The following is a 131992-nucleotide window of genomic DNA, read 5'->3' as shown; positions in this document are numbered from 1 at the left end:
GTCTGAGGCTGCATTTGAACTCAGATCCTCCTGACTCCAGGGCCATGCTCTATCTACTGCACCACCTAGCTGACCCTCAACTATTTTCTTAAAGGAAATATTTGTTGATAGACAGGTATGTAACATTATATATAGACTTGAGGACTCTAATTTCTTAAAACTGAACTCTATTGCCTAATGTATCTTTTCTTCTCCCAATTCTTCCTTATGTCCTTGTGCTCTTCATTTCTCACTAGGCTGCACACAGAAATTCTTTATCATGATCCTATATGAACACCATCCTTCCTTTCCTCCCCCTCCCCCCTTCAATTTCCTTTTAAGCATATTCTTCCCCTATTTTAATGGAAGGGTGGTTAGGTGGTGCAGTGATGGTACTTGGGACCTGGAATCAGAAAGAATAGAATTCAAATTCAGATACTTACTAGCAGTGTGACCTTGGATTTGCCCTGATTTCTCTTCTGTAAAATGAGTTAGAGAAGAAAATAGTACATCACTCCTGTATCTTTGCCAAGAAAACTAATGAAGTCAGGAAGAGTTTGACATGAATGAACAACTGAATGTAACCTCCAAAAGGGCAGGGACTATCTTTTTGCTTGTATTTGTATTTCCAGTGTTTAGTGCAGTCCCAGACACATAACAAGTGATGCCTGAAGGTATGCATATCTTTGCAATAAAATAAAAAAATATCAAATCATGCAAAGACTTGGTCTGAAGAATCTTGCCAAATTTTTCATAGACATTTCTTACCTCTTCAACTTTTGCAGGAGAGTGAATAAACTGTAATTATCTTGATGGTTCTATTTTTATTTATATTCATCAAGAGCACTGTAAGATAGAATGATCAAACATTCCATGAAATGATGTCAGTCTTGTTGGTTTCATTGAACAGCAGCCTGGTTGACTCCAAAGAAAAAAAATTTGTGAGCTATCCTTCCATTAAGTTGCTATCTCCTTTTGCCTTCCAATTTCATTTATATCAAGAACATCAATATTGATGTAGTTGAATTCTTCCAAGAACATATTGATCATTAGTTGAATATCTCACATTTAAGGACAGTCCATCACCTGTGTGATTTTTTTAGCCTACTTTGTCCTCTTTCCAATCTTCCACCACAACTATGGATAAAACAGAAATAGACTGATATAGTTGGAGGAAATTTCATTTTTCCTTGTTTCATAGATTGTCACAGTCAAAGAATTCATTCCCTGGTAGTTCTGGTGATGAACCTTTCTGGACTTAGTTTGATGCTTCTTTGCATAGTAGTTTCAGTGTGTTGTCAGCACCATATTGGAATCTTATCTACCATGGAAGAGATCAACAGAATATGTAGTCTGTTGGCATAGCTTTTGAGAATCTAAGGCCACTTCCACACTATAATGAAATACCGGAGTACAGTTTTGTGAATTATGAAATCAGACTTAAAAAAATTAGAAATCAGGCTTTTTGAAAAACCTTTATACTACGCAAATCTTTTTTACAATTTTTATGACAAATGGTCATTTAGTATCTGGTCGGATATCACTAGTTTTCAGGAACTCATTACTTCATAGGGCATTTCTTTCATTGTTGATTCTCTCAAATTGTTAGAAAATTTTTCTGTAGTGAACTTGAATGCAAAGAATAGTGTATCCAATAGTGTATATATATACAAAAATACTTCTAGTAGCAATTTTAGTGGTGGCAAAGAATGGAAACTGAGAGGATGTTCATCATTTGGGGATTGGCTGAACAAGTTTGTATATGATTGTGATAAATACCATTGTACTTTAAGAAATGATGAGCAAGATGCTCTCAGAAAAACATGGAAAAACTTATATGAAATAATGCAAAGTGAATTGAGCAGAACTAGGAGACCATTATATATGGTGATAGGAATACTGTATGATGATCTACTTTGAATAACATGTCTATTCTCAGCAATATAATGATTCAAGACAATTCTGTAGGACTTATGATAAAAGGTCCTCTCTATCTCCAGAGAAAGAACTAGGAGATTCTGAATTCAGATCAAAGATACTTTTTTCTTGTCTTTATTTTTCTTATTTTCCTGTGTTTTCTTTCACAGAATGACTCACATGGAGGTGTATTTTGTATGACCATATATGTATAATCTATATCAAATTCTTTCCTTTCTTGATTAGAAAAGGAGGAAGGAGAGAGAGGATTTGGAATTAAAAATTTGAAAAAAAGAATGTTAAAATTATTTCTACACGTAATTGGGGAAAAATAAAATATTAAATAATGTAAAAAAGAATAGTATCTCCACAGAGACTATCAAGTCTGGAACAATTTCTGTTTGCTTTGCTGTCAGCAAAAGTTCAGATAGATTAAAATGGACTTCAGATGAGAAGTTGGTCATAAATGTGGATTGTTAGATTTTTATAGGGAAGGAGAAAAAGAGGGATGGTAGCTGGGATCAATCACAGTCCTATCTTTTCCCCTGCCAATGTCAGTGTTAGATTTGTGATAGTCAATAAGCACATTGTTGGGCACTTGAATAGTGCCCTTTTGGAATTCCGGGGTTAGATACAAAGCAAAGGAAGGGAAAAGGAGAGTGCTAGGGATTCACAAATTTTATCTTATTTAATCCTGTTAACTCAGAATGCAGAGAAGTCCATGGAGGGTCAAAAAACAGAAAAGTTTTATTAGAAGGAAAATCTGACAATGTCTTATTTTATGAAAAAGTAGCCAGTGTTTTGATTTTGCTACATTTTCCATATCTAATCTAATCTTCCCACAAAGGGGAGATTCAGGAAGAAATTGGGAACAAAGAATAGACACTCTTTCCCAGGAACAAGGGGACATAGAAGCAGGATGTTTTTCCAGGAACAGTTGATTGCAAGACTGGTTTGGGCTAGTTTTTGAGCGGCACAGCTCAGCAAGGTCAGACAGTGAATATCAGCAAAGGTGTGTGGTTTACTGCAGACTCTGTTTGGCAAACTGGCTTACTCTGTGTTAAGTGCCTCTGCCTGGGAAGGTAACTCATAGAAAACAGACATACAAAACACAGTAATTTTAGGGGAACTTCCACAATCCTCACATCCAGCCATTCAAGGTAGTTACAATAATAACAAGTAAAACAGCAATAATAGCTAGAATTAATATATCACTTTAAGGTTTGAAAAGCACTTAACAAAAATATCTCTTCAGTCCTCACAAAAACCTTGGAAGCTTGGCATTATCATTATTCTCTTTTTTCTAGATGAAGAAACTGAAACTGATGGATGTTAAGTTACTTGCTCAGGGTCACATAGCTAGTGTCTGAGGCCAGGTCTTCCCCTACTTGAGGTCCACTGCACCACATAGCCCCTGGAATAGAACAGAAGTCCCTAGAATAAACAATAATCTCAGTTTAGAAACCCAGTACCAGTCCAGTATTTATCCATTGACAATACGACTACAATCAATCCTTGTACGAGCTCTTCCTTAGCAAGAATCATGTATGGCAGCTATCACATTTCTGTGTTATGCAGGAGATGAGGTGAATAGGTGTACTTTGGTTTCTTCTCCTTACAGGTTGGATGGCTGAAAGGTGTGGAACAAAACTCATCTGAATGAGGGTTTTGTTTTGTTTTGCTTATTCTGCTTTTGAGATTTGGAGCTGGAAAGTGTTCGTAATGTCTTATTTTATGAAAAAGTAGCCAATGTTTTGATTTTGCTACATTTCCCATATCTGATTAAGCTATTTGTTAACCATTGTTCACGATGTTTCAAACTACACTGGATCTGGAAGGAATGGGAGCAGCTTTTTAACCTGATTGACAATGCTTTTTTTTTTCCTAGACAGAGGACCCTAGGATGGAACAGCAAGGATGGAATGCTGGTTGATTGACAGTCATATTTTGAATGGTGATGATTATTGAAGTAACCAATCTGTTACATTATTCATTCATTCATTCATCCATTTATTTATTTATTTATCTATCCAGTCATTTATTCATTCATTCATCCATCCATTTATTTATTTACTTATTTATTTATTCATTCATTCATTTATTTATTTATGTGTTTATGTATTTATTTATTTAGTTTTTTGCAAGGCAATGGGGTCAAGTGGCTTGCCCAAGGCCACACAGCTAGGTAATTATTAAGTGTCTGAGGTTGGATTTGAACTCAGGTACTACTGACTCCAGGGCCGGTGCTCTATCTACTGCGCCACCTAGCCACCCCCATTATTTATTTATTTTGAGGTGGGGTAGATTGAGACTTGTGATTTCAGTAGTGTTGGTAATCCAGGGACATGTGGTGAGAGGCTGGCAGGTGAGGCAGACCTGAGTCTCACCTCTGATTGTGAAGTGTTAAATGGGGCCTCACCTGCTGACCCCACCTCATCCCATGTCCCTGCTTGAATTCTTGTTAAAAAAACAACAACAACTCTCTCTACTGAAGCAGATTGTCAGCCTTTCTAGATTTAAGGAGAGTGGCCTAAGGGTACCGAGGAGGTAAATGCCTTGCCCTAGATCATGTATCCAGAATGAGTCAGAAGTGGCATTTGAACCCATGTCTGTAGCCAGCAGGCTATCACTAGACCAGGCTTCCTCTTATACTCATTATGTTTTACCATAATATAACTCTCTGCAAACTCCATTTATTAATTCCAGTTTTCCTTTCTGGAGCTATGCAGAATAGGTCTATTCCCTTTCTTCATACTGTCTCTTCAAATATTTGGAGACAGCTATCTTGTTCTTTAATGCTGCCTTACTCCCCTGCTATATCTTTCCTAACTCTGTTTGTAGATGAATTCAGTCTCAGAAAGAGCAAATTTATCCCTTGATTTATTAATATTTGGACAGGTCAGGAGCTTCCTGATACTAGAACTATTGACCAGATTAAGCAGATGCATGCAGAAGCAGGAGAGATGTGGGGTTGGACCAGATTCTTGTATTTATGGTTCAGTACCAGCCTATACTACAGCAGAATGTAAAAGGGAAATTTAATAAGGTCTCTTGAGGGGTTAGTACATGAAATTGTTCCCAGATAAGTAACTAAGAAAAAGACCCTTATAGTTGCTTCCCCTTCAAAGGCTTCAAGGGGCAGTTAGATTGGTGCAATGGATAGAGCATGGTCTTGAAATCAGAACAGGAGTTTGAGTCCAACCTCAGACACTTGACACTAGGTGTGTGACCTTGGACAAATCACTTAACCCTGCTTGCCTCCTTTTATCCAGGGCCATCTCCAGTTGTCCTGATTCCTATCTGACCACTGGACCCAAATGACTCTGGAGGAGAAAGTGAGGCTGGTGACTTTAGCACAGCCCCTCTCACTCAACTCCAATTCATGTGCTTGTCACAGCATCACCTCCCTAATGTCCTTCAGAAATGAAAGACAAACATTCATCCAAGGGATTTAGGAGAGCTAAGGATTTGAGGATCATAGATTTAGAGCAGGAAGGGATGCTCAAGTTCGCTTAGCAGAATAATTCATTTTACAGATAAAGAAACTGAGGTCAAGAGAGATGAAATGGTCAAGGCTTAGAATCTTGAGGGGAGAGTGAAGACTTCTCAGAGGGAGGTGGAGGAGGGTCTGAATCTCAAAATCAGTTTTAAATTAAGTCAAGAACTATCTTTATTGGAATTTAGGATCAGAGCATATGACTAACCTTATTGTACAAAATTTTCTCTTGACATATTGCACTAGAGGAGTGATTGGGGCATTATGGGCAGAGTGTTAGTCTTCTAGTCAAAAAGACTTGAGGTGAAGCCATTCTTTGACATATATTGTGTGACCCTGGACAGGCCACTTAACTACTTGGTTCTCTTGGGGAACATTTTAAAAGAAATTCAGATTTATATTTCTCTTTTTATTTGTGACCTGTTCTTTCATGTATCTTATCTTCCTCAAAAAAATAAAAGCAATTATGGTAAACCTAGATCTATGGAAGTAGCTTAGGACTCTCTGGACCTGCTCCTGGCCCTTCATTATTGAAGAAGACTAAAATGACAACATTATATTTAAGACAAATTATAGTATGTTCGACTGACTATCAGATCAATACTGCTTGGGCACAAATGGTCCATGTTGGTCTAGATAGAGTACTGGACTTGGAATCAGGAAGATCTGAGTTCAAATCCTGTTTCATGAACTTACTAGCTTTGTAAACCTACCTCTGATAGCTTTTGGGGAAGAGTGGAGATTTATGAAGCAGAGATTAGGAAGTAATGCATTTTAGACATGGATCAAGGCCTTGTCTTAAAGTCTTTTGGATGTTCACACTAAGTCTGGCACCAATATGGTAAGCTCCAGGGAGCAGAAGGTCACCAGGTGATATGAGGAGGGACAAACTGGCCCAGGTAAGAAGATCAGAGCAAGTTAAAAGTTATGTGTTCATAAGCATTGGAATGGGGCCCAGAGTGACTATTGCATTTCTGGCTTGAGCAAGATTAAGAGATACAGTTTCAAAAAACAATAATAAAAACCAACCAACCAATCTGCTCCCATCATTGCCAACAGGAGGGCAGCTAGGTGATGTGGTGAACAGAGCACTGGCCTTGCATTCAGGAGGTCAGGAGTTCGAATCTGGCCTCAGGCACTAGCCATTTACTAGCTGTGTGACCTTGGGCAAGTCACTTAAATCTGATTGGCCCAAATCCAGGGTCATCTCTAGTCATCTTGATTCATATCTGGCCATTGGACCTAGGTGACCTTGGAGGAGGAAGTGAGGCTGGTGACCTAGCACAGCATCATCTTTATTCAAATCCAGTTCATGTGCTTGTCATGGCATCACCTCCCTGATGTCATGGTTTTCTTTGGAAATGAAGGCATAAAACCAAAATGGGATAGGGATTGAACGTGTGATTTAATTCCAGGTGAGGAACTTCCCTCTACCAACAGAAGTTGGCATTGTCTTTGCACCTAGAGTCTTAGAGATCTACCTGTGACCCCAGGAAATAGTCTTTATGACTTTGAGATCAACTCTCTATCACTAGACCATGTTGCTTCTCACCAAACTGAAAAAGCATTCAGTAATTGCCCTTAGAACCCTGCTAGAGAGAGAGAATAGACTTCATCCCTTTCCTGGGATTTCTGTCTAAAATAGACTATGTCATCAAATTAATCCATCAGTTAAAAAAGTAATTAAGTGCCTGCTATTGGCCAGACAGTATACTAAGCACCAGGAACACAGATATGAGGAATGAAACAATTTCTCCTTAAATTGAGGTTATATTCTAATGGGAGAGACAAAAAACATGTAAAACAATATAAACAGCATAAAGATATTGTGAATAAGTACAAATATCTATCTATTTATCATCCATCTATCTATCATCTATCTATCTATCTATCTATCTATCTATCTATCTATCTATAGTTGTTAAATATAAGATAACTTGGAAGGAAGGGAATTAACAGTTGGGGGAGATCAGGTAAAGGTTTCATGAAGTCAGAAGATGGTGCTTGAGGGGAGTCTTAAAGGGAAGACATTGAATTTATGAAGCAGAGATTAGGAAATAGGCCAGTTCAGGCATGGGCCACAGCCGCTTTAAACAGACATGGAGATGAGAGATGTAGTATCATGTATAGGGAATAAAAAGGAGGTCTGTTTGGTTGAGTCACTGGGGCAGGGTGCTGAATGATGCCCAAAGAAGCTGGAAAAATAGGTTGGGACCAGGTTGTGAAGGGATTTAAAGAAAGAAGGAAATAAGGTCTTATAAAACACTTATTATAATAAAAATTGTATTATGTGCCTTGTAAATAGCTTACTAATCCTCAAAACATCCCTATGAAGTAAGTGTTGTTATTACCCCTATTTAAAATGGAAGAAACTGAAGCAGGTAGAAGTTATGTGACTTATCCAGGGTCACAAAGCTAGTAAATGACTGAGGCTGGACTTGAACTCAGGCCTTTCAGAAGCCTGGTTCAGTTATTACCCTACCAAGATGCCTTTAAAAACGAAACAGTAATTAGGGAGCCATCGGAGTTGATTGATAGGGGAATCAAGATTAAACTTGAATTCTTTTTACACTTTAGGAAGATTGGAATGGTCAGGATCATTTGCAGCAGCAGCAGCAGTCCATTCTAGTTATCTCCTTTAGAAATTGGCCTTCTTTCAGAGGAAAGCAATAATTATCCTGCATTACTCAACCAATTGAAATGGAGCTCTTGGTATATGGGAAGGATGGACAATTTTTTCATCTACTGCATACAGGCATATCATATAGTTCCAGGCAAGGTATGGCTTATTCCTCCCTTCTTATCCCTAGCTGGCTATTATGGACTGTATGGAGCAAACAAACAAAGAATTTCTTTCTTTGGGCTAGATCGCCTTTTTTAGGACTAGGTTGGGCTGGAGCTGTAGGATCTAGTTTTGACCACTAGAGGGAGAAATTATGCTGTGTGATGGCTATAGCTACGTGCTGGATTACAGGGTTGCATGAGGAGAATGATGAGTATTAGGCACACACCAAGCTGAAATGAGGCTCCCTAGGTCAGCTTTGTTACTTTTCTTTAGTAAAGCTGAAGTTGCTGGCTTGGGAAAAATAATAACCAGAATTTTCAGGGAGCAAGGTTTGCAAAATTCTTTGCATAAACTGTCTCAGTTGATCCACGAAGCCCTGGGACGTAGGTGGCATTACCCCCATTTTACAGATGAGAAACTGAGGCTTAGAGAGATTAAGTGATTTAACAAGATCACAGAATCCGAAAAAGAGACTTCTGCTTTCTATTTTCTTTTTGTTGCTGTCACAGAATGTAATGAGCTTTGCAAAATTGCATTTTTTGAAAATTTAATGTGGGATTTCAGAGATGACCAAGTCAAGTATAGTGGAATAAATATGGGTTTGGGGCCAAAAATCTGGGTTTGAGGGCAGCTAGGTGGTGCAGTGGATAGAGCACTGGCCTTGGAGTCAGGAGTACCTGAGTTCAAATCTGGCCTCAGACACTTAATAATTTCCTAGCTGTGTGGCCTTGGGCAAGCCACTTAACCCCCATTGCCTTGTAAAAAAAAATATGGGTTTGAGTTCCAGAATGTATCACAACTCAAACTGAGTTCTGGAATTCTAGCTCTAGAATGTGTCTCCTGTGACACTGTAGCCTAGTCATTAAACTTAACAAATATATCTCATTTTCTCTTCACACCTATCCTGAGAAATAGGTGGTATTATTATTTTCATTTTACAGACAAGGAAACTGAAGCAAGCAGGCAGGTTAAGTGATTTGCCCAGGATCACACACACACACACACACACACACACACACACACACACACACACACACACAAAATATCTGAGGCTCTTTTTGAACTCAGCTTGTTCTGATTCCAGAAATCTATTTACTTTACCTAGTTACCTGGCACTGCTCTAGATCAGGCATGGGGAACCTTTTATTCTGCCAAAGGCCACTTGGATGTTTATAATATCATTCACCTGCTATGTTTGGTCAAACATTTAATTAATGCACCCTTAAAAGTTCCTAGATTTATTGAGTTTCAAGTCCTGCCTGTGGTTTCCATGACATTGCCAAGGGTTTCCCACCCCTGCTCTAGATGCTGAAGATACAAAGACAGAAAAGAAACAATTCCTCTACTCCATATGTTCCTTGAGGGCAGGGATTGTTTGATTTTTGACTTTTATTCAAAGCAACTAACATATATATTCCTTGGAATATAGTAGGCATTTAATAAATGTTTGTTGGGTGATTGATTCATAGTTTATTTCAGACTCAGGCTTATACTCTCCAAAACTACTAGAAGAGTGGCTACTGCTCTTTTCCACCAGGATTTTAGAGGCAACCTGAGGGGGTTGTAGTTGTCTAATACTATTACTTATAAGCCCCCATTTTGTATGTTCTTCACCAGTATTTTTCATCTCCATATGAATTAAGAAATTATATTTTACAAACGGATATTTATTGAGAAGATATAGTTATAACCAGGAGCCAAAAGCCAATAACATTCTCTTATACCAGGTCTCACTCTCCCCTCTAGACTCACTTGGTCCCTTGGGAGAGCAGGTTCCAACTTAAAGGGGTTGTTGACGTTTTTACTTGTTGGTTCAGCTATGGGCAAACTCTAGGTATTGGACTCGAGGTATTGGAACTTGGATGATTTCTCCAAACTTTTAAAGCTCACAAAGTCATAAATTTGTCTGTTTTTTTCCTCTCTGATAGCTACCTTAGTTCAGGAAATAAGAAGTACAACAGAGACAAGATATAAAGGTATAAATGGTAGCTCTTACAGGAAGCTCTCAGCAGTTGAAAGAGTTCATTCGAGTCTTTTTTGTATGTAACATCTGGTTCTGGCTCAGCAGTCAATTAAAAAGGACTTTTTGTCATCATTCTGAAAGGAGGATGGAATCTCTTATTCTTGACTAGGAAGGAGCAGGCTTACCAAACAGCCACAATATATTGCCCATGCTGACATTCACTGGCCAGTCCCTTTCATAGCAATAGGACAATAGGATTTTAAATTTAAACCTAGAAGACATATTTAGAGGCCATTTATTTAGAATCTCTTATTTTACAGATGAGGAAACATTGTCCTTGAAAAGTTAAGTGATTGTCCAGGGTCACACAAGTAAATAGTGGAGTCAGAATTCTAACTATGTCCTTTGACTCCATACACTCAGACCTGAGGAGCAACTAGGTGGGGCAGTGGAGTTAGAAAGATCTGAATTCAAATCTTGTCACACTTTTTAACTGTGTGGCCCTGAACTAGTCACTTAAACTTTACCTCAATTTTCTCAACTGTAAAATGCCTATGATGAAACCCTCCTAGGGTTTTTAAGTCATTTATGATATAAGTCATTTAATAAATGCTCATTTCCTTCTATCTTCTATTAGAGTGAAACTATACATACACACAATTAAATACAAAAGATATTCAAGATAAATACAAATAAATTTGGTGAAAAGAGAGCATTAATAGGGAGGATCATGAAAGACCAAATTTAGGAGGTGGCATGTGAGCTTGGAAAGCTAGGGACTTTTGGAGGTGAAGGTCTAGGCATGAAGAATATATCCTTGGAATCAGTAAATGGAATATCATCTATGACAAATAGCAATTAGTCATTTAGACTGGAAAACAGAGCTCCTGAAGGGAGTAATATCCAATAACTCCAGAAAGGTAGGTCAGGGTCAGGTTATAAATGGCAAGAAGGTTTGGATCAGATGGTTTCTTTTTATTTGGTTGGTTGTTTGTTTTTCTTGTGGGGCAATTGAGATTAAGTGACTAGCCCAAGTTCACACATTTAGTAAGTGTTAAGCATCTGAGGTAAGATTTGAACTCAGGTCCCCTTGACTCCAGGGCTCATGCACCTATCTATTGCTTCCTCCCCCTCCCAAATCTATGATTTTATGATTTATCTTTGCTGCTGCAATGATAAGAGGGCACTAATGGAATTAGAATTTGCTGGAAGCATTGTTGCTGATGAAATTCTAAATCCCCCAAAAGCCTGGAGCTGAAATGATGGTGCAGAATTCTGGCCAGGAGGAGCTACCCTGGGCATAACAATGGTCAGAAATGACACAGAGGGCAGCTCACATCTCTGACTTGACTTTTGAGGAAAAAGGAGGGCACTTCATTAAAGTTTCCCATTAAGGAAGTCTTGCCAGCCAGGAGACAGAACTGAGAATTGCATATAATCTCCCGAGCTCCTGTAATGGGTTTTTGAGACTTCCTCTCTTTTAGAGAGCTGGCATTGACTATTCCTTGTGTTATTGTTGGTAAAAAGAACCTATCCAGGCTGACAGTGGCAGTGAGATGCAGACTATTTCACCCCGGGCATCTGCCTGCAGAGATGGGGACTCTGTTGTCTACCTGTAAATAGTAAGCTTCTCTAGAGCAGGAAACTCTTTAAAATCTTCTGAATTTTTTTTCTTTCCTGCTTGAGTAAATGAGTTTTATTTGCTGAGTCTGCCCCCAGCCTAGATAGATAAGAGCTTTATCTATCCAAGAAACTGGGTGGGTGACTGTGTGAAGTAAATTTAGTCAGCAGGTGGGGTGGGAAAAGATAGCTACAAGGGAGACACTTTATTAATAACTGACCAACTGTTTCTCCTCATCCAGAGAGAGAGAGAGAGAGAGAGAGAGTGAAAGGGTTTTGAGATCTTCAACCCTTCCATGATAGTCTAAAGGTGAATGCAATTGGGAGCAGTGGGGTAATGTGGAGTCAGGGAAAACATTGTAATAGTTCGTCTTTCTATAGTGCTTTAGGGTAGCTAGACGAATACTGTGGGTGGAGTGTCAGTAATGGAGTCAAGAAGACTCATTTTCCTGAGTTCAAATATGACCTCAGATGCTTATTAGTTGTGTGACTTTAGGCAAGTTACTTGACCTTGTTTGCTTCAGTTACTTAATCTATAAAATGAGTTGGAGAAGGGAAAGGCAAATTGTTCTATCATCTTTGCCAAGAAAACTCCAAATCGAATTGTGAACTGTTGGGACAGGACTGAAAAAAAAAAACCTGAAAAAGGATTACAATGGCTTTCTGTCTTTCAATCATTTCAATTCTATGGGGTAGGAAACATAAGAATTATTTATCCCCATTTTACACAAGGGGAAACAGAAGTTCCAAGAGGCTAATTGATTACTCAAGATCATTCAGCTAATAAATGGTGGTGATGGTGAGGATTCCACTGGTCATCTGAGTGCTCTTTTCACCATCTCTTCATTTTCTACCAGACTGGCTCATAGTAGGCCTTAGTAAATGTTTATTGACAATTCCTACAATCATTTCCTGTTACTCAATGTAGGGAACTGGATTGTATCAGTATGGTCCATGGCAACCTATCTGTATAAAATTAGCTTGCATATGCTGTAGGTAGAAAATGAGAAAAATTAGTATGGGAACCCCCAAATCAGACACATAGTCTAAAAAAATCCAAGCAGCAGACCTAAAATAAATGAAACTCTTCATTTTCCTTTGTATAGTTTTATATTTACTGAAAAATTAGCATATCAGGTGGGGGGAGGCAGTAAATCCACTGCCTGCAGGTTTTTGTGTTCTCTCAGTCTAGTTTTGTGGTAATAATACATATGATAATCATTAATAACAATAACAATTCAAGCTTATGCTGTGCCTTAAGATTTATGTAACACCTTTCTTATAATAACTCTGTGAAACTGTTAGTTTAATAATGATTAGCCTTATTTTTACAAATGAGGAAACTGAGACTCAGAAAGACCAAATGACCTACCTATTTATGGTCACATACAAAGAAATTGTGTCATGGAAACCTAGAGAGAAGGAATATATAGAAAAGCATCATCAGCAATATCAAAAGCTGCAGAGAAAGGATGAGAGAAGACCATTGAAGTCTTGGTGATTATGACATCTTTGGAAAGAATCATTGCCATTGAATCTGGAGGCTAAATCTGGGAGAATTAAGAAAAGGTTGAGAAGAAAGGAAGTATAGCTGACAATCCTTCTCATGGAATTAGGGTAGAAAAAGGGACTGGACCATCGCCAGTCTTTTTGACTTATATCCTGCCACTGGACTCCAATGGCTTTGTAGAATAGAGGTTGATGACTTGGCACCTCACTTAAATCTAAATCATTTGCAAGCCAAGATGTTACCCTCCTGAATTCATTGGTCCACTTCAAGAACAAAGAATGAACAACCACAACAACAGAAAAAGAAGAGAACAGAGAGGATGATGGTTCTCAGGGATAGATGGATAGATGGATCAAGGGGAAGTTTTTGGAGGCTGGGAGAGAGACCTGAGTATGTGTGTAAATGTAGGTGAGAAGACAATTGTGGTGTTTATGTGGCCTGAGACAATGCCCGTGGAAGAGGGCACATGCAAGAGGCGAGCATCAGAGAAGTAGAACAAAAATTATATCAACATCGTTAAAGCATTGTCTCTTTTTATGTAAAAGAAAAAAGCCCTCTTGAAGTCAGATTCCACTGTGCTTATATTACTGCTTCAGGCTTTTAGAAAGAGAAGAAGGCCAGGGAATGGTCTCAGTGGCTCTTGTAAACAGTGGGGGGAAACTTCCTGAATTTTGGAAGTAGGCAAATGCTTGGGGCTATTTTGCTAATGTTTGGAGTCAGCACTTTCCCTTTTCTGTTTCCTGCAGGGAGAAAATGACTTTTCTTTTGTTTCCCCCAACTAGACTTCTGTGATTTCTTTTTACTTTCCATCTTCATGGGGGGAGGGGGAGAGAAGGGAAGAAGTGTGGATGGAAATTTTAGAATAGCAGAATTTACCTGAAGGCTTCATTAAGGTAGCCCTCAAGCCCATGTCTGCCTCTTTGAAAGTTCCACCTTGCTCCCATTTCTGCCCTCTGCGACCAAATGGAGCAAATCTAATTCCCTTTAAAGCAGGAGAGTTCCGATAGTGAAGGGCAGCTAAATGGTGGGTGAATGGAGCCCTTGAACTCATTTTCATGAGTTCAGATCTGGTCTCAGGGCAGCTAGGTGGTGCAGTGGATAGAGTACTGGCCTTGGAGTCAGGAGGACTTGAATTCAAATCCGACCTCAGACACCTAATAATTGCCTAGCTGTGTAACTTTGGGCAAGTCACTTAATCCCATTGCCTTAAATAAATAAAATTTAAAAAAAATCTGGTCTCGGACTAGCTATGGGACCCTGAACAAATCACTTAACCCAATTTACCTTGGTTTTCTCAGCTGTAAAATAAGCTGGAGAAGGAAAAGGCAAACTGCTTCAGCATCTTTGCCAAGAAAACTCTAAATGGGGTCTTGGAGAGTCAGACATGATTGGAAAATGACTGGACAACAAAGATAAATTTTTTTTTTTTTAAAAATGTCTACTTTCAGGAAAGTTACAATCTTCTTTATTTAAACAGAAGCTTATGCATGATCATCTGAGGAAAGTACACTAACAATGAAGGGGATCAGAAAAACTCACAGAACATTGCAATGCTAGATTAATAATACTACGATATATTTTGAGTCCAGTACTGTCTCTCCCAGAGCACAGAGATGCCTTCAATTCCAGCTTCCTGAAGAAGGATGGAATGAGAAGAGGTTAGAGATGGCTGCTCTTCCTCCCATTGAGTCACACAAAATTACAATCCTCTATATGTGGGTCCCACTCTCTTTGTGGGACTTTCTTTCCTTTACAACAATAATACACAAAATTACAAGATAAGCACAAGATAAGACAAGTTCTATAAAGTATTTATTAAGTTTATTAAGAGCATTGTGCTAATTGGTGGAGCTACAAAGAAGGGCAAAAATAGACCCTGCCTTCAAGGAGCTGGCATTCTAACATGGATTAGAATTTTATTTTTAATAGATACATTTATCAAGCACCTACTAAGCACCAAACACTGTGATAAACTAGGTGGAATAAAGAATAGAAGAGAAAAAAGACAGTCCCTGCCCCCAAGGAACTTTACTATCTAAATGGGAGAGATGATAAACAAACACACACATGTATAATAATAATAATGTTTGTCGTTCATTTTCGAAGAAGACCCCAACATCAGGGAGGTGATGCTATGACAAGCACATGAATTGGATTTGAGTGAGGGGGTTCAGTGCTAAGTCACCAGCCTCACTTTCTCCTCCAGAGCCATCTGGGTCCAGTGACCAGATATGAATCAGGATGATTGGAGATGGCACTGGAGGCTAGGCATTCAGGGTTAAGCGACTTGCCCAAGTCACTTGGGCTGGACCTTGGGTAGTCCATCTAGTAGAAGTCAAGTGATTGAGACTGGAGTTGAACTCTTGTCCTCCTGACTCCAAGACCAGTGCTCTATCCTCTGTATCACCTAGCTGCTGTACTTGTACAAAGAAGTTATTTGTAGGATAAACAGGAAGCAAATAAGAGACAGAAGCTCCTTGAGTTAAGAGAGTTTGGAAAAGGCTTCTTGGAAAAGATTGGACTTAGGAATCCAGGGAAGCCAGGAGATGGGGATGAGGCAGAAGAACATTTCAGTTAGGAGAGATAGTAAAAAAAAAAAAGGCCAGAACTTAGAGATGGAGTATCTGGTTCAGGTTTCTTCTTCAGTTCATTGTACAGGTGAGGAAACTGAGGCAAACAGGGATATGTGACTTGCCCAGTGTCCCATAGCTTGTAAGTATCTGAGACCAGATTTGAACTCAGAAAGATAAATCTTCCTGACTCTAAGCCCAGTGTTCCATTCAACAGGCTTATTTCTTTTTAATAAGGGCCAGGATGGTTTAGTGGCAAATACTCTGATGAGGTAACCTGAGTTTATATTCTGGCTCTTCTACTTACTACTTGTGCTACCTTGGGCAAGTCTGAACCTCTGTTTCATTATCTGTAGAATGAAGGTCTTGGACTAAATATTAACTACAATCTCTGGCAACTCTAATTGCTGTGAATAAAAATAATAACATACTTATAATAGTGATTATTTGGAATTTGAAGCATCTTTCTTGGAATAACTCCAGCAGGAGGAATATATTCAAGTATTTATTCTTTTTTTTTGAATTAGGAAACTGAGGTTCTGAGAAGTTTATTGCCTTGCTCAAGCTATTATAGTAACTGAGAGACCTGGGACTTGAAGCTCTGATGACTCAAAATTTAGTACTCTTTGTATAGATGAAAATTAAAGGAAAGTGTCTACCTTACTGTATTTGCTTTGCTGAATTCATTGGAACATCCCTTCCCTGAGTTTGCCCCCATAATGGTTTACGATGAGTCCATCTTTAGAAAAATGAGTTCAATTTCCTCCTGAAAACCTGTCTCTCCCTGCTATTTTTCTTGTCAGACAATGGGGAAACTGCTGGTGGTGCAAGGTTGTCTTCCAAGGAGAAGGAAGTGGTCCTGGAGAGCTTTTATTTAATAGAATAAACAAGAGTCCTAAAAGTCTTCTAATTAGTAGGATAGAGACCCTGGAAAATAGAACTGGTATATTCATTCGCAGCATGTCTCTCTTTTTCTTCTTCCTCTTGCCTTAGGTACATATTTGCTCTAGAGATGCCTGAGCCTTTGACTCACTCCTCCCCAGATTGGTTGCCAAAGAATAATTGCTCCACCTCTACCTGGGTATTACTTTATAACATCCTCTTGGTTCCTAGAGGGGACAGATCTTGGCCACATAGCAACCTCCTCTCTCCACCCCTCTCACTCTGCCTCTGAGTCAAACCATGGCAGCTATGGCAGGAAGACTGTCAAAACAGCAACGCTCAGTGGTGGAAGGCCTGGGTTCCAGTCAGAATGCCGTGAAGTACCTGGGTCAGGACTATGAGACCTTAAGGAAACAATGCATGGAGACAGGAACTCTATTTAAGGATCCAGAATTTCCAGCTTGTCCGTCAGCTTTGGGGTACAAGGATCTAGGGCCATACTCTCCTCAAACCCAAGGGATTGTCTGGAAAAGGCCCACGGTAAGGATATGGATTCATGGGAAAGGATCTAGTTCAACAAAATAGGGGTGGGAAGATCACAGCTTTGGCTAGGAAGTCAATGCATTGTACTGCTATGGACATGTGGGGGTCATGACTACACATTTTAAGATGTCTCCATTCTTCCTCCCTCCCTCTTTCCTTCTCTTCTTCCCTTCTTTTCCCTTCCTTCCTTTCCTTTCCTCTTCCTTCCCTCCCTCCTTCCCTCCTTCTTTGCTTCCTTCCCTCAGTGTCATACAATGGGAAACATATTGGCTTTAGAGTCTTGGGTTCAGATCTTAACTTTGATGGTTAGCCCTCATGTGATCTTGGACAGATCCCTTAATCTTCTTGGGCATCAGTTTCCTCATCTGTACAATGAAGGGCTTGGACACTGAATGGTCTGTTCTAAATCTGGTGAAACCCACCAGATAAAGGTCTCATTGAACAAATCAAACCAAGATCACCAGGGGAAATGATCTTTAGCCTTTCTAGTATGTGGAAATCTTCAGGGCATGATTAAATATGCAAATTATTATTATAATCCTGGACATATGGGGATAGATCATTGACTATGGCCTTAAAGGAATAGCTTTTATTGTGTTATTTGGATTTTTTTCTTCTCTTTCTCTCCCCTCCTTCCCCACCTCTGCCTCCATGTAATTAAGAGATGGAGAAGAGGGGAGGAGATAACCACCAGGGCCTGGGCATTTTCATTTGGCTGAATAATACATTTGTTGCTTCTGGCAACATAATAATAATAATAGTTGACATTTATAGAACACTTTACAACCATCTTCTCATTTGATCTTCACAACAATGTGTGAGGTAAGCACTTCTGCTATTTTTTTCCCTCATTTTACAGTTGAGGAGATGGAGGCTATGGGGAGTTAATTGACTAGTCATACATCTAATAAGTGTCAAAGATAAGATCTAAATTCAGTCCTTTCCTGACTGGGAATACTTTTTCAACTACACCAAATTGCTTCTTTGGGGCATATTGCATAAGGAACACAAAACTGGAACTTACAGCATCTTCTCAATCTAATGGTGGGAGGCTGAAGTCACCATCACCATTTTCTTGGTAACCACCTAAGTGAGAAGGGAGAATGAGAAAAATAGCTCAGTGTAAACTATCTCTTTCCCCTCTTCCTTCATTTTATCAGCAACAAACACTTATTGTCATCTTTTTATTAATTTCATGGCACCCTGGAAATTTTTAGAGACATTCAAGATGTGAGTATAGCTCACAGATTTACGTTAGGAACCACAGATTTACATCAAGGGGCCTGAGAGAAAACTTGCCCAGATGAAGACCAGTTCATCAAGAATTAGGAGTTAAATCTCTTAAAAGGATTAAGAAATAGATCCCTCTTCCTTCTTTCGCAGTTCTGAAGATTTTATGAATTCAGTCATGTTGCCCATTCTATCTAAATTATTTCTTCATTTAGTGTGAATGTTTTTGAATAACCATGATAGCTATAAGACAATGTGGTAATTATTGTTGTATTTTGGGGGGAGGTGGAAGACTGCACCTATGGTTTCATGGGTGTTGGAAAATCCCTGTGAGGAAATTCCATCCACTCTTGCAGATGAATGACTGTTCCACAATTTATATTCTAGAGTCGCATGGGGATCATTCAGAGGTTAAGTGACTTTCCCAACCAGTATCTGTCAGAGAAGGGACTTGATCCCAGGTTTTCCTGACTCTGAGACCAATTCTCTTTTCTTTAAGCCAAAAAGCATTTATTAAATGCCTACTCTGGGCAGTAAAAAGACAAAGACAAACTAGTCCTTGACTTCAGGAGTTTATATTCTACGTAGCAATTCAACACATCTATAGCTAAGTAAATATAAATGAGATAGAAAGTTATATGAAGTAATTTCAATAGAGAGAGAGAAAACTTTAACAACCTGAAGAATTATGAAAGATCTCCTGGAGAAAGAGTATTTGACCAAAGGCTTTGACCTGAAGGAAGTTTTCAATAAAACCAGGGGATAAATTCAGCCATTCAGTGAATAAACATTTATTAAGCACCTATTATATACTAGACACTGTGCTAAGCTCTGGGCATAGAAAAAGGCAGAAGGCAAAAAAAAATAGGCAAAAGATAACCCTTGTCAAGGAGCTCACAATCTAATGGGGAAGACATTATATAAACAATTATGGAAAAACAAGCAAGAAATGGGATAAATAGGAGGCAGCAGTGAAGAGGGCATTTCAGATACTGGGGATCAGATGTACAAAGGCATAGAAATGATATGTGGGGAATGGTCAATAGACCAAATGACTTCCAGTTCAGAAATTTTGTGTTCTCTACTCCAATGTTTACCAAAATCCACAGGATAGGACAATGGAGCCATGCAGCCAAGTTAGGGACAACTGAAGAGGTCATTGATTCTTGGAGGTGGCAAATGTTCACTGAAAAAATAAAACCTTAACCACCTCCTCATCAATCTTCAATAAATAATTATTGAATATTTGCTATAGGCAAGGCTTTTTCTGGGTATTGTATAAACCTCATTTTAAATAATATAGGTGTTGCTACACCAAAATTATTAATAGCTAATGTAGATGAATTGATGAGACCAGGAAGAATCAGAAATTATTCCTTTTATATTCTTTATTAATCTTATTAATATGCTATGTGATCTTGGTTAAGTCTTAGCCTATTCTTCTATGCCTTAGCATCTTTATCTTTATTCCAGCTCTTTTATCTAATAAAATGACTAGGAAGAGGGGAAGGGCCTGTCACAACATGTATCTCATAACCTAGGGTGGCAGAAGGATGAAAGAGTTTGGGAATAATCATGAACTTTTTGGAAACGAGGGATCTGCAGTATATGTTTGTTGTTCTCTAGTTCATTCTTACCCTTTTGGCCTCCTAGGGTTTCAGGACTGCAGCCCAAATGTGGCTCTTCATCCTGGTTCACACAGAGATGTTTATTTTCATCTACCTTAGGGGGAAAGGAGATGAGACAGACCGAATGAATATGTTTTTGCCCTCTCAGCAGATAAATAAAGCATAATGCTCGGATGAAGTCATATTTTCTCTGAAATAGTGAAATTTGGTTTCCCAGCCCTTGCTGCTTGTTTTTGCTTGTCTTAAGTTTGGGGTTAGAGGAGGGGAAGGAAGGCTATGCTTGTTCTCTAGTTCCCAACAAAAAGTTATTTTGTCCAAACTAAGATCCCTATATTTTTCCAGTCCAGGGGCTCTTAACCTTTTGTTGATTCATAGATCCTTTTGGCAGACTGTTGAACACTATTAGACCTTATTTAGAATAATGGCTTGTTGCCTATATTCATAATGGAAGAAAATATTAAATTTTAGTTAGAGGTTAATGAAAATAAAGCTATATTCCCCCCCCCCCCCATCCAAGTACACTGATTTCCTGAAGTTCATCCATGGACTCACGGTGGGGGGGGTAAGGCAGGCAGGAGGGGGACAATTCAAGTTAAGAACTCTTGCTCTAGGGGAATCTCAAAGGTATAGATGCCCAGAATAGAAAAGAGAGGGTTGGTTTTTGTTTTGTTGTTGTTTTGACCAGGGTTCTTTAGATATATACCTTGCATCCTTGTAGAGAAGATTGAATCTTCTTTGTTCTCTATTTCACGGATTGCTGATTGTAGGAAAAAATCCTGCCCCAAGGATACTGTAGACCCCTTCAGAGGCAGAGGAGTATTTTCTGAATCCTTTCCCCAAATCTTTAATTCACCTGCCTTTCTGGAAGCTCTACAGAATTAGCACACAGTCTAATGCTTTTGGAATCTGAGTAATGCACAGCATGAGTGGGTATCTGTCCAGACTCAATCAATGGGGCTCAACCAGTGTCCATTTTTTGGTGATTAGACATCCTATTGATTTCAAGAAGAGATGCAGAGAGTCAGGAGGGAGGACATGACTATAGAATAATGGAGATCATTGGACCTGCCTGCTGGAGTCAGAAGGGTGGGGGTGGGGTAGGACCTGGCTTGGGGAGTTAGAAGGAAAGAAAGGGAGAAATAGCTCTTTACCTCTCTAACTCACTGAACAAGTCCCTGAACCCAAGGGCTGTTAAATGTAACCTAGGTGTGTGTGTGTGTGTGTGTGTGTGTGTGTGTGTGTGTGTGTGTGTGTGTGGCAGGGGAGGGGCAGTGTTGGAAAAAGAATCTCAGACTTTTCAGGTTGGAAGCATTCATGGAGATCATTTGGTGCTATTGTCTTCATTGTACAGATAGGAGAACTAAGATCTAATGAGAAATGACTTGCCCAAAGTAACAGAAAATTAGAGGCACAGGTGGGATTAAGACTCAGGTCCTTCTGACTTATGATACCTTGACTATCTTCTGTATTCCTCTTTGGGATATGTTGGAAAGAACAAATGAAGAGGCAGAATAAACTGAGTAAAAACTTAATATTTGCCAATATTGACACCTGGGAGTGGTTAGCAATCTTAACTAGTATTATAAGTCATTATAATGGCCTTATCTTTTTTATCAACCACACCACATAACTGACTCACATGGAGCCCATGGTCAATGAAAACCTTAGACTTTGTCACATGGACTGCTGCCAAGTCTGGGTTCTCCAATCCTGTGTTTGTATAATAATTTTTTTCTTGAATGAATGAATGTAAAAGCATTTATCAAGTGCTTACAATATGAGTAGGTAAGTGGAGCAGTAGATAGAGTGCTTAGCCTGAAGTTAGACAGATTCATCTTCCTGAATTAAAATCTGGTCTCAGACACTAGTTGTGTGACCCTGGGCAAGTCACTTTACCCTATTTGCTTTGCTTTCCTTATCTGTAAAAGGAGCTGGAAAAAGAAACAGCAAATCATTCTAGCATCTTTGCCCAAAAAACTGAAAGTGAGTCATGAAGAATCAGACACTTCTGAAATGATTGAACAATACCACAACAAATGCAATATGAAAAATCATGGAGCTAAGGGCTCGGTATACAAAAGCAGAGACAGTCCTTATATGCAAATCTTTAAATTTTTAAATAAAATTTAATTAGATCTATGATTTCATTCATATAGCTGGTGGCACAGTGGATAGATTTCTGTACCTAGAGTCAGGAAGAACTGAATTTAAATCTGGCTTCAGATTCTTACTAGCTGTGAAACCTGAGAGAATCACTTATCCTATGCTTCTGTTTCCTTCTCTGTAAACTGGACATAATGATAGCACCTACCCCCCAGGGTTGTCATGAGAAAAAAATGCAATGATATTTGAAAAGCTCTTTGTAAATCTTAATTCTCTGTATAAATTCTAGATACTATATTGAGAACGCTGGGTAAGGATTTCCTCTTCTGGTGCACATTGGCACCTTTCTTACAACTTATAGTCTCAGCATTGCCTGACCACTCAGAGGTCAAAGACTTGCCTGAAGTCATATAGTCAGTATATAGGTGAGATCTGAATTCAAATCTTTTAGATTCTGAGTCCAATTATGCCATTCTGTTGGTTTTTGTCCTTCATTACTAAATTTCATTCTTTTGGTTTCAGACTGAGATGCTAGCCCATTGAGTTCATTTTGAAATTTCAGTTTTTCATCTATTACATTAGTTAGTTGTTCATCCTTCCCAGTTTTGTGCCATCCAGAAAGATGATAAGCATGTTTCCCATGCCATTACATACCCTTTGATAAAAAATGTTGAGTCGAAGAGAGCCCAGTGATATACCATTAGAGACTTTCCAATCCTCTAAACAATCCTTTTTGAATATAGTTGTTTAACCAGTTATAAGGTCACTTAATTATTTAATCATCCAAGTCAAATTTGTCTATCTTTTCAGAAAAAATTCATGAGACTTTGTCAAATACCTCTCTGAAATCAAGATCTCTTATTACTATGTCTATAATCAACTCTAATCTTCTAGTGTAGAGATGCAATTTAAGAAGGAAATAAAGTTCCTTTTATAGGACTACTCAGTCAATTGAGTGATCACTTTTCCTAAGTGTTGACAAATCATCTGTATAAGTCATCCCCAGTCCTTATCTGACCATGGGACCCAGATGGTTCACTTAAATCCAATTCACTTGCATGTCATGGCATCAACTCCCTGCTCTTCTTCCTGTTCTTCTTTGAGAGTTAAAGATAAAAAACAACATAATTCATGAATTAGCCTTCACAATCTGGCTCCTAACTGTCTTTCCAGCCATATCTCATGGTTCTCTTAAGCCAATATATCACAATCAAACTGTTCCTCTATGAGGTTATATGATGTTTCTTCAGCACAAAGCCAGTATGTATTGGAGAGGCAAGTTTGGAACTTGACTCAGAGGCTAAGTCTCTCTCTCTATCCAAAACAAACTGTACCTTAGGAGAAGCTCACTGTTCCTGGCTCTTCCTTGCCTCCATCCTAGAAAAGGTCTTTCTCTCTCTCTCTCTCTCTCTCTCTCTCTCTCTCTCTCTCTCTCTCTCTCTCTCTCTCTCTCTCTCTCTCTCTCTCTCTCTCTCCCCTCCAACTCAACTTATTGACATCTTCCTTCATCTTTGAATCAGATGCCTTCAAGTAATCTTTTCTTATCCTCTTGGCTAGAGATGAACTTGTCTTTCTTGAATCTCTCAGGGTACTGTTTGACTTCTTTTCTTTTTTTAGTCTTTTTGCAAGGCAAAGGGGTTAAGTGACTTGCCCAAGGTCACACAGCTAGGTGATTATTAAGTGTCTCAGGCTAGATTTGAACTCAGGTACCCCTGCCTCCAGGGCCAGTGCTTTATCCACTGCACCACCTAGCCGCCCCTTACATAATCATTTTCAAAGAGGATTGTTTAGAGAATTTATGTTAACTTGTGAAGATCTGCCCATAAGTTTTGCATCCCATCCCACATTAGCTTCCTCTAGATTGTAACTCCTTGAGGGCAACCACTCTTTGTTCATTTCCAAATATTTGACAGCAGCTATCATTTCTTACCCGAGTTTTCTCTAGGGTGAATACCTTCAATTGCTTCAACCAATCCTTATATGAGAAGAACTCAAGGTCCTTCACTATTCGGATTGCCCTCCTCTGGAAATTCTCCAACTTATCAGTTCTCTAAGGACAATGTCATGTATCAAGGTAGAATAGAGGAAGGAAACAGTTCATCTTACTATGTCACTTTAGAAGTGGATGATGTTTGTCCTTCATTCTCAAAAACCATGAAGTCATGTAGATAATGCTATGATATGCATGTGAATTGAATTTGAGTGAGGGGTTGCTGTGCCAAGTCACCAGCCTCACTTTCTCCTCTAGAGCTATCTGGGTTCAGTGGCCAGCAATCAGGGTTAAATGATTTGTTCACGGTCGCAGAACTAGTGGGTGTCTAAAGTTAGATTTAAACTTAGGTCCTCCTTACCTTCAGGACTGGCTTTCTACTCACTATGCCATCTAAGCTGCCTTTAAAAGTGATAATTTAGTTGTCATTATACTTTAAGAGTTTCCAAGTTTTGAAACATGTACTGCTTCTTGTTTCTTGGTGACTTCTCCAAAATGGCTCCAGAATCTATCTTCTCCCACGCCCAGTCTTCTCACAAAGATCTGACCCTCTCACAGCCTGTGGATGCTGCACTTCTTAAGTTTACTGAACTGGCTGCTCCTTCACATCAAACTCAGACTTCCCTTCCTATCCAGAGTCCTGGCGGCCACCCCTTCTTTTGTGTCTGCCCTCAGCTCCACCCCCACTGCTTTCCCTCCTGCTTTTATCTCCTTGGGTTTCATTCCTTTGGAGAAAAGAATCAAAGCTATTCCTTGATGTAACATGTTCCAGGATACCCCAGATCAAAAGAAAAGGGGATTTCCCCCTGTTTGAAAGGTCTTTCTACTGCCCACATTGCCCGATTGGGCTTACCCTTTGTCTTCACCCCATCTCTTCTTTTAGAAATTTCAGAGTGATCCTTGCTACCTTTTGCCTGATGAATGATATCTTTGCTTTCCCAGAGTTTTCTGGCTGTAACCTCTTTATCATAGCACCACAGACCTAGAGCTTGAAGGAATCTTGAAAGTTATCTGCTCAAACTCCCTCCCTCTATATATGAAGAAACTGAGGCTCAGAGACTTTAAGTTACTTTCTTAAAATCACAGAGATTAGGAAAATGGCAAAGTTGGGATTTACCTTCAGGTCCACTCTTCTGTTCCATGTCACATTGTATTTTTATCTGTCCTGCCACTAGGTACTTTTTTTGTTTTCTAGTGGTTTCATCTAGGTAAACTTTTCTACAAACAGAACCATGACCAGGAATTTTCACTCAGGTCAAATGCTATAAACCAAATTTGATATAACTACCTCAGTGATGCAATGGAAAGAGCACCAGGCCTGGAGTTATGAAGACCTGAGTTCAGTTCAGATTACAGATACTTACCAGATATGTCTGGGAAAGTCACTTAACTTCTGTCTGCCTCATTTTCCTCATTTGTAAAATGGAGATAATAAAGTATACTGTTACCTGCATATAGTTAAGCACTTTATAAATGTTAGCTAATAAAACTATTTCTATTACTACTGCTTGGAGTCATGAAAACCTGAGTTTAAATCTAGCCTCAGATATTTGATAGCCATGTGACCTTGGATAAGTCATTTAATCTCTATATGCCTCAGTTTCCTTATTTGTAAAATGGGGTTAAGAATAGCATCAACTCTTCACAGGTGGTTGTGAGGATGAAATGAAATAATTTTTATAATCTATGTTGAGTGCTATGTAATCACAAAGCATTGTGCTTTGGGCTCTGGCTAGGAAGAGAAGTCTGAGTTTGATGTGAAGAGGGAGCAGCCAGTTCAGTAAACTTAAGAAGTGCAGCATCCACAGGATGTGAGAGGGTCAGATCTTTATGCGAAGACTGGTGGGGGGGGAAGGTAGATTCTGGAGCCATTTTGGAGAAGTCATCAAGAAACAAGAAGCACGAGTGATAAAGTAAAGGAAAGAGAAAAAGGGAGGGAGTACTATGTTTATTCTTAAACAAGACTGTTTTAGTAATGTATAAAAAACATCATTTGTACAAAAATAAGAATAAATAAATAAACAAAAAACTAAAAATAAAAAAAGAAACAAGGAGCAGTATATGTTTCAAGACTATGTAAGTGCTATAATCTATATTAAAGTTCTATGCAAGCACAAAGCATAGGCTCATAAAGAGTGGCTGGGAGTAGAAGGTAGGAATCTCAATGGGGTGGAGATAGAGACTCTAAGGAAAGACTTACCCAAGAGCTGAGGCTCACCTTCTGGTAGCTTCCTATATTAACTAAATATTATTGCCAACTAAGCTAACCTCTGTTATTTCTACCTAGTAAAGACCTTCAAGTTTTATTAATCAACAAAATTATATTATGAGCCTGGCACTATTATTAGGTGCTGGGACATAAACACAAATACAGTGAGACAATTCAAGAAACTTATATTCTACTTGTTTTTGCTCTTTAAATTTGAAACCCTCTACCCTGGAGCAAAGCTCTTATTGGTCCACCCTAGTTATAGCTCTTTCCTCCAACTACATTATCAACTCCTTGGTTGCAAAGAATGTTTCTTCTATGCTTTTGTGCTCTTCATTTCCTCCATGGCATTTCATATAACTGTACATACAAGTAGATGGTCAATATATGTCTGAATAAATGAATAATGTTCATTTTATTGACATTTTTCTGAACAACATTTTTATTAAGCTATAAAATAGAGACAACTTAGTTGCCAATAGGGTGTGAGTATGTGGAGCACAGTTCCACACTTAGTTGATGGAGCATAAGGTTAGAAATTAGAAGACTCAGGGGTTGAGTTGTCTTCTTTTACTGACTCTTTAGTTGACTGTAGACATGCTACTTCCTTACTTTCCAAGTTTTTTCATTAGCATAATGATAAGTATCATTGTAATCATTAAGCATTTAATGAGGATCCACAGGGAGCCCAGTTATTTACTAGGTGCTAAGTAATATTTTTATCTTTTACTTGGATAACTGGGGTATTACCATGATCTTCAGCATATTAATATATCTACTTTGGGGTAACAAAGAACAAGAACAAGAAATCCTGCAAATAGCCTTTATCCAAATCATCATTGTTCTTGGAAATATAATTTTTTTGTACCAAATTTCTTTTAGGAATTGTGTCCTGACCCTCAGTTTATTGTTGGTGGAGCTACTCGCACAGATGTTTGTCAAGGTGCCCTTGGTAAGTAAAGGACGTGTCTGTGTGTGTGTGTGTGTGTGTGTGTGTGTTCCTTTTGTGTCTGTGTGTGTGGGGGGCTTGTAAAGAATGAAATTTAGATTTGTTATTTATACCTTTATAAGAATGAGAAACATTCTAGGAAAACAAAAAACATGAATATCTATGTGTGTATGTGTCTATTCTCTTGTAACTTCTTTTTTTTGGGAGGTGAATCCTCTGAAATTATCTTAAACTTGGTGCTGTTTCCCTCTATCCACAAGTCATTCTTTTATTTAATAAGCATTTATTAAGCTTTTCATGGCAAGGTGATTGTACAGTGGGAAAAGGAGTGAACATTAAAGTCACAGGACCTGAATTTGAATTTTGGCTCTTCTGATTATTAACTTTGTGATCTTGGTCAAGTCTCTTAGCCTCTTGGCCTCAGGTTTTTCATCTATAAAATGATCTTTGTAACCTCTAAGGTCCCTTCTAGCTCCAGAGATAGGCAGTCATAGGGAGTTAGAGTTCTGGATTTAAGAGTCAGAAAGATCTAAGTTCAAATGCAGCCTCATAGACTTAACTAAGCAATGTGACCCCAAGCAAATCACTCAACCTCTGTTTGCTTTAGATTCTGCATCTATAAAATGGGAATACTAACAGCACCTCCCTCCCAGAATTGTTGTGAGGATCAAATGAGATATTTGTAAAGAGCTACACAAATAATTGTGAGCAATTAATTGATCTATCAATTCCATGATTTTTTTTTGTGTGTGCTCAGTACTAGCTGACTGCTTTTTCACCCAGTATATTAATATCTCCTTTTTTTTTTTTGGCTAAGAAAGAACAAGAAAAGAAATCTCTCAAATATCCAGGATTCCTTCATCCAAATCCTCATTATTGCTGGAAATATGGTGCATTTTTGGATGTTCTCCATAGTCAGACTCCAATCTCTATTGTTGTCCCCACCACCACTCTTTGTCACTCACTCTACTTTGAAGCTGAACAAGATCACTTGTTGTTCCTCATTCTCATTTTTTCCTGTCCTAATTTTATACCTTAACACTAGCTATCTATGCTCTGTGCCTGAGATATACTTCCTTTTCATCTTCACTTTTGGAAATAAGCTGACTTTTTCTTTGAGGCTCAGTTCTGTTTCTTCATGGAAGGTTTCTTCATGGAAGAAGCAGAAAAGTATTTTTTTCCCTCAAATTTTCCTGGGATATTCTGTCTGGGATTCTCCTTTACCCCTTTTACAATACATCAATTTGTCGATATGCTCCATATCTATGTCTTTCCTACTGTCTTTTCTTCTGCCCCCCAGTTCTTCCAGGTCATTATAAACCCCTTAAAAGGAGGGAATTTCTTTGTCCTCTTAACCTGCTTAAGTCTACTCCATTAACAAATAGTGAGGGAAGGTCTTAAATCAAGTGTACTAGGTTTTCCACCTTGATGAATAAAGGACAGCGATGTAAGATTCAAGGAGTGCTCAACATTTGAACTAAGCAGTCTTTTGGAGACCCAAGATCTTCTTTGCTTCTCACCTTTTCATAATCACTGCAGATAAGATCCTGTGTCATTTAAGGAAAAATTAATTTCATGGGTTTTATTCTCACTTGTCAGAATGTTTATATATTCTCCCCCCTGATGACAGATTTACTCATTCTGATTATATAAGACCTATTCTTTTTTTTTTCCTTTTTGGTTTTTGTAGGATGATGGGGTTAAGTGACTTGCCCAAAGTCACACAGCTAGGTAATCATTAAGTGTCTGAAGCTGTATTTGAACTTGGGGCCTCCTGACTCTAGGGCCAGTGCTCTATTCACTGAAAGACTTACTCTTAACATGGCCTTGTAGAATAGAATTGTCTGAAGTGGGGCAACATTTATACTTCAATGAATAGATTCTGCTGTGCTTCTGGACTCAAGATCAGGGACACTGAAATCAAATACCTGGTAATGAGAGAAGCAATAGAAAAAAGAACCCAATTCAAAGAAAAGAAATGAAAAAAAATCTGACCACATGAGAAAAGGAATTTAAAAAAATTTTAAAGAAAAGTTTTCTTTTCTCCTTTTATCTCTTATGCTATGTCTCTTCAACTTTGTTTGAGATCCTGACACTAAAAATCAAGGAATAGTTTAAGAAAGAAATGCTTCCACTTTCTTCTTAATGAGAATGACAAACAAGCCAACCACATATGGAGTTTTTCAGAACTGAGAATGATTCCATGATATCAGGAAAATCAATCTCCTAAGTGATAGACACATGCATTCTATTGTAAACTTATAACTAATCTGTTGGAAGAGTAATAGGAATTTAGCTCCTTTTTGTTGATTTGGAGAGGTGTATAATATTTATTCACTTTTTTCCTAGGAAATGATTCACTTTTTACCATATGTGACAAAGAAATTAACCTTCATCTCTAGAATCCTGAAGAACATCTGTATAGCTCTGTTTATGTAGCTACTATGTAGGATAATTATAGCACTTATTTCCAAGGTTTTACTTGTGAATATAAATGAGATACTATTTGTAAAGTGCTTTATAAATGTACCAACTAATATTATGCTGACAGTGATTGATGAATGCATTCTACTTGATCAAATTCATTGATTTTTCCCTCTAATATATTATTTTTAAACCAAGAGAGAAGCAGGATGCTATACAGAATAGTCAGGAAGACCTGAGTTCAAATTCTGTCTCTGACCCTTACTAACTATGCCACTCTGGGTAACCATGTTCCAAGCAACTTTCTTTTTTTTTTTCTTTACTCCCTCTTAGTTATCAGCATTTTTTTTGCAAGGCAATGGGGTTAAATGGCTTGCCCAAGGCCACACAGCTCGGTAATTATTAAGTGTCTGAGGCCAGATTTGAACTCAGGTACTCCTGACTCCAAGGCTGGTGCTCTATCCACTGCACTACCTAGCCACCCCAGTTATCAGCATTTTTTACAAAGATTTTATTTATTTTGAGTTTTATAATTTTTCTCCTAATCTTACTTCCCTCCCCACACCCCCCACAGAAGGCAATTTGTCAGTCTTTATGTGATTTCCATGGTATACATTGATGCAAATTGAATGTGATGAGAGAGAAATCATATCCTTAAGGAAGAAATGTAAAGTATAAGAGATAACTATATCAGACAATAAGATATCAGCCCCCCCCCCCCAAATTAAAGGTAATAGTCCTTGGTCTTTGTTCTAATTGCACAATTCTTTCTCTGGATACAGATGATATTCTCCATTACAGAAAGCCCTAAATTGTCCCTGATTGTTGCACTGATGGAATGAGCAAGTCCATCAAGGTTGATTATCACCCCCCATGTTGCTGTTAGGGTATACAGTGTTTTTCTGGTTCTGCTCATCTCCCTCAGCATCAGCTCATGCAAATCCCTCCAGGCTTCCCTGAATTCCTGTCCCTCCTGATTTCTAATAGAACAATAGTGTTCCATGACACACATATACCACAGTTAGCTAAGTCATTCCCCAATTGAAGGACATTTACTTGATTTCCAATTCTTTACCACCACAAACAGGGTTGCTATGAATATTTTTGTACAATTGATGTTTTTACCCTTTTTCATTACATCTTCAGGATATAGACCCAGTAGTGGTATTTCTGGATCAAAGGGTATACACATTTTTGTTACCTTTTGGGCGTAGTTCCAAATTTCTCTCCAGAAAGGTTGGATGAGTTCACAGCTCCACCAACAATGTAATAGTGTCCCTGATAGGGGCTGCTAGGTGGCCCAGTGGATAGAGCACTAGCCCTGGAGTCAGGAGTACCTGAGTTCAAATCCAGCCTCAGACATTTAATAATTACCTAGCTGTGTGGCCTTGGGCAAGCCATTTAACCCCATTGCCTTACGAAAAAAAAAATAGTGTCCATGATTTCCCACTACCCTTCCAACAATGATCATTATCTTTTCTGGTCATATTGCCAGTCTGAGAGGAGTGAGGTGGTACCTCAGAGAAGCTTTTCTCTAATAAATAATAATTTAGAGAAATTTTTCATGTGACTATGGATTGCTCTGATTTCCTCATCTGCAAATTGTCTTTGCATATCCTTTGACCATTTGTCAATTGGGGAATGGCTTTTTTTTAAAAATTTGACTCAGTTCTCTGTATATTTTAGATATGAGTCCTTTGTCAGAAACATTAGTTGTAAAGATTGTTTCCCAGTTTATTACATTTCTTTTGATCTTGGTTATAGTGGTTTTGTCTGTGCAAAAGCTTTTTAATTTAATGTAATCAAAATCATCTAGTTTGTTTTTAATGATGTTCTCCATCTCTTCCTTAGTCATAAACTGCTTCCCCTTCCAGAGATCTGACAGGCAAACTAGTCCTTGATCTTCTAGTTTGCTTATAGAATTTTTTTTAAATGTCTAAATCCTGTATCCATTTGGATCTTATCTTGGTATAGGGTGTGAAGTGTTGGTCTAATCTAAGTTTCTTCCATACTAACTTCCAATTTTCCCAGTAGTTTTTGTTGAAGAGAGAGTTTTTAATCCCAATAGCTAGATTCTTTGGGTTTATCAAACAGCAAATTACTACAATCCTTTCCTTCTATTGCACGTAGTATATTCCACTGGTCCACAACTCTATTTCTTCGCCAATACCAGACAGTTTTGGTGACTAATGCTTTATAATATAATTTTAGATCAGGTAAGGCTAAGCCACCTTCTTTTGCACTTTTTTCATTGAATCCCTAGAAATTCTTGACTTTTTATTTCTCCATATGAATTTACTTACATCTTTTTCTAACTCATTAAAGTAATTTTTTGGGATTTTGATTGGTAGGGCACTAAACAGGTAGTTTAGTTTTAGTAGAATTGTCATTTTTATTATATTAGCTTGACCTATCCATGAGCAGTTGATGTTTGCCAAGTTATTTAAATCTAATTTAATTTGTGTGAGAAGTGTTTTATAATTGTTTTCAAAAAGTTTCTGAGTCTGCCTTGGCAAATTGACTCCCAGGTATTTTATATTGTCTGGGGTTACTTTGAATGGGATTTCTCTTTCTAGCTCTTCCTACTGTTTCTTGCTAGACATATAAATATATATATATATATATATATATATATATATATTTAAATATATATATATATATATAAAAGTTGAGGATTTATGAGGGTTTATTTTATAACCTGCAACTTTGCTAAAATTGCTAATTGTTTCCAGCAGTTTTTTTGGATGATTTCTTAGGATTCTCTAGGTATACCATCATGTCATCTGCAAAGAGAGTTTTGCCTCTTCCTTCCCAATTCTAATTCCTTTAATTTCTTTTTTCTTCTGTAATTGCTTAAGCTACCATTTCTTTTTTCTTTTATTAAAGATTTTATTTGAGTTTTACAATTTTTCCCCCAATTTTACTCCCCCCCACCTCCCCACAGAAAGCAATCTGTCAGTCTTTACTTTGTTTCCATGTTGTACATTGATCCAAATTGTGTATGATGAGAGAGAAATCATATCCTTAAGGATGAAACAAAAAGTATAAGAGATAACAAGATCAGACAATAAGATATCTGTTGTTTTCTAAATTAAAGGGAATAGTCTTTGAACTTTGTTCAAACTCCATGGCTCTTTATCTGGATACAGATGATATGTTCCATTGCAGACAGCCCAAAATTGTCCATGATTGTTGCATTGATGGAATGAGCAAGTCCATCAAGGTTGATCATTGCCCCCATGTTGCTGTTAGGGTGTACAGTGTTTTTCTGGTTCATGCAAATCCCCCCAGGCTTCCCTGAAATCCAATCCCTCCTGGTTTCTAATAGAACAGTAGTGTTCCATGACATACATATACCACAGTTTGCTAAGCCATTCTCCAATTGAAGGACATTTACTTGATTTCCAATTCTTTGCCACCACAAACAGGGTTGCTATGAATATTTTTGTACAAGTGATGTTTTTACCCTTTTTCATTACATCTTCAGGATATAGACCCAGTAGTGGTATTGCTGGGTCAAAGGGTATGCACATTTTTGTTACCCTTTGGGTGTAGTTCCAAATTTCTCTCCAGAAAGGTTGAATGAGTTCACAGCTCTATCAATAGTGTAATAGTGTACCAGATTTCCCACAACCCTTCCAACAATGATCATTATCCTTTCTGGTCATATTGGCCAGTCTGAGAGGTGTGAGATGGTACCTCAGAGAATTAAGCTAACATTTCTAATACAGTATTGAATAGTAGTCGTGATAATGGGCATCTTTGTTTCACCCCTGATCTTATTGGGAATGCCTCTAGCTTCTCCCCATTGAATATAATGCTTGTTGATGGTTTCAGATAGATGCTGTCCAAGCAACTTTTCAAAATTTTTGTTATTCTTCAGTTTTGTCCAATTCTTCATGATTCTATTTGGGGTTTTCTTGGTACAGACACTGGAGTGGTTTACCATGTCTTTTTCCATCTCATTTTACAGAGGAGGAAACTGAGGTAAACAGGGTTGAGTGACTTGCCTTGGGTCACCTAACTAGTAAGTGTCTGAGGTCAGATTTGAACTTAGGAAGATAACTTTTCCTGACTACAGGTCCAGAGCTCTGTTCATTGCATTACCTAGCTAGCGCCAAGTTCTGAAAATTGTCTAAGTTATAGAGAGGTTGTGATTGGTAGTAGTAAAAAGGGTTCCCAGACATTGAGAAAAATCACAGATCATTCACATATTTGCTTATTTGCCCATCAAATCAGAGAAGGCATTTTTAAGAAGAGGTTTCAATCATATTCACTGAGAAGCTATATAGTAAGTGAATGAATGAAACAATTTATTCTATTTATTACCTATTATGTGTTAGGCACTATACCATATTTAAGTGGATACAAATATAAAAGTGAGAAAGTCCTTCCCCTCAAATTCGAATTTAGGGAGACTCCTCTAGGGAAGTAGAGACCAGGAATTTTCCTGTGTTTTGGTCTCAGGTGAATGGAGCCTTAAAAGTCTATTGTCATAAATTTCTAAGAAGCAATAATAATGTTGCTATAATTACTTTTCCCAGATCAAAAGATGAAAAACAGGGAATTAGGTGGGGTTATGCAGGTGGATAATAACATGGTAGGGGTGGAAGGCTTGGATGGGCTTATGAAGCATGCTCTGGGACTAAATATGATGAATCAGGTGAGGTTGCCTTTATTTATTCACCAATCAGGACAGTTCAGGGCAGTATTCTAAAACTGAGTTTATGGAGAAGGCATAATCCCTAGAGGTCTGACATGGAGGATGCTATTTGAGGTGTGAAGGAGGGGATAGAGGCAGAATGCTTAGGTTGAATAGTTGGATGAAATTCCACAGAGGTGCTCCAGCTTTGAAGTCAGGAGACTTGAACTTGGTTCCTGGTTCTATCACTTAGTGGTTCAGTGATCTTGGGCAAATCCTTTAACTTCTCATACTTTTAACTGTGGCAGCTAGGTGACATAATAGATAAAATGCCAGCACTAGAGTCAGGAGGACTCATCTTTCTGAGTTCAAATCTGGTTTCAGACATTTATACTTAACCCTGTTTGCCTCAGTTTCCTCCTCTGTAAAATGAGCTGTATTGAAGGAAATGACAAACCACATCCAAAAAGTAAATTAAAAAGTTAAAATACAATTAAAATACAAACAAAATTTCCCCTTTTATGTGCAAGGTACTAGGAATACAAAGAAAAGAACAAGTTTTTTTTTCCACAAGGAATTTACATTCTCCTATTATTATATGATGTATGCACAGTTATCTATAGATAAGGTGGGGATTTATGTGGGCAATAGAGAGAGATCAGAAGAGGCAGTAAATAAAGGAAAGTATCATAGAGGAAAAGGTATCTAAGATGACCTTTGAAGAAAGAAAGATTCTGAAAGTGAAGTTAAAGGATTGTATTCTGGGCTGGTCTCAACAGAGGTTTGAGATGATGAATTCATATAGAGAGTAGTTAATAGTCTGACTTGGTAGGACTAACAAGTATGCAAAGGAGAGTCATAGGAAAAACAAGACTAGGAAGATATCTTGGAGCAAATCGTGGAGTAGTCAGTGCTGTTCTAAAGAGTTAGAATTTTTTGCTAAAGCCACTAGGAAGCTACTGAAGAGTTTTTGAACAGAGAAGTGTTATGGTCTCTGGGATGCTAATAGCAAGAATAACCAAAAGCCAAGGCATTCACTGACAGCCTATAAGGGGGCAGGGAGAATTTTGCTGTGCTCCACAGAGTGGGAATGTGAACTGTGCTGTGACCAAATAAGCTCAAAGTGAAAGTCCATATTCTTCTTAGAAGGGAAAACAAAGGGTTATGAGAAAGACTCTTCTTCAGATTCCACATTGTCAGAAAGAAGGAAGTGCTCCTTAAAAGCAAAAAAATAATTAGCAGAATAAAGCAAGAGCTCTTCAATGTGAAAATAAAAAAGAAAATATACATGGATAGGCAGAGGGCAATCTTGACCTATGTAGAATTGGGATTTAGAAAAACACGATATAGGTTAAGGAAGGGAAGAGGAAAGGAATTGGATATTTTGAGTTAAGTAATAGATGATGCAATTCTTATTGAAGGGTAGAGAACTAAGGCTTCTTATGAGAAAATGTTTTATTCACATTTTATTTACAAATAGACATTGTTTATTCACAAACAATTATTCACAGGAGCCATCTGGTAAGAGAAATCTCCTAAAGAATGAGGATAAAGGAGGAACCTAGGAATGGAAAGAGACCATCCTATAAGGTCAGAGGAAGAAGAGATAGTGTGGCTTCAACCTCCTGTTGAAGGTTACTGAAAAAAGTAGGTGAAACAGTGGATAGTCATGGACTAGCAAATACTTATTGTGTAGTGCTTGGGCAAGTCACTTAATATCTGTCTGTTTTCTCATTTGTAAAGTGGAGGCAGTAATAGCGCCTACCCCTCAGGGCTGTTGTGAGGACAAAATAAGATAACATGTAAAGTGCATTGTTATGACTGAGACTTAATGAGATAAGACCCAGGACTAGTCCATCCCTCTGGAAACATATATTTGGTTTAAAAGGAACAGAATAGATAATTGTATACCTGTAGTAGGGGTAGTGGGATATGTATAGGTATGTTTATATTTGTGTGTGTGTGTGTGTGTGTGTGTGTGTGTGTGTGTGTGTGTGTTTGTGTGTGTGTGTTTGTGTGTGTGTGTGTGTGTGTGTTTGTGTGTGTGTGTGTGTGTGTGTGTGTGTGTGTAGAAACAGTTCTTATTAAGAAAATAAACTCCTATGAAACACTCCATGTACCCAAGGAGAAAAGCATGGTGGAGAGCATTTGGGTGAAATCAAAGATATTACCCCCACCATGAATATCACAGACTACCTGTACAAAAAGGGGAAACAAATGAAGAGTTTGGGAAAGAGATCATAAGTCTAGACAGAGGCATAATATTGTCATGAGGGAGGAACCTCAGTTTTCTGGGAATCTCCTGAATCTCTCTCCCTCTGCCCAAAGCAGGACATCTAATAAACATTTTTTGACTTGACCCCATGATTATTTATTTCTTCAAAAGGTGGAGGATCTAACAAGAGAAAACTATTATTCTGCACCTGATTCTTACCAACAAAGAGGAAGTATTTACTGGAGTGAATTGACACAGAGATTGCTGCTGTCAGTGTAAAACATATTTTGCGAGTGTCGACCCACATCTGCACCTGGAGGAGGGAATTGCCCTTCAGTATGATTTTTTCAGAACTGAGATTACTCATTTCATTTAATCAGTGACTAGTGTTTTCATTTCTATTGTTGTGGCACCCTAGACTCAGGAGAGGAGATTCCAAAGCCTTCAAAGAAGGAATAAGTAGGATCCCATGAGTTAAAACTGGACAAAGAACATTAAACCAGGAAGGATCAGAAGCTCTTGATAATGGGATTCAAATTAGGATTTTCTCCTTTTTGGCTGTTTTTTTTAAAATTTAAATTTATTTTTATTAAAGATATTATTTGAGTTTTACATTTTCCCCCCAATCTTGCTCCCCCCCCCCCCCAGAAAGCACTCTGTCAGTTTTTACTTTGTTTCCATGTTGTACCTTGATCCAAATTGGGTGTGATGAGAGAGAAATCATATCCTTAAAGAGAAGAGAAGTCTAAGAGGTAACAAGATCAGACAATAAGCTATCTGTTTTTTTCTAAATTAAAGGGAATAGTCCTTGCACTTTGTTCAAACTCCACAGCTCCTTATCTGGATACAGATGGTACTCTCCTTTGCAGACAGCCCAAAATTGTTCCCGATTGTTGCACTGATGGAATGAGCAAGTCCTTCAAGGTTGAACATCACTCCCATGTTGCTGTTAGGGTGTACAGTGTTTTTCTGGTTCTGCTCATCTCACTCAGCATCAGTTCATGCAAATCCCTCCAGGTTTCCCTGAAATCCCATCCCACCTGGTTTCTAATAGAACAATAGTGTTCCATGACATACATATACCACAGTTTGCTAAGCCATTCCCCAATTGAAGGACATTTACTTGATTTCCAATTCTTTGCCACCACAAACAGGGCTGCTATAAATATTTTTGTACAAGTAATGTTTTTACCCTTTTTCCTTACCCCTTCAGGGTATAGACCCAGCAGTGGTATTGCTGGGTCAAAGGGTATGTACATTTTTGCTGCCCTTTGGGCATAGTTCTAAATAGCTCTCCAGAAAGGTTGGATGAGTTCACAGCTCCACCAACAGTATAATAGTGTCCCAGATTTCCCACATCCCTTCCAACAATGATCATTATCCTTCCTGGTCATACTGGCCAATCTGAGAGGTGTGAGGTGGTACCTCAGAGAGAGGCTTTAACTTGCATTTCTCTAATAATTAATGATTTAGAGCATTTTTTCATATGGCTAAAGATTACTTTGATCTCCTCATCTGTAAATTGCCTTTGCATATCCTTTGACCATTTATCAAATGGGGAATGGCTTTTTGTTTTTAAAAATATGGCTCAGTTCTCTGTATATTTTAGAAATGAATCCTTTGTCAGAATCATTAGTTGTAAAGATTGCTTCCCAATTTACTACATTTCTTTTGATCTTAGTTACATTGGTTTTATCTGTGCAAAAGCTTTTTAATTTAATGTAATCGAAATCATCTAATTGGTTTTTGGTGATGTTCTCCAACTCTTCCTTAGTCATAAACTGTTCCCCTTTCCATAGATCTGACAGGTAGACTAGTCCTTGATCTTCTAATTTGCTTATAGTATTGTTTTTTATGTCTATGTCCTGTAACCATTTGGATCTTATCTTGGTAAAGGGTGTGAGGTGTTGGTCTAATTTAAGTTTCTTCCATACTAACTTCCAATTTTCTCAGCAATTTTTATCAAAGAGGGAGTTTTTATCCCAATGGCCGGACTCTTTGGGTTTATCAAACAGCAGATTACTATAATCATCTCCTGCTTTTACACCTAGTCTATTCCACTGGTCCACCACTCTATTTCTTAGACAATACCAAACAGTTTTGATGACTGATGCTTTATAATATAATTTTAGATCGGGTAGGGTTAAGCCACCTTCTTTTGCACTTTTTTCATTAAGCTCCTGGCAATTCTTGACTTTTTATTTTTCCATATGAATTTACTTACAATTTTTTCTAACTCATTAAAGTAATTTTTTGGAATTTTTATTGGTAGGGCACTAAACAGATAGTTTAGTTTTGGTAGAATTGTCATTTTTATTATATTAGCTCTACCTATCCATGAGAAGTTGATATTTGCCCAGTTATTTAAATCTAATTCAACTTGTGTGAGAAGTGTTTTATAATTGTTTTCAAAAAGATTCTGAGCCTGTCTTGGCAAATAGACTCCAAATATTTTATATTGTCTGAGGTTACTTTGAATGGGATTTCTCTTTCTAGCTCTTCCTACTGTTTCTTGCTAGACATATATATATATATATATATATATATATATATATATATATATATATAAAAGTTGAGGATTTATGAGGGTTTATTTTATAACCTGCAACTTTGCTAAAATTGCTAATGTTTCCAGTAGTTTTTTAGATGATTTCTTGGAATTCTCTAGGTAGACCATCATGTCATCTGCAAAGAGTGAGAGTTTTGTCTCTTCCTTCCCAATTCTAATTCCTTTAATTTCTTTTTCTTCTCTTATTGCTGATGCTAACATTTCTAATACAATATTGAATAGTAGTGGTGATGATGGGCAACCTTGTTTCACCCCTGATCTTATTGGGAATGCCTCTAGCCTCTCCCCATTGAATATAATGCTTGTTGATGGTTTCAGATAGATACTGCTAATTATTTTAATCAACAGTCCATTTATTCCTACACTCTCTAGTGTTTTTAATAGGAGTGGATGCTGTATTTTGTCAAAAGCTTTTTCAGCATCTATTGATATGATCATATGATCATAATTGATATAACTGAGTATACTAACAGTTTTCCTAATATTGAACCAACCCTGCATTCCTGGAATAAATCCTACTTGATCATGATGTATTATCCTAGTGATAACTTGTTGTAATTGTTTTGCTAAGATTTTATTTAGGATTTTTATATCTATATTCATCAGGGAGATAGGTCTATAATTTTCTTTCTCTGTTTTAACTCTTCCTGGTTTAGATAACAGTACCATATTGGTTTCATAGAAAGAGTTAGGCAGAGTTCCATCTTTCCCTATTTTTACAAAGAGTTTATATAGGATTGGAACCAATTGTTCCTTAAATGTTTGGTAGAATTCACTTGTGAATCCATCAGGCCCTGGAGATTTTTTTTTTAGGGAGTTCAGTAATGGCTTGTTGAATTTCTTTTTCTGAGATAGGGTGTTTAGGTATTTAATCTCTTCTTCATTTAACCTGGGCAACTTATATTTTTGTAAATATTCATCCATTTCACTTAGATTATCAAATTTATTGGCATAGAGTTGGGCAAAATAATTTTGAATTATTATTTTAATTTCCTCCTCATTGGTGGTGAGTTCACCTTTTTCATTTATGATACTAGCAATTTGGTTTTCTTCTTTCTTTTTTTTAATCAAATTGACCAGAGGTTTATCAATTTTATTAGTTTTTTCACAATACCAACTTTTGGTTTTATTTATTAATTCAATAGTGTTTTTGCTTTCAATTTTTATTAATTTCTCCTTTAATTTTTAGAATTTCTAATTTGGTACTTAATTGGGGATTTTTGATTTGTTCTTTCTCAGATTTTTTTAATTGCATGTTTTAATTCATTGATTTCCTCTTTCTCCAATTTATTCATATAAGCATTTAGAGCTATATAATATATCCCCTGAGAGTTGCTTTGAATGAGTCCCATAGGTTTTGGTATGTTGTTTCATTATTATCATTATCTAGGATAAAATGGTTAATTCTTTCTATAATTTGTTTTTTTGGCCCACTCATTTTTTAAAATGAGGTTATTCAGTTTCCAATTTGTTCTGGGTCTATATCTCCTTGGCCCAGTATTGCATATGAATTTTATTGCATTGTGATCTGAGAAAGATGTATTCACTATTCCTGCCTTTCTGCTGTTGATCATTAGGTTTTTATGTCCTAGTACATGGTCAATTTTTGTATAAGTGCCATGTACTGCAGAGAAAAAGGTATATTCCTTTCTATCTCCATTCTGTTTCCTCCATAAGTCTACCATATCTAATTTTTCTAACAATCTATTTACCTCCCTAATTTCTTTCTTGTTTGTTTTATCATTCGATTTATCTAGATCCGATAGCGGGAGGTTGAGGTCTCCCACTAGTAGAGTTTTGCTGTCTATGTCTTCCTGTAATTCTTTCAGCTTCTCCTCTAAGAATTTGGGTGCTGTCCCATTGGGTGTATATATATTCAATATTGAAATAACTTTATTGTCTATGGTACCTTTTAGGAGGATAAAGTTTCCTTCCTTATCTCTTTTAACGCTATCTATTTTGCTGCTGCTTTGTCTGAGATAAGGATTGCTACCCCTGCTTTTTTTACTTCAGCTGAAGCAAAATATATTTTGCTCCAACCTTTTACCTTTACTCTATATGTATCTCTCTGCTTCAAATGAGTTTGTTGTAAGCAGCATATTGTAGGATTCTGGTTTTTAATCCACTATGCTATTTGCTTACGTTTTAAGGGAGAGTTCATCCCATTTACATTCAAGGTTATGATTACTAATTCTTTATTGCCCTCCATGATATCTTCCCTCTGTTTGTATTTTCCCCCCTTCCCCCCTTTTATCTTTGGCTGTTTTTTAAAAAAAATTCTTAACTTAAAATAAGTACTTCCATATACACAATAGAACAAAAAAGAAGATTGTACATGAAACTATGAATGTCATGTACAGTTTGCCCTTCTTTCCAAGCATTTGATTCTTTCTATTCTCTTTTATGCAGTTAAAATGCCTCAATGCCCCATTTTTCTCATTTTTTTAAAAAAAATTATTTTTGGTAGTTTTATCCCTATCTCCCCTATTCTCAATTCTGCTCCTCCCATAAAAATAGAAAAGCAAAAACTTGCAACAATTAACCAAAACAAATTCCCATATTGGCCATGTCTAAAAACATGTCTCATTCTGCAGTTTGGGTCTATTATTAGCTTTCTTTCAGGAGGTAGGTTGCATGCTTCACCATCAGTCTTTTGGAATCATGGTTGACTTTGGTATTGATCAAAGTTTTTGTTTTTTAAATAAACAGTTGTTTTTTTTAAAGTTGCGTATAGAAGATAGAAGTAAGGGTAAGTCATAAAGAATCGATTCAATTTAATGGTACAATTGTGTAAAAAATAGTGTAGGGAGTAGTTAAGGTTCAAATGAGTGGGGGTTGGAGGGGCAAATTAAGGACAAAAATCAAAGACTGCTAGTGTTTTGTTTTAAGATCTATATTGGGGAAAAGAATCAAAGAAGAAAGAGGATCATAACCCAGGCTTCAGGGAATGATAGTAAAGGGAGACAATGATAGGGCAGAACAGTTTAACTTTCTTCTTCTTCTTCTTCTTCTTCTTCTTCTTCTTCTTCTTCTTCTTCTTCTGCTGCTGCTGCTGCTGCTGCTGCTGCTTCTCTCTTCTCTCTCTCTCTCTCTCTCTCTCTCTCACACACACACACACACACACACACACTCTGTGAGTACATGTGTATGTGAAGTCAACATTTATTAAATACTTATAAATATGTGCCAATCACTGTGCTAACTCCTGGATGTCAAGAAGAAAGATCCTTGGGCTGAATGAGATAAGATTGAAATGACTAATAGGGAGTTCATACCCAAGATTTGTAGGGAGATAGGAGGAGGGTGTCAGACTGCCTTTCATGAGTTGAAGTTACCAGGCCCAAATGAACAATATCCTAAGGCACTGAAAGAACTGACAGATGTGATCGCTGAGCCAATGCCAGAGATCTTTGAAAGATAGTGGAGAGCTGAAAAGGTTCTTCATGATGGAAATATGGCAAGTGTCCCAATTTTCATTAAAAGAAAAGAGAATAGAATTGAAAAACTCTAGGCCAATGGGTTTGGCTTTGATTCCTGGCAAAAAGCAAACTCTAGGAATAAAAACAAAAACAAACCAAAAACATCAGGAAGCAATCTCAGGTCTAAGTGAAAGCTAAGTTCTGATTAGAATAGATAGATTTTAGGATCAATTTTAAAAGGTAATGATAATATATCTCTCTAGTTCTCTGAACTAGGAACAATGCAACTATAGAAGGAGAATTTTTTCTAATTAGAATCCTTAGGGAATGAGGATGAAAGAGGAAGCTAAGGATGGTCTAACAACAAGAACGACTGCAACAACTAGCATATATACCAGGCACTGTGTTAATTGCTTCACTTATTTGATTCTCACAACAACTCTGGGAGAGAGGTGCTATTATTCTCACTTTACATTTGAAGAAAGTGAGGCAAACAGGTTTGCCTAGGGTCACACAGGTAGCAAATATCTGAGGCTCTATTTGAACTTAGAGCTTCCTAATTCCTGGCTTAGCACTTTATCCATTGCACAACCTAGCCTTCCCACAAATGACTACCCTCTTTTTTTTGTGAGACTTCTTAGGAGGACATATCAGGGGAATGCTATGAGTTGTGGTTCAGATTTTAGTGAAGAATTTGATGGTTTCTTATTTTTTTATTTTAAAGAAGATGAAATGATGCTGGATAGATGATTCCTTAGCCATATTTGAAATTATTTGGAAGATACACAAAGAAACTACACCAAGAGTAGTCACTTATTGTTCTGATTGTTAACTTGGAAGGAGGTCTTTGAGGTCTTTCACCAGAATGCCTCCAGGTATTCTGAGTTGTTCCTATGATCAGTAATTTGTATCAAAGAGTATCTAGATGCTTCTCAGATTTGTAGATGACCCATAGTTGGAAAGGATAGTTAGCCTATTGAATTATTGGGTGATATTTATAGTATCATGGAATCAACAATTTAGAGCTAGAAGAAACCTTAGAGAACTACTAGTCTAGGCTCTCATTCTACACTTGGGGAAATTGAGGTTCAGAAAGGTCAAATGATTTGCCCAAGGTCACATAGGGAATAAATTGTCAGAGGCAGGATCAGATTTCATGTTTTTTTATTCTGGATTCAATGAGATTCAAATGTATCTTGACATGTTAAAATCCTGGGCTAAATCTAATAAGATGAAAAAAAATTGGTGGGGAAGAAAGAGGTATAGTTCTATGAAGTTGTTAGTCTTGTGTACTCCCACCATGGAAACTCCTTCCATTAAGGAAGATCTGAAACACATAGTCTTAGAGAGTTTCTTGGGAAGTTAGGTGACTTTTTCATGATCACATGACAAATATGTGTTCAAGATAGGCTATTTGAAGTCAGGACTTTTTTACTCCAAGGACAACACTTAAACTAATATACTATATCATCTCTTAAAATGAAGTATATGGGGGGAATAAAAATAAAACCTTATATATGGGCTAAACAAATTGATTTTATAAGTACCCAATGGAGGAGGCATTTCTATACAACAGTTCATCTGAAAAAGATCTGGCTGTTTGAGTAAGCTGCAAGCTTAGTATGAGTTAACAGAGTAATATAGCAGCTCAAAAGTTAACAGATATCATAGTGTTTGGGACTGGGGAGGTGCTGATCTAACTATACCCCGGATAATACTTGGAATATTGTATTTAATTTTGTGTTATATTTTAGGGAATAAATTGGTAAGCTGGAGAGCTTCAAGATAATGACAGTCTTCATGGTGGAGGGCCTCAAGACAACATCTGTTTCCTAAGGTGGCCAACCCATTGTTCTTTGAGGTAGCTCAAATTATTAGGAAATGTATTCTTATTTAGTTTGCCCTGATGCATCTTCCATGCACTGTCCCCCACTTCTGTTCTCTAGGGCCAAGCAAAACAAATTGAATTGTTCTTCCAATATGACAGTCTTCAAATACAATAAGATATATATATATATATGTATATATATAAATATCCCCAAAGTCTTCTCTTCTCTAGTCTAAGCACCCCCAATTTCTCTGCCTGACAAAGGAATATCAAGGAGCAGGTATCCAATCTAGCCTCAGATACATACTGGTGGGACCTAGTCAAGTGGGATAGATAAGATGTTGTAAACCCTAGAGGACAGGTTGCTGCGTGATAGCAGAAGTCATCCATTTTCAATTATGTCATATTCTGGAGGTCAGTTTCTGTGAGTTCCAAAAGATTGAAGGCGTGTGACTTGAAGAGATCCAGGACTGAAGGGAGTTGGTTGATGCTTGATTGGGGTTTCCAACTCATACAGTAGAAGAGAAGGTTGGAGTTAGCTTAGGTAATGTTGAGATGATTTATATATGAATTGAGTAGAACTGTAACTATGAATCAATCATTCTTTAAAAAAGTCAGAATCTTAATGCAAAGATTCCTATGGCTGGCTAAATGGATTGGACCTCAATGAGAAAAAAATATAACTTATAGAACTAACAATGGGAACAGTTCCTAATTGCAAATCAATTAATAAGTCTAATAGTGGACAGGTAGTGAAACCTCAAATCAAGTGCCCTCATTGTGTGTCAAATATGAGCAACTGCTGACTTCAAAGAATGGGTGAATAAGAGAGATTCAGAGTGGAGATTGAAAGCCTGACAAGGTTACTTGCTAGAAGAACAAGGGGACACCATGTGGCATTTGTTGAATTAAGGTGAGACCAGGGACTAATCTTAGTTAAATGCTTTTTTAGTTTTTTAGACAGTTCCAACAATGAAACAGAATGTGTATTTAGCAAATTTCATTTTAAAAGTCTTTTCTTCCTTCTATTAACCATTTCACTTTTCTTTTTGTACCACATGAATGAGTAAAAGAGATAGTTCTCACAGAATGGTCCTTCAGGGGAGGCTGTATTTATTGACAACACATGATAGCAGGGGGAGTCTCTTTTAAAGCCATTCCATTAGAGATATGTTGTAGGTCAGCATCAACTCAAAAATTCACCTCATGGGCCCCTACTAATGTATTTCTTTTACCAAAGAACTAGGGGACCTGCTAGTTCAAAGAAAAAGATATTTAATCAGACAGAATTAATAATAAAATGACTGATGAGATTTTTTTCCCCATACACCCAGGGTTATACTCCTCTATAGGTTAGTACACCACCAATTGAAGAGAAAATGCATATGAAAGGGATTGGTGCATGATTGAAGAACATGAATGGCTAGGCCATCCCATGCATCTACATCCTTTGTTCTTGTTTGCTTCACTGAAGAGATGCCAGTGACCTCTGCTGATGTCATTAATTTATGAGCAGTTTTCCCCACTGATCTCAGGGTCTTTTGCTGATCTAATCTCACTGCAGTGTTGTTTTCTGGTACTCTCTAATGACATTTCCAACTGTTGCCCTGTGCTGCTTTCTCTTACCTACACCAGCTGGCTTCACTGTTGAACTGAAGCTATAGCCTCTGGAGTTTATCTCTGCTAATCATAGCCTTGGTAGAAGCATCTGCTCTTCTGTGATTTCAGACCCTAGCCAGTGATACCCAGATAGCCAGAGAAGCTACTGGAAATTATTTTGTTTATTTTTAATACAGTTTTTTTGACACTGATTATTATTTTAAGTTCCGATCATATATCATAGCTCTGGCTTCTAGCTGGTCATCTTGATTACCACTTAGCAAAACTTTGAAAGGACTGTGGAAAAGAGATTGTTTTCAACACTCATCAAGCCCTTGGTCACTAGCCTGGATCCATCAAATCATACTGAGAGTAAGACTAAAAGCCCCTAGGTAGAACTGATAATTTTTTACTTATTTTTTCCTCTCTTCCCCCATTAGTCAATGCACTATGGAGCTGATGACTAGTTTTTTTTTCTTCCCCTCAATGTTCTAGTTGATGTAGTTGTTTGGGAACTTACCTTGCAGAGAAATAGACTGCTGGTAAAGCAAAACGATAGGTCTTTAAGTGCTGTATTTTAACTTATCCCAGGGAAAATTCTATGACTTCATTTGAGATACCCTTTTGGATATGAGAGGGAGGCAGAAGTATTAAGAGAAGGATGTTATGGCAGTGCTTGTTCTTACAAATTATGGAAACATCCAGCACCTCCAGAAACAGGGTATCACCACCTCCAACCTGGGGCAAAAATAAGTCTCCCAAGCATGATAGGGAAGGAATATAGTCAGGATGTTGCCAGAAGACTCATACTCTATGGTTTTCAGGTTATGAAAGGAGTCAGGTGTCCATGATGGTCCTGTGAGAGGCTACTGCCTGAGGGTGTTGTAATATCACATTCTGAACATTCCTTTTGAATTTAGTAGGTAGGACTCCTTTGTCTCTTGTCTTGCCATGCAGCAAGAAAGCTCAGGAATTCAGAAAGAGTCTAAGGGTTTTCTTTAAAAGACTGCTATTTATCCTCACTTTCTCTTCTCTGATGGTACCCCCCCCGCCCAAACAGGTCCATAGCAATAGGACAAACACATACATGCAAACACACTCAGAATCTGTTACAGGGAAGAACTACAATGTGATATAATCTTGGAGTACAGATTACATATAATTGGAGTGTCACAAATATACCCCTCATATGACTCATTCTCCCTGGTATAAGTATTGAGTCTTTCCCTTTTCCCCTCCCTTTCTAGTCATTCAGCCTTTTTTTCCCCTAAACCTTACTGAAACTCTGTGTGTGTGTGTGTGTGTGTGTGTGTGTGTATTCCATCACTGTTCTTTCCAGTTAATTCATCCTATTTCCATTTCTTTATTCTTTATTTTCAAGGATTAGACTGAGCTCTTGCCACCCCCCCCCCCAATTCCTGAAAGTTGAGCATGTTTTTTTGTCTAGGCCTCAAGTCCACCCTTGGCCCTTGGTGGACACTATTTCATTTAGAGCCATATAATTTTCCAGAGTAACTGGTGTCCCCCAGACTGTGCCTTTAGAAATCTTCTATGAGTTCTATCCCTTCTCCTGATTCTGCTGGGTAAAAGACCAAACACTGCTAGTTGGGTTTGCAATAAAAGACTTTCTCAAAGCCCCCAAAATTGTGGAAGGCAGTTCCATTCATGTCAACTCTAGATGTAAATATGAAGTTTATCATAGTGTGAAGGATTATGGATCTGGTACTGAAATCATAGAATTTTATCACAGGAGAAGTATATGTACCTTTTTTTCCCCCTTGGATCATAGTGTACCACTAATGACTTTTTTTTTTTTTAGGTTTTTTCCAAGGCAAATTGGGTTAAGTGGCTTGCCCAAGACCACACAGCTAGGTAATTATTAAGTGTCTGAGGCCGGATTTGAACTCAGGTACTCCTGACTTCAGGGCTTGTGCTCTATCCACTGCCACCTAGCTGCCCCCCCACTATTGACTTTTAATTAAAATTCCTTTCTTTGAAACTCAATGACCCCTACTTCTTTTTTCTTTGTCTAGCTTGTGCTTTTGAGCTCTGATTCTTAATCTGATTTCTTCACACTCTTCCCAACGAGTACATTGTGACTATTTTGAATCTAAGCCTTATTAATTAATTAATTAGAATTGTAACTCATTCATTCCATAGATATTAAATGGCAGTTCAGGACAGAGAACCTCCCTAGATGCTGGTATGTCCATGTGGTCATGAAGTTAACAGTCTAATTGGGGGAAAGGGAAGGCAAAACAGAGATAAGGGACTGTGAAAAAGCAGTATGGTACAAAAGAAAGGGAATTGAATTAGGAGTCAGAATAGTGAATTCAATGACAGAGGGCTTATGATCTTTGTGGCCTTGGATAAGTCATGAAACCCTTCTTGACCCCAGTTTTCTCATCTATAAAATAATTGAATAGTATTAGATATAGAAGATGTTCTTAATTTTCTAATCTAAGTTTCATGACCTTATTGAGTTCAAAATATTGACTTTCCAAGATGGGAGAGATATGGTTAGACAACAGTTCATCTGAAAAAAAGCCTGGGGGGGATCTACAGCACTTTGAACTAAATATGAGATAACAGTGTGAAATAATGACCAAGAAGGCTACCTCAAATCCTAGGCTGCCTCAAAAAAGTCACAGTGCCTCGTACTACTCCTCATGTTCCCTCAGTCATTCATTGTGATGTTCATCTGTTCAATTGCACTGTAGCATGAGTGTTCCATTCCTTAATGAAAGATTCTGACTTTTCTTGATCTTCCCATATCTTCCTAGGGTTCCATCTCTTATCTATCTTGTCTTATCCCTGCTTCATCTTCATCTTAATCTCCAATTCCTTCACCTTTTACCATTCTGCCAATCACCTCTGCTCTGATTTTACATTCTTCCCCTCCAGATTTCTATTTCATTGTTAGCATCTCATCTTTATACTGTCATCTACTTGATAACCCTTCACTCCCTTGTTCTCTTTCCTCTATCCCTTGCCAAAATCTGAGCCCTAGAGGATTTTTACCATTTGGTTCTTCCAGTCCTATTCATCTGCTGCTGAATGGATTTGGAGGAAGTCACACAACCATGCCAAGTGGGCACACACTAAATTCAGATTATCCAACTTTAATTGGTCTCTCACTACAGTAAGGCAATGGTTTTATTCCTCACTAAATGATTCCCCATCTCACTTACCACAGAAACCATTTCAAATTTCTTATCTTTTCCTAACTCTCCCTTCTCCCTACTCTCTTAGCTGAAGACCGCTTCTCTCTTGAGAAAATTGAGGTCATTTGCCATGAGCTCCTTTATCTCCTTTTCATCTTCAAACCCCTTGACTTCATCCCTCAATTTCCCCATTCTTTGAGAATGAGGTGGCTCTTCTCCTTGCCAAGTCATTTGATCTTATTCTCTCCTGCCTAGAATGCAGTCTCTCTTTACCTTGCTTTCTAGAAATCTTCTCATTCTTCAAAATACAGCTCAAGTATGAGAAGCCTTTTCTGACCTCTCCCCCAAATGCTAGTAGCCTGTTCCCTTACTAAAATTATTTTCTTTATATCAATCCTGTCTATACTTGTTATCTGCCCCATTAGAATGTAATAAGCAGAACCAAGAGAATGTTTCATATGGTAACAATATTGCATTAAGAACAATTTTGGGGGACTAGACTAAGTAATTTTGACTATTATAAATGTCCAAATTAACTACAAAAACATACAAAGAGGCTATCTACAACTATAGAAAGAATTGATAGATGTACAGAATGGTTTTACACGAACACACATACATGTACACATACATATTTGTGTCTAATGGTACTCATTTCAAGGATGAGGGAGGAAGAAATAAAAATTACGTAATAACTTTATTATATATTTAAAAGGAATAGCAAGCTGTACATAATATATTTGCAGTTTCATGTACAATTATTTTTTATTCTATTTTGTTATGGAAATGCTTGTTTTATTTCTTAAGATCAGAATAAAATAAATTCAATTTTCTAAAGTATGCAAGCTCCTAGAAAATAATGGAAGATAGTAGGTTCTGGCCTGCTATGGTACATGGAATCATGAAGAGTTGGACGTGACTGAATCACTGAATGACAATGGGGAGAAAATTTATCTTTCATTTGTTATCTTTGTGAATGAGGTTGTTGTGTTCAGGGATAGAAAGTGCTTGAGGCATAGTAAGTGCTTAATAGATACTTTCTTGCTTAATTGACTTAGGGAGATGAGGGCAATTTTGTACCATGTCCTGTTTAGGCTACACCTAGAACATGGTGTCTAAGTCTCTTTGTGAGACCAATTTTAAGAAAACTATTGAGAAATGGAGATCATCTGGAGAAAAATTATGGAATTATAATTCTTGTCATATGAGATGGGTTGAAGATTGATGATATTTGGCCGAGAAGAGATGACAATGGAGGAATCCATGATAATTGTCTTCATATATTGAAGGGTATTATGTAGAACAGAGCTGTCAGATACGTGACTGCACATAGCTTATAATACTTCTGAGTGTAGACTGAACTAAATTAAAATGCAACTGGGAAATATTTAATAAAATAAATTATATATATATGATTTTATACATATACGTATATCTAAACATATATGGTTTTCTAAGTTGATATATACCCTGCAGGTATCTCTATGTAGGGTTTAGAGGTGCTATTTCTTTTAGGTTTGACACTAGTTGAATAGAGAAATAGCTTTCCTTTAGAGACTTAGAACTGGGTATTATGACTGGGAGTTATAAAAAGCAAATTCGGACTTGATGACTGCCTACTCAACTTAAACTGCCTGCTACTTAAGAGCTGTCCAAAAGTGGGAAAAGGCTGCTGGAGGAGGTAGTATGTTCTCCATCATCAGCAAATTTGGCTCATCCAAGTGGAATTAATGAATATCTATCCAAATTAATATTTTGAATATTTGCTATATTTTGGTCCCTCTGTTCTCTTTCTCAAATGTATGGATGGATGAGTTCAATAAGTTGTATATTCTTCATCCATTCATTCTTTACTATGTGGATGTTTAGGCTAAACTCCTTTAAATAACTAGAGGTCATCTAATAGATATCTACAGATATCTAATTATGGAATTCTAATTCTTGTCATATGGGTTGAAGACTGATGATGTTTAGTTAAGAAGAGAAAACAATGGAGGGATCCATGATGATTGTCTTTTTTTTTTTGCAAGGCAAATGGGGTTAAGTGGCTTGCCCAAGGCCACACAGCTAGGTAATTATTAAGTGTCTGAGATCAGATTTGAACCCAGGTACACCTGACTCCAGGGCCTTTGCTTTATCCACTATGCCACCTAGCCACCCTGATGACTGTCTTTCAATTACAGATTATCTAATCTGTAGATAGATTTGGATAGATATCTCGAATGGTTCATCCATTCAAACAAAGGCTTCATGTCTAATTGCCGGGATGATAGAGGGTGATGCTTTCTGAAGTATCTTACAGCTTGGAGATTCTGTTATTCTATGTTTAAAGAAAAAGTTTTATATTTGAGAATCATTTGCATTAAGTGAGTTGAAGATTACTTTGTATGACAATAGGGGCATTTTTTGAAAAGGACCTCTTAGTTCTCTGCCCCTTATTCTTATCCTGCATGAGCCCATTTCACCTGGATGTATGGAGTTCATCATATTCCTTTATTAGTTTATTGAGAAGAGCATTATATCTAAAGTCAAGATACCTGAGTTCTAAACACATTTCTATCACTAGCTTACTGTGTGATCAGGAACAAGACATGTGACTTCTCTTTATTTTCTCTTGTTTTAGTTAACCTCTCTTTTTTTTTAGGTTTTTTTCAAGGCAATGGGGTTAAGTGGCTTGCCCAAGGCCACACAGCTGGGTAATTAGAAAGTGTCTGAGGTCAGATTTGAACTCAGGTACTCCTGACTCCAGGGCCAGTGCTCTATCCATTGCCACCTAGCCGCCCCAGTTAATCTCTTTTTAATTATAACACTCCATAAAAATTCTTGATTAAAGGTACTCCTTGCTCCTCTAGTGCCCAACCCCTTGTCCCAAGGAACCTTTATTGGCTTTCATTATAGTAGTTAAGACCCCACATTTCTATTTTAATAGGGAAACCTCTGATCTATAAAAATCATCCCCAGCTCCAACTCTACAACTCTTAAACTCTTCTGGGGAGGAGGATTTAATGCTGTAAGCCACAAACTTTGAACACAATCATCAGATGTTAAGGACATTGTGCATGTATCTCTGCTTTAAATGATCATAGAGGATTCCATCAGGATGGAGTTGTCTTTATACAATACAATTCCTCTTTGTTAATTCAGTACATTACAGTTCTCATTTATTTCTATATTAGACCTTGTGGTTCTAGTTTTTCATCATAATTTTGAATCATAAAAGACATTATAATTAAACTCAGCAAGTGAAATACTTTCCCCTGAAACTGACTTTATGTATTTACCTAAGCCACAAATATATTTATTTAGTGACTTATCCCTTGAATAAATCAAACCTACTTTTATAATCTTCTCCTAAGGATTTCTCTCTTTCACTTTAGTGTTAAGGGTGTGGTTTATAATGCTAAAGATCAGGAAATCCAGATGTGGAGTTTCATGACAATGAATTTGATTCCTTAGACTAGGAGTAAAGAACCTTTTTTCTTCCAAGGGCCATTTGAATATTTATAACACTTTTTGCCTGCTATATTTGGTCAAATATTTAATTAATTCAACCATTAAAAGCTTCTAGATTTAGTGAATTTCATGTCTCACCTGCAGTTGCCAAGACAAAACCAGATCAAATTAATTCCTTGCCCTTACAGCTTGAGGGCTGAAGTTCCCTGTCCCTGCCTTAGACTATGGCAGAAATTAGATAAGAATTGATCTGGTCAAAATTATGAACAAGTGGAAAAACCAAATAACAAAAAAAACCTTGAAGATAATCAGAATAAGTTCTTCCAACAGTGAACAGGATTTTAAATTGATAATTCAGAAGGTCACCCTATTGATCCAAAGTTAATTTATCAACCTTTTCCCTTATCTCTTCTAACTGCATTAGCTCTCCAGGGGTTCTTGGTAACACCCTGGAATCTGATATCCCAAGGAAGCATCTGGCACAGAATCATCTTCATCCAAATGTTCAAATGAGTTTGCTTCCCAGTCTTACTGGGCTGTCCCTACCTGACAGTGTCTGAATAAAGCCTTCCACATCACCATGGGAACCAGGGAGCTGAGGTGCAAGACTGACCCATGGGGGGCCTGGAAAGTGGATTACTTAGTGCTTTTTATTATGTGGCCCACTTTTGAAAGGAGTTATTTTGGGGATATAAAAATAATAGATGCTATAAATGAGTCACAGTGCCACTGCTCAGAAAAATACTAGTAATTTCCACGGTTGGTTTGTGATATGGGGCTATTTGATAGAATTTCCTCTAGACCATTACCTTTGTCCTGTAGAGCATGGCTTCATACACCAAGATGATCTTTGGATACTTGAGAAATCAAGAAATAATTCATTCTGAGAAACAGCACCTAGCACATTATTAACATTCATTAGACTTGCAAAGGAACTCGGAGACTACCTGATCCAAACTCCTCATTTTACAGAAGGACTAAATGAGACCCAGAAATGAAGTGACTTAATCCAGATCACATAGTTCGTTAGTGAAAGAACTGGCATTGAGACTTAAGTGCTCTAAATATGGCACTTGAAGTGATAAGCCAATGTGGTGGTGTGCAAAGGATGATTAGGGTGGACTCAAAGATTCTTACTTCAAATTTTGTTTATTGTAAATTGCTAGCTATCTGATCTTGGACAGTTTATTTCATTTCCTTAATCTTTGGTTTTCTCATTTGTAAAATGAGGGATTTGGTTTTGGTGACTTGCTTAGACCTCTTCTATTTCTAGGCCTATGAAATGATGCTAATAGGAAATGAAGAGAGGCTTAGGTTAGTTGTTAGGAGATTTGGATCAGAGCATTAGATAAGCAGGATGTGGAAATATTGTGAAAGGAGTTAGGTAGGAGCTTCTGGACTGAAGCATTTTGGTGACTTTATCCGATATAATTACTTGTCATAACCAGAATGTGGGATATCAGGACCTTCACAATGGTCAGACATGGCCAACATCTTGGGACACTGAGTAGTTTGAAGTATTAGTCCCACTTACAGATTGGGGTATTCAGTTTGTCACCCTATTGATTCAGAAATGGTAGTCATTGAATGTAGCTCTCTTTTGATATTGTGTCATAGAGGCAGACTGATGCTTCTTGAAGGCTATGACAGTGGAGCACAGCTCTGGCATATGCTGTCAAGGTGGGAAGTATGGAAGCTGTGATGTACTGAACATCTGCATTTCAAGGATGAAGCTTGTATGAAGAATTTGGAGACATACATAACCAGGATGATGGATTATTATTATTGTTATTATTATTTGGACCATAGAATAGGTAGAGAGGAGCTATATGTAATAGGTCTGAAAAGAGAGTCTAGATATAACAAGGTTTTTACAACCCCTCTTTAATCAATGGGTATTCACTTTATTTCTCATTCTTTTTAGTTCATTTAACTCACACATATATTTGTAGGCTTAAGGAATTCACAGAGAGCTAGCTCTTTAATCCTTGAGCTACAGAGAATAGTTGTAACAAGGTCAATGGATTAAACCAGTGTTGACACTATGACTATTAATGCTTACTAATTAAGAGCAAGAGATGCTTCTCAAGGATGCCATTTTCTTCATCTGGGTTGGGCTCTGTGAAGGAGAGTAAATAATTCTGATGTCAACAGAACTTTGCATATGAGCTTCAGTTAGGTTCCAAAAAAAAAAAAACACTTGTGATTAAGGCAAAAGGAGTTACACTCCTAGGATATGAGTTAAATCCCAGCTCTCTTTTGGCTTACTATGTGACCTGAGGCAAAAGGGACTTTTTCCCCTGGACCTCAGTTTGCTTATCTATAAAATCCAATCTTCTATTGTATTAGATGATTTCTATAGTTAGGGTCCCTATAATTTCCTGGGCCCTATTCCATGAAGATTTATGATCCTTGATTTATTCTGAATCTGTCACCATACACAATAACCATTCACTTTGGAACAGAAGTATCAAATTCGAGGCTGAAAACACCTCTTAAAAATTCCAGCTGAACCAGATTAGAATATAATTGGGAAATATTTAACAAAATAAATAAAAATATATCACACAAAATACTAATTTATGGGCATCAAGGATCTTTTTGCTACAGCTATGAGACTGGAACTTGGGATGGTTGTCACTGTGGGGAGATAGAGCTCGTGGAAATCTATAGATCACAGGTCCTCTTGGATTTTATCTAGCATGTATCTTTGTCCTGTGTTTAACAACTGAATTCTATGAGCCAAACACTCCTTATTTATCTATATCTATCTATTTAAACAGATATATCTGTATGTAAATATGTATGTGTATGTATGTATTTATGTATACATTTGTGCATATATTTATATCTCTATAGATATAGATATTTTGCATGTTTAGGGTGACTTACTTTCAATATCTTTATACCTTAGGTTAGGATACCTTCCTTAGTCTTTTATAATATATCTTGTTTAACACCCACTGATAATTCACATCAGCTGAGATAAATGCTCACCAATGCAAGAGAAGAGATTTATTGAAGAGTCAGGTTGAAGAATAATTCCCTCTGTGTGTTGAGGTTCTCTAGATGCTCTTTCCTGCCATTGACAATCCTGTCTGCTTGTATCCAGGACCCTGCAGAGCCTCCTGGGATGTAGCTGTAGTTAAAGAAGTTTAGCCTAACTATCCACATGGTAGAGAAAAAATGAATGAAGAATGTACAACTTATTGAACTCATCCATCAGTATATACATCTGAGAAAGAGAACAGATGGACAAAAAATTGAGTCCAGAGTTGAACAGAAGGATGAGGGTGGGTTAGATTTCTTTTCAAGAAATTATAGACTCCTTTGCTAATCCTAAACTTTCCATGAAATATAGACTGTGTTCTTTTTAGTACAAATGTTCTACCAGTTGCTTTATGGTAGAGAGAAACAGAATACAACTGTCTTCAGAGAATTTAAAAAGAGTATTACATGGAAAGAAATGTAGAGGTGTCTGTTGGGTGGGAATAGATTTCCAGATATAACAAATAAGAAATTTAAAGAAGAAAAGGCATAAAAGATATCTTTCAAGAGTAGTATATAACAGGAAGAGAGGATGCGTTGGTCACAAAACAGGTAGACTGCCTGATTGCTTCACTTTACTAATTTCAGGAGAAAGTGAGGAAGACCTTCAGCACAGTGGGAAGATCTCATGTGGTGAACTTGTGGGAGGAATGGATAGACTGGAAAGGTTGAACAGGCATGAATAGTATTGATCTGCATTGTAGGGGGAATTTCTGAATAGCTGCAATCACAGATCCATTTGCAAAGACCACTGGGAAGATCTAGGGAACTGCTTTTATTAGTCAAGGAATTGATTCTGCTGATTGATGTACCCTTAGCAAGGATAATCTTCCACTGAGCTCCTATAATCAGTCAATAAGCATTTATTAAGTTCTTGGTAGAGGCAAGGGATTATGCTAAAAATTGGAGATACAAAGAAGGGCAAAAAAACATGGCTCCTACCTAAGCACTTTTCATATACCTTCTTTTTCATTAATTTTATGTTTATGATTGTATGCCTTGTGTATGCATAGATTAGGCATTTGTCTGGTGGCATGAATCATGTCAACATTGCTATTAAAAAGCATTTCTTGTTTTCCAGCTTCTATTTGGTTGGAAGGGATCTTAGAGGATATCTAGCGCAACTTCCCATTATATACTGGCATCTCCTATAGAACACATAGTTGTATGTGACCCTGAATTTGTTGCTTTAGAAAGGAAACAAAATAGTTGGGGGTGAAGAATTTCTGCTAAGAACTTGCCTGTTCTATAGTTGGGGTCCCTACATGGAAAGCAATGTAGAAGTGTCTGTTGGGTGGGAATAGATTGCCAGATATAACAAATAAGGAATTTAAAGAAAGAAAAGGCATAAAAGATGTCAAAAGAAAGACACTTTGAGGTCTCATTCTGGCTCTGATTTGAAAATATCCTGTGCCTAGAATTTTAGCTCTTTTGTTTATATCCCTAAATATAAGTGGAGATTCCAAATGATGGCAAAATATTGAGGAAATGTGAATATTTTCATTTAAACAAACATGAACAACATTAATTTCCTTTATTGAGTACCTACTATGTTCATACACCATTGTACATGGCACTATGGTAAATACAGAAGACATGAAACAAAATCCCTTCCCTTGGGGAATTTATGCTACAATTATAGTGTCAATGGGGCAAAGCCTACCCTTCAAAATGCACAGGAAACCAAGTTGGGTTGAAAACAGAAAAATTTCAGGAGGAAAATCAGACACTAGTGCCAAGGCCCCCAGGATAAGGTACAAAGGAGTCCACACAGTCCAGGAGAAGTGGGGGAGATTTATGCTTCTAAACCACAAAGGGGAGGTTCAGAGAGGTTGTAAAAAAGAATGGACAACCTTTCCTAGGAATAGGTGGGACACAGAAATGGGATATTTTGCAGGATGAGTTGACCAAAAGGCTGGTTTAGGCCAGTTTTTTTGGAGGGGTATAGCTTAGGCAAGGTCAGCCAGTGAATACCAGTAACAATGTTTTTTTCTTTTTTTTTTTTGATCTTTCATTTTCAAAGAAAACCACAACATCAGGGAGGTGATGCCATGACAAGAACATCAATTGGATTTGAGTGAGGATTTGTGCTAAGCCTCACTTTCTTCTCCAGAGTCATCTGGATCCAGTGGCCAGATATGAATCAGGATGACTAGAGATGGCCCTGGATCCAAGGCAATATAATAAGAGACTTGCCCAAGGTCACAAAGTAAGTGGCAAGTGCCTGAGGCTAGATTTGAACTCCCTCCTCCTGACTCCAAGTTCAGTGCTCTATCCACTATGTCACCAGTAAAGGCATCTGGGAGTGAGTAAGATCGACTCATTGGAAGTTCCTGATTGACTCCTTTAGGCAAATGGGCTTATTCTGTGTCCAGTGTGCTGGACTGCTAAGTTAACTCATAGAAAATAGACATTAATCTTGAGGGTATTCTTTTTTATTATATAAATATTTTATTTGTTTTTCCAATTACATACAAGGTACTTTTTACCAATCTTTTTTTGGCAAGGTTTTGAGTTTTATAATTTTTTACCTTCCCTTCTCTCCCCCCAAACAGAAAACAAGCTGATATAGATTTTACATTTGTAACCACACTAAACATAGACTAAAACTGAATGTGTCATGAGAGAAGAATCAGATCCAAAAGAAAGAAAGCATTATGAGACAATAAAATTACATAATATATGACAATTAAAAAAAATTGAAGATAATAAACTTTGCTGTTCATTTAAACTCCCCAATTCCTTTTTCTGGATATGGATGGTATTTTCCATCACAAGTCCCTTAAAATTGTCTTTGGTTATTTATTTATTTTTTTAGTTTTTGCAAGGCAAATGGGGTTAAGTGGCTTGCCCAAGGCCACACAGCTAGGTAATTATTAAGTGTCTGAGATTGATTTGAACCCAGGTACTCCCGACTCCAGGGCTGGTGCTTTATCCACTACACCACCTAGCTGCCCTTTTGGTTATTTTATTGCTGAAATGCACAAGTCCTTCATTGTTGATTATCACCCCATTTTGTTGTTAGTGTGTGTATGATGTTCTTCTGGCTCTGCTCATTTCACTTAGCATCAGTTCATACAAGTCTTTCCATGCTTTTTTGAAATCCCCTCTCTTGAAGGTATTCTTATAACAGCATCAAGAAATATTCATATGAAATAAGTATACATTGAAATTCTCACTATCAGAGTCAAAACTGTATAATATAGATACTCAGGGAAAATGAGGTAATGGTCAACTTGCAATATAATTAATGAAGGAAAACTCTAAGAATCTTAAATAATAGTGCTGAATGTAGAACTAGAGGACCTGTCTTCAAATCAAGAGTCTTGATGCTTATTCCCTGTGTGACTTTGGGCAAGTGATCTCAGAGTACATGGCACTAATACTCTTATATTAAAGATGAAGAAATTGATGTATAGATCCTTTAAGTTACATGCCCGTGGCTAGGAAGCATCTGAGTCAGGACTTGAACCCAAGTTTTCCTGACTCCAAATCCAGTGCCCCATCCAATATATTCTGCTGCCTTCTCACAACCTTCCTGGTCTCCATTTTTCTCATTTTTAAAATGAAAAGTTTGGTCCAGATGGTTTTTGAGATCATGGTTCTACCTACAAGATGCATGGAAGAGTGTGATAAGAAAGGAAGGGAAAGATGTATAAACTGTCCATAAAGCAATGAAGTTTCAAACACTAAGGAAATACATTAGAATGTTTGCATTCAAATGAATGTTATTTCTTTCAAAGTAGATCCCTTGTAAGGATATAGCTTATTTCAGTAATAATTGCTATTGGTAAGAATATTTTCATCACAATTTTAGAATTCCTTTCAGAATTCTTAAAAGTCATGCAAACATAATTAAGTTTAGTGGTGGTGGTGGTGGTAGTGGTAGTGGTAGAAATACCAGGATTGGTAGTAATTCAAATTTAAATTGTGCTTTAAGGTTGACAGACTTCATCAATGCTCTTCATTTTCAAAAGACAAAAATAATATTACTCAATTGATTTGCTATATGTGAGTGTACCACAGATCTCCCTTCTGACCTCTTTTTTCCCTCTCAATATGCTTTTTTCTTGGAGATCTCATTACCTTCCATGGATTCAGATACCATCTCTATGCAGATGGTTCCCAAATCTGCAGATATAGCTCTGTAGCTGCAGTTGTTCAGTTGTTTCAGTAATGTCTGACTCTTTATGACCCCCCTTTTGTGGTTTTCTTGGCAAAGATACTAGACTGGTTTGCCATTTCCTTCTCTAGCTCATTTTACAGATGAGGAAGCTGAGGTAAATAGAAGTGACTTGTCCAAAGTCACACAGCTAGTAAGTGTCTGAGCCTGGATTGGAACTCATGAAGATGAGTCTTCCTGTTTTCAAATCCAGTGCTCTATCAATTGTGCCAGCCATTAGGTTTTCCTAATTGAACTTGAGTCTTTCTGACTCCAGGTTCAGTGCAATATCCACCATGACACCCAAGTGTCCCTGATATAACTCGGGTATCCATCATATTGGATATCACTATCCTAATTTTCAATATGTATCTCAAACTCATCATGTACAAAATAGAGTTCAGTTTTCCCCACCAAATCCACTCCTCTTCTTAACTTCCCTATTTCAGTTAAAGGCTCTATCATCCTATCAGTCACCCAGATTCACAACCTTAAAATCATCCTTGATTCTCTTTTGTCTCTGTCTGTCTGTCTGTCTATTTGTCTCTTTCCAAGTTTGGTCTAGTCATCCTATAGAGCATCTCTCATATCTATCCCCACCTTTCTAACTCATGCAACTGCTATCTTAGATAAGGCCCTGATCACCTTTTGGCTGAACCATTGCAATAACTTCTTACTTAGTTTCTGTCCTTTCTTCAAGGCATCTTCCATACAGCTTTCAATCATATAACTTGAGCATTCTGATCATATCACTTCTTTGATATAGCTCCCTGTTGCCTATGTTATAATATAGACATTTTTCTATTTCTATTTAAAGTCAAAGAGAGGCTCAAATCTATCTTTTTCAGATTGATCTCACATCACTCTCCCATACCTCCTCCATTCTAACTGAACTGGCTCATTTGCTGCCCCTGTTCATGAAATGTCAGCACCTTCCTCTTAGCTTTTACTCAGACTCCCCTGATCCCAGAAAGACTCTCCTTTATATCTAAACTTTGGCTCATAATCCTTCCTTTAAGGTTCAGCTCCTGCCTCCTCTTCCCTCAATTGTTAGAGTTCCCCTTTTAAAGTTACTTTGTATTGATTTTTTGCATATTTTAGATTATATTCTTTTCCTCAAGTAGTATTAAACCTCTTGAGGGCAAGGAATGTTATTGTTTCCCCAGCTTCTAGTCTGGTTCCTGGAGCCTAGAAGATACTCAATAAATACTTGCTTTTATTGGTCCCTCATCTTATTCAACAGAGTTAACTGATTGACTTGTGACTATTTTCAAATATTATCCTCCCAGGATGAACATAATAATGACAATAATTATAACTTTTAATAATGCTTCATGGCTTTACTAAGTTCTGTAAAATCAACAAAGTGAGGTAAGTAGTACAAGTATAATTATATCCATTTTATAGATGAGAAAACCAAGTCTTAAATAGGCTTGTCCACAATTACATGGTTAGTAAGTGGAAGAGTTGGGACTTCTGCCTAGAGCTTCGCATTTGATATCCAAGGCTATTTCCACACTACATCAAAGATTTGCCATTGCTGTGCCTTCTTCTCCCAAGGTGACTTCAGTGACAGGGCCAACACTCATTTGTATGTATGAATTCTGGTGTGTTTATTAAAGAATCAGTCTTATTACCTTACTCTCATCTCAGATACTAACCAGCAGGGATCTAGCAGCACGCCCTGTACAACCCTTCAGAGCCTAAGTGCTTGCTGAAAGAGCAGGGCAGATTTTGAGAAATGTCAGGAGCAGACCAGATGAAAAGAAAATTAAACTCCTTTCCAGCTGGTAAGCCTTGTTTGATGTCAGCATGTCAGCAATTGAAGAATATTTTTTTGCTGTGCATTGAATGGTAATGCCAAGGGAATATGACTGGAGGGTTGTTGGATGGAACCCAGGACTGGAAACCAAGCATCTTGGGTTCTCTTTCCTGTTCTGCCACTGACCTGATGAGTCCCACTGCTCAGTGTTCATCCTCCTCATTAGCTGGAGATAATAATATTTCCCACCAGGGCTTTGTTTCCAAATTCTCCAAGGAAGGGAAGTAGGGCGATATTCAGCATGGAATTTTGTATGATCATCCTGATCCTTTCCAGCGGAATGTTGAACCTACAAACAAGCATGCAGTTCTCTGGAAGCAAGGACAGCAGTCAGCTAGACTATCAGTCAGTTAGTCAACAAGCATATATGATGTACCAGGCAATGGGGATACATTGCCAAGTAATGGGGATACAAGGAAAGGCAAAAACACAGACCCCATTCACCAGGATCTCATATTCTAATGGGGGAGACCACATGCATAAATCTTTATATTTACAAGACCTATGCTTGGTTGGTTGGTTATTCTCCTTCATTTTCGAAGAGGACCAAAATGACATCATTATATTACAGTCAAATTACAGTGGGTAGACTATAACTGATCAGATCAATATGAGCTTGGAATGTTCTACCACAGAGCAGGCACAAATAGTCTGTGAATATTTGGGATGGATTCTCACAATTCTTTTGAGATACTATAATTCTGCTTAGCTCATAGAACACAGCACCTTCTCTGATGAGATGTTTCCCTTGCTACACAATCAGTTCTAAAGTTATTAAAAGAGACCTTGAGTGTGACTTTGAATCTGTTTTTCTGTCCAACATGTGAGCACTTGTCTTGTGTGAGTTCTCTGTAAGATAGTCTTTTAGACAAGTATATATTTGTCATTCAAGCAATGTGGCCAGCCCAGTGAAGTTGTATTGTCTGCAGTAGATTTTGAATGCTTGGCTGTTTAATTTGAAAAAGAACCTTAGGGTCTGGTACCTTATCCTGTCAGATGATCTTCAGAATCTTCCTAAGACAATTTATATGGAAGGTATTCAGTTTTCTGGCATGGTGCTTACTGGTATACTGTCCAGGTTTCACAGACATACAACAATGAGGTCAGGACAACAGCTTCGTAGACCTTCAGTTTGGTAGTCTGTAATGAGCTAAGCAGAATTATAGCATTTCCTCTTCTCTCCCATACTTTCCTTTGAGGCCTCCTAATACTGAGCTAGTTCTGGCAATGTGTGCATCAAACTCATCATCAATGTGTACATCCCTGGAAAGCATACTGCCGAGGTAAATGAACTTATCCACAGGATTCAAAACTTCTCCATTTGCTACAACTGATGATTCCAATGTGGCTGGTGTGGTGCTGGCTGATAGAGCACTTGTGTTTTCTTGGTATGTTAATTGTTATGTCAAAATTAACCCAACCAGCAGAGAATCATTCTATATTTTGTTGTATTTCAGCTTCAAAAGCTACAGTGAGCACACAATCAATTGCAAATAAAAAATGATGCATCACTTTAGTCTTGGCTTTTAGCCTTTCTTAAGTTGAATAATTTACCATTGGTGCAATAGCTGATCTTGATTCCATATTCCTCCTCATTGAAGGCATTTGACAACATAGCTGAAGAATACCATTCTAAAAAGCAAAGGACAGCGCTGTATTTTCACTCTATTGGTGACTGGGAAATCATGAGAGCACTATTCTTTGTTAGAACCCCCTGCAAGCATGCCATCATGAAACTGAAGTACAATATTGATGAACTTCTCTGGGCAATCAAATTTTGACATGATTTTCCATAAGCTCTCAGGACTGATTTGGTCAGAGTGATGAATGTTGTATACAGTCCTCGGTTCTACTCCTGGTATTTCTCCAGGTTTTGTCAGGCAGGCAGCAAATACCATAAAGACTCTTTCTGAAACCTCTCAAGTGGGTGACCATCTTCCAGGAGGATTAACCCATTAAGCAGGACTCTGACAAGAATCTTGCCAGGAGTGTCCAAGGGAGAAACACCCTTGTGACTGTCAAAGAACAATATATTCTCTCCCAGCTGGACTCAGCAGCAGCTGCAGCTGCAGCTGCAATATGTCCCACAGAAGTTCTATGCTCCCAGGCATGGGTCTCTGGGCTTCCTGCCCAAAAGAGAAGCAGCTGGCACTAGGGCAAGGTGAAGAGCTTCCTCAAAGATGGTCCCATCAAGCCCATCCACCTGACAGCCTTTCTGGGTTATAAGGCAGGCATGACCCACATCATTCGAAAGGTGGACAGGCCTGACTAAAAGGACAACAAAAAGGAAGTTGTGGAAGCTGTCATCATTGTGGAGATACCCCAATGATCACTGTAGGCATCGCTAACTATGTATAAACCCCACAAGGCCTCCAGAGTTTCAAAACTATCATTGTTGAGCACATTAGTGATAAATGTAAGAACTGGCATAAGTCCAAGAGAAAGGCCTTCACCAAGTACTGAAAAAAATGGCAAGATGATGATGGCAAGAAGCAACTGGAGAAAGACTTCACCAGCATGAAGAAGTACTGCCAGGTGATCCGAGTCATTGCCCACACCCAGATGCACCTGCTCCCTCTGAGTCAGAAGAAATCTCACCTGATGGAGATCCAGTTGAATGGTGGCAGCATGTTCAAGAAGCCCATGAGAAGCTAGAGCAGCAGGTGTCTGTGTGTCCATTGTGTTTGGGCAAGATGAGAGGATTGATGTTATCAGAATGACCAAGGGCAAGGGTTACAAAGGTGTTACCAGCCCCTGGCACACAAAGAAACCCATCCCAAAAAACCCACTGAGGCCTGTGTAAGGTGGCATGTATTGGAGCCTGGCATCCTGCCCATGCGGCCTTCTCTGTAGCTTGAGCTACTCAGAAGGGCTACCACCATCACACTGAGATCAACAAGATCTACAAGATTGGCCAGGGCTATCAGATCAAGGATGGCAAGCTGATCAAAAACAACATGTCCACTGACTACAATGTGTTTGATAAGAGCATTGATCCTCTGGGAAACTTTGTCCACTACAGTGAAGCAACCAATGGCTTTATCATGCTGAAAGGCTGTGTTGTTGGGACCAAGAAGAGGGTCTTCACCCTGCAAAAGTCTCTGCTGATACAGACCAAATGCTGCTTCCTGGAGAAGATTGACTTGAAGTTTATTGATACCACTTCCAAATTTGGCCACAGTCACTTCCAGACTGTGGGGGAGAAGAAAGCTTTCATGAGACCACTCAAAAAGGACAGTGTTGTGAAGGAAGAGGTGGACTAACTTTTCTAAACCAACTTGGAGCTGGTAGATTCTCAATAAATGGAAATTATTTCTAAAAAAAGAAAAACATATTTATCTTTATAGAGATGAACAATGGAGACATTCTTGATTTCCTGGGGGATAATGTCCTCTTTCCATATTACTTGGAAAACTTCAATGAGTTTTTGTATGAGCTATGGATCCCCCACATTGTAAATCTCAACTGGAATATAATCAGCTGATTTTCCATGGGAGATGTACTTAATGGCATTCAAAACCTTTTTTTTTCATTTGGACATTTGGGTAAAGAGGGATTAACTTCAACTGAATGACTTTGGTATTGATTGATGATGGCCTATCGAGAACACCATGTTCAGTCCATCTCTTCAGGGTCATGTCCTTTTCACCAACCAATATGGTTCCATTAGTATTGAATAGTTGAGATGCAGCAATTTTTTTCTGGAGTCTTTGCCTCATGTCTTCAGTGCATTGAGACTATCATTATCAGGAGGTAATCTCAGAAGAAAGGAACTAGGGGCAGGTGTAGGAAGAGGGTGGGAATGGCAAGGCTCAACATGAACAGTGTGACCTCATCAGGTCAGTGGCAGAACACTATGAAGAACACAAGATGCTTGGTTTCCAGAACTGGATTCCATTCAACTTCCCTCTAGTCACATTCTCTTGTGAGAAAGGCCTCTTGCAGAAATACTTGACTTAACTTACTTTGATTCTTTTGGACAAGATAGTCCAAGATAAATGAAGGGTTGAGAAGCTCAGTGAAATTGCCCTGGTATGGGTTGAGATAAGCTTTCCTTGACCTCAGAAGCAGCTATGTGGCAAGGTGGGTAGAGTGGTGGATCTGAACTAAGGAAGATTTGAGTTCAAATTCAATTTACTAGCTGTGTGATCTTGGGCAAATCACTTAACTTTAATCTGTCTCAGTTTCCTCATCTGTACATGGGGCTAATATTAGCATCCTCCCCCTACCCCAAGCGGCTGTGAGGATTAAATGGGATGATATTTATAAAAGCATTTAGCACAGTATTTTACACATAGTATGCACTCAATAAATGCTTCTTCCCTTCCCTTTTTCCTCTTCAAGTTTATAATCCATAGATAACACATACATTTGAGTAGATAACAAATAAATAAAATGTTATTTTCTCCAGAGTTCAACAAATTGTAAAAGAAAAATTGTATTGACTACATAGAACATTGATTCAAATTGGCAGAAGAGACTTTAGATATTACCTAATCTAATCCTCTCATTCTATAACTGAAAAAAAGTAAGGACCACAAAAGTTATATGGCTTCCTTGAGGTCATAGATGTAATAAGGGGCAGTCAGGATTTGAACTCACTTCCTCTGGGTCCAGTCAATATTCTTTTCACGATACCATGTTGACACCTAGAATTTCTGTCTGGAATGTTGGTGATGTGTTTCAATGAATGAATGAATCAATCATCAATATCATTTATTACCAAGACAAAGACAACTCAAGGAGGTTATATTCTATTGCAGGAAACAGCATATGTGTATATAAATAAGTACAAGATAATTATGAAGGAAACCAAGGCCAGATGATAGTGGAGGAGCGGAGGAGAAGATATAGAGTATCAGAAAAACTCTCATGTAGGATGTGTAACTTGAATTTAGAAAGAAACTAGAACTTCAGAGGACAGCTAGGTGGTTCAGTGGATAGAGTGCTGGACCTGAAGTCAGGAAGACTATCTTTCTGAGTTCAAATCTGGTCTCAGACACTTACTAGCTTTGTGACCCTGGGCAAGTCACTTAACCTTGTTTGCTGCAGTTTTCTTTTCTGTAAAATGAGCTGGAGAAGGAAATTGGCAAACTGTTCCAAGAAAACCCTAAATGGGGTCACAAAGAGTCAGACATTAATGATAAATGACTGAACAACAAGAAATTCAGAGGAGATATTGCTGAGGAGGCAGTGCATTCCAAGCATGAGAAATAATCTTTGCAAAGATATGGAGTTGGGAGATAGAATATCATGTGCAAAGGATTGCAAGAAGGCCAGTTTGATTAGATCACTGAATATGTAAAGGGCAAAGTATGTTTAAGGAGTCTAGGATAGATAGGCAGGAGCCAGACTGGATTGGGCTTTAATAATAAAAAGAAAATAATTGCTAGCATTTACATAGTTCTTATGCATAAATTATCTCATTTGATCCTCATAACAACTTGGCTAGATGCTATGGCTATATGGATGAGGAAACTGAGAAGATTAAAAGCAATTCTCTATCATTTATTTATTTATTGATCTTTTTTGTTTGTTTGTCTGTCTGTTGGCTTTTTTGTTTTGGCAAGGCAATGGGTTTAAGTGATTTGCCCAAGGTCACATAGCTAGGTAATTATTAAGTATCTGAGGTTGGATTTGAGCTCAGATCCTCTTGATTTCAGGACTGTTGCTGTATCCACTGTGCCACCTAGCTGCCCCTATTTACTGATATTTTTTAAGGAGTTATTGATCTTGTCTTGTAATTGCTTTTGTTCTGTTATTAATCAAGTCATAGTTCTTTTTCTATGAATTTAGTTAATAATTCAGCTGGTATGTAATGGGTAAATTTTTAGAAATCCAGCTCTCCTACTAATCACTGATCTTGCCTCAGGGAATTGTGTTCACCTTGGGAAATGTGTATGAACTTGAGGGAGTTGGACCTGCTACCTTTTAGCTGCCAAACTATCCTTCAAGGATGTCTGGTTTGCTCTCTAAAAGTCAGGGCTCTTGTCTTGTACCTTCACTCAAACAATGAATACTTCTTAGTCTCATGAGAGAAGGAGGGGCATTGCCAGCCCCCATTACCAAACTTTCAGCTAATCATTTGTTCCCTTTGCCTTTGTAACAATTGTGTTGCCCTCAATCCCATTCTGTCATCTCCCCTGTTCTGCTCTTTGTTCTGTACTCTACAAAAACCTATATAAGGTGAACTGCTCTTTTGTTTGGGGTCTTTGGCATAAATGGAGATAGTCTATTGTTCTATTTATTGACAGTCAGTATGCCCCTAATAAATATCATGTGGTTTCAATATTTTCCTCAGTTTTTTCTTTTTTGTTAAATTTCATTTGAGATAAAATTAAGGCTCAAAAAGGTTAGGTGAGTTGTCCCAGATCCCACAGCTAGTGAGAGGATGGGATTTGATTTTAGGCAGGATTTGAACCCAGTTCGCCCTGACTCCATATCCAACACTCTACAAATATACCATTCCAAGAGATGGAAGTAAGAACTTTCATTGCCCCTAAATTCAGATTGCATAAGAAGAAAAGAGAGCTATTCTGTAAAACGCTGTCTTATTTTTCTCCACCAAAGTCCTCATTTTATTGTGAAGTAGCTAAGTGGAACAGCAAATAAAATTGTAGACCTACAGTAAAGAAACCTCAGGTTCAAATCCTACCTCAGATACTTACTAGTTGGATGGCCCTGAGCAAGTCACAGTTTTTATACCTGTAAAAACTGGAATAAGAAAATTACCTACTTCCCAAAGTTGTTGTAGGGATTAGCTCTTTAAATGTGAAATATAGCAGTTTGTTTTTATCTCTAGCTGCAATAGGGAATATCATGGCTAGATCTGTTCTTAAGCAGATAAGCTTAAGCATAATGTTCCAAATTAATGTATATTATTTGGACATCTGTGTGGAGGCTGGATTGAAGAGGGGATCGATGTGGAATATGATGGATGGGTGATGAAAACTTAAGTTGCATGCTATCCTATAAAAGTTGAGTTGAGTTTTTAAAGAAACATGGTATTCTAAGAGATGTAAGCACTTTCCTTTCCCCAAAATTCAGATTACCTAAGAAACAGACAAGACTATTCCATAAAACTGTCTTATTTTCTCCACCAAAGTCTTCATTCTATTGGATGAATTATATTGAAATATGTTGTGGAGCTAAAATCAACAAGGCATGGCTACTGATTGGACATGATGGGGGTGGAGTGGGCAAGGGAAGGGTCAAGGACACTTCAAGATTATGAACCTGGGTTGCTTGCTGTAAGGATGGTGGTGCTCTTGGCAGAAACAGAGTGGTCCAAGACAAGTTTTTTAGTGTATTTTGTGAAAGATAATGAATTCTGTTTTTGGCATGTTGTATTAAAGATGCTATCCAGGGGAATTAAGTCCAAAGAGGGGAAAGAAAAGTATCTGGCACTAATAGTAATGATAATAATAATATAGCTGAAGTTTATATAGTACTTTAAGGTTTGCAAAGAACTTTACAAATATTATCTCATTTAATCCCCGCAGCAACCTTGGAAAATAGGTAATTTTTTATTCCAATTTTACAGATATAAAAACTGTGGCTTGCTCAGGGTCATCCAACTAGTAAGTATCTGAGGTAGGATTTGATCTTGAGGCTTCTTTACTGTAAGTCTACAATTTTATCTGCTGTTCCACTTAGCTGCCTCACAATAGAATGAAGACTTTGGTGGAGAAAAATAAGACAGAGTTTTATGAAATAGCTCTCTTTTCTTCTTAAGCAATCTGCATTTGGGAGAAAGGAAAGTTCTTACTTCCAGTTCTTAGAATCCCTTGTTTCTTTAAAAAAAAATTCAGCTCAAAATCTACCTTTTTAGAATAGTATTTCTGGGGGCGGCTAGGTGGCTTAGTGGATAAAGCACCAGCCTTGGAGTCAGGAGCACCTGGGTTCAAATCTGGCCTCAGACACTTAATAATTACCTAGCTGTGTGGGCTTGAGCAAGCTACTTAACCCCGTTTGCCTGGCAAAAACCTAAAAAACAAGACAACAACAACAAAAAAAGAATAGTATTTCTGAACCAGTGATTTTCTTCCTTAAATTATTTTGTATTTTTATAGCTACTTATACATACGTTTATTACTCCCACCCACTCTCCCTAGAATCCAAGCTCCTTAAAGATTAAAATAGCTTCATTTTTTGTCATTGTGGTCTACTAGCACGATGCCTAGCTCATAGATGCTTAATTAATCAAGTATTTATTAATTGCTTATCTTATTCCAGGCAGTGTTTTTAGAGTTGAAGATACAAATTCTGAACTTCAAAGAATCAATTTCTGCTCACAAAGAACTTACACTGAATGAGGAAGACAATAAAAACATTGAGAAATACAAATAAATATCATTATTATCTTTAAAGGGCAGCTAGATGGTGAAGTGAATAAAGCGCAGGCCTGGAGTCAGGAAGATTTGAGTTCAAATGTGACCTCAGATGTGATCCTAGGCAACCCATTTAACTCAATTTGCCTCAGTTTCTTCATCTGTAAAATGAGTTGATGAAGGAAATTGTAAACCATTCCAGTATCTTTGTCAAGAAAACCCCATATGATCACAAAGAGTCAGATCTGACTGAAAAGAACTAAACAATAATTACTTAAGAGTGAACTACTTAGTATTTATTTATATTTATGCTATGTATGTATGTATATGTTTATATTTACACACATAGATAGATGTATACACATATTTATATCTAAACTATCATGTATCTATCCAGCTATCTGTTTCTCCATCTGTCTATCTATCTATCTATCTATCTATCTATCTATCTATCTATCTATCTATCCTTATTGTTAGCACCATTAGAATATGCTTCTTTTGAGTAGGGATTATTTTTTTAATTTGTACTTGTATTTCCAGTGCCTAGCATACTTCCTGGTAGCTAGTAGATGTTTAATAAATGGTTATTGGTTTATTCATTGAATGGTTTACTAGTTTGTAGACTTTTTGTAGACTTTTATGAGTTTCCATGTGAGTTTGATGTCATTCAATGAAGATGACAGCATATGATGTCTTAAAAAGTACAGTATGGTGATATTTTGGAACTGTGTGTTTGATTCTTGACTTTCCCACAATCCCTGGGTTCCTTGGGGTCTTTCTGAATTTCAGTTTCTTCATTTATCAATTGAAGGATTGTATTGTATGATCTCTGAAGTAATTTCCAGCTCGAATATCCTATGATTCTGACCTCTCTCCTTTGTTTTCTACCTCTGGAAGTGTGGTCTTAAATCCCAGGAATATTATAAGGAATGAAACCTCAAAATTATCATGAGAAATTCAGAAATTCTACATATTGGAAAATAATTTGCAACAAGTTGTATAAGTCAGTTTTTTTATTATGTGTGAAAAGGGGAAAAGTCATGTTGTTGTTTTTCTTTTTGGTTTTTGCAAGTCAGTGGGGTTAAATGACTTGCCCAAGGTCACACAGCTAGTAAGTGTTACAGTGTCTGAGGCAATATTTGAACTCAGGTCCTCCTGACTCCAGGGCCAGTGCTCTATCCACTGTGCCGCCTAGCTGCCCCCAGGAGTTTTGATAATCTTTTGAGAGTGAATCTCCTTACCTTGGTCAGACTGCAAGTAGAACAGTCATTCATGGGTCTAACCCCACTTCTTATTGGCATGGAAAATTTTGATGTGCTCCATTTTGACCAGGTTCAATTTGCCTTCTTAAGGAGCCTAGTGCCTCTAAACTCCCCACATTGTGCAGGACTTAATGTGAATACTTGATTGATTTTTAGCACTATTGCATCTTGGAACTCTTGAGCTCCAGTGATCCACCAACCTCAGCCTCCTCCACTAGCAGGGACTAGTGACATGTATCACTATATCTGACTGTCATGACAATTTATCAGTAGTACTCAGACTTATACCTAACAGAATTTTATTTAAGACCAATACCTTTTATAATTTTGTTATTTGTCTTGACTTGAACTATATTTTAGCTTAATCTAATTCTGCTATCCACCAAAATTTTTATCAGAATTTCTGAGGAGTCTTTGAATTTTGAATGTTCCCCCCCCCTCCTTGATGTATGGTAGGAAGTAGTGGGAGGACTGGAAGACATCTAAGGATCTTGGATAATCTACATACTATTAGTAACTAAGCAAGAGCTTCTTAAAACTCAAAAATGGTTGCATAGAATTTTGAAATAGAATGAAAAGGGAGAAGGGTGTTCTCCCATCATCACATCTTCAAAGTATGATTAGCAACTTGCATTGGTAGTAAATAAAAAGGGGTGGCAACATCTCCTAGGGAACCCTATAAGCCTACTGACCAATGTATGCGTTCTGTGATATATGCAGGTGACTGTTGGCTCCTGGCAGCCATTGCTTCTCTGACCTTGAATGAAGAGCTACTTTATCGAGTGGTTCCCAAGGATCAGAGCTTCCAGAAGAATTATGCAGGAATCTTTCATTTTCAGGTACTATGATTTTTTGTTGTTCATAACACCATTTTCCCCCAACTGATGTCATTCGTGGCAAAGTTCATTCATTCATTTGTTAAAAAAAAAAAAAAAACTAAGTCAATGGAGGAACTCTGCAACTTGAATAAGATGGTTTCTTATCTTATAATATGTTTGGGGAGGGGAACAGAATATGTACAAAATAATTAAAATATCCCTATCTTAATTCTTTGGAAATAATATTATCTTGGTAGATAGACATTATTCTGTTCCAACAACTTTCCCCTTGACCTTCTATGACTAGACTCTGGGTTTCTTATCCTCCAGTTCTGGCAGTATGGAGAATGGGTAGAAGTTGTCATCGATGACAGGCTACCCACTAGAAATGGGAATTTGCTATTCCTTCACTCAGAAGAAGGCAGAGAGTTCTGGAGTGCACTGCTGGAAAAGGCCTATGCCAAGTAAGTGGGGGGACATTTGGAGTTCAGGGGATCCCAGGATACCTACCATTCTTTTATATTGAAGCTCTACACAGATCGATATTTAAGGTGCTATATTTGCTTTGCTATCTGGTATCTGCCACTCTCTTGAGGCAAAAAGTCTTATAGGATCATGAGTTTAGAGCTGGAAAGGATCTCAGAAGCCCTCAAGCTCATCCTCCTCATTTTACAGATGAGGAAACTGAAGCTTAGAGAGATTCAGTGACCTGCCTTTAGTCACAGTACTAAATGCAGGAGATGAAACTGGAACTTAGGCTTTCCTGACTCTGAGCCCAATGCACTATCTACAATGTAATGCTGCTTCACATAATCTAAATTAGCCTCATACTTGGCCTATAAGTTAAAATCTAAATTCTTCCAACTGATGACTATATGACCTCAGGCAAATCAGTTAGCCTATCTATTTCTTGGCTTCCTCATTTTTTAAAGGGAAAACAGAGCTGACATAGGGCTAATAAACTCCAAGTTAAACACTTTGGTCTTTATAAAACACCAGAGGAAAGATGAATAATAATAATAATAATAATAATAAATAATAAATGACCCCTTGACTCAACTGATGAAGCTTCCACCTTTTTTTAGGTTTTTTTTTTTTTGCAAGGCATACAGGGTTAAGTGGCTTGCTCAAGGCCACACAGCTAGGTAATTATTAAGTGTCTGAGACCAGATTTGAACCCAGGTACTCCTGACTCCAGTACCAGTGCTTTATCCACTATGCCACCTAGCCACCCCAAGCTTCCACTTTTGTTTAGCAACTCTTCCACTGACTCAAGAAGATTAGCAGTTTTTCTTGTTTGAATCAAGAGTTATGTCCATCAACTCCAACTCATCTGCCTTAGTTACAGTTTCTGAGGCTCCTGCTCCAATAATGTCCTAATTTTGCTCCTCTGAAAAATTTTAGGTTTCACTTCAATGTAGATTCCAATTTGACTGGAAGACAAAATTGCTTAAAGTACAAGAAAGATAATAGGCTGCCTCTGGAAAGGAATGACTGTTAGTTCTCTGAAATGAGTCCATAGTTTTTATGTCAAATCATATGAATTTTAGTTCTGGCAAACTGCCAACCTACCCATTGGAGCAATGACCTGAGTTGAAATTCTAGGACTGCAAAGTCACATTTTTTCCAAGTGGTTTTCTCTGAGCCTTTTACCCCCACAAAATACCATCCATTCTCCAAAGGAGAGTTCCCTCCTCTTGTGGTCCTCTAATTGTAGCAGATGTTATTTGAATATTAGCTACTCTCTAAAGATTAGAAGCAGTGTACTTTATTCTATTCCTTTTATTTGCTTTCCTGCAGGCTCAATGGGTCCTATGAAGCTCTCACAGGAGGGTCCACAGTGGAGGGATTTGAAGATTTCACTGGAGGAATCTCAGAATTTTATGATTTGAAGAAGGCCCCATCCAATCTGTATCAAATTATCAGGAAGGCTTTACGCTCTGGGTCACTACTGGGCTGCTCCATCGATGTGAGTGAGCCAGGGACGCTTCCCTTTGTCTTCAATCCCTTCGAATGGAAACAAATAAACAAACATGGGGTGGGGGGGGTTGGTAGAATGCTTTGAGCTTTTGAACATTACTGTCCTAATAAATGTAATTAGAGTTATTAGTCATACTCAGATTTATTCCTAGCAAGATCTTATTCTCATCTTAGATCTGTGTGAGTGGAGGGAGATGAAAAAGTCATTTTCATCAGTTATCTAGGACTGTTTTTTGCTTTTTGTTTTTAATCTCTGAACCCCTAGTGGTTAATATTCTCTAATTGATCATGATCCCCAAGTCCAATTTCTAACAATGTTATTCACTTACTGAGGGACAGTGAGTAATCTACTTTCCCTCCTTTATGTGTTAGATGGGAGACATTATGATGGATTGGAGAGATCATTGAATTTGGGAGAAGAGAACCCGGGTTCAATTCCTAGCTTTATTACTTACTCCTTTTTTATTTTTGGTTTGCTTGTTTGTTTTTATAAGGCAATGGGGTTAAGTGACTTGCCCAGGGTCACACTGCTAAGTAAGTATTAAATGTCTGAGTTCACATTTGAACTCGGGTCCTCCTGACTCCTGGATCTGTGCTCTATCCATTGCTCCACCTAGCTGCCCCTTAATACTTACTCTTTTTGTGGTCTTGGGTAAGTCACTTTGTGTCCCTCAGCCTAAGTTTCTTTAGCTGTGAAACAAAGGGATCAGAAATCCCTTTCAACTCTAAACCTATGATCTTCTGAGGAGATTCAGTATAGGATGGTTATAGATTTGAGATCCCTGACTGAAGGTCTTTCCAGGGAAGTATGTTTTAAATTGGAGGTCATGACCTCCCAGAAAGGGGAGAGATGAAGAAACAAATGAAAATCATAGAAACCTCGTCTAGAATATTGTTTGCACCATCTACCACTCTTCTTAGCTGCTATTTGTTTCTTTCTTGTTCCTGCTTTTCCCCACATAATGCCTTTCTCTCATCACCTCCAAGTTTCTAGCCTTGTCAAGTAGACCATAGTTCAGGTAATAACCTACTTATTTCAGAAGTAGACAGAATAAAAATAAAATATTCTCCTTTTCCCAAAGTATGACAATCCTGCAAGCTATATGTATATCTATCATCATCTATCAAGCTATCAATTAATCTATTTTATTTGCTATATAGTAAGCATACAAACACACATTTATATGCATATATTTAAATATATACATGGGTATACATATATATATATATATATATTTGTTGTTGTTGAAGAGGTAATATGTTTTATTGAAAGGTCATAGAGAGGAGGGAAAGGTCAGGAAGAAGAGAGGAAACATGTGAATCCAAGGGTTCTGTATTATGAAAATGGAATGATCCATAGTATTTGAGGATTCCAGCTTGCATCAAATATGATACAAAATAATTAGTGTTCCTCTGCCAGTATAGGGTCATTCTTCCTAGAAGAAATGACTTCTCAGTTCCCTAATGGCATTTCCAAGGCTTGTATGTCATGCGTGGGCCATGGCAGGCCCCGGGCACTTTGCTTGACTGAGCAGGCTTAATTGGTGACAGGCTCGACGATGATAGCTCTATTAAGTCCAAGGCTTATTACTGTATTTGCATGACCTTATCTTGTTGTTGAGGCTCATGCCCTGCCTCTGTTCCATGTGTCATTAGAAGAAGTGGCAGAGCAAGTCCAAATGAATTCCTCTGCCAGCCTTTCCTGATTGTTGCTTTTTTCTAGATCACCAATGCATCGGAATCTCAGGAAGTCACCAGTCTGAAGCTGGTTAAGGGGCATGCTTATTCTGTCACTGGAGTTGAAGAGGTAAAACCTGGCATCCCTGCTATTCCTCCTGTGTGTTCTAGGGTGTGGACCTTGAGAGAGGTATTGAAATCTAAGAATTCCCCAAAGGATCAAGTTGCATCTATTGATTGTTGACAGGCAAAGACAATAAAGTAGGATGAACATTTTTATTTCAAAGTAAAAATAACATATTTTTGTGTCAATTAATACTCCTGGTCAGTGTGTGCTGTCCTTCAAAGGTTAAATGGGGTCTCTTTAGTTGACCCTACTCTATCACTTTAGTTGAGTTTGTTTAGCATTAGGAGTATGGGGACAGCAAAACAATGGCTCACGAGGTCGTGGGACATCGTTTTTGCAAAAGCAGTGTTACCTAACATGGTTATTTGCCATGGTGCTATTCCTCCTCCAATTCCTTTTGATTGACCCCTGATATTTACTTATCATACTTCCAGAATACAGTTTGACTTAGTTATGAAGTTTCATATGACCAACACCTGACTATGGCAATGTGAATTCTGGAGTAATGATAAATGAGGACTGGCAGTTAGAAGACATAGTTTAAAAAGTACTGAACCTGAAGTCAGGGAGATCTAAGGCTCAGATTTCTATTAGCTGTGTGATCTTGGGCAAGTCATTTAACCTCTGCCTGCCTTGTTTTCTTCAACTGTAAAATGGGGATCATGGTAGCATCTACCTCACAGTATTGTTGTGAGAATCAATTAAGGTAACAGATGTAAAGTGCTTAACCCAGTGTCTGGCACATAGTAGGCTCTTAATAAATGCTTATTCACTTCTTCCTTTCCTTCCCTCACCCCCCAAAACTTCCTAAAGTATATATCTGAGCCAACTTGATGATATTTGTCCTTTGTCCTTCGAAAATCATATCAGGGAGGTGATGCCATGACAAGTACATGAATTGAATTTGAGAGGGGGTGCTCTGCTAAGTCACCAGTCTCACTTTCTCCTCTAGAAACATCTGAGTCCTGAGGCCAGATATGAAGCAAGATGACTGGAGATGATCCTGAATTCAAGGCAATTAGAGTTAAATGACTTGTCCAGGGTCACACAGCTAGTGAGCATCAAGTATTTGAGGTTGGATGTGAACTCCTGTCCTTCTGCTTCCAAACTCAGTGCTCTATCTACTGTACCATCTAGCTGCCCCTTGATTCCAGCTTAATATCCTTAGGGCAGATAGATGGCACAGTGGGTAGAATGCCAGTCATAGTCTCAGACACATACAAGCTTGGGCAAATCTCTTAATCCTGATTGCCTGGCAACCAGGGCCATCTCTAGTCATCCTGATTCATATTCATATTTAACCACTGGACCCGGAGGGCTCTAAAGGAGAAAGTGAGGCTGGTGACTTAACACAGCACCCCCTCACTCAAATATAATTCATGTACATGTCTGGCAGGACCTCCCTGATATCCTGGTCTTCTTTGAAAATGAAGGAGAAAACATCAAGAAGCTACAATGGTCCTCTAGGATAGAAAAACTAGAATAGAGAGACCTCTACGATAAAATATAGCACCTCACCTGGATATGTTGATCCTAGTTCCAGATGGCCTTTCCAGACTTACTTTATTCCCCTTCCTTTTCTTTTTGCTCCACTGAAAGCTCCTGCCTTTCCCTTGAACTAAGCATTTCATTTCTCACCTCTGTATTTTGGTACAGGTTATCCTGAATGTTTAGAATGCTCCTCCTCTATTTCTCTGAGTCCTTCAAGGCTTAAGGCAGTGTTAACCCCCTAAGGAAAGCCTTTTCTGATTCCCCTAGTTAGTGTTCTCACTTGTCTGAAATTATCATGTATTTTTTTACCTGTACAGATGCTGCATTTAACCAATAGAATAACCTTTCCTAAGGGAGGAAATGTGTCCCCCCCCCCATTTTCTCTCTGTATCTCTAGTGCCTGATCCATGGGAAGTACCCTATAAATGCTTGCTGAATTGAACTGAACATGTTTTTAGAGTACATTTTTTTTCCAAGAAAAGAATTCTAATGTAAACCCATTGCAACTACAAATGTGGGACACCAGGGGTGACTATAAATGCTCAATTCTGCCTTTTTGTTGGAATTTGCAGGTTAATTATTGTGGCCGTCTTGAAAAGCTAATCCGTCTAAGGAATCCATGGGGAGGGACAGAATGGACAGGAGCATGGAGTGACAGGTAGGTTGCCTTTAGAGAGAATTAAGTTTCCCTTGCCATGTTCATATATTCTTGAACATTTTAGAGAAGAGGCAATATGTAAATATAGAAAAAATATGAAAAATAGTTGATTGTATAGAATTTAGAAGCCCTCACAGTTTACCAAGGACATAATCTGCTTAGAAAAAAGAGGACATAGTCCAAACTAGAAAAACTAAGCTAACATCTTTAAGGCTGAATTTCAACTTCTTCCATTTCAAATACAACCAGGTCAGTCAGAATTCCTCCTAGCTCTAAGGAGTTCTCCCAGAAGCACAGTGTGGTCTAAAGGTCAAATCAATCACTTCTACTCTGATCCTTTCAACTGGTCAGTATGACAAAGGCCAAAGCCATCAGGACCAATAGAAATGGCACCTGGAGAATGAGATTTGATCTTGGGAGCCAACTGGTCACAACAGGCAGCAATCGATGGGCCTGGAGCTCGCTCCATTAGCTCATTACTGTTGGCAGATATTGATCTTTCCTGGCAAAAGTCATTAATGACCAAAGAAGCTCTTCTCTGGCAGGCCTCTCTGATGGTAGGAGGAGTGGGGAAGTCATTTAGAGAGGGATATTCGAAGGCAGCTCACTGATATTCCAAGGTGTTGATGATTTAGGGACCAGTATTCTGCTTGTAAAACTGAAGAGTTCTGAATGATGGAACACGTTCCATGGTAGTCCATAAGGTGGTTTGTGACCAATGAGCCTCGCTTAGACTCTGATCAATAAAAGGACCAACCACATGTGACTCCAGAGGACTGACGATGAAGCATGTTACCCACTTCCTGATAAGGAATTCAACATGCAGAATAAAACAGATATATATTTTGCTCACAGACAATGTGGGAATTTGTTTTGCTTGATAATATTTATTATGAGGAGGTTTTTCAATGGTGTGTGTGTGAGAGAGAAATCAATGCTTTATAATTTAAAAAATAATAAAATTCATTCTAAGCAAAAGAAGAAAAGATCAGACTGGAGCAAGTTTGACCAGCTTAGCCTAGAAGAGGAGCTAATCTCCCTTCCCCTCCAAATGAGGTTGTGGTTTGAAGACAGTACAACATTCTGTTGCTGGTTGATTAGACCACTCTCCCAGCTCTGTGAACCTGTCTCAATTTAGGCCTTTCAAAAAACTTCAATGATTTTAATCATGGCATCAATATAATTTGCAATGTAAATTATCTTTTGTCTGCTTCTAGGCAGCATGGAATGTCAAGGGCATGGGAGAAATGGAGAATCCAAAAGATCTGGGTTTGAATCCTGTCTCACACTTACTAAATATGGCAAATCACTTGTCACTTAACCTTTGTACATCACAGTCTCCCCTTTTGAAAAAGGGGGCATAATTATACTTGCACTACCTACCTTAAAAAGGTTATTATAAGCAAAGTCCTTGGAAAACTTTAGTATGCCTGAATAAAAGTGAGTTGTTATAGTTCTGAAGAGCCTGCCAGACCCAAACCTAGGACCATGGAGTTACTCCCTCTTCATTACAGGGTTCCTATTGAACTAAAACATTTAAGTTGAGCAAATCTCAGAAACTGAGTGCTGTTGGCAAGATTGACTGCACTTCCAATTCCTATTTATCTAAAGGATAACAGAAATGAACATAATTCTCGCAAGGAACACTTTTCACTATTTTGGGGGTCAAAGACCTTTTTACCAAAACTGTTGGCAGTCATGAAATGAACTAATCATTTTCTTTCTTCTTCTCACTGACCTTGTCCACTCTTAGATGTAGGTTCTAAAGGGTAATGCAATTTAACAACAACAATGAACATTTAATAAGTTAGTTGTATGCAAATCACAATACTGGATGTTGTGGAGATGCAAAGTTTAAATGAAATATGATCTTTCCTCTCAAGTAGTTTATTATACTGTATGTGTGTGTTGTGTGTATGTGTGTGTGTGTATATGGAAGACACACAAATACACATAGATACCATGCATGCATATTATAATACATGTATTACACTGATAATATAATGCACAACAACATATATTGAGTATAATGTTTGTTAGATAGATAAGGGAAATGAAGAGGAGGCAAAGCAAGAAGACGGAATGATTCATGAACTGGCCAATCAGCAATTGATTATTAGAGTTTGCTGTTTAAGGAACATCTTTCAGAAGTTCTAGTCACTTGTGGCTTTAATGACAAAATGCCAAACTCTGATCCCACCCATATACTGAAGTTAGAAAAAATGCCCTAATAGTGAGAGCTATCCAGAAGTAGAGTTACCTAGAAGGGTGGATAGGTTCCTCTTCCTTGGACTTTTTCAGAAAGCAGTGGATAACCACTTATTATGCAATATTATAGTAGGGAATATCTAGATGGTCTTTGAGAACTCTTCTAAAACTTGACTTTTGTTGTAATTCTGTGATGATGTCTACCATGCATTTTTATTGATTTAAAAAATGGTAATATAAGAAGAAAAGATTTGGACCTAGAAGACCTGGGCTTGAATCCTGGCTCTGCCATTTAATATTTTTGACTTTGGCTAAGTCCTTTAGTCTTTATAGGCTTGTTGTTTCTTTTTTTTTTTTTGCAAGAATACAAATCAACTGATATGAGTTTATCTCATGTCTTTGACTTTCATTAATTCTTATATAGTGACCCTAATAAGTAATGCAATTCGACAACAGCAAAGATTTATAAAATCCCAGATGTCTCTTTCCTTATTGTTCAGTCATTTTTTCAGTTCTGTCTGACTTTTTGTGATCCTATTTGGGATTTTCTTGGCAAAGATACTGAAGTGGTTTGCCATTTCCTTCTTCAGCTCCTTTTACAGATGAGGAAACTGAGGCAAACAGGGTTAAGTGATTTGCCCAGGGTTATATAACTACTAAGTACCTGAGGCCAGATTTGAAGGGAAATGACTTCAGGCCACTCTATCCACTGCACCACCTATTATCTCCCTTTTCTTAGAGTACACTAAATGAATTTCTGATCTTATTTTCTCTTAATTTGTTCTTTCATTTTTTATGAATAAAAGATACCCTCAATGGTTCATTTCTGAGAGAATTCAAGGTTTTCCATATTTAAGCAGGTTCTTACTGTGGTAGCAATCTGCATGTAGTAGAAAAGGTTGGGTTTATGCAGCCTTTGACCAGTGTTTAGTCAATATTACTAAGGGACTTTTTGTAAACAGAGATTCTGTTGCTATGGAGTCTAAAAGAAAATTTATGCTTGATTTTTCAGTGCCCCTGAATGGAATTACATAGACCCCAGGCAGAAGGAAGAACTAGACAAGAAAGTTGAAGATGGAGAGTTTTGGTGAGAAAAGTTTCTTGTTTTTTGAGTAAACTATTCCTTGGGCTGCAAGTTTCTTTGCTCTAATTTAATGGTGAAGCAAAAGGGAGCAGATTTCCTCTTACATCCAGAGTGATGCTCAAAGAGTTCTGAAATACCTGAGAGTTGTTAGTTCCTTAGGTACATGGATTGTAAAGCAATAAGAAAACTGTCATGACTAGTTTTATTAGGTCCTTGTTTTCCTTCCTCCTTTTGTGCAAATTAAATTCTTCCTCTGCTATAATATGACACCAAAATCAGGAAATCTAAGCCTTTGTTTAGCCACCAAATTTCTAGGATACCTTGGGCAAATAAATGATGAACCATCCTTTCCCCTAACTCTAAAATGAGACCACCCATCACAGATTACTCCTGTTTTCAGTATATCTCATGACATCCAATAAAATATGAGCAACTTGTATCTTTTCTGCTGGGATATGGTATCCAGTTATATTGGTCTACTTTCTCCATCTTCCAAATTCTTGCCTTTTTTTTTCTGTTATCCCTCATGTATGGAATGTTATCCCTCCTTACTCTCACCTCTTAGAATTCCTTTCAGGATTCAGTTAAAGCATCACCTATTGTAAGAGACCTTTCCCGATTCCCTCAGCTGCCAGTGACCATCCCTTTTAAGGTTACTTTTAATCTGTTTTATATTTACTTACCTAAGTATATATTATCTTTCCCCTGAGGGATGCTGAAGCCTCCATTCATGTAGATTTTTGGGAGTTAAAAAGAACTTTATGGAGCCCAGAGATCAAGGAAGGGCTGGATTAAATGACCAGTCTATCTAGTTAGTCCCTTATTTGGTGGATCAGATGCTATACTTAATGGGGAATAGGGGAGAAAAGGAGAAACCACTGTAGTGGTTTTACCACAATCTAAGAAATTAAGGAGAATTCCTTGTAATATTAGTAATATTACCTAGTTTATTAGACAATGTTGGTGATGGTATTATCATTTTATCCCCTGGGGGAAGCAAAGCCTTTGGATAAGGCTAGGACTTTCAGAAAAAATTCTGCATTCCTTTTCCATTGTTGGTCATTTAGGTGTGGGAAAAAAGAGAATTAATTCTCCAGGGGATGCATTTGGCTAAATTTCAATCCCAGCTCACCTCTGGGGACTTTCTGCTCTTTTCACCTCTAGGATGTCATTTTCAGATTTCCAGAAGCAATTCTCTCGATTGGAGATCTGTAACTTGTCTCCTGACTCCTTGACCAGTGAGGAGATCCACAAATGGAATACGGCATTGTTCAATGGCCACTGGATCAGGGGCTCTACAGCTGGGGGCTGCCAGAACTACCCAGGTACAGACCATAGGGATGATGGTTGTGATAGACCAACTTCAAGGTCTACTATTTGGGTTTGTTCTTCCTACCCCAAGGCCTATTCTATGAATGAAGTAGTATTAGACATTTTAGAATGACACCTTGGGAGCAAAGTTTTTTTATGATTCAGGATGTGGTGGGGAGGGGACAATGGTAGGCAGCCAGGTGCTCCTTGCAACATGGCCCAGGGCTGTAGTCCTAAATCCAGCACTTTTTGTGAAAGCTTTCTTTTTTTTAGGGGGGGGGAAGGCAATGGGGTTAAGTGACTAGCCCAACATCAACACAGCTAGCAAGTATCTGAATTCATCTACTGCTACCTAGTTGCTCTGGTGAAAACTTTCTGCCAACCTCTCTCACTCTTTGCTCCCTAAAGCCTTCTGCTGCTTCTTCTCCTCATGTTCTTCCTTCATCACTGCTTCCCTTTCCTCCTTCTCCTTCTCCTTCTTCTTCTTTCTTGTTTTTTACAAGGCAATGGGGATATGTGACTTGCTCAAGGTCACACAGCTAAGTAATTATTAAGTTCCTGAGTTCAAATTTGAACTCAGGTCCTCTTGACTCCAGGGCCAGTGCTCTATCCACTGAGCCACCTAGCTGTCCCTTTCCTTCCTTCTTGCTCCCTTTCCTACTTTATCTCCTGAGCACTCTAGCTGACCCCACTACTAGCTGTTGATGACATGGTGACATAATGGTTCAGCTGATCAAAGTGCTTCACATTAGTGATCTGCCAGGTGGACCTGGGCATCACAAAGACTCAATTTTACAGAGGATGCATGGTAGACCCTGTTCAATAATAACCACTAACCACTAACCAAGTATTTCATTCAGCAAACTCCAGAGCCAGAGGCAGACGGGAAAGTGTGTTGCTGTGGAAGCTAATCTTTATGTATTAACCTTAGATGAAAGTCTTACTAATCATGGGAACTCTGATTTGTATTTTACCATTTTTGAAGGAAACTAACATATATGTAGACTCCTCCTAGGTTGAACCAGCTGAGGCAACACCTGATGGAGGATTTAAGAAAAATGACCACTCCTCATTCTACATCTCTAAGGAGGAATGAAGAAAAACAAACTCTTCTCATCAATACAAGTCTTGTACTTCCTCTGTTTGATGTTGTCTTATTGATCTGATTTAGACTGTGAGACAATGGGCAGGGATCATGTCTCCTCTATGTTCTGGACATATTATCATCCATATTCTGGTGCTACATGTATCATAATAAAATCTAAAATAAAAGAGTCCAAAAAAATAAAGTCCAAAAAGTCCTGGAATTTCCTCAAGGTTTCTCCTGCCCCAGCCCTCAACTCCACCCAAACTTACTGTTTTTATGGCTTATTTCTTTTCTTTAATTCTGTCAAGAAGTAAACAAACTAACAAAAAAACAGAGATTATAGTGCTTTTGGGAGATACTAGAATTCTATCACCATTAGCAACACCCCTAGAGACACATCAGAAATTTGCACAGATCAATTTGAGCAGCTAGGAACTGTTGTTGTGGGTGAATCTGGTAGCTACATACAACAAATTGCTAGCATATCCCTGCCAACTAGCCATCAGGACTATTTCTCTCTCTTGCCAATTGGTAATGATACAAATACATAAACAGAAAATTCTTTGTCTCCTCTGGAGCTTACAACATAGTCAACCTTAAAATCCAGGGACACTTGCCCTGAATTAAGATTCTGGTACTTTAGATCCTAGAAGACAAAGTTGAACACACAATATTATCATTATTATACAATCCTAAAATGTAAAAATGTAAAAAAAAAATGAGATCTTAGAGACTCTAGACCCTTCATTCTATAGAGAAGGGAACTGAGACTCAGGAATTTGAATGGGCTTCCCCAAAGTCACATAGCTTATTAAATGGCAGAGTGAAGCATTAAAAGAGTCTGTAATACTAGCAGATGCCTTTTGAACATCCCCAGATGCTTTGCTAGTTTATTAAATTAGACTCTTCCTAGGAATAAGAGAAGCTAAGAAGCATTATTACTAAAACTGCTGTGGTTCTAGGATAAGAATGATAGTCAGCTATGACTGCTCCAATTTATTTATCATTCTGATTCTGCTATGGACTTTGTGTGTTTTTTGAAAATTCACTTAAGTTTTCTGAACCTCAATTTCCACATGTAAAATCTCGTTACCATTTGGCAAGGTAGTCTTCTTCTCTCTGAAACAGAACTCCCCTTGAGAATAAGAGGTATCATAGGGGTATGCTTAATTGCTAGAGTTTTCAATATATACCATAAAAGATATCATACTAAGTATATGTTTCATAAATAAAATGAAATGCTGAGACAAGTCAACAATGCAGTTGACCACTTGGCCCAAAGTCTGATCTTCCTGGGGCAGCAACATCCTCTGAATGTCAATCATTCTGGTTTTGACAGCTTATAAGAACATTATCTTTATAGTCCTGTTACACAGAGTACTTCTAAGTAGGGAGTTATTTTGGTAGCCATCCTTAACTTTTCTAAAACTCTGCCTTTCATCAGGAGAATTCAGAATTTTCTGATAATATTGTTTTGATAAACCAGGTCTTGTTTTGGTAAACCAGGAAACGGTGATACTCAGAGACTTAGTTAGCATTTTGGAATGACAAACTTCAAGCTGGATGGAACCTCAGAGATGATCTAGTCCAACCATTTCTTTTAGCATAGAGAATCTAAGTTTACCAAAGGTCATACAGGCAGCAGGAATTGAAGGCTTTGGAAGAAAGGTTCATTCTGGTTCATTGGAACTCCACTAAGTATTCTCTTCTTAATCTGTGAGAGATTTTGTCATTTAAATTACATTTGTTTTTGGAAGTCCCTATTCTATCAGGAATTTTAGAGTGTTTCAGTTTATAGAAATGGAAAAAAGTTTTATTTTTCTCCTCTTACCTCCTAGTTCACATTTTCCTATATTTGCAATATAATTTAATAAAATATCCTTAAGATAGCTTTAAAGGATCATAGACATAGAAGTGAAGGTGACTTCAGAGGTCATTTAGCCCACCTCACCCAACCCTCCCCTAACTTTTACAGATAAGTTAAACTGAAGCCCATGAAGATTAGGTGATCTATCTAAAGCTGTACAGATAACATGCATTGGAGGTGAGATTTGAACTCAAGTCCTCTGATTCTGGAGTTATTGCTCCTTCTATTATATCATGCCAAACAAATTCACTATAATAAATATACCACATGACACTTGGTAATCATACTTCATGGTAAAGCTCAATCACTGGGTCAAGTATCCCATGGGATTAGGAACATTAGATATTTTTAGTTAGTCATATTCTCTCTGGTTTTTGACCTTCTCCCATTTACGTTTGTGTGTGTGTGGGGGGGTAGGGACTGGAACTATGATTTCCTTGATAGATAGAGAACCCTCTGGAGAAGGAAATACTCCATATCAATGTAGATTGGCATCTTTTTACAACTTATGGTCTTAGAGAGTTTTGTAGAGCACTGAGAAGTTAAGTGACTTGACAAGTCACATAGTATGTGTCAGAGATGGTACTTGAACACTGGTCTTCCTCCCTGAAAGAATGACTTTCTATCCATTATGTTAAGCTATCTCTCATGTATTTGAATGTTTTAAACCAACATAATAGAAAAATAAAATGTGACCCTTTGTTGAACAAATATGTTCAGAAGCATAAACTAGAAATTCTTTGACTTGAGTTATACTATGTCACAGGAATGTCCAAGATATGTTTTGATGTTTCTTATTTTCTTTTTTATTTTCCTGGGGGTTAAATGAACATCATTGTAATGCACAGCTACATACTGGACCAATCCTCAGTTCAAGATTCGATTGGATGAGGCAGATGCTCACCCTGAAGGGGACTCAAGTGGGTCCTGCTGCACAGTGCTGCTGGGTCTGATGCAGAAGAACCGCAGGAGGAAGAAGAGGATTGGACAGGGGATGCTTAGCATTGGCTTTTCACTTTACCAGGTACTTTACATCTGGGTTAATCCTCTGACTTGGCACTAGGTTTCTTGGATCTGAATTTGTTGTTTATTATTCTTATCATTTGTCTCAAGCAGCTTTCCTTTCTAACCCTCATGTTCCATAAGGAACCTCCTTGGATGTTCTGAAATCCTTCATATTCCATGCTAGGGGGATTTCAATTATCTGTTGCAGGGGATTAGGCTAAAGGATGCCAGAGAGCAAAGAAATAATGGAACCTGCCCTCTTTCCTTCCTTCCTTTCTCAGAAATGGAATACACTTAGCTGACAACTCTAGGCTCAGGTAGGTTTAGTTACTTGTGTGGTAGGTTTTGTTTTTACACTTAATTCTTCTTGTATTTTATCTATGGAAAAGTTCTGTGCCAAACATCATTGAGGACCCCAGTTTTGTAACACTTATGCCAGAAATGGGTAACCACTGCCATCATGGAGTTTACTGTCTTCATGCATTAGCTGCCAGCATTGTAGAGAATTTTGATCTAACTCTGAATTGTTTGCCTTCAGTAATCCTGTTTCCCTTTTGTTGTTGTAGTGGTTGAAAGACAGCAACACATAGTGGATAGAGAGCAGCCTTAGAGTCAGGATGATCTGGCATCTAAACCTGCCTCTGATTTGTGCTAGCTCTGTGACCCTGGGCAAGTCACACAGCTTTTCAAGATTCTGGGACTACAAACTGCAGAGTGGTTGCTGATCTGCCTTAGTTTGTAATACAGTGGATAGAGATAAGCCTAGAATCAGGAAAATCTGAGTTCAACTATTAGCTGTGAGAGCCTGGACAAGTCACTTAATCCTGTTTACCTCAGTTTCTTCATTCATAAAATGAATTGGAGAAGAAAATAACAAACCAATCCATATCTTTGCCAAGGAAATCCCATATGTGTTTATGAAAAGTTGGACATGACTGAAATGACTGCACAATAACAAAAATGCACATGAAGCTTCAGGTCTATACCAAAAATTCTTGGTGGCCCACAAATATTTCTGAGCTTTTCATGTCTCTTTCGACCTCTTTTCTATTGCTCAAGAATGAATGGAATTAGATGAGACTGGCAAGTAGCCTATGTCTATGGTGTTTTAGGAATGCAAGAAAAGTCCTTCTTCTTCCTCCCAACTACTTTTCCAAATGACTTGATGGTAGAAATTCCTCAATAAAGATTCCTTCCCTCCCTCTCCCTCCAACTTTGACTTAAGACTTTGAACCTGATTGAAATATAAAACTCACTAAAAGAGAAAATATATTATAGAATCACAGCATTCAGAACTGGAAAAGTCAAGTCAACAAACATTGATGAAGAACTTAAGATCTGTAGGATATGCACAACCTATGTCAATCTCTAGGCACACACACACACACACAGAAAGAGAGAGAGAGAGAGAGAGAGAGAGAGAGAGAGAGAGAGAGAGAGAGAGAGAGAGAGAGAGGCAAAAATGGTTGCTACCTTCAAAGGGCCCACAATTTAATGGGAAGAGGCCTTAGAGATAATGACCATAAAATGTACTGCTGTAAAGGGCCTAAGACCAACAACTCTCTTAAAGTACAACATCTTCATTTTACAGATGAGGAAACCATAGAGATAAAAGGACTTTCCCATGCTCACGTAGGTGGCAAGTAACAGTCAGGATTCATATTTATATTTATATCATCTGATTACAAATTCAGTTTTCTTTCTGATACAACATACCATCTCTTTTAAACATTGCCAGTCTCTTACATCTTAGTGTGACTGAATTTTTTTATATCAGTAATATAAATATGTCCACATGGATTGTGGACAAATCACTTTGAATAAAAGGTCTATCCTGCTTCTGTGGAGAAAAAAGGGAGAGTGGAAGCTAGAGGAAGGGGCAGACAAGCCCCAGGAATATGACAAGACTGGGCTCTTTTTATCTTTAGTCTCTAAGAGGTACAGACTAGAATAATATATACATATATATATATATATGTATATATATGTCCCCTCAAATAACTCTGGTCTGAGGGTATGAGTGAGCTCAGAAGCAAAGCTGCTTTCCTATTCTCTCTTTAGGGAGAAGGGTAGCCTTTAGTTTGCACTCACCTGATTGTAGCTCTTTCTCACCAAACACTGGTACACAAAAGACCATTACAATTATTGAATAAGCCTATTTAGCAAATCAGAACAGCAAATAGAAATAAGAGCTGTACAGATTGGAATATACTAGAAAAATAAGAGTGTAAGAGCAAGATAACAGTTCAGTTCAAGTTGAGAGAGAGGTGGGGGGAGTATAAATAAGGAAAGAATGAGAAGAGAGGAAAGGGTAGAAGAGAAGGGGAAAGGGGAGAGAGAGAGAGAGAGAGAGAGAGAGAGAGAGAGAGAGAGAGAGAGAGAGAGACAGAGACAGAGACAGAGACAGAGACAGACAGACAGAGACAGAAACAGGGAAAACAGTTTCACCCAAGAAGGGTCATTCTAACAGTTTCTAGGGAGGCAAACTGGAAATGTTGACCTAGCTTCTTTTATTTACAGTTTTCCTCTTCACAAATTTCTCTCCCAAAGAGTATCTGGAATCACATGTATCTCTAGCCCAAGAAGCTCTGTAACCCACTCAGTAAATTCCTGATGAAGAGCTTGGCATAATCATGCTTAGTATTCTTACCATAGTTTTCTTCTTTATAAGTAGGTTTAAATAGAAGGAGGATTCTGAGCATGAGGGCAATGATCTCTAGGAGGCTAAGGAGTAATATGGTGAGGAGAAAGAGGGATGCATTAAGAAGGATGCTGAAAGTGTTGAGGACAAACTAGATTTTCACCTACTTCACAACTTTGCCTGGGCCTGGCCAAGGCCCATATAAGACTCTTGAGGTCTTTAATGAAGGGCGAGAGATGGGGAACCTGTCCTATCTTTTTCAGTTAGATCAGGGACAGGAATTCTTTCTCCTAGTGGGAAGGGTGATGGGACAGTAGAGAGGAGCTGCAGTTTATAGAGAGGACAATTCAAAGAGGAATTCAGAGCAGAGAACAATCTTATGGCAGATGTTGTTGTGGGTAAAGGAAAAAGAGGCAGTCTGTTTTCCAGAGAGACTTGCCCATGCTCCCCTATAAAAAAGCTAGGAGAAAGTAAAATTTTGCCTCTTGGAACAGAGATCTCTAGACTATAACCAAAGAGCGACTTTGACAAGGAATTATACTCCTCTCATCCTCCAACCTTCCTCCTCCCCCATACTTTGGTACCTTGGGAAAAAGGTTTATGGCCTCCTCCCGGTTATGGCTTTCATGAAAAGTGAACCAAATCTGTATTTCTGAGATCTCAGTCAGAGAAGAACTCAGTCCCCTAATCTTGGTGTCCATATTCTTATTATCCTGAAACATTCCATCCCATCACTATTAGTTTCTAACCAGGTTGATCTAGGGAGTAACATGGCATTCTCTATAAACTGAAGGAATCTTTTAAAAAATATTGAATTTCCTGAAATATGTCAGTTGTTTTGTTACAAGGGAATTTTGCTGAATATCTTGATTGAAACAAATACCTTGATTGGAATCACATTCCAGTTGGTTGAACTTGAGAATCTCATGCTTAGTAGTGAATTAACAAATGAAAAGAGAAACTTGGAACTTATTAGCAGGAGAGTAGTATTATGCTGTAATACTTCCAATCCTATCTTTCTTTTAACTCTTGGATCTTAATTTATATGTTTGGTTTTGATGTTTGATTTGAGAGTTTAGGAAAATTTGTTTTAGGTGGTGGAGATATCTTTGAGATCTAAATGGTTAAGAGTTGAATTGAAGATATTGAATGATAACACTAAATGAGTATACTCAGACTGAGACCCTTTAAAATTGAGCTCATTTCCCCCCTACCTAAAATCAAAACATCACAAAGTCAAGTCCATAGATTCAGAGAATTTAGAGCTGGAAGAAACTTTAGTTCTTTTCCCTCATTTAACAGATTAGGGCACTTATAGCCCTCCCCTTCTTTTAACTTTCTTTTCTTCCTTTTTCTGAATCCATCCACTACCAAGACTTAAATTATCACCTCAAAGAAGATGACCCCCAAATCTATATTTTCATCCTTAGCTTCTTCCAAGAATTTCAGTCTTATATTTCCAGTTGCCAACTATCTTTCTCCATCTGGATGTCCTGCAGGCACCACAAACTCAATAAGCATTATTGTTGGCAAATGTTCTGGTCTGAACTTATCATTTTTCTGCTCAAAGCCTGCTGCTATCCCCCCTAATTTCTCAATTTCTCAGTTTCTGCTCCTTACCAAGGTTTATAACCTCATCTTGGATTCATTTCTCTTCTTTACCCCCCTTCATGTCCAATCATTTGCCAAGTCCATTTGATGCTAGCTAGCTCTGAAATAAATCTCATTTCCATTTTCTCTCAATTCCCATGGCATTTATCTTTCATAGCATAGATTTAGGGTTGGAAAGGAATTTAGAGGGGATCTAGGTAAATCCCTTAATTTTATAGAGATCCCAAAAAATAAAGTTAGTAATCTGAGGTCACACAGGTAGCAAGAAGGAGAGCCAGGACTGTCATTCCAAATCTAATATCTTTCCACTCTATCTTTGACCCTTTTTGTTCATGGCCTCATTTTCTCTCACTTAGATTTCTTTGTTGCTATTAGTCTTACAGTCTGTCCCTCTCCAGTCCAACCTTCCTAAAGGATCACTCTGATAATGACACTCTTTGACTCAAGTGTATCTCTACCACCTACAAAAGAAAATCTAGATTCTTCATCCTGGTAGTCAATGATGTTCACATTTGTCTCCAAGCTACCTTTTTAGCCTCATCTTATCCTATTCCCTTTCATGCATTTTCATCCAAATCACACTGCCCCCTTTTTTATTTGTTTTGTTCTTTTGTTTTAGATTTTTCAAGGCAATGGGGTTAAGTGGCTTGCCCAAGGCCACACGGCTACGTAATTATTAAGTGTCCGAGGTCGGATTTGAACCCAGGTCACACTGTCCCTTTTTAACCTTTATATATTTGTTCTCTCTAAACACAAGCACATTAAAATGGACTTCCTTAACCTGTTCCCCAACCTCTGTTTCATGAAGTCTCTCTTTCAAGGCCCAATTCAGATGCCACCACTTTTGTGAAGCCATCTCTGATACCTCAGTGACAGTGGTCTCTCCCTTTTCAGATTTGCATAGTTTTCCCGAATTTCTCTTTTGTTGCTATTGTTTAGTGGTTTGTTGTGTTGGACTTTGCACAATCCCATTTGGGGTTTTCTTGGCAATGATACTGGAATAGTCTTGCCATTTCCTTTTCCAGCTTATTTTACAGATGAGGAAACTGAGGCAAACAGGGTTAAGTGACTTGTCTAGGGTCATACAGCTAGTATGTCAAGTATCTGAGACCAGATTTGAACTCATGACTTCAGGGCTGGCACAGTATCCTAACTGCACTTTACCTTTATCTCATTCTCCTTATATGAAGGGAGATCATCTAGTTGTACACCATTCAGAATACAACACAGAAAGGCTTAACATATTTGTTGCATCTCCAATTCAATCTACATAATCACCAAATTGTTATTTCAAAAGCACAAGAGTCTGACTGTGTTGCTCCCATTCCAAAGAAGCCTCAGTGACTCCTTATTGCTACTAGGATAAACCATAAACTTCACTATCTGGGAATTTAGATTCTTTCACAATCTAGCCCCTCTCTATCTTCTCAGAAGCATTTCACTTTACTTCTCTTTCTGTGTGCTACGGGCCAGGCAAACTGGTCCACTTTTCATTCCTTGTACACAACTGCTCTTTTGGGGTTCTTCTCCTATTTGTTTCTTCTCAGGGTCTTTTTTCTGGATCAGCATCCATCTTCCATCCCTGAAGTGTGGATCTCTAAGAAATTCTATCTTTGGCTTTCTTTCTTTTTCTCTTTACATTTGCTTCTTTGGCAATATCTTTTATGCCTTGAGTTCAATTGTCATTTTTACAAGTTGATGCTCAAATAAATATGCCTGGCTCTAATTTTTCCTTAATTCCAAGCATGTTAATGACATTGTGAATATTTCCTCCAGATGCCCTATAGAACTTATCATATCCCCCATATCCCTATCATCCAAGATTTTCCATTTTTCATGTGGGAACCATCCTATCCTTCCATTCACCTAAATCTGCAAGTTTAAAGTCATCCTTGATTCTTCCCTCTACCTCACATCTCACACCAAATTAATGGCCAGAATTATTCTAGTCCATATTTATAACATGTTGAATTTATCCTTTTTACTCCAGTCACTCTCCTGGTTCAAGACCATATCTTCTCTCACTGGAACTAGCCTCCAAATGTGTTTTTCTACTTCCATTATCTCCCCTTGCCAATCTATACTTCATCATTTACTAAAAAATTAATCTCCCATAAGGTATAGATTGTATTGTGTCATTTCTATGCTAAAAATCCTTCAGTGGTAGCCTTTATTGGTTCTAGGATAAATTATAATCTCTTTGTCTAGTATTAAAATCTCTCCAAAATTTTGATTCCAATGGACCTTTCCCAATGAATTTCCCATCATCTTCTTTCACTGCTTCTACATTCTAGTCACATGAACCCATCTGTTCTTCTCTAAGGAAGACATTCTATTTCACTCTAGTACTTTTCCTTAGCTTTCTTCAAACTCAGCTCAGGTACAATCTACTTAAAGTCTTCCTTGTTTCCCTTGTGTGTTAGTGCTTTCCCTTTCTTAAAATTATTTTGTATGTGCTTTTCTGAATATATTATATATCTGAAGTTCCTTGAAGTCCTTGAAAGGGTTGGTATGTTTGTGTATATGTGTGTGTGTGTGTGTGTGTGTTTCAATCTTAAAAACAGTACCTTACCCACAACAGATTTTTAGCAAATATTTGTTGAACTAAGTCAAATTAAAGAAACAATATAGAAGGAAAATAAGTCCTGAGTGCAGAATCTTGAAGAACATCCACAAAGAGGTCTAGAGGAAAAGGAGAAACTTTAAGAGTGGTTTTCCAATGGTATAGTTCATGAACACCCATCAATGTGATTCCACCAATGATTATGATGATGCAAATTTGTTGTTATTTAATAATTTTCAGTCATATCCAACTCTTCATAACTGCATTTGGGGTTTTCTTGGCAAAGATACTGGAGTGATTTGCCATTTTCTTCTCTAGCTCATTCTCTAGCAGATGAAGAAACTGAGTTAAATAGGGTGAAGTGACATGTCCAGAATCACACATTTTGAAAGTATCTGAGGCAGGATTTAAACTCAGGGAGATGAGTCTTCCTGACTCTACACCCAGTGCTCTATCCACAGGAATTGAGGAAAAACAGATTTAAGTCTCTACTATAGAAAAGCTATACTGCACAAAAATGCTGTTAGATCTTGTATATCCTAGGCTCCAACAAAAGGACTTTCAGGATCTGTGAATTACTCCTTTGTCACATATCTTCTAACCTTGAACCCTCTTTCTCTTAGATTTTATATTTACTGGTAGGATAACATATCACACACTTTGGTGTGATGTTTTGGACCAATTATTCTGTTCTAGTAAATATTCATTTCTAAAAAGTAGTTAAGTCTGTTTGATTTATATCAAGGGGCAGCTAGGTGGTACAGTAGATAGAGCACTGGACCTGGAGTTAGAAAGACTGAGCTTCTTGACTTCAAATCCTGCCTCAGACATTTATTAGCTCTATGAGCCTTGACAAGTCACTTAACCCTGTTTGTCTCAGTTTTCTCATCTGTAAAATGAACTGGAGAAGAAAATGTCAAACTTCTTTAGTACCTTTACAAAGAAAACTCAAATGGGTTTGCAAAGAATTGGACATGATGAAAATGACTGAAAAACAACAAATTTATATCATCATAATTATTAGGGGAAGCACATTGATGGGGGCTTATGAACTATGGTGTTATAAAACCACTTTCAATCACACAGGACAACTCCTACTTCTGAGTTGGGAGAGAGTGTGAGACCTAACCTGCCAGGGTCAATGGGGTTTGGGAGAGTAGTTCTAGAGAGACCATGAGTTTTACATGCCAATGTATTAGTGAAAACTAGACTGGAGAGATCTAGGTTTTGATGGATACTTAATATATACCAAGTGCTATGTCAGCCCTGGAGGATACAAAGAAAGATGGGCAAAGAGAATTTCAGAAGGGGGGATGGTATTGATTTCTAGGGCACAATCATGATTTCTGTTTCAGATGTGTTGAGTTTATTCTGAGGCACACACTATGATGAGTCTTATGATGTGCCATAGGATACTTTTCCTCATGACTAAAGTCTCCCTAGTCTGAAGTTCTGAGTCTAGGAAAAAGAAAAAGTGGTTTTAAAAGCCAGGTGTGTGTGTGTGTGTGTGTGTGTGTGTGTGTGTGTGTGTGTGTGTTTTGAGTGGGAAGGATGGAAAATCCATCTTTCTTTTCTGTCCAGTGAATACAATATTTTGTCCTGTGAGTCTACCTTCTGTACTCCAACTGCTTGCAAAATGGAATCTTCCTTTGAGATTGAGGATATGACAATGATGGAGCTCACTAGGATTTTCCCCAGAGGCCTACAATGTTTGCAAGGCTGGTCCCAGCTCTCTGAGTTCTGTGGTGCCAACTGCTCTATGACAAGCCTGCCTACCCATTTTTATTTTGAAATTTGTACTTCAAAGATGACTGTCTTTTTCTATTCATCAGTAAGTATCAGTGAAGGCCTGTGCCTCCCTGAAAAGGATTTGTGCCAAGGGAGATGCCCCACCTGCCCAGCTTAGTTTCTCCTGAGTGACTTGGCTGGGCATATTTAATGTATGTTGACAGTGTGCTCTGTAACTTTAAGAAGAGGACTGCCAAGTCCTCTGTACTTATCTTCCCAGGTGCCATGACTTTGCAGAGGTTGGAGCTAAAGGGAAAGATGAAGGTATTGCTGATAGTCATTTTAGTTAGGAAAGTACCTGGAGACTGTTGAGGAGAGATGCATGAAGTCTCATTCCTAGAAATGGTGTGGTTGAGGGCAATTGATCTTGTATACTGTTTATACATCAGTTTAAGGACTGAGTTCTCAACAGAAGATTCACTTAGGGGACAAGGGCAGTAGATTAAATCTGAGTGACATTTGTTAAGTACCTATTATGAACAAAATACTGCACAAGGTGCTGAGTAGGCAAAGATGGATAGAGGAAGTATGATTTGTTAGAAAGAATATTATCTCTGGATTAGAACCACCTTGGAAAAATCATTGAACCTCCTTGGGTGGCTCAGTCTCCTCATCTGTAGAATAAAGGAACTGGACTACTTGGCTCTAAGAGTCCCTTTCAGCTCTGGTTCTATGGTCCTAAGAGCTCCTAGGTCCTGATGTGACAGATCACAGAAATGTATGGAAGGAGAGAGATATAAGAACAAATAATTTGAATACAGAAGAAGTGGGGGGATCAGGCCAAATGCAATGAGAAGTCTGAGGAGAAAGAGAACACTTTTGGTGGGGGGAGCAGAGAAGACTTCTTGGAGAAGGTGGCACCCTGAAGGATCAGAGGGACTTTGTCAGGTGATAGTGCAGGAATCAGTTTCATGCAGGGGGAATTTTTTTGTGGAAAGGAGTGAAATCAGGAGAGAATAGAACAGAAGCAGAGTGGAAAGTTTAGCTAGGCAGTATTATAGGGTTTGGAAAAGGAAGTAATAATATGAGCTAAAGCTGGAAAGGTAGGTTGGAGTCAGAATGTGGGAGGCCCAGGATGCAGGATAAGAAATGTATACTTTATTTGGTAGGCAACGGAGAACCAATGAAGATTTTTGAATGGAGGAATAACATACTCAGAGTATTAGATGTTGGAAATGGGACAGGGTTCTAGGTTCTTATACTCAGGGCAAGTATACTGAAGCCTGTTCCATGGATTAAAGCAGGATGGGTTGGGTTAGTGGAAAGAGAATTGTATTTTGCAGAGGACCTGGGTTTGCAGAGGACCTGTATGTCCTTGGGCAAATAACTAAACATCTCTTGATCTCAAATTTCCTTTTTCAATAATAATGATAATAGCTCATATTTAAAAAAGCATTTTACATTCCTTATTGCTCTTGAGCCTTCCAATTCTGTGAGGTAGGGGCTATTATTGGTTTCATTTCATAGATGAGACAACTGAGACTTACAACCATTATGGTTTCCTAGGTGGGGTGGGGGGGCATACAATCAGTGAGTGTTTTAAGAGGATTCAAAGCCACTTCTCAACTCCTAGGCTAGTACTTTATTCACTATATTACATCAGCTGTCTAAAACAAGAGTGAGACAAAATGATCTCTTAGGCTTTTTTCCTCTTATGTATCCTCTGAATTTGTCATGTTGCTTAACTTGGCCAAAAAAGCAAATTAAGGGAAGTAGGGAAGAATTTCTCAAATACAAGAACCTGAGATGTTTTTTCTTCTTAGATTCTATTAGATGGTTAGCTATTTGAAGACTGAGGACTCATCTTTCAGCCTCTCTACCTAGCACAATGCCTTTCAGTGTGCTTAATAAATTTTGGTTGAAAGAATGAATGGGATTCCTCAGTGTTCCCCCCCCCCCCAAGAGTCTTATTCCAGTTAATCTGTTTCCTGTAATTGTTTCAGGCCGTGAGCAGATGGCCGCACAGCATATGGAAACAACTGTTTTCTACATTAGCAACAAGCTCTGCTTGTCCCTTGTCTGAGAGACAGGAGGGGATGAGAGGAGGTGACTCCAGCTACCTTTCTTGAGTCTTCCTGGGGCTCTCTGGGGAGGGGAGGCTTCTTCCTTCTCCTCTATCACACCTGCTGTGCTCTCAGGAGCTCCTGGGGAAGTTTCTGGGCATTGTGTCCATAGTTTGCTATGAGAGAACATTCTCTTGCCCAGAGCAGTGTGATAGCTGACTTTTCCCAAATGTTCCAATGCATCTGTGATCTCTTTAACTTGGGTATTTTCTCCAGCTATACAGATCATAATCCATCTATGCCCATTCATCCTGTCTTGATGCCTGGCATTTCAATGGCCCATTTTGCTCCTATGCTTTCTTTCCTCATCTTTGTCTCTTGGCTTTCTTGTTTTCCTTTGAACCCCAAGGAAAATAATCCATTTAACACAAAGTTTTTTATGATCCTCCTTTATTCTAATGCTTGCCCCTCTTAATTATTCCCAATTTATCCTGTATATAACTTTACTTTATGTTGTTATTTGCATCTATTCTCCCCCTTTAGACTTGAGCTTCTTGGCACATAGTAGGAGTTTAATAAATTATATTATAGTATATTAATATGTTATATTAATCTTTGATAAAATATTGATTATCATTATTGCAATTCTTACCTATTTTATCCCATAATTTTACTGCAAGGGATTCACATAATGTGCTGGAAATCTTCTTTGATTTTTTTGACATTTTAAAGGCAGCAGAAGAACATTTCCAATGCAGTGAAGCATTTACTATGTACCAAGTAGCATATGTAGGCATTGGGAATATAAATACAGTGAATGAAATAATTCTTACTCAAGAGGAGCTTAAAAACTCCCTAAATGAATTCTTTTCAGACTTCTCTAACTAATCACATCTTCCCCTCCCCACCTTATCTAATACTCCCTGAAGAATCCATAATATTACACTTCTAATACATATAATGATAAAGAAGGAATGTTAGGGCCCTGTTTGGATTTACACAAAACCAATTTCTGCAATTCTCCCCGAAATCTCCTCATAAACTTCTAGTTTCACAAACTTTGTCCAACCCCAAAGCCTAGCCCTCTGACACTACTCATTTTGAGTCTAAAATATAGATTGTAACATGCATTTTGTAGGATGGGGGGAGGAGGGTAAGGAACTTGAGAGAAGCTAGCTGTGAGTTTGGCCCAGAAGACTAGCCTGATCTTTTAAGGGAAAGTGTTTGGAACCCTTGGATCACCTGTTCTTTCTTTCTTTCTCTCTTCTCTTCCAGATCCCTAAAGAGGTATGTGTGAGCTGTTGGCAATATCCTTTCTGTGGGTAAGAAACATATGGTGGCCTGCTGCTCATGTGGGTGGAAGGGCAGCTGCAGTTTCTTCTAAATGAAGTTGAATTTCATGTAAACAGACCCTCTGAGTTTATGAATCCTCTGAGGCATTGACTGAGAGAATTGGTAAAGAGAATTCTGGCAATTGGCATCCATCCCACCCGCCAGGCATCCAAATGAAGAGGCTTGGTGATGATGCATCATTCCCTTTTGGGTCCATTAGTCTGATGAGAACAAAGATAATTATAGGAGAATCAAAGTCCCTATTCATCTAATACACAAGGATGTCTTTGCTTCAGGAAAAGGAAATTCACTTTCAAAATTTTGATTTTTTGAGAGAAAACATGTGCCTTTTGTCTCCCCCCGGCGTCATAGGATCATAGCCTTTGCTGTTTTTGTCCAGTCAGATGACTCTTTGTGACCCCATTTGGAGTTTTCTTGGCAAAAATACTGGAGTGGTTTTCCATTTTCTTCCCAGCTCATTTTGTAGGGGCAGTTAGATGGTGTAATGGGTAGAATACCATCCTAAAGTCAGGAAGATCTGAGTTCCAGTCTGACCTCAGATGCTTAATAGTTGTGTGACTTTGGGCAAATCACTTAACCTTGATTGCTTAGCATCCAATGTCTAGTTGTCCTGATTCATATTTGGTCACTGGTCTCAGATGATTCCAGAAGAGAAAGTGAGGCTGGTGACTTAGCACAGCAGCCCCTCATCTCCCTGATGTCATGATCTTCTTTGGAAAATGAAAGACAAATATTATCAACTCATTTTACAGATGAGGAAATTGAGACAAACAGGATTAATTGACTTGTCCAGGGTCACACAACCACTAGGTGTCTGATATGTGATTTTGAATTTGGGTTTTCCTGAATCCAGACCCTGTGATATATCACCTAGCCTTACAGGTTAAATAGTTTGAACTCCTCATTTTTCAGGCATGGAAACTGACAGCTAGAAAAATTAAGAAACTTGCCTTGATTTAATAGATTAACTGGATCAGCTTTTGAATGCAAGTCATTTGACTCCAAATCCAAGTGTGTTTTCTACTATGCCATACTGCTTCTCTAGAATGAAGCTTGCATTTTCCTTACAGTAAATGAGATAAAAAACAGATGTATGCCACTCTGCTTTAAAAAAAGAAATTAGTATTTATATCTTTCATTTTTATATCACTTACAGTTCCCTAATATATTCTTCTCTAGGAGAGGAGCCATCTTCTATAACAGAGAATAAAATAAGAATCTAACAAAACTAATGCATCAATAAAATTGGCCATAGTATGCAACATTCCAAGTCCATGGCTTTTCAAATCTGTAAAAAATTCTGCAACTTTTCATATCTCTTCTTTAGGGCCAGGCTTAGTCATTATAATTTCATAGAATCTAGCATCTATTGTTTTGGTACTTAGGAAGTCATTTTTTTGGAGTTCATTCTTTATAGTTCAGTTGGAGGTTTTCAAAGCAACCTTTTAGGATGGTAACTTTGATTTGTGTGCCATGGAAAGAGTTTTAGATTTAGAGTCTGAGATCTTGGGGTTGAATTTTAGATCTTATATGAGAAAGTTATCTAAACTCTAGGGCCCAGGTTCCTCATTTATAAAATGAGAGGATTGGCTGAGATGTCTTATAAGATCCTAGATGTAAAAGTATAATTTTATAACTCCAAATTCATTTTTCTCATTCCTTCAATCACCCATTTCTCTACTTTCCTCTTCCTCTCTCCTCCACTTTCACCCATTAGTATTCTCAATAGGCACCTGTTCTAAGAAATTCTATTTACCAGGATTTTCCTCTCTTCACTGGAGAGAAGGACTAATTTCAGTCATCTTTGTTTGCCTTGGAGGTCCTTCCTAATGGCTGGTCAGTTCAGTTGGAAGGAGCATAAAACCATGGATTCAGTCTATACATTAGGCAGTTCCTCTTCCCTTCTTACAAATGCACATTACCCTCCATGATTGCAACTTTCACAGGCATGCCTGTATATGAGTGGTGGGTTTTGGTGGTCTGCTTTATGGGACTTGGATTTCCCTTTTGTTCAGGGTGATTAAACAGTATTAGATAACCCTGTTACTTTAATACTTGTGGGATCTTGGACAAGTCACAACTTCTCTGGATCCAGTTTCTCCGTCTGTGAAACAAAAAGTTGAACTACTTGACTGCTAAGGTCAGTTCTAATTCTAAATCCAAGCTTCTCAAGAGTGAAAGGGATCATAGAGACAATAAACTTCAACCCCTTTATTTGCAAATGAAGAATCTATAAAGGGAGGTATAGATTAAGTTACTTGCCTAGGGTCATATATTAGTCAAGAGTATCGTTGGGGTTTGAATCCATATCTCCCCATAATCCAAATTCAGAGATCCTTTCCATAGTCAAATGTGATCTCATGGGAATATAGGGAGCAAACAAAAATAATTATGTAAAATGAACAGCCTGGTGTGGTAAGAAAGCATATTGAATTTGGAATAAAAAAAATCTCAGGTTTACTCATTGCTACCCAAGTGACCTTTTTCTAATTCATCTGATTGAATGGGGGTAGATGGGTATCCCAGAGACTTCTCAAGTGCAACATGTCTAAATCCAAACTCATTATTTTTCCCCCTTAAAAGCTCTCCTCTCCCACACTTTCCTATTTCTCTCAAAGAGTGCACCATCCATCCTGTTCCCCAGAATTCTCATCATTTTCCTAGACGCTTCATTCTTCCTTACCCTCCCTCACCCCCATATCCAATCAATTGCCAAATCTTGCCTTTTATCCCTCTACATCATGATATCTAACTTACTACTCACTCTACTACTACCCCCTGATTTAGACATTCATTGCCTAGATTATTGCAACTGCCTTCAAATTGGTCTCCCACTTCAGTATATCCTATGCACTGCTATAAAAGTGATTTCCTTAAGCACGGATCTGGCCATCTTCTCCCCCTTCTCAGTCAACTTTAGTGGCTTCCTAGTGTCTCTAGGGGAAAAAAAAGCCCAACAAACTCTTGTTTAGCTTTTAAACTCGTTTTTTAGGTTTTTTTTTTTTTGCAAGGCAAATGAGATTAAGTGGCTTGCCCAAGGCCACACAGCTAGGTAATTATTAAGTGTCTGAGACCAGATTTGAACCCAGGTACTCCTGACTCTAGGGCCAATGCTTTATCCACTGCACCACCTAGCCACCCTTTTTAAACTCTTCATAACTTACCCCATAACCTCTATAATGTTGCTGATTCAGTCAAAGTGGCCTATTCATCACATATGACATTCCACTTCAGTCTACCATACATGGGAGTTCAAGCACCATGTTCTACACAAAGCCTTTCCTGATTCCCTACAATTATGGGTAGCCTTCTTCCCAAACTATCTAGTTATTAGCTATATTACAATTATTCCTTTATAAATATATTCTATGTATTAATATATTAATGTACTTGACTCCTCACTAGAATATAAATTCTTTGCAAGTAGAGATTGTCTCTTTTTTTGTATTTATAATGCCCCCTCCCCAGCTAGCATAGTACCTAGTCAACCCTTAATAAATTTTGTTTGATTGATTTAGACCTCAGTTTCCTCAGTTATAAGTGATGCAATTGAACTATATGATCTTTAAGGTTTCTCTCAATTCTAAGTCTTCTGATCTGTGACTATTCCAGAAAACAATAGAACACAGGAGGGTTGACACTGTCAAATTTCCTTCCCTTTTTGAGTATGCTTCTGCTCTTCCCTCTCATAATCCTAGATAGAATTAGCTCTCAAATTCCCAGTGTATTAAGCCCAACCTGCCTCCTTGCTTTCTGCTCTTTCAAATCCCTCCCTGTACTATCAACAATGATGACTTCACTTGACTCCTTCCCATTACCTTCCATTACTGCCTTAGTGAACATAATCTCATGGAGCACAGATTTTCTCAAATTGAATGTTTGGGAGGAGCATAGATAACCTGGGACAATCCCCCATAGAAAAATGCTTCAGTATATGGATCATATGGCAATAGACTCATATCTGGAAGGGAGCTTAGTCCAATTCTTTCATTTAACAAATGAAGAAATTGTACCCTTAGAGGTTAAGTGACTTACCCAAGATCATACTGTAGCAAGTGATAAAACTGGGTTGGTGGTCCAGGCCCTCTGATTCTAAATCCAGGATCTTTTCACTATATTATGAAACCTCCCTGACATGGGGGTAAGGTGGAACTTGAGTTTCCTTTCCAGTTTCCTGTTTTTAAATAAACTTGAAAACGGGGTGGGATAAGGAGTTTCTGAGACCATTGATGGAAAGCCCCTTTTCTATATTCCATCTGGTCAGTTGAGCTCTAGGTCACAGAAGTCCCAGGATACTGATGCAAATCAGCCATAGTCATCATCATCTTAAGGATGATTAAATGGGAAGATAAGGTGCTAAAAGGAAGCTTAATTACAGTAATAATAATAATAATAATAATAATTTGGCACCTGTTTTTAAAGCATCTCGCAATCCTTAATTAGTATGTTTCAGAGACTTAAAAACAACCCCACCCCTTAATACCTATCCCCTACTTGCTTCAACAGGTGCTGGGTTACTGACCCCATCTATCACCATTTAACAGGCAAATAAAGTGAAGCCCATAGAGAGGAAATAACTTTACCAGAGGTCACTGAGGGAATCAGTGGCAGAGTCAGAGCCCAGGGTGCCTCACCTTTAGTCTCTATCATCAGTCATTCAACTTATTTATTTATTTATTTTTGGCTAGTCTTGGCCAAATGATGTCAATATCAGGTTATCCAATTATACACCCCCCCCCCTTGAAGAGATGGGGGCCTTCTCTCTTTCAGAGATCTGTTTGTTTGGCAGTTAATAAAAGACAAGAGCACCATTTCTGAATTTTTGCATTGGGAACTCAGGAGTTAAACTTACATTGCTAAACAAATTAAATATCTGAATAATAGTTTATATGGAAAGCTAAAGGACTCATGGAAACAAATACCTAGTTAAATTTTTTTTCATAAAAAATAATTACAGGGGCGGCTAGGTGGCATAGTGGATAAAGCACCGGCCTTGGAGTCAGGAGTACCTGGGTTCAAATCCAGTCTCAGACACTTAATAATTACCTAGCTGTGTGGCCTTGGGCAAGCCACTTAACCCCATTTGCCTTGCAAAATTCTAAAAAAAACCAAACAAAAAATAATAATTACAATGAGAATACTCAAAACTATAATATTAGAATGGATTTTTCTAGTCTTATCTTCTAACTGGGAGAAAAATCATAGTAAATTGGAGGGGCTGGTTTTGGAGTCAGAAGACCCAAGTTTAAAATACTTATACTTAGTATTTGAGAGATCTTGAGTAAATTACTTAACCTTCCTGTGGATCTGCTTCCTCATCTCTGAAAGAAAGGGTTCGAAATAGAGGGCCCCAATTCTATGACAAATGAATTGCTAAATGCTAATTTGTGCAGCTGGAGAACCATACGGAAATGCATCTGAGCCAGGACTTCTTCTTGAAACATCAGCCTGCTGCTCGAACCCCAGCCTACTTTAACCTTCGAGAAGTTTCTACTAGATTCCATCTTCCCCTTGGAGCCTACCTGGTGGTGCCATCAACCTTTGAGCCATTCAAGGATGGAGAGTTCTGCCTGAGAATATTCACAGAGAAGGAAGCTAAGTCCCTGTATGAGCTCCTCCATGTGCCAGCCTAATAAGCCTGAGTGTAAAGGTTTCCAGCAGGGAAATTACTAGAGCCTGGGAGGAAGATCCCAATTGTTGTTTGGGGTGTTGAGAGTCCACTTGCCAACCTAATGAGATTTCCAACAGGGCTCCTATAGGGGTAATGAGAAAAATCCAAATCTTTAAAATGATGACAGACATAATAGCTCTCAAGGGCCCTCTATTTATTCACTGATTCAGTAAAAAAGCACTCATTAATTGCCATCTACATACAGAAGACTATGGTAGACACTGGGGGAGGTACAAAGATAAATAAAGCATAGTATTTTCATGGAGCTTATGATGTAGTAGGGAGATGTGATATATACATAGCTCTAATGCAAGACTGTAAACTCCTTTAGGGCAAGGATCACATTTTCCCCTGGTGCTTAGAGTAATGTCTGACAAATAGTAGGTGCTTCATAAAGGTTTGTTTGCCAGATTTGGGAGAGGTACAAAATGCATTTAAACTCCTGAGGGGAATGAATTGAGAAGGCTGCATAGATATGAGTTGAGCTTTAAAAGATGTAGATTATTTAAATAGGCAGGGATAGTGAGGATATAGACATGAAAGGACATGAGTAGAGGCACAGGGCAGGGAAACAAAAGGTACTGCATTGTGTATGGTATTTTTGAAATAAAAATGGAAAAGTAGGGTAGTATGAAATACAAAAGGAGTTATAAAGTACTTGATATGTGCTAGGTATTATGCTAAGCATTGGAAATAGAGCTAGTGAAGTGATTGAAAACCTCTGCTTTCAAAGAATGTATATTCTGACTAGAGGAGAGGAGCTTAGTTTCAAGATGGATGGAAACACTCTGTCCATGGTTCTTAAATATACTGATGCGATGTGGATGGGTGGGGCTCCACTATGTGTATGTGGGGGTTAGGGTGAAAAGGGCTCCTATATGGTGTACCAGGTTAAGGAATCTGAATTTTGTATGAGTAAGTAGTAGTAAGGAATCATTGAAGGATTTTGATGAGGAGAGTTATAGATGAGATAAAGATGATTAATCACTTAGTCTGGAAATGTTATGAAGCACCACTGGATATTAGAGTGCAGATAGGGAAGTGGAGAGTGGGGAGAGATAGCCCAAGAGGAGGCTATTATGATAGTTTTGATAGGAGTGATTAAAGCCTATTAACCAAAGAGAATAGAGAGAAGGGAGTATATATTTGAGAGATATCATAGATGTTATTTTGATAGAATTTGATCACTAGTTAGATATGGGGGTGGGATAAGAATGGGGTCTGTGAAGGAAAAGGAAGAGTTAGAGGATACCAAGGGTTTGAACATAGGAGATTGAATGGTGTCCCCAGAAATAGCAGAGTCAAAGGGGAAGAAATTTCTCATGTATTGCAAAATTTGGGGTAGAGGCTAGAAGTCAGACTTAAGTAGGGTCCTGGTAGCAATCCAGCCAGAGGAGTTTCCATCTAATAGGAAGAGAACTTAAGGTATAGAATTTCACTTCAGATAACACAACAAAACATCTTTTCTGAGCTCCATACAAAACATGTGATGGGGATTTTGGAGTTGCCACTAATATAACAGACATTTCTAGGCAAAGGATTGTCCCAAGGGAAAGAAGGGTGGTAATTGGGTTTCTTAGCCATGGAATGGGCTTTCCAAAAAAGACTTTCTTGGCAGAGAAGTACATGAAGTAAAAAGACAGTATCATCCTAGAAATTTTGAGGGAACTGACTGAACTTGATACTTAATGTCTATAGTTTGGAATGACCTCACAGGAATGCATGGAAAAGGTGAAGGATCTCTTTCAATCCTTACTGAATTAAGGCTTAGTTTATGAAGTTGTGAAACAGTCTTAGGAGGGAAATTCCTTTTCTTTCTTCATTCTATGCTCCTCAAATTTTAGAATGCCCCCCCAAAGAACAATCTTTAGCTAGACTCTCTTAACTTTTTATGTTGATTTTGTTCTTCTGAGTATTTTTGTTTCAGGGAGATTGGAGACATGGTAGCTGGAAAACCATATGAGGTAAGCACCTATTTTGAACCAGGAATTCTTAACTTGAGCTTCATGGTCCCTCAAGGGAGAGATTTCGGGGTATGAACTTGGATGGGAAAAAAACCAGAATTTTATTTTCACTAATGCCTAACTTAAATTTAACATTTCTTTCAATTATAAATGTAGACAACAAAACATTTGGGGAAGAATTTCATAAATATTACTAACTTTCATAAATTTGTTATGGTTTTTCAGTCATTCAATCATATCTGACTCTTTGTGACCCCATTTGGGGTTTTCTTGGCAAAGATACTGGGGTAGTTTGCCATTTCCTTCTCCAGTTCATTTTACAGAGAAGGAAACTGAGGCAACCAGGATTAAGTGCCTTATCCAGGGTCACACACGTAGTAAGTTTCTGAGACTTGATTTGAACTCAGGAAGACAAGCTTTTCTGACTCTAGGCCAGTGCTCTATCCATTGTGTCACCTACTTGTCCTGAAACTGTAGAATTAGCCCATAAAATTTCAGAGCTATAAGTAACCTTAGGGAAAATCTAATCTAGTTCAACACCTTTCATTTTAGAGAAAAGAAATCTGAGATCCAGACAAATAAAGTGGAGAATGAATGGCAGATAGATTAAAAAACAAATAAATAAAAGCAGACTTTTTGTTGTCCAGAGCTGTGCTCTCATTTTGTTAGGTAACTTAGAGAGTAGTCTGGGATCTTGTTCAAGTCACTTAAGCAAATGATTTTCCCATGCTAACCAGATTTAGGACACAAACCCAAGTCTTTCTGACTCTAAGGCTGCAGTTCTAGTCCCTATAGAGGCTGCTTCTCTGTCAGAGAATACTCACCTGGAGATCAATAAACACTGTCCTTGAATTGTGGTTTATTATTCAATTGTTTCAGTCATGTCTGATTCTTCAGGACCTTATCTGGAGTTTTCTTGACAAAAATCCTGGAATGGATTGTCATTTCCTTCTCCAGATCATTTTACAGTTGAGGAAACTGAGGCAAGCAAGGTTAAATGACTTGCCCAAGGTCACACAGCTAGTAATGTCTTAGGCCAAATATGAACTCAGATCTTCTTGACTCTAGGCCCAGCACTATTTACTACACAACCTAGCTGACTTGTATTATCTGTACTTTTAAAGATGCATATAAATACATAGTATGTATGTAGTATTTTAGCAATATGCTTCCATATCTCATTTGATCCTCTCAATTACTCTTTGATGCATATGCTATTATTATTATTATTATTATTATTATTTCCTTTTATAGAGGAGAAAACTGAAGTTGATGTAGATTAAGTGACTTGTTCAGGGTCACACAGCTATATATGTGTCTGAGGGAGAATTTGAACTTAGATCTTGCTGTCCCCAAATCCAGAATTCTACTGTGCCACCTAGCTGCTGGGCATGTTTATATGATATATTGCCCCTGAAGTACCTTCCTGCTCTAAGTCTATATGAGTCCATGATTCTATAGGGATGAGGGCTAGGGTGAATGGAATCATCTGGGAAGAGTCAGTTTGAGAAAGCCTCCTGAGGAGATGAGTTAAAAATGATAGATAGGGTTTGGTACCAGAGCTTCAAGCTGGAGCTGCTAACTGGATAGGGATAGTTCAACTTTAATGAAGTGGCTTTTGCTGTTGAGCTCATGTTATTGTCTCTCTGGGATGGAGCATCATCACAGCTGGGCTGTTTAGGTGGTGATGTTTTAGGGAGAGACATAAAGGTTCTGAGGTGGGGCAGGACTGGTAGGGTAGCATCAATAGCTCATTTTTCCCAGCCCTTGTTCTGTCTGCTTCCATGCCCAATCAGGGCTGAAAAGATCTCTTGGTATTTTTCAAAGAGAACAAATTGGGACATCTGAATCTGCAGTCATACTCCACACATTTTTGAGACTGGGTGTCACAGCTATAGCACATCCTCTCTTCTGGTAAATATAAGATGTGAAAGGTGTCTTCTTGCCATAGAACCAGGAAATCATTCCTTGCCCTTTAAATCCAAGAAATATCCAGTTTTCACCATTGAGAGTTTCTTATCAAGGATGCTTATTGGAAAATATATGTATTTCTTCCCCAGAACTTTCTTCTTCCAGTTACTCTGAATACCTTCACAGATGGGATCATTTCTCATAGGAGTCACTGTGTAGATGTCAGTCCAGGAGAATTATCAGGGTCCTGGATTCCTAACATCCTAAACCAAATAGGATATATAAATATGCACTGTCTGTGGCAAAAACACCCTTTTTTAGTCTTTGTCTCCATTTCTCAAATGTATTATCTTTCTCTTTGAGAATATAAGGCCAGTGACAGCCTTTTTTTCCCTTTCATTCATTTATTCATTCACACATATCTTTGGAAATGTGGCTTTTGGCCATCTCTCAGTTATATACCTTTTCTGTACTAGTTAGAATAAAAATATCTTAGAGAATACCAGAACCTAGCTAATGTGAAATCTTTCCTTCCTATTTGTAATAGAGGCAGCTCGGTGGCACAATGGGTAGAAGGCTGAGTCTAAACTCAGGAAGACCTGAGTTCAGATTTGTCCTCAGAAATTTATTTAAGTGACTTAGGCAAGTCACAAGCATATTTGTCTCAGTTTCTTCCCTTTCTCACCTACAGGCATTTGCTGATAAGGGAACAAAGCACATTAATATCTTCTCTGAAATTTATAACCTTAGAGAATTTCCTGGGGACATTTTAAGGTTTTGATTTGACCAAGGTTCTTAATATCATAGACTTAGAGCTCGAGGGGATCTTGGTGGCTCCTTCACTTTACTGAAGAGGAAATTTAGACAGAATAAGTGACTTGCCTAGGATTATACAATTTGTATTGTATTGTAATGAGGGGAAAAGGGGAGAGCTTTGAACTTAAGTCTTACTGTCTCTAAGGTAGGTTTTCTACACTATGTGAATGATCCGAATTGATTTACTGATTCAGACATGTTATTCAGAGGGCAACCCCTTTGCTTAGTTATCTCTTGGTGGTAACTTGGCTAAACCTACCCCTTTTCTGAGAGGGGGTTACGGGAGGAACTTTCAATTCCTCAAAATTCTGATGACTATTATCATAAGGGGATTGTGAAGAAATTATTCCATAAACCTTAAAATACTATATAAAGATGAGCTGTGATTTTGTTTCGTAAGAGCTAGTCAGCTCTAATTTCCATAGAAGCAAAGAGCTCCCTCTGCTGACTGAGGTTAGTCTCTCTATAATCTAGATAATTTATTCGATAGCATTTATAAGCAATCACATAAATACAACAAAAGCTTTACTCTTGGGTGAGAATAAGGTGTCCCAGGAGCCTTAGGAAGGGAACTCCTTTCCTTTCATCCCTAAGAAGCTGACTCCTAGATTTCTGCTCCCCAATAATAACTATAATAATTGATCACATTTCTGTAGTGCTTTAGGGTTAGCCAAGTACTTTACATCAAATGGAATTAGCCATTCATCATCTTTGCCCTTGTCCTTGGGCTGTTCAACATGCATTTTAACTCTGCATTTTTCCTTCCCATTAGCCACATCCCAGTGAAGGAGAACAAGTAGAAGACCAGTTCAAGAGTCTATTTGAGAAGCATATTGGGGAGGTGAGTGGCAGGTATGGGAATGAGTAAGATTCCCCAAACTGTTGTGAATTGTTTCAAGGATCATAGATTTTAGAGCAAGAAAGGACTTTGGAGACTATCTAGTTTAGCCTTCTCATTTTACAGATAAGGAGATAAAGACATTAAAAGAGTTGCCCAGGGTCACATGTCTATCAAGTGTTAGATGTGAGATTTGAATCTCTTCTTCAAAGTCTAGTACTTTCTTTTCTATACCATGTTGCCTTCTCTTTAAATCATTTTCATTCTCCCTTTGCTTCCCTGTCTCTCCTGCCCCCCTCTCAGTGATGGAAAAAAAAAAGCAATCCTCTGCTCACCTCAAGAAGGTAGTCCTGACGTAGTCTACAGGTCCTTTTCATCATGTGGAGTTCATCATTTGAGAATCTCAGCAGTTCACAGACCAGTTTTCCCATCTAGTCCTCCAGGGCTTAGTTATTCTGGGGCACTTTATCTCCTTACTGGGGCTGCTCTCTCTTTTGAGTAAATAGCAAACTCCAGTTACATAGATTCTACCAAAAGCCCTTCTCCTCTCATAAATTGACCTCCTCAGTTCAGGGTCTCTGACTATAGAACCTCAGCAGCTGAATTCTCTCTCAATCAACATTCTTCAGAAGAAGAAGGAATTGCGTAGAACAGGTAAAAAGAGAGCTAAGTCAATTTGGCCTGAGTGAACATGCTGAAGATATTACCTAACTCTCTTTACCTTTTTTTTTTCTGATGCTGCACATCGAGGATAAATTGTCTCCTGAATTAAAACCTGTACCCAGATACCTGAGTACATCAGTCATGGAAAAATGACAGTATCTTCCCATTGAACCTTCCATCCCAGATTTTCTGGGTTGTTGATTGTCACAGCAAAACAGAGGCCATGAAGAGACAGAACTGGGAATAGTACTTACAAGCAATCACATAAATACAACAAAAGCTTTACTCTTGGGTGAGAATAAGGTGTCCTGGGAGCCTTAGAAGTGAGTGGAAAGAAATAAAGGCCTTAGATCCTCAGAAAGGTTCAATACATATTTCTAGATTTAGTGAGGCAGAGAGATGAAAATATTTTGGGTTCCTTGAAATAGGTCCAGGAACTTACTGTTTTGTATGGCTATTATAATGAAGAATATTAGCTGATGTTTATGAGTACCCAAGATTTGCACAAGGTCTATGTTATCTTTATATGTTCACAAAGGTCCTGAAAAGAGATTTAATTGCATTTTTACGGCAAAGAAGCTGAGGCTCAGAGTGGTTAAATGGCTTTCTTTTGTTTGAAAGGCTAGTGAGAGTTAGAGGTATTAGAAACTCAGGTCTCTCCTGGCTGTGACCCTAAGACCAGTGTTCTTTGTTCTTCATTATTATTTATTATTATTACATTGTTTCAGTCATTTTAAGGTTATTTTTATATAATAATTAATTTTTCTTTCCATTACATGTTAAGACAATTTTTTCAATGTTAAAAAAAGTTTTGAGATTCTCCCTCCCTTTTTCCTTGCCTGGAGACAGTAAGCAATCTAATATAGTTTATATATATGTGCAATTATATAAAACATTTTTAAGATTCCTTTTAAAAAAAGGTCCCTCTAAGCTAGGGGTCTTTAACTTAGCATCTATGGAAGGAATTTACAGATAACTTTCAGGGGATCTGTGAAGTGAAATAAGGATTATATCTTTCCACACTAACTTCTAATTAAAATTTGGCATTTACTTCAATTATGAGTATAGGAAGCAAACCATTATTCTGAGAAGGGGCCCATAGGTCCAAAGGGGTTGAAAGGGATCATCTAAAGTATGAGAAAAGTCTGCTTCCTCAACTTTAAGATAGAAAGAAAAATATTCATAATACATCCAAATTACAGAATTGCTATGCTTGATATTTATGTTTATATATATATATATACAAATATCTAAATGTGAAATTATTAAACAAGATTTGCCTAATCATGTCAAATTTATTCAGATATTTTTTTCCCTCTAAATCTGCTTCCTAGAAAGACTACTTTCTCTTTTTTGGAGAATAATCAATAGATATAATAAACTTCTGTTAAATACAGAAAGCTTTGAATGACATTACTGTATAACACATAGGATTCACCATCATCATCAGTACCCATCTGAGCTTAGATTTTTTGAGAATCCTGGAGGTTATTGAGAAGTCCAGGGACATGTAGTGAGGGGGCAACTGGTGAGGCAGAGCTGACCCTCACCTCTGATTGTGAAGGGTTGAATACACACACACACACACACACACACACAAAATATCTGCCAGGTGTATGTCTTCAATACTTCACAATCAGAGATGAGACTCAGATCATCTCTGTTCAAAGACTTTGTTACTTTAAAACAGATTTAATCTGAATTTCATGGTAAAGTTTCCACTTTCATCTGATATTTTGAAAAATTTTCAAGGCCTGATCAATCTTTGGATTCTCCTTTCTAGGATTCTGATGTCAGTGCCAAAGAACTCCAGACTATTCTGAATGACTTCTTTTCTAAACGTAAGTTGTCCTTTGGGATTTTTAAAGCTATGAAAAGAGCCCAGGAGAGATGGAGAGAGATGCTTTATATCATTGTTCCTAAATTAACAGTGAAGGGGGGAGGCCAGAGGAGACTCCACATCAGGGTCTTTGACTAACTCAGCTCAGACCAGATCAATGACTTCAGCAATACATCCCTTTGGGGTTACCACTTAATGACTGACATGACAATGATTTAGGGAAGATTGGAGAGAAAGGGAGGGATATAGAGATGGTGTTGTTGAGGAGATGGGTAGTATACCATCTCAGTTTGAAGAAGACAGTTATCCACAAGATTATAGCATTACTGTACAACCCAACCAGGAACTTTCCAGGTTAATTTAATCTATTTTGACAAGCATGACATTTATTGCGCCCCCCAAAATGATGGACAGAGCCCTGCATGGAAAAGAATACTGGGCCAAATAGGTATTGAGACATTATGTCAACATTGTACCAAATTATGATAAGATGATACGTACTAATTTTGAGTAGTCCCGATCACATGTATACAGAAGAGAATCTTATTGCTGATGGCCAATTTTGAGAACTGTGAGGCTGTGAGGGGACTAATTCTTCTTTTTTTTTTGCAAGGCAATGGGGTTAAGTGGCTTGCCCAAGGCCACACAGCTAGGTAATTGTTAAGTGTCTGAAGCCAGATTTGAACTCAGTTACTCCAGACTCCAGGGCCAGTGCTCTATTCACTGTGCCACCTAGCTGCCCCATGAGGGACTAATTCTTAAAGAAATAGTCTTTTGTATGCTCTTAAGAGCATATTAAAGGCTCAGGGAAAAATTCTTGGACCTTATTTGTACCAAAAAAACCCATAATTAGAAGACTGTCAACAACTTTTGACTCTTGCATCTACTCTCCCATCTTGATGAGAATAATGTAAACACATGGAGGACATTTTCAATGGGGTCATGAGAAGAGGAGGGCCAAAATTCACATTTGATGTCCTATAGCAGTCTACATTTTTGCAATCACAAAATTGACTGAAAGAGAAATTCCTACTGTTTTCTACAAAAAAGTATTTAATCTAGTCAATCAAAATGACACTTTGAAGAACCCCCCCCCACAATAAAATGTTTCATAGGAGTCTGTCAGAATCATGTAAGAGTCTATGAAAACAGAAAAAAAGCTAATTCACTGTGATAATATTCTGATTATCAATTTCAAGGGAAAGGGACTAGACTTGTTATTTTACAGGTTCAGGGAACTCCTAATAAGGAACTTTGTTTTTCAGTGCAGGTTGGCACATTCTTTGCCCTTTGTGGTTTTATAGAGTTGCCTAGAATATTGAGAAATTAAACAACTTGCAATGACTCACATAGCCAGTATGCATCCAAGGTAGAACTTTGAACTTAAGTTTCTCTGACTTTGAGAGCAGCTCATAATTTACTATGACACATTGATAATATATCATTTGATGTATAAAACAGAGAAATGTTCACTCAAAGTGTCTGCCATTATAAAGTCATCAGGTCCTACCTCTGATTTGCAGGTGAGGAAACTGAGGTTAAGAATGGTTAAATGACTTGCCAAACTTTATTTGAACTCATGTTTTCCTGACTCCAAATTCAGCATTCTATCCATCACATCCATAGAAAAATGTCTGGTACAGGGTTCAAATCAGAGAGGGATTTTCAATGATGAGGTTCTATAGATGTTCCTATTTGATGACAGCATTGTTCTAATTTCCTCATGACCCACCTGTTATTTTGATATCCAAATTTATTCAAAAGAGTTTGAGTTAGCTATGCACACAAGAAGAAATTTTTATAAAGATTCCTATTGTCAAGACTAGAGTATTCAGTTGAATGAACAACCTATCGATGTTGTCTCTTATGTTACAATGGTTGATACAGTAATCCCAAAATTAAATATGAGAATGAGAGGGCAGTGGTTTGCCTCTGGGAAATTATTCAGTGATTATAATGACCTTAAGATTCTTCTTGGAACAGACTTATTATTTAAATGACAGTGATAGGGGGCGGCTAGGTGGCGTAGTGGATAAAGCACAGGCCCTGGAGTCAGGAGTACCTGGGTTCAAATCCGGTCTCAGACACTTAATAATTACCTAGCTGTGTGGCCTTGGGCAAGCCACTTAACCCTGTTTGTCTTGCAAAAACCTAAAAATAAATAAACAAACAAACAAATAAATAAACGACAGTGATGTTGTAGAGACACCCGTAGAGTCTTACTCTGCCACCTCTTCATGCTCTAGAGGTGATCCTGTATTATTAAAAGCTATGTTAGTAGAATTCAAGCTATGGTAGGTCCGAAGGATATCAAATATGGTCCTAGAACCAGGTTCAAAGAGGTTTAGCAGCAGCAACTTAGTCACTTGGTGATGAATTCTAAGGTCATGGCAACCCATAAAACAAAGAAATATACAAAATAATCTTATTATTTGTGTGGCCTCCTTTGTAACAACACTGGCAAAATAGTAGGAAAGTGGGCAAAGGGTGAAAAGAATCACACAGTTTTTTGCCCCCTATAACCTTTTTAACTACTACAAATTTAAATATGAGATCCTTATCTGATATCCAGTGGATGGTTAAACTACCAGAAGAACTGCATTGTATCATTTTGATAGTCTTGCTATGAATGAAACTGGAAGACATAAGTTACAGTTAAATATAAGATTTTTTTTGGAGAGGCAAGTAAAGGAGTTGGGCAGAATTGGTAGAATGTATTCAAAGGAAACAAGAAATCTCACTTCATGGGATATTCAGTAATCTTATATCATCTTGCTCAAGATAAAAATTTACAAAAGACCACCATGAGAATAATTGTGATTTTTGCACTGTTGAACAAGATAAAGTTAGAAAAATCCTATGAAGAACCTGATATGAGACCCTTCAATTTAAGCAGTCTATAATTTAATACTTGCTAACTTTCATACAAAGGTAGGCATAGGTAAGGATGGTGAAAAATATGTTGGAAAATATGGATCAGAAGTAAAGACTGAGGGGCTGCTAGGTGGCACAGTGGATAGAGCACTGGCCCTAGAGTCAGGAGTACCTGAGTTCAAATGTGACCTCAGACACTTAATAATTACCTAGCTGTGTGGGCTTGGGCAAGCCACTTAACCCCACTGACTTGCAAAAAAATTAAAAAAAAAATAGAAGTAAAGACTGAGAGAAACCAGAGGCTTGTAAACCATACAGAAGCCTCATGCTTAAACATTATAAAAAGCCTCGGGCTCATACATTGTAAATACTTTCTTAGAGAAAAGAATTGAAAGACTCTGGAAATAGAAAACACTGAATAACATTACAAAAATGAAAATGAACATATTTTCGTAGAGAAGAAATGACTCATTACTGATGTAGTACTGTGTCAGCTATCATCATGTTACATGAAGAGTCAAACCACCAACACCATAGAACAAAGATTTAAAGTTCTACAAAGTTAGAAGGAAAAATAAAAAAGAGGAAAAGATGATATATGATGAATACTACTCCAACTTATTAAAAAGCTATTGGTAATAATAAATAAGATATTGACAAGAGAAAGGATGTAGACATTGATTACAATTATTTCAAACAAAAGTTTAGCTGATATAAATTGATGACTATAATGAAGATTCTTTTACGAAAGCCTGAAAATGTCTTTACTAGTAAATATTTGATTTACTTGCCAGAGTGGAAAGACATGGTAACCAAGAGCACTACTGGTTTAGAATACAAATTCATTGGAGGGTGGCTAGGTGGCATAGTGGATAAAGCACCAGCCTTGGAGTCAGGGGTACCTGGGTTCAAATCCAGCCTCAGACACTTAATAATCACCTAGCCATGTGGCCTTGGGCAAGCCACTTAACCCCATTTGCCTTGCAAAAAAAACCAAACAAACAAACCAAATTCATTGGAAAAACCTTTATGGTGAAGTATAGAAAAAGTTAGGAACAGTATTATTCATAAAACAGGAACAAAGTATTTGTGGGAAATCAATGGAAAGAAGCTTGCTTAGGGACCCAATTAAATAATCACCCTGTAGACATTTAAAGATGAAAATGAAAGAACAGCAGAAGGTAGATGGAAATAATCTGCAAAGATTTTTGCAACTAAATCTTTTGGCTATTAAGGGAAGTAGAACCATAGCATTTAGACTGTAACTTCACTGTTCTTGAAGTGCTCATTAAATAGATGGAAATGACACATAAAGAGAACAAACATGCTAAAAGTAACTGGATTAGATTAATTGTACCTAGAGGAGACCCATGCTGGAGGTTACACATACAATGTAAGGGCTTTAATAGATCAATTCATAAGGTGCCTGAAGGCAGCAAAGATACCTAGTGTCAAAAAAAATCTTGAATCTTTCTAAGTCCAATAAAAAGTTAATGAAAGATCAACAACTATTTATATGCCTATCTCCTATCTATAGAAAATATTTATGAGATTTATGAGAATTTATGAGAATACAGAGAGATATGTATCAAAATTATTCTTAAGAAAATAGACAGGCTTTAGTGAGTAATATTGCTAATAGAATACATCTTAATTATCACATGACTTCCTATAAAGATATAGAGAAAGAATAATCCTATTGAGTATATTGCTTAACTATAAAAAAGTTTGATTTGATAAAGGAAAATTATATCTAATACACTCCTTTACAACAAGGTGTTTTACTCACATCAAAATCCTGCAAGATTTCTTGAAAAGATATAATATGATAACCTTACTCAACAACTTTCTATTCCCTTTTTTATGTTTTTGCAAGGCAAATGGGTTCTAATCACTTTTATTAAGTGAGGCAGGTAAAGCCAGGAGATACATGAACACCAAAGATTATTCTTCATGATCATGGAGTAGATCCATATTGAAGAGGAATTTCCTGTAGTTGGGGAAGAGACACTCCAGATGCTCCTAATTTTGAGAGGAATATTACATAACTTCAAAAAAAAGTTCTATAACTACTCAGAAGAATTCGGCCTAATCATCCATACAAGAAAAATAAAATGAAGAACAATTATTTAGATTATGAGCAGAAATTGGTGTAGAGTTCAGCTAAACATTCATCTATCTACCTGTCATTTTAACTATATCCGGCACATATGTAGCAAAAAGGCAATAAGTTGAGTCCAGAGTTAAATAGGAAGGAGACAATGGATTGGATTGTTTTGGGGAGATTGGAAAGTTCCTTTAATGTCTCCAAATTCCTCCCAATCATTCAACAAACATTTTACTATGTCTCCTATATGAGAGATATCATATACCCAGAAACGTAGGCCCATGTTGTTATCAATAATATTCTGCTAGTGTAGTTGCAAACCATAAAATGTTCTATTGGTATTTAAATAATTATACACGTTTACCACTCAGAGGGTAGTAGAAAGATATATGGTAGATATAAACAGACTGCAAATGCACAAGAAATGAAGAGCTCTAGAGAAGAATCAGAGTAGGAAATGCCATCAAAGAAATATATGCTTGAAAAAGAAGATAGCCCAATCATGTTAAGAGAAGCATAACTAACAGATAGTCCTTGTTTTTCACTAGAATCTTCTTAATATCAAGAGAAAATAAAGGCAATCTCTAGCATGTGGCTTAGACCATCTGTGGCAAACTTATAGGAGGACATGGACAAGTATTTCACAAAGTGAGTAGGTCATAATCTTCATCACTTGAGGGAATATGCACATCAATGAGATAACAGGTCCCTTTGGATAGCTGTGATGCCATATAGTTGAGATTCATAGAATACCACCCTTACAAAAAATTAGAAATCAAAGTTCACTGGAGAAACTGGTCAGCATGAGTAGAATTTAAGATGCTACCTATCAAGACTTGCATGGAAAAAGGAGCATAAAGAATATTATCCAGGAGATATATGACCATAAAAGAAGCTGTTGATCACAGAACAAGAATAAAGAAAAACAGATAACCTGTGTTCTCCATTGCTATCCATGTAGTGTCAAGAAATTACAGGGAAAACCTTCAACTTCTGGCATGCTCATGTCAAAATTCTGCAAGAATTCTTGCAGAGTAGACCCCCCCCTTGGAGAATTTATGGGAGTAGCTAATTAAGACTCATAAAAACTAAAAAGGGAACTGAGTCAGATGATTTCTGAGGTTCCTATCATCTCTAAATCTTTGAAGCTTGTGTTACCTCATTTTCAGTTTCTTGAATCCAACAAGAGTGAAGCTTTTAAGCATAACCAAAAGAGCTCACTACATAATGACAATAATATAAAAGATCACTAAGAGGAAGCTGGACTCTTGAGTTTTGAAAAACTGAATCCAAAGAACAGATAATGTAACATACTTACTTTTTCATAGGATAAAGGCAAGGCACAACTAGAGCAGAATGTCATATATGTTGTTAGATATGGTTTTTATATTGGATGCTTTTGCTTTACTGTTTTATCTTTGTGACAAGTGAGTGTTCATTCTTTTTTTTTCTTTTGGTTTTTGAAAGACAGTGGGGGTTAAGTGACTTGCCCAAGGTCACACAGCTAGGCAATTATTAAGTGTCTGAGGTTGGATTTGAATTCAGATCTTTCTGACTCCAGGGCCAGTGCTCTATCCACTACACCACCTAGGTGCCCTGAGAGGATCATTCTTTTTTTTTTAACTTAAAGATTTTATTTATTTTAGGGTTCATTCTTGTGGGGGAATTTTCCCCTTATGTACGACTGTGATGGAATGCCAAAAATTTATTTTCTAGAAACAGATTCCCTTGCAATAATAAAAGGCATTTACACAGCACAGCAATCTATTAAAGGGTTGTATATAGAACCCTAAGCTGTCAGTTGATTGATAGCTGTAGTCATTCAGGGGGAGTGGAGATGGTTGAGAGAGTATCTTTAACCTTTCCACATCATGGGGGAGGAGGGGTTGGGGTGCAGTGCTGCCACGATCTGGAAAAATCCATGTAAAATGTTTTGATCCTCCCTTTGTACCATAGAAGAAGTCTGAATTATTATGGTATTAAAAGGTAAAATATGTTATTATATAATATTGTATATATATTATGCATTTATGAGTTTCTAAACTTTTTCTGTACCATCTGCTAATCTTAGTATGTCATCTACAGCTTCTATAAAACTCCTCCCAAATTCCCATTTAATTTCTTTTGTTACCTCATGATAAATTGAAACCAACAATGGGGAAAGTCACGCTGAGGAAGGATAACTATACAGACATTCGCATTCAGCTGTTTCAGGGTTTCTGAGGGAGGGCGAGTTTTATGACAATGGGACCAAGTCCTTCTGTCCTTAAAACATTCATTCTTGCTCTTTTGTCTGGCTCTATTAACTCTTCCTTTCTAGGAAAGAAAGGTCCAGAGAGAAAACAAAATAAGTGAGATCGGGGGGGTCTTTGGTTCTAACCTTTGCTCCTAAGTGTGAGGGAAGTAAGACGGGGAAATGCTCTTCAGGACATCCATGGCATTTAGAAAATGTCATGAAGCAGACATGGTCCTTGAGCTGAGAGCAGATAATATTAAAGGGTAGATTGCCAGTGAACCAGTCACATGGGACTCCTTTTCCTGCCAGAGAACCCTAAGAACTCAGAGCTGATGCATTTTGTGGCATTCTGCCAAGGACATCATTTTCCGTGCCCTCAAGTGCCTCTGAAACTTTTCTTCTTTTTATTCAAACATTTAGGAACGGGCGTGGAATTTGATGGATTCAACATCAATACCTGCAGAGAAATGATTGGTCTTTTGGATGTATCCTTTCAGAGTCACTTTCTCTTGATTTGTAGGAGAAAAGAATTTAGAACTGGAAGAGACCTCAGTGATCAGATTCATAATTTTCTAGATGAAGAATATATCTCAGAGAAATGAAGTGACTTTTCCAAGGTCATACAAATAGTAAACATTAGAGCTAGGTTTCAAACTATCTGGTGCCATGTCTCCTATACTATGCTTACTCAGTTTTCCATAACCCCCACCTTCTGTCTGCCTTTTTGGATCCTCCAAACTCCAAAGTTGTAAAGCAGGCAAAGTTTATCTTAGGTAGAAAGCTTTTATTTTTAGCAAAATTACCCTCGGATCCTTTATTCTCACAAAAGTATAAATGACTGCTAATAGATTAATGTATGACAGCCCCTGCCAGGGATGATTTCCTTTGGAAAGGGATCAAGGGAGACAGCTAGGTGGCATAGTAGATAGAGCACTGGCCCTGTAGTCAGGAGGACCTGAGTTCAAATTTGACCCCAAATACTTAATAATTACCTAGCTGTGTGACCCAGGGCAAGTCACTTAGTCCCACTGCCTTGCAAAAATTTTTAAAAAAAGAAAGAAAAGGGATCAAGGCCTTCAACTAAAGGGGATGAAGTTGTGAAGGGAGAATTTCAGGAATCAGCCAGAAGGTGAGGAAGAAGTTGATACCACATTTTCTCCTGGCTTCCATATCCTTAACCTGTCAATAATTATTCTCCTCACTGTTCCAGTATCGCCCTTGCTAGACTGTCTGCAGAACCAAGCCCCCAGAACTTTTTGTAGGCATATACTGAACTAGTATGTCTATCACATTGTGTAGCATCAGAGCTTAGAATTGTTTATCATGGGAAGGAGGCTGCAGCATCTAGTCTGCGTTTCCCTCCAGCAACCACTCAGCAGGCAGAAGGGCACACTCTCATTACCATCAGCTTCTCCACTGTAATTGGTATTCAGCAGAGCTGACTCACACTAGGGAACACAACAGGCCAGCAGGCCTTCAAGTCTGACAGCACAGCCAAGTCCCTGTGTCTACCTGCCTGCCAGCCTGGCTGCCTTCATGTTCTAAATGAGGGCTTAGTCAGCATGTTGGGGCTCAGTGTACAGGGCTCTTTGGTATTTTGCATGAGATGAGGGACTTCAGATATTCCAAAGCCTTACCCTCTATGCTGAGCCAGGATCTGGGTCACATAAGAAGTGTGGGTCCAAGAAGAGGGCTAACCTTTTAAGGCATAATGAAATTCTGAGGGCAGTCCCTGAATTGGGGCAGCTTGAAAATTAGAGATAGAACAGGAAGGGAACTTTGAGGTCACTGAGTTCAGCTTCTTAATTTTGCAACTAGAAAAAGGGAGAGATGGAATGGTGAACACAATCTGCCCAAGGTCATAGAGTTGGTTAGTGCAAAACTCATATCCTTTTTTCTCCTTTTATTTCATAGTTACAGTTTAATGTAAGTTGTGACTAAAGTACAGACTCAGGTTAATGTTAGAATTTCTAAGTACGAACTGAAATTTGAAATAATATTGTCACTAAAAGATCATTCATGAGGTGACCTCAGGAGTTTGGTGCCCTTTTCTGGGTAGCCTGGCCTATTTAGTAGAAGCTATAGGTGCTATGTGCATTTATTATCTTTACTTTACAGATGGAGGAAACTAAGGTAGACAACAGTTAAGTGACTTGTCCAGAATCACAAGACCAGTTAGTCTCTAGGTTCATATTTGAACTCAAGTCTTCCTGACTCCAAATACTTTCCACTATACCAATTTGCTTAGAATCAACATTAAATCAATTCTTCCATTACTACATGAATGGTATGTTTATTGGTTCTGCAGACAGTCCAGCAAGGGTGATACTGGAACAGTGTGGAGAGTAATTATTGAGAGGTTAGGGATATGGGAGCCAGGAGAAAATGCAGCATAAGTTTGGCATAAATTTGCTCTATAAAGTTCTACTCATCATTCCTCTGTCTTTCCAAACCAAAACATTTGTTATCACATTTACTCTGTTTTCCTATATTTCCTTACATTCTTCCATTAGAATGTAAGCTTGCTGAAGGCAGAACCTGTGAGATTCTATATTTGTATTCTCAGGGCTTAGCATAGTGCTTAACATCTAATTGCTTTTTTATTCCTTCATCTAGGAGTAAACTGAAGCTCAGAGAGTTGATATTTCTTTTTTAAAGTCACACAAATAGTAAGTAGAGGAACTAGTATTTGACCCTGGCTTCCACAATCCAAATCTAGTGTGCTCTACTCTATACCATGTTCTCCCCTTTTTGAAAATTTTCACATAGTTGGATAGAAATATTTAGTTAACAATAGAATGAAAATGCAGGTATCTTTAACACCTATGACAGTTCTTATAACAGGGTAGATATTCATATTCAATCAATCAACCAACATTTATTAAACATAGCTTATGTGTTTAATATGCTGTAATATATTGTACTAAGCAATTTGGGACACAAAAAGAGGCAAAAGACAGTTCTTGCCCACAAGGAATTTATAATCAAATGGAGGAGACAATAAATATGCAAACAAATATGTACAATACAAAGCAGGATATATATATATATATATATATATATATATATATATATATACACACACACACACACACACACAAGATAAATAGAAAATAAGTGACTGAGGAAAGGCACTAGAATTAAAAAGAGTTAGGAAACACTTCCTGTGGAATTTTATTTGGCACTTAATGATCAATGCTTGTTAATTGAATGAGAATAACTTTACTATGTCTTATTAGAAACTCTACTAGGTATTACTAGGTGTTATTAAAAGAAGAAAACACCAGGAAGAATACTCTTTTGAAAAGCGTACACACACAGACACACACACACACACAGACACACACACACACACACACACACACACACACACACACACACACACGCACAATGAAAGGTACAATCCTGATCTTATAATAATGAGAAAGGCATGAATGCCCTCTTTCAGGAACTTAACATGGTGGTCATTGGCATGGTCAATATATCTTTAGCCTCAATACCTATTCCATGGGCCCTTATGCTTCTTAACTTAATTTTCATATCATAAGAATCTACAGGGTGTTGACAATATATTCCTTGCTTTGCTACAAATAGCTCCTTGATCTCTGAATCATCCTCATCAAATCAGCCTGCCGGTAGAGCTTCCTTTTAAGGGCTGTCTGGTAGACAGGCATTAAGCAGCAACCACTTGCTCTTCACATTGGCATTTGCATCTGTCTCCTTGCTCCACAAGAGCCCTTGTGATGTTGTCATCCCCAGTCTTACAGGTGCTCACATTCTTTAAGTGTTCCCCATTCAGCTGTTTAGGCAGTTTGCAGTATATCAAGATTTGGCTCAGCACCTAGGTGTTGCAAAAACACAAACTATTTTTTTTCTTTTGAGATTGGATCTCCCTATCTTGCCCAAACTGAAAATGCAGTGGCTACTCATGGACTTGATCCTACTGCTGATTGACATAGGAATTTTGACTTTTTTCCCCCTCTGGGCTAGCCCAACCTCTTGATCTCAGGAGCCTGCCATATTGGTGCCAAACTTATTATGGACATCAGATTGGCTTAACACACTACAACTAAGAATTCATGAGCTCAAGAGATCAACTACCTGTAATCTCTTCAGTAACAGGGACTACAGGCATGTACCACCATATCCAACCCACAAACATTCTTTAGACCCTGTCCTTGGGAAGGTTTTATTGGTATCTTTCATAATTGACAGACAGATAATCATGTTGTTGGGAATTAGTTTAATATATTTACAGAACATAATTAGGCAAGTGCTGTTGAGCTTTTGAACCTCATGAAAGCTGATGACCTCCCCCCCCCACATTTTAGTTATGTTGCCAACAGATTAATTGGAATTGTGTAATTTTAGACCAAGGAAAGTAGATGGGCTCTGGAAGATTCATCTTCCTAAATTCAAATCCAATCTCAGACACCTGTTAGCTATTTGATCCTGGGTAGGTCACTTAACTCTGTTTGCCTCAGTTACTCGTCTGTAAAATGATCTGGAGAAGGAATGGCAAACCACTCTGGTATTCTTTGTCTAGCAAGTCTGAAATAGGATCATGAAGAATTAGACATAACTGAACAATAACAACAAGTTTAGACTTTACTGGAGAGGTCTTTTAATTCCCTAAGACAATTAAATTTTTAGATATTGCTGTGTCTTCTCAGAGCTGGGAGACAGGCTAGCCTGGCAGAAATGCCATAAGTTCAAATATTAATTCTACTAGTTACTAGAGGCAAGTCACTGTATCTCTTTGGACCTCCAAGCATGTTGGGCCAAATGACCTTAGAGTCCCTTCAAACTACAAATCTTTGTAGAATCTTTTTTATTCTTGATTAGAATTTGCTCCCTTTTGTTCTTATGCCTGCCAGACCTCAATGAGGATATATGTACTGAAAAAGTACTTCCAGTTCTAGGCTTAGGCATAATAATATTGGATAGATGTCTAATAGTGATATAGTGCTGATAAATGGGATTGTGCTAGTAAGCATGGCTGTCAATCAATCACACTTATTCCCCATCTCTTCACATACTATTTTTCCTGGATGGACTGACTGTTCCTTCCCTTGGACCAGATTTTCTCTTTAGTCACTCCCTAGGTTCTTCCTGTCTGGAAGGGCTTTTCCTCTTAAACTAATCTTGGAGAAAATAGTGGCAGAAGTCCCATCTCAGTTCTAGCCCAGGTAGTCACAGATTCCCAATGAATGCTGACTCATTCATTGCCTAAAGGGATTCTGGTATAAGTATACTCTCTCTTCCCTTCAAGTTATAAAAATAATCAATAACTCTCTGTTTCAGCTCTGAGCTCCTAGACAGTGCATTTTTAGCAAAAATCACTGCAGCTTCAAAATCTCTATCCTTTCCCTCTCCCTCCTCCTCCCCTAGGATGCAGCCCCCCATCTGGTACATTCACAATAAGTACAACCACATTAGCAATGCTTATGGTTAAGTATTTATCTCAATTGCCTGCTAAAGAGGCAAAGTAAACATTTAAGCAAAAAAAAGTAACAAACTTGTAAAAAACAGATTTTCTGGTTCCAGGGGGAAAACTTCATGTTCCTGGTCTCTCCAGAATGGGGAGCAAGAGAGCCTAAGTGGAGAAGGAAAATGATGGGCTGGATTGGAGAGTATAACTCAGATGCAGCATCCGTCTTGACATAGCTAAAGTATCATCTGCCGATGTAGCTCGATGGAGTCTTGAGATGATAACCTCATAGTAGTAATAGTATGTCCCTCTATGTCTTCTCTTCACTGGCTCCTATGATTACTACTCCATTTCTTACTTCTCTCGGCTACTCACAACTTTCCCTCTTCCAGTTTCACTGGTTAACTTCCCCCTCCCCACCCACAATGCCAAAGGATAGGAGAGACTAGTTCATCATTCATCACAGGGTCAGGGAAAAATTTCTTGAGTTCAATGAATGAAATTCTGGGGGAATTCCTACCTAACTAATAGGCATTCATCTTCAGTATCCTGATCTCCTTGGCAATGCTTAGATATCTCTATATTTGTCGAGGCAAATTTGAAAGACATATATAACAGATTGATTTAAAACTGATACCTGATAGGGTGACCCTCTAGAAGAAGAAAAAATTGCAGAGTACATAGATTTAAGTCTAAGCTGTTATTGTTTATATTATGTCCTTAACATATCCAGAATAATGGGACAGGAACTTTGGAACTTGGAGAACTCAAGACATTATGGCTGAAGATTCAGAAGTATTTGGTAACTATTATTGGATTCCTTCCACCTCCTTCAAATGTTCTTCCCTTCTCAGTCCTAACTGCTCATCCTGAAAAGTCATCCCCAGTTTAATCTAGGAACTCAGTCTTCTAATTATAATCACCACTGCACTTGTGTATGTTATGACTCGAGACAGGAAAAGGAGGAGATGAATAATTAGAGACCAAAATACCAACTCCCTAAACCAAAGCCTCCACCATCTTAGAGGTGTAGTGACTATATTGCTCTGGTGTTCAGAACAAACATTTGCCTCTGTTCTTCGGAGTGAATCATTAGGGTTAGGGGAGAGCATGAGCTCCTGAAAGTTTCACAAAGAATTCTTTTCTGCTTGGCATTTCTTTTCTGTTTTAGGAGATCTACCAGGAAGTGGATGATAACCATTCAGGGACCATTAATACCCATGAGATGAGGACAGCTTTCAAGAAAGCAGGTGGGGACATAATTGAGATCCACACTTTCAAGTTTAAAATTGAGATACAAATAAAATATTATTGTGATTATTGATAGTTCATAATAAAAATCAGCAGAGCAAGAGGCAACTGTCTAACACTAGTAGAAGAACAACATCTATTTGCTGATCTTTTGGTAGAGGGTGAGTTCCTTATATCAATGAAATTATGTATCTGTGCAAAAAAAATCAGCATAGATTTATTACCTATTGTTTGCAAAAATGCTGCTAATTGCCATCCATAGGTCCCTTTAAGTTTTTCTAAAAGATTTGATTTTTATCAGAGGGAGAGATTATAGTAATTTTAGGATTTTCTCCATATTCCTTAGGATTTTGTTGTATGAGGAACATGAAAGGGATGCTTATTTCTCCCCACCTTTACTTTTATTATGTGGATATAAAAAATACTCAGATAAAAAAAAACAACAGAGCACACACTGATGAATCCCAGACACTTTCTGGAGGTTTTGCTACTTAATAGTTTGAACTCAAGATTTTATTGACCTTAGTCTGGAGGTTTCTTCTAATCCTTAATCCTGATTTCACTCCCCTTCTCCCCCCCCCCCCCATCCTGTAGCTGCTAGTACCTGCTTTGTCTGCTCCAATCACATTGTATCTATTTTATATAAGTCCAACCTATATCTATATCTATACCTATCTTATCTATACATCTCTCTATATCTTTAGATACTAGGTGGCACAATGGATGGAACACTGGCCTTGGAATCAGGAGAAGGGGAGTTCAAATCCAGTCTCAGAGACTTGATTTTTACATTGTTACTAGCTGTGTGATCTTTGGCAAGTCACATTATTATCTCACATCCAGAGCCATCTCCAGTTGTCCTGATTCATACCTAGCCACTGGACCCAGATGGTTTTGGAGGAGAAAGTGAGGCTGGCAACTTAGCACAGCATCCCCTCACTCAAACCCAATTCATGTACATGTCTTGGTATCACCTCTCTGATGTTGTGGTCTTCTTTGAAAATGAAGGGCAAACATTTTTGTTTTATTAAAATGAGCTGCAAAAGGAAATGGCAAACCACTCCAGTATTTTTGCTAAGAAAGCTCCTTTGAACATGATGTCTCAACCCATCTAAACTGTTAACTCCTTGAGGATAGGCACTGTCCTTATATCCCTAGAACTTAGCATAGTTTCTAGAATACAGTAGGTTCTTAAGAAATGTTTGGCAATTGATTCATAGTCAATCATCTTTTCTTAATCTTCTGGGTATCTGTTTCACTACAATGTCTCATCTGTACCATACCACAAGTGACATTAAGAGAAGACCTACCTTTAGCTCCCATTTGGGACAAGTGGGCCCTATCCAGAATCACTACAGATAAATCAATAAGACACATAGCATCATCCAGTGAGTGACCAGTTGGTTCCCTGATTTTTAAATTTATGCAAAAAACCATAGTAAATCTTCTCTATCGTCCTCCTCCTTCATCTCCTCCCAGTTCTTGGAGGGGGGTACAATTTCACTGCTGGGCAAAGAAAGATTTGATCATTCTCTCAAGCCTATCACCATTCTGTCCCTGCAGGTTTCACTCTCAACAACCAGGTACAGCAAGCAATTGCTGTGCGCTATGGGGGTGATACTCTCAGCATTCACTTTGACAGCTTCATTGCATGTATGATCCGTCTAGAGAGTCTCTTCAGTGAGTTGCCCCATTTCCTTGTCCCATTCCCCATCTATCCCCAGATTGGGGTGAGGTTAGGGAGGGGTGACAGTGTCTTGAAGCTGCATTTGTGGGGCTTAAAGGTCAAATCCAACTATAAAATTTATCCACCAGTTGGTGAAAGAGCATAGTCAGAAAGATTTAAGAATAGATCTGTATGTGAATTGAGGTTCCTGTTGACTGCTTTATCCTTCAGGAAAAGAATTAGAATAATCACTTATTCAACAAATATTTACTGAGGCCACATCTATATAGCTATATATCAATATACACATGTACATTAATTTATTTGTGTAGACATACATTCCAGATAATAATATATACAAATCTAACTATTGCTCCAAATTAGATGTCAAGATCTATAGACACAAAAAAGACACATAGAATGTTGCCTTTTAACTATCTGCATTTCTTTGACCAAATTACTTTTCTTCTATGGAGAAGTTTAGTTAGTTTCCTTATCTTTTTAAAAGGTATTTATATAACACCTATCTCCAAGGTATTATGTTTTTTAAAAATATTATCTCATCTGTAAAGTGAGAGGTTTGCACTAGATGGCCACTAAGGTCACCTTCTATCTCTAGATTCTATGATCTTTCATCTCTTGGAGCTTTCAGTTATCTCAGGCACATTCATGACCTCCAAAGATAGTAGAAAGAACACTCAGATTTTTCATAGGATTTAGATCTGGAAGGGGCCTTAGAGATTATGGGAATCACATGTTCTAATTTTATAGATGAAGCATGTGAGTCTTAGAAAGCTCAGTTGACTTGGCCAGCGTCATACAGGTAGTAGATGGCAAAAGTGAGATTAGATTTCAGGGAGCAGGGATTTGAATCTGACCAGTGTGGCACATGGGCCATTTGCTCTCACTGGCTGCTTTCTGAAGATGGAATGGAAATCAGTGAGATTGCCAAAAGTCAGGAAACAGAGAATACCTAGTACAGGTAGTCTACATGCTAGATCATTAGCTTTGACATTAGAATTGGCCAGAGGAAGGTGCAGGAGAAGTATGTGAGCAGGCAAAAGATTTAGTGACAAAGACCTTGCCCATAGATCAAGGTTGGAAAAGACAGGTTATTGGGGAAAGTGGAGAGGAGAGGGGACTCAGCATAATAGCAGAGGTGTGGGTAGCCCAGTGGCTTATCACTAGATGTCTAATTGCATTCTTTCTTTGACTCTTTAGAAATATTCAGTCTCTTGGATAAGGACCAGAGTGGCATTGTCCAGCTCTCACTGGCAGAGGTAAATGGGATTAGGTTTGTGGCACAGTGCTTGCCAACAGTACTTTGAGAAGCCTGTATAAAAAGGGACTATTTAAATCCAGTAATCTGTTTCTACTTTATTCTTATCTCAATTCCAGAAATGAAGCATACACATTTTGGTTAGGGTGGGATGGAGAAGGCTAGAGCTGGGCCTCTCCTCTTCAACACAGATATTTAAATTGCATGTATTTTAAGCAAAGACTATAAGCCAGATTCTAAGCCATTTATGGATGACTGAGTAGCTCACAGAGGATGGATGGAGCTCTAGGACTTGGTTCAGGAAGAATCATTTCCCTGAGTTCAAATCTGGCCTGACTTACCAGCTGTGTGCCCCTGGGCAAGTCACTTTACCTGGTTTGCCTTGGTTTCCTCATCTGTAACATGAGCTGGGGAAGGAAATGGCAAACCACTCCAGTATGTCTGCCAAGGAAACCCTGAATGAAATCAGAGAGAGTTGGTCACAACTGAAACAACTGAACAATAACAACAAAGTCATTTATCGGGCATGCTACAACATTGTTGTTGCTAAGCAGTGGCAACAATTGCTATTGGAATGGACACTGTGTAAAGCAAGCTATCAATACAGATATAACTACTGACTTCTTAGGTGCTTTCCATTTAAAATAAATACTTTGGGAGGCAGGGGCTATATAAAAATATTTAAACACATCAACAGTAGTAACAGATCACATTTACATTGCACTTGAAGATTTACAAAATGCTTTTATCACAGCAGCTGGTGGGTAACACCAAATGTCCCCATTTCACAGATGAGGAAACAGAAAGTTGAAGTGATCTGTCTAGTCACACAGCTCCTAAGTAATGGAAAAAGGACCTGAACCCAAGCCTCTTGACCATGGGTGAAGTTTCCTAAAGATGTAGAAAAAAGCAAATTGGAGCATACAGACTATAATGAGTACAATGTTCTGCATGGGGAAAAAATCTTGAAATACTAATCTTGGGAGCTCTTGTACATTTTCTCAGAGTGAAGTTATGATATGAGTCTCTGAAATGTATTGATTATTTGGGCATTATGGAAGAAAGCATTCTTCACTGAGGTTTTCAATTGAAATAAATAGTTAATGTAGAGGCAGTGGGACCAAGCAACTGGTTTGATTGGTAATCATGTCAAAGATTTGGGATAAATTACACTATCCCCATTTGCTTCAGTTTCTTTACTTTGGTAATAGGAATAATACCATCCACTTATTGATCTATGTCCTAAATACTTCCTTTTTGATAATGTCAAAAAATTGATGGAGGAATAGTTTGGGGATTTTATAGATATCCTATGTCAGAATTTTAAAAATAATTTAGACAATCCCAATTGGTACAGAGCTATGGTGTGTCAAGTGGGTTTATGGCTTTAGCCATATTTGATTGAAGGAGCTGTTAGTTTCTTATCATTCACTGAGCAATAAACCACATAGGTAAAGGATATATCAAAAACTCAAGTCCATTTATGATAGGGAAGCATCTCTTTCAAAAAAAAATCTTAGCTGCCTTTGGAAGCAGTGGCCTCATTCTTTTAAAAACCCCATCATTCATTGATTCCTTTTATTTTTATACAGCAGTCACTGTCTGGGATGCCCATCCATGAAAATAGTTAAGCAAAACCAGAGGTTAGGAGCCATTGTTACAGTGGTTATGCAGCCTTTTGCCCCTATAGGTCCCTACCTCCTCTATCTTGTGCAGAAACAGACATGTTTCAACATCTGGGATGAAGATTCTAATTACAATTAGACCTCAGTTATTAATGAGTGTTTTTTTTTCATGGTGGTTCTTTTGGTGATTGGGCACATTTTTTTCTTCTGGTTCTACTTACTTCCATCCATATCTGTTTATACTAATCTCTATTTCTCTGAATCCCTCAGAATTGTCATTTTTTATAGCACAACATTATTTCATGTTATTCCATACATAATTCAGCCACTCTTCAATTCATGGGCACCTACTTTATATCCAATTTTTTTTGCTACCTCAGAAGTTTTGCTATAAATATTCTGATATAATGGCAATGGGTTAATCTGTGTTTTCTTCCTTTCACAGTGGCTTTGTTGTGTGCTAGTCTGAGCCAACATCTTGGATACCTCTGCAGTTACTTGTCTGGATGTCCCTTCCATTCTCTTCCCCATTTCAGATTCAAATGATCAAAACCTGTTGGTATTGTAGGAAGTTTGCTCTGACCCTCTATCCGAGAACCAGGTTTCCCACTCCCCACCTCATCTCTTCTAGGATTCTATGGATATCTTGGGTGTTCTCTACTGCCATTGGCTTCATCCCTCATTGGTTGTAGTCTCTTCTCCAATGCACCCCATTTCATTTAACCATTTAACATCAATTAATTTTCATAAAAGGGTATTTACTTTGAAGATATAGCAAGAATAAAACATTTCTCCTCAACACTTTGAATTACACTGCTTCCTTTATTTCATTTCAGTCTCTGGGAAAAGTAGGTTCAAACTGAATAAAATTTTCTGTATAACACTGCTCATGTGTTTGTCCCTCTAATAATTTATAACCTTTAAAAAAGTTGTGTTTTTAATCCTATGATCTCAAATTGTTTTACACAAGTGGCTCAGGAATCTCTCTCTGTCTCTGTCTCTCTTTGTCTCTCTGTCTCTGTCTCTGTCTCTCTCTCTCTCTCCTCTCTCTCTCCCTCTCCCCTCCTCCCTTTCATCCAAAAATATGGAACTCAGATCAATGAAATGGGGCAATGAAAAATGAATATAAAGCAAATACACAAAAAAGGATTCCTGTTTTTTTTTTCCTAATAAAGTGCATCGAAGATTTCTGGTATTTCTGGTTTGCATGAAGTGAAGATGTGTTTGGGAAATGAGA

General features: G+C 38.0%; 1 protein-coding gene and 1 pseudogene across 1 annotated transcript; both read left to right on the top strand.

Moving 5' to 3' along the window:
• The first annotated feature begins 16852 nt into the window (after positions 1–16852).
• CAPN8 (calpain 8) lies at positions 16853–131622 on the top strand. The gene is made up of 21 exons (XM_074222769.1): positions 16853–17262; positions 27308–27377; positions 72032–72150; positions 72460–72593; positions 73930–74098; positions 75833–75916; positions 77977–78062; positions 81283–81357; positions 82519–82679; positions 86468–86643; positions 98506–98517; positions 103977–104188; positions 106182–106218; positions 109718–109786; positions 112230–112287; positions 119924–119988; positions 125668–125736; positions 126106–126184; positions 127749–127865; positions 129073–129131; positions 131201–131622. Exons 1-21 carry the CDS (start codon positions 17023–17025, stop codon positions 131222–131224), a joined length of 2115 nt encoding a protein of 704 aa, XP_074078870.1. The 5' UTR covers positions 16853–17022; the 3' UTR covers positions 131225–131622.
• On the top strand, positions 63007–64982 carry LOC141510847 (large ribosomal subunit protein uL3 pseudogene; annotated as a pseudogene).
• Positions 131623–131992: the final 370 nt, after the last annotated feature.

Source organism: Macrotis lagotis, chromosome 2, assembly GCF_037893015.1.
Source record: "Macrotis lagotis isolate mMagLag1 chromosome 2, bilby.v1.9.chrom.fasta, whole genome shotgun sequence".
Classification (NCBI taxonomy): Eukaryota; Metazoa; Chordata; class Mammalia; order Peramelemorphia; family Peramelidae; genus Macrotis; species Macrotis lagotis.
The sequence above is the reverse complement of the archived record's forward strand: the minus strand, read 5'-3'. Positions and strand labels throughout refer to the sequence as shown.

Excerpts from the sequence above, each read along its gene's own strand:
- CAPN8 (XM_074222769.1), top strand. The coding sequence starts at position 17,023 with ATGGCAGCTATGGCAGGAAGACTGTCAAAACAGCAACGCTCAGTGGTG. Across the intron at positions 72,151-72,459 it reads CAGGAATCTTTCATTTTCAG|TTCTGGCAGTATGGAGAATG; the intron begins GTACTATGATTT and ends CTTATCCTCCAG. Across the intron at positions 106,219-109,717 it reads TAGCTGGAAAACCATATGAG|CCACATCCCAGTGAAGGAGA; the intron begins GTAAGCACCTAT and ends CCTTCCCATTAG.